Raw genomic sequence first — 144,179 nt, forward strand, 5'->3', positions numbered from 1 at the left:
AAAAAAAGAAAAAAATGAAAACAGAATTCATATCTGAAAGTTAATGATGGTCATTACAATCAGAAAGAGAAAAGAATTTTCACACCCCTCATTTTGGATCTTCCATTCTGATTTTGGGACAAAGAGGAAAATATTATAAAATTATTAACTCACCAAAAGACCGAAGTAGACAGGTTGAATTTCACAGAATTTAAAGGGAAAAAGAGGAGCATTACTTTATCCTATCTGACTTTTCATATTCTACATGTGTCTTCCGTATGTTATCCTGATCTCACGCCTCAGTTAGAGTTAGGCATTTCAGGTCTTGAGCATGTAAACTATTGTGTATCACAGAGAAAAAAAGAAAGACAAAGATAGCACTAATGCCCATGGCCCATCGGTTACAGAACCGAGATCTGTTGAGTATGTGCACCATACCATAATGAAAAAGAAAAAGAAAGAAATTGAAAGAAGCCATTCTCCCTCAAAAATTTGAACCCAAACCCCAGTGATCCCCAGAAACAAAGCCTATGGAAAACCTCTTTCCAGAGCTGAATCCAACAGGGGTTTGGTTCTGGGTGTGTGGACAACAAACCACCCAAGAATCTGAAGAAAGAAGATTCACCGTTCCATTCTTCAGTACTAACCCAATTTGGCCAATGCCTTTAGTCTCCTGCTGTGCTAAGGTGCTCTTCATACTCTGAATCATCTTCTGTATTTGATGTTGGGACTCCCAGTTGTATCTGGCTGCTTTGCTTTTGTGCCTTTACAAATCCTTTATCTCTGACATTTTTAAAATGTATTAATGTCATGCATTCAGTATCTCACTTTCCACGTTAGCAAATTGGCTTCACTATATCAGACATCTTGTCCCTACTATAACTTGTCCCAAGGATGTATTTTCAATGAGCATGAACACACCTGCCAGGTCAGGCAAAAGGAGCTAAAGAGCGGCCCCTGGTATGAGAATCTCATTTTGATGCCATTAAGAATTTCTTACCAGGAAGAGCTCTGAGCAGGCCATTGATTCTGGCTTGGGTCAACACCCAAATCACTTTTTCCACTCCCACAAATGGGAATTAATGCACCCAGGGAAGCTCCTTCAGAAGTCTCCACATGAAGAATGCAACTCCCATGTTCCCGAGATTATCAGTGAGGTCTAAAGAGTGGGCATAGAGGATGGAAGAGGCAGCAGTACACCTGAATACTTTTCAAAAATTTGTGCCTACTTGACTTCAATTTCACAAACATTATATCCAATTTTCACCTCTTACATCTGGAGTAAAACAGTAGTGCCCCACGTCTGTAAAACTAATAAAACAAGAATCGTGGACAGTGTGAGAATTTTTCTGTAATCTTGTTTGACATGGATAACATGCTGACTTTCACATCTAATTTTTTTTTAATTACTGTCTGGTTGGTGATTATTTACATGAGATAAAGAATGTTTGAAGGCTTCTACCATAATTAAGTTTCATCTTTTTAGACTGTTCTTTACATGTAAACATAATTGCTTTTAGTTGTTATAAATCTTGTGTAAATTTCCTCAAGCAATAAGCACAAGCTGTATCTCAGTAATTGTCTATTGACTACACTTTTCGGTATGAATTAATTTTCCATTACAAACTTCCCTTCTTACTGTATCAGGTTGGAAGCCTGCATTTTGAACACGTAGATATTCTCATCTAGTGTAGATTTGTCTCACATTATACTGGAAAAAAGAGACAGAGATTCACTGAGCAACCATCAGTCTGAATATCAATGCAGCATGACAATAACAGTGTATGTCAAAACTCAGATTTCCTCTGCAAATTCCCAGACAGCAACAAAGACCCGTTTCCAACCCTAATTATTTTTATTGCTGCTACATTGTACTCTTCTTTACTGCTTCTTTAAAAGTAAATGGCTTGATTAAGAAGGGCACCTAAACTCAATGAAACTTTCACAGCAACCACAAATGAAATCTAACTTAGCCAGGCGTATTTTAAGGGGTAAGTACCTAAGTTACCTAAGAGGGGCCAGTAGGCAGCCCTGGGCTGAGCCATCGCATCTCTTTTGAACAAGAAGTTGGAGACTATAGCAAGACTTCCCCAAGTGTTCATCTGAAGTTAGGTGCCCTTTTTGCTGCTGCTTTCAGAAATGCCCCGAGGTACCTACTTGCATTTTTAGGTGTGGAGTACTTTTCTAATTATAGCAGCTAAATTCCAACTTCAAAAGCCGCGTGGCTCACCTAGCACCACAAAGTTAGGTGCATAGCTCCACAGAGGGTATACGCCACGCTGAGGGAGGTGCCAAATATCCTCCCACATCAAATCTGGGGGAGAGCTGCTGGCTTTGGGCCTGAAAACAGACAGCTGGCCTGGTGGAAAGAGTGCCAAAGCCCTCCAAAGGGAGGCACAAGAGGTGCTGATTCAAATGCATGAAAATGCCGTAATGGACTTCTGCTGCCAGAAGAGGAGGTCTCCATCCTTCTTCCTCGTCCCTCTCTCACAGCCATGAGGTCCCACCCTCCCTTGAACTGATTCTGGACCTGTGCTGTACCAATTTAATTAATTAAAATAGCAGAAAATTACTCACTCTTCCCTCCCCCGAGACATTTGCTGCCATTTTAGTGAGATAAACTAGCTCACGCAAAGGTCCTAAGAATGCCAAAGGCAGCACCAAACAAATGACAGGAGAAGACACCCAGGAGGGGAAGGTGGAAGGCGCTCCTACCTCAGTGCCACGTGTAGAGACTATGTGAGCAGCCTTTGCATTCGTTCTCTAGAGGATTGAGGCATCCTGAGTTTACAAAGGTCTTGTAACACTCAGGGAGAGATAAGCCCATATGGTTTCCCACCCAGTACCTATATGCTCTCCGAGGTGGACCTGGGTGCCCCAGTTTTCCTGTGTCTTATCTGCAGCACAGCAGAGGTGTCTTGGATACCCTATGGCATCTAAGATGGCCCTGGACATCTAGGTTTAGGCACCTGAATCTCTCCATCAGCGACCTCAAGTCATACCGCTAAAAATTCAGTAATCTCAATGGCTTTAAAGGGATGCATTTAGCCCAAGAAAAGGGGATATATTAACTCTTCATTAACGCATAAAGTGTGAAAGAACAAGGGTGCCTTTACAAGCAGTTCCAAGTAGGAGCATATTGAATGCTTTTTAAGGTATAAAATAAGAACTAATAAATAAAAAATTTCCTCCATACATCTATGTGTTCAGCACATCTGCATTTCAAATTTCTGAATTCCTGCTTAGGATTATTAAGTTTACCAGGCTCAGTGTTACCAAATTTCTGACACTACAGGACAAAAGTAGACACACACACATGTATCTGTAGATGGTCACATATTTGGGCATTTGTTTAACGAGGGACATTTTTCTATTCTCTGGTATTCGCTGTAACTGAAAAAAAAGAAAAGGATTAAAAAAATCAGTTACTCCCACCTGCGGAAATCCTGAGAATGGGACTGAAGAGAATGCGATGGTACAGGCACATAAAATGAGGCTTGACCATGTCACTTGACCACTGCAACATGAATAGCTCCATTAGTGAGAATTGTCCTTTTCCTTCTCTTTTTCTGATGTAAGATTTGTCCTTCTGTTTGTGAAATAAAGACTTCAGCTAATAGTGCCACCAGATGGGCCCTCGGTGGTACTGTATTCCCTGAGTGATATCCTAGTGGAAAAAAGAGGAAAAAGAAAACCCCAAACTTCAGCATTTCTGTTCATTTCATCCTATCTTTTCATCTCTGCTCTGGAATTCTCTCTCCAGCAAGAAACTGAAGGCTTTATAGTGTCTTACATAATAAGGTGAAAAGACCTTGGTTTTACTTTTCAATGCAGTAACTTTGTGGCTTGCACGTTTCTTACTTGAGGTTAATTGTATCTTCAGAATGCATGACCCACATTGCAGGCAGACAGAATAAAACAGTTCTGTATACTTTTAATGGATTTATTTAAAAGGATGAGCAAGCAAATGTTCACTTAAGAGCACCTATTAGTGAGCTAATATACTATATTTTTACTAGGATAATTAAAGACCAAACAACACGATGGTCAAATTGAGGTCACACTTAAAATTAAATCAGTAAATCAATAGACTCAGAATGATCAAATCACTGCATTAATACAATACATAATGAAATCGAATTATGAGGCTGATAGCAGATTCAACCTGCTAGATGATAGTCTTTGGCTTTGGTTGAATTTAACAGAGGTGGTTTCCTTCCAGTGAGATGCCACTGGTGTTGTACCAACATGGTGTTGACCCAGCAGGTGAAGAAAGCAAATACCCACACATGTGGCTCTGCTAGTCTCTTGGTGGTTTTTCCTGGGAGAAATCTAACAGACAGTAATGGAGTCTTGGCTTAGATTAAAAAATGCAGCTCCTATTGTGTCATTTTAACAGTCCCTCCTCAACTCTCACCACTATTAACACTCTGCTGTGGTTGTTTTTAATTACCACCCTCTGTTTTTGCAGCGTAACATAGAATCTCCCTGAGGACTCAAACCGGAATTGATGATTTAGGCATATGCAACTGTGGCTTTGGGATAACAGTCTTTCTCCAATGAACAGGAGAATCCACTCACTAAATTACTAAAAGTTTTGTGTTTATTTTAGGGAATTATTGAGGTGTTATCAATACTACTCTCACAATGGTATTTAAAATACCTGTGAGTACGGCCCTTCTTTAAATGAAGAAAAAATAAGGAATCCAGTTTCAGCCACTGGCAATATGAAAGAACACGAGAACCATACTTCTTATGTAAAATACTAGATTCCCTAAGGGTTATTTTTGTTCACTCTGCCTTTGGAGTCAACAGGTACATGAACTCAAGTACTCTGAATATTCAACACGGTCCAGTACTTCAGTCAATACATGTTAATTTTTTACGGTTTTGTGTCACGGAAGAAAACTCAAGAATCAATTTATCCATTTCTGTCTGCCACACCAGCTGCAGCAGAGATAATGCTCCAGAAGAAATGAAAGGTCTTTGACAGAAAGGTATGGTGCCAACATTTCAGCCAATACAACAGATGTGAGATATTGAAAATTAAGTAAATAAATATACACCAATGAGACCAATACATTATTTCCAACTCAGCTTTCTTTTCATGGCTGTTCTCTCAGGTTTTTTTAGCAATTCCTATTTTTTTCTGGATTTATTTTTTTTCTCAGATAAAAAAAATCAGGAGCAGAAATTAATGACTAATTCTAATGGCTTTTGATTGCAAAACACTTACAAAAGCTGTTATATTTTTATCAGCATGTACTCTATATATGATTACAACATTTGGGGTGTTTTCTCTTCCTCCCCAGTTCAACTTAGACTCTCTACAATGTTAACGAAAAAAGACAGGGAGTTCCAAAAGCAGCTTTAGTGATCCCACTCTTCCTTTGAAGGCACCTGTCTCCACTGACTACAGGAGGATGACTACAGTCTGATTTGGCTGTCTCCATTAGATAAGCCTAAATTATCTACCCAAAAGGACACAGTCAATCTGAATCAAAGGTGAGAAACTTGATTCTTCAAATATCATCTCTGTTCTCTTAAAAACTATGCTATTCTTCCCATCTTTCATCATTTCAGAGCTCTGGTCCTATCTTCCAGAACTCCTTGACCAGGTAGTCTTCTCTCTTTAACCAGTGACAAAGCTCTCACAAAGAATTAAATAGTGCCAAACTGCCATTCCATCAGCTGACTGAAGAGATTTACCCTGTTTTAAGAGAAACTATGGAAATGTTTTGGTAAGAACACTTATAAGTATTTTAAATGTTATTTTTCCCAGTTACTGATTCTACTAATGATCACGTCATCTGTTTTAATAGGTTTTCCTATTAAAACACTTTCAGAAAAAAAGGTAAATGTAATTTATCTTTATAATAAATAAAATAACAAAATAATAAATATAAAAAATATAAATAGAAAAAATAAAATAATGAAAATAATTTGTGTCGCAACACCACAGGATTAATGCTCAGATATTATTTCAATTGTTAAGCAACAGGCTTAGGAAGCCAATTGTTAAAGAGAGGAAACACATATGCTTCTTTGCATCATGGTATTACTGGACAGAGCAGACGGATTATGGTCTTGAAACGGGAGCACCGACAATCCCACATTATAGAGCACTCGTCTGGTGTTTTGTTCTGGGCCTGTCTCTAGTAGCAACATGGCCCTTTGCTATATTCCTGTAAGGAAAGAAAACAAAATTGACAAATTTTGTTTGACAGTGGCTGCAGTGATTTGTTTTGGAGCTGTAGCACAATTCTGAGACAAATCCCCAGATGGTCTCCATTCACCGTTCACTAGTTCAGTTATCAGAGCAGTTTAAAATCCCACTGATTTCAGTGGGACGGGGAAGGAGACAGTGACCTTCTTGGTCAGGCACTGGCAAGGACCTTCAGGTTTCTCCAACAAGACATGCATTTACTGTGTGAACTTGGGTAGATCACGCAGGTTGCAATTCATCTCGCCTAGCTTCGGTGCGTGACTATCTAGTCCAAGCCGGTCAAATGGGCTCCTTGCGCTCCTGTGTGACATCTGCTTCAAGACCACATGCCTATTTCTCCAATGAATGACTAATTTTGACTAAATTCCTGGCTTTCAACGCTGTTAACATGCACCTCGGTTCCCTGCCCATTTCCCTGAAAAGCAGCCCTTGTCTTTCAGCAGAAAGTTACACTCCGGACTTGTTTTGGGTCTGTGCCAGCAAAAATGCTTCAGAGAGATCACAGCCTAACAAACACGCAGAAGAGAGAACTATTCCCAGACCAAAATGTGCGTTGCATGTCAGAATTGCTACGGCTTGGTGTGTCTCACAGGCTCCGTGCACAGCTGTCAAAGAGATTCTCCTTTATCTCCAGGAGGAGATAAGAAGGCGGCAACCTGGGCTTAAGGAGCAGGACAAGCTTAGTTTAATACCAACGGCGACAAGCACTTCAGACGGCCACCGCGACTGTGGACTGACAACCAGCAATTCCTAAGCTCTACGTGGCTTGAGTGGGTGGGGAGAGGGAGATAATAACTCATGAACTTCCAAAACAAACATCAAAACAGATTTGAATGCAAGAAGGTTTTGTACTATTATATTAACTAAAATCCATGATAGATAGCTAAGTCACAGGAGGCCAGCAGCAAGCCTTTGCTGCTGTCAAGTGTTTAATTTCAGTAAGAACATCAAAGAAAGGAAACAAGGAAAATGGATGAGACGCTTGCTACTTAGGAAGAGACAGCAGTGGGGGATTTTGCCCACACTAGGACTGCAGCCCTATGCCCAGAGCTGCCATAACACATCATAATTGCCATTGCGCTGCATTCACATAACCTCAACAAGTAGTAAAACTCACTTTTCTCCAGAGCAGCAGTAAATAGCAGGAGGTATAGACATTTGAGAGAGGCAGGATAACAATACTGGTCTGCATTTCCCCACCCTAGAAATTGTGAGATCAAGCTTAAGAATCACAATATTCAAAAAGAAAACAAAATCCTTGTGTTGTGATTTGCAGCCTTCAGCTTCCTCTCAGATGGAGATTGCAAACTCTTCTCTGCAATTATCTCTGAGAGATATTTTCATCTTTAAAAAATAAATCAAAGATTCTTACATGAATAAGCTGAATCCAGCTGTCAGGCCTTTATATACAAAGGGACCGAAGGGTTCTCTGTAGGCAATACACTGTCTAGAAGACCCTTCAATGTTACTAATGCTTACAGGAAGCTGTCGGTATGGTCTAGAGAGAGAGAAAGAAGAATGTACTCACTGGGTTAGTATTTCTTTCCATGGACCAGTGAAACCTGGGGACAACTGTAGCAGACCAACTTAGCAGATGGAAGAATTTTTGAACCCTGATTCTAGCTTCATATTGAACTTCTGGGGAGGCTTCAGGTAAAGCATAGACTTCATTGAAGACTGAAGATAGTGGAGAGGTTAATTTGTAACGGAGAAGATCATGGGTGGGTTGTTTTTTGGTTTTTTATTTGTTTTTTGACCTGTGGCAGAATGTTGGACCTCCATCAGAAAGGATGGATGTTATCTGATGCTTGTGGAGAGCCTGGTGCTTTGGCTAAACTCCACCAACCCAGCTAGGTGGAGTTCGAACTGCCATTCCTAACTGAGTAACGTAATGCAGAGTATCAGCCAAAAGGGTGGAAATTGCCACTTTTTGGGGAAAAAAAAAAATAAATTAGTGCCTGCTCTCTAGAGAGGATTCCAGAGTGGGACTTTCCATGGACATACATGTCCACTGCTTTCAGACACATCTCACCTACTGTGGGTTCTTCTCTGCTCCACTTAGAGGAGTTGGACCCATCTTTTTCAGTCATTGGATTCTCCCAGATGGGAATCCAGGCTCCCTAATACTGAGGCTGTAGAGCCCATTCGGGTGATGCGGGACAAAAGCCTAAATTTGAAAGAGCCTGTGTCCAATTTCCACTGCTGCCTTAGAAATGGGATTAACCCACAGATACTATCACACAAATTCTAGGGCTCTAGCAACTTGGGAGTGCCTAGATGACACTGCAGTTTGTTACTGTTTGTGTTGAGGCGTATGTGTTCAAAGGCTAGATAATTTTTGAGAGATTAATACAACTGCAACCGATTTCACATATGGGAGGTCTGGGACTTCCCTTCACGTATTCAGTAAAACACATAGCAAATGGCAACCTTAAAACACCTACCAGCAGAGATTCATAGATCTCGAAAGAGAATTGATCATAGCCCTCTGCAAGCATGACCTTCTGTTTAACACAGGCCATAGGATTTCACCCACTGTGGTGGAGGGAATTATTCTTTCTTTCTTCCTAACTGAACACTATCAAGCCCAATGACTTGCTGGTGGCTGAACTATAGCTTATTGTTAAGTAAGACATCCAGTCTCGGCGTAAACGCTCCACTGTGAATTTACCACCTTCTTTGGTAAGCTTACAGTGTGCTTAAACACCTTGACAGAATTCATTCTTTTCCATTTGAATTTATTTGACCTAAACTTCCTGCTATCCAATTCTATTATCCTTTAGTGCACTGGATTGAATACCCCTTAATATCATTTCCCTGGTTAAGATTGTTACATAAACCACCACACGCCAGACACCAGGGACTGAAATGGGCACTTTTAGTGTTAAAATCTTCCATGTCAACAGTCTGAGATAGTTCAAAGGTGCTGCTCCATGGCAGGATAAGCTAAATCGGGACTGCCACAAACAGACACCCTGCCCCACTTGCACCAGCCCTCGTGTTCCTGAGCTTGCTGAGTAAATCAGTTCAGTGAGTTCAGCCCTAGGAAATCCAATACTATAAAAGCGATGGATTGTGTTTTTGTTGGCTTGCTCCCTGAACTGGGTAGTCACACAACTTACCCAGTGCTGGGACAGGGAAAGGCAGCTCTGACAGACTGAGTTAGGCTGTGATGAACTCACACTTTGGGAGAACCACAGTAGATTTGCACCATCTGTGGAGCACGGTCACACAGCGATCGGTAGGTTACAGCTGATCTCAAGGAGATCTGAAGATGCAATCCTGAACTTAATGCAAGGCTTCAAAAAAACCAACCCAACCCTTATTGCTCCAACTGGTGATTACTAAATTAATCTCCAGTACATTCACCACCATGTGCAGGACTTCTGATGCCATAAGAGTATGGGAGGAGTGACACTTTATAGATGGAGCCTGAAAATCAAGATGGAAGACGAGATCCAGAACCCGTCTCGCAGACGGTATATCCTGAACAACCACCAAAATGGGCTCCTGTGTCCAAAGTGAACTAATGCAAGACACATTGATGGACTGGCCTGAATAAAAGTGACCCATTTTTCATATTCTTTTAAAAGATTATCTTTTCCCTCTTCCTAAATAAAAGGCTGGAATGGTAAATCAGCTAAGTGCATCACTTTGATAAAAAACTATGCAAATCTATATATATATAAAGGCACCATCTATTACACTGACAGTTCAGATAAAGGCTTTAGTTTTAGTTTAAAATATAAGTTCCCAGTATGGAATGTAAATGCAAACATTTGCTTTATTTTATTTTTTTTAAGTACTTTGTATTTTGTACTCTGACAGTTACAAATTGCATGGATAATTTATTGAACTTTTCCCTCCCTACAAACCCAGCCCCCCTTCTTGAAAAGACCCCCTAATATTATAGGAGCCTGGCAAGAAATACATAACTTGAGGGGCAGCGGGAAAGAAGATAAAAAATACAGAGAAATGACAGAGATTAAAGTAAAATAAATAGCAGGCAGCAGTGCAAATTACAAAGTGCTGGGGGTATTAAAAAGGAATCCATCATATGTGCCAGGAAAATGCATGCACTATATAGTATTTCTGTGCTGGTTCTTCCCTTCTAACTTGAGGTCACAGTCTATCTTTTTTCCCTTTCAAAGGGGACTGGCTATTACTGATGTGACCAGCTCAAACCCTGGCCTATCAAGAAAGCAAGGAGTACAGCAAGCCAGGATGAAACTACACACACTTCTTCAGTTTCCTTCTCTAAAGACTTTCCCATTGCCCCTTCCCAGCCATTCAATCCTGCCTGCAGCCCTCCCTGCCCCTCTGCTGTACCAGTGGAACAGTCTACTGTGATGCTGGGCAAGGCAAAAACGTACAAAAAATGATAAAATAAATCAGAGAACGAGGTTGTGCTGTTTGTTTTAACCCAAATAATTTCAGAGACCTGGTTTAAACCGCAACCCCGCACCGAGTTGTATCAACACAGCTGAAGGGACGGCAGGGAACTTCGCATGCTGCAGAAAAAATGTAGCATATAACTACTCCCGGCGGAGCCATTCAGTCAAATGGTTTGCCGTGCCCATTCTGCCTGGGGAGAACAAACTTTAAGACAGATTCTGTTCAATGTGATTGCACGGCAGTTAGGACCTTGCTCAATGCCAAAGTGTTGTGTGGTGGGTTTTTTTTCCCTGAGTTAATGTACTTAAATGATCTTTTAAAACTAGAGTCTCTAACCTAATTTTGACTTTACAGAATCTAAATGAGGATAAGAGGAAATTATACAGGAAAAATGGAAATCCAAGGAGTCACCTAAAGACCCAAGACACTGTGTCATGGAAATTACTGTGAATTAGATAAATGCTCAATCTATTACACACTGGAAACAGCAGAAACAATTTTGTGTCTCCCTGAACAACAAAGTAGAAGGCAAGTTAGAAATTCTACCCTCTAAAAACCACTCGTGTCTAAAACAGCACAAAACTCACCTTTGCCAGGGTCTTCTATAAACTAAAAATACCGAGCTCAGAGCACTTCACAGGTCTTCAGTCATTCCAGCACCATCAGATACCTACAACGAATGAGAAGCCCAATGTATTTCTTGGTATTTAGGTGTCAGAAATCACTTAAAGGTCCAATTAAAAAAGAGGGTCCCATCATACCCTCTACAGACTTTTTTTTTTTAAAAAACCAAACCACTTTTCAGAGAAATAAAGCAGTCCTCCCCCTGCCTTTTGGAATTTTTTTTAGCCTTCTTCTTTGAAGCAGATAAAGAGCCATACAAGAGCCATTACATACAGGTCTAAAACACTTCATTAGCTTTTGCTAGGGCATTACAGTCTAGTTATTACTTGATTACTTTAGAGCTTACTCTGCCTCTAAATATGACTAGGGTTCAACACATGTGTTTTCATCAGTTTGCCTGAAAAAAGCTAAACACCAGAGAGGTGGCTTGACAAAACTATCAGTCTTTATCTCACAGCCTACAGTTTTGAAAGTCAGTAATACAGACAGATGGTGGCAAAACAAGCCAAATTCCACGGGAAACTCAGATCTGACACCATTTGCACATCATTGTTATGTTGCGTCAGTAAGAACAAGCAGTAAAACAGCTTAATACGCACAAAGCGAACACTCCGCCTGCAAACAGCTGGAAATTATAGCGGGTAACCCCATGGACTGCAAACAAATTCTCCAGGCAGATGTTACAACATCCTACAGCAATGGTACCCTGATGCAACAAAAGTTTTCAGGTTGCTAAACTTATCTGATTAGAAACAGATGCCACCCCTGGGTCAGGATGCACGTCACCTTAAGTTGGCAAGTCTAAAATTGAGACGTCTTACTTACGTTAGAGGTTTTGGTCCCCCTTTGTAATCAAAGGAGAAAGAGAGACGCAGACCGCCGCTCCAGGTGTCTCAAGTTGGCACCGGAGGTGGAAAGAGCCCAGCCTTTGGTGTGCCCAGCTCTCCACATCTCCCATGGACAAAGGTCTGTACTCCAGCAGCACCTCAGAGCAGCCTTCAGACTGGCTTATACATGGGGAAAAGCAACCTCAAAACGGGGGCGTAAGGAACATTTTAGAAATCTGCTTCTATCAGAAAGGCAGGACTGTTACTGCTGTCTGTAGTCTGATGACAGATTTCAGCTGGGGGTGATGAGGATTATAGAGCACACATCCTTGGGCCTCCCCAGTCCCTCCCTCCCTCCCCTCCCAGACTGCGTGCCCAGGCTCTGCTGGAAGGAAGTTGCTTGCAAACACTGCCACCGAGAACCTGCCATAGCAGCATTTGGGAGCCTCAGCGAGGAACAGCCCTCCCTGCGCGTCATCGCGGGGGTTTCATCAAATCCTGCTGACTGCCCCAAAGCCCTGCACCGAGCTACACGCTGTGCACTTTTTCCAGCACTATCCCCCCTCCTTGCTGTACCAAACTCCTTAATTTAATTATTCCTTTCTTTTGTTTTTTTTTCTCCCTCCCAAGCCTCCTGCCTCCCCTGTCAAAGCCTCGTCTCACCTTCACTCCCTGATCTAATTAATTCCCACAGAACACCTGGGTTCTGCATGCCGGACTGACATCTTTTGCGGCGCACCAATCTTTTGCTCGATTGCCTCTATTAGCTTCCATTGTACACCTGGGTATGGCATTAACGTGACATCTGTACAGTTCAGGGAACGTCTGCTCCATTATGGAGCTTTTCCATCACTTCTTGGAGAGAAAGAGATTATTGCGTCCTTAACTGTATCCCTGCCCTAGCTGGAGGGATCTTTCTCTGCCTCTTTGTCTCGCATACAGCCACTCAGCCTCTCTGCAGACAGTGAAGCTTGGAAAAAATGGGTCCTCTGCGAGAGACGTGAAATCACAAACCATCACGGCTTTGGAAATAGTAATTTATTGGAATGCTTGGAGCCAGAATTGCAAAGCTGCGTAGAGCTGTTATAACTGTAGCACCTTGATTGAACTGTGCTGTAATCCCAGCAAAGTGCAGCTCTTCGCCCTGTTTGGGCTGGCTATAAAGTTGAGGGGCTCCTCAAGCTGCATAGCAGGACTTTAAAACCTTCATTCGGCTCAGACTGCTCAAGTTGCTCGCAATAAATTGCAGACCAGGATTTTCAGGGGATAGGTCCAGACTTTATCACAGATATTTTACATTTGCATCCACGGAACTGCTGGCCAAATTTGCCCCGCGTTCTTCAAAAGGACATTGAAGGACAGTGGAAAGGGCATCCGCAGAAGGTGAAACTGCAGGCAATGTTGATTATTTTAAATTTAACATTAACAATAATAAAAGGTATAACAAAACAGTTTGTTCAGTGCAGGTGAATTGTTCAGTGCAGAACTGAGGGCTAATGCTTCCTAGCAAAGATGAAGGCTTTCTCCCTGGATCCAAAACGATAAAATAGCATTTTTCAACAAGTCACCCTGTTGGGTTCATAATTTTTTATAAAATCCAAGCTCCTAGTAGGCCTCATTTTGGGGATTGGTAGGGAAGAAATTAGCTAGTATAATGCTATTTGACAGACATCAAAGCTAAGAACAACATTTTAGTGATGTTATGCTGAAGCTGGAAGGTTTATGTTATCACTTTTCATCCATCTGTCCATTCTTTGCAGTGTAACTGCTGAAGCTGTTGGCCAGTTTCAACTGTAGCTGGTGGACCAGGGAGGTCTCAAAGATATTATATGAATGTATGTTTCATGGAAATGAATCTTTAATCAAGAAGGGAGACCTTATTAATTTCTCTGATGATTAAAACAGCTGTAGTGTGAGAGCAAGAATCATTAAACAGAGAAGCTGCACCAGAATTTGTTATGAACTCCTTAGCTTTAGGGAAAAAAAACAAACCCAAACCAAACCAACACTGTCACTATTTGCACTTTAGCAAGGATAAGAAAATTCAGCTGAGCAACTACTCCATAACAGACCAGTCTCTTCAGTTCTTCAACACTTCCAGTGGTCAAAGAACAAGTTGTTATAGTGCATTATTTTGGGTGTCCAAGAGATGCCCCCTTGGATTTGGTTTGCACTTAGAAGAAAGCAAAGTTAAAACTGTAAGAAAGCAAAAGAGTGATGGGTGATCACTGTGCTGCATTAAACACGTTTGTCCCAGTCTATCCATCTGCCCAGTCTATGATGAGACATCATAGAAATTGCCATGAATTCTATATCTCAGGACCTCAGCAATAGATTCACCAAGAATCAGCATTATACACACTGTAACCTCGTTTCTAAATGGTGACCCCTTTTAGATGTAGCCAAACTTTGAGGTCATGTGAAGTGTCCTAGGCATATTTTCTCCTATTCTTAGGAGAAAGAGATGATGATGCCAGAATAAGACTTCAGGTTTACTGCTGTTCATTAATTTTTGTGGTTGTTGCCATTTTCTTCTACCGTGGCTGTTTTATTGCCTCAAATTCACAAAAAACCCACATCAAATCTCTTCTTCCACAAAACAGAAACTGAGCAGTAACATGGCTGTTTATGCAAAACAGGCCTCTTGAGGCCAGAATTTAACCCAAGAGCTCTGTTTGGGTTCTTTGGAGTGCTCTTTTTCTGTCTTTTTTCTCCTTTTGTGGCTGATCCTGTGGTATTTTGCTTACCTTTCTTCACACATGCATGTCTCCTAGAAAACAGCTTTAGTTCACCCAATTCAAACCCCAGAGCCGTCTCCTATAATTTTGTTGGCATGCCTGAGTCAAATAAAGAAGCCTAATGGCTTTTAACGGCTATTAAACCCCTTGTTTCCAAGAAGTTTAATCCATCTCATTAAAGGACTCTATGCCTTTGAGTTCTCCCACTGGATTATTTGATTATTAAAATTAAATGACTAAGTGTCAAGCTGAATGGGCGCCAATCTTCTAAACTACCTTCAGCCCACGATGAATTTTCTGCAAAGCATTTCAGCCACTGCCAGAGAGCCCTTAGAAGGCAGCAGGATAATGGAGAAAGGACTGGACCTGTTGGGAAAGGGAGAGCTCAGCTGTCTTTAGATCTTTAGAGGAGGGAAGCAGCACATTGCTGCAATCGATTACGTTGGCACTAACAGGGAGAACTCAAGCAACGGTGCTTTTCGGGGACCGGGCACAACGGACAGCGGATGCTCGCAGGCTGCTGTATGGCAAGAGCAGACACATCCTTATTATTGCTAAGAAGCAATGTGTGACCAGGAATTAGCTACACGCTTCCAAAGCGGAAAGACATTCCCCAAGGGCTGGGGAAGAAGGAGCTCTAGGGTCTCTCTTTCCTCCCGTAGTACTGCTCAGTGGGTACCTGCATTCCTTGTCGCGTAGGGAGCCTTCTCCACTCGTATCACAGCTTTTTTAGGGCTCTAAGCAGTGCACATGAATTGATTTATGTGCATTTAAATGCTAACAAGGCATATCTTCCTTTCGACTATAAGTACTTTAACTATGTTCCTCACCTCTTTCAGTTAAATTCTTCTCTCATCCTATTCTTTATCCATTCTCCTGTCACCATTTCTTCATTTGGAAGAGTCCTGGATTTTTTATTGTGCTTTGTGTTAATTTGGATGATTTAATCACACCCAATCTAACAGTGGCTGAGCTGAAGGGGCAGCACAGTATCACACACAGGCGAGAAATGAGCCCTTGGGACAATGGAAAGAAAAGGCTAAACTGGTTTTGTTGCTAGAGAAAACATCACGTGGAAAGTTGCTGTGAGTAAGATTTGAAATAGGTATTCTGAGCCACAACACAGGTGTCCTCTCCTCATCCTTTAGGAAGAAACAGAAATAAGCGAGCCCTTTTTCTTTGGCCCCTGTGCTGAGCCAGTAAATCATTCCCCCTGGAAGTAGTGCATCATTTTTCACGTCTCTCGGACCGTGTGACCTGCAGACGGTAATGTCCTTTTGACAGGGGTCTCTTTTACATACGGAGAGACCACAGCACATGGTTATAGTGGAATCCCAGAACGAGCTTTACCGCCTTCAGGGGGAAACTATTCCTTCCAGAGCAGCCTCTCATGTACCGCTGTGTCACTCTGGGTTTTTTCCTGTAGCATATATTATATTATAGTTAATCCGCTGAACAGGACAGCTCCACCAGTTAGAAAGCATTGTTCTGAAAACAAAGCTGAACTAAATATACATGTACAAATACATCTACAGTTTTGACTTCTTTCGGGAAAGGGAGAAAACCCTACCACCCTCAATTCCATTTGTCAGCACAGCCAGGGTTTGCTTTCATAGCAAGTCCCTCCATGGAAGAATAATTAAAGAGAACAAAATCACTATATGCTGAGTTTTAGAAAACTCTGTCCAAACTCTACGAGAAGCGATTGACTCACTGGAGTGTAGGCTTGACTTGACTGTTACGGACTAAAAGTAGTTTTTCAAAGCTCTTTGTGTTCATAAATGCTATCTATAACATCCTTCATGGTGCCTTTTCTGCAATGTACGATAATGTGAGCTCACACACAGTGAATAATTAGCAGCCAATGGACTAAGAGTAATGGATATGGAAGCCGTTTCCAAGAGGGGATTTCTCTTCTTTTCTCTCTCAACTTTTCAGGCGAATATTTGAATAGTCAGAGACAGGAGGGATTATATCCTAAAGGTAATTAATATCAATCAGTCATCAAAACTAGCTGCTTTTGTGAGCTCTAATTACCGAGGAGTCCAACAGCTTGGTGGATCACGCCACACGGGGGGGTTCTGGCCATCTCCTTGCTCTAGCCCCCGGAGTAATGGTGGACTTTCACTTAGTCATCGGGTAGAGAGTTCTCCGAGGAAAATCACAAAACAGCCTATGGAAACAAGCAGTGCTCGGGGAAAGGACGTCAGCCCCTGGTTTGCAGCCTGGAACCCAGGAAGGACACAGCCTTTGGCCCTCCTTCTTCTTGGAAAAGTTTTATCAGTAGCAGACAACTGCTGTGATGTGGCTGGCGTGACTTTGCGTGACGTCCGAGTTTCCTGAAGGGCACATTTTGTATTTCCTTAGAGTAAACCCATCAGATTGAGCCAGTCACAAACTGAGAAGGTCACCTGCTCTCAGAGTCCTGATTCAAGTTTCAGTGTTGTTTAAACCTAGAAAAACAGGCATAATATTGTGCTCATCCTGAGGCACAAACTTTAAGGTCAAAGAGAGCAATTGAGAGATTTGTCAAAGTCCTGCCTGACTCAGTGGGTGGTGTCAGCACCACAGACACTCAAATTCTGCGTAAAAGCCATTTTAAGCACTCAGGTTCCTCCTCTTAAAAGCCTTTTCAGCACTCAGTTCCTACTAAATAAGATCTCACTATTTAAATGAAAGCATTTTTTTTCCCTGCATCCAGCACTGCTCCTTCATGTTTCTGTTGTGTCTGATGGTTTAAATGTTCTTTAATTGTCATCACACAGGATGGAAGAATATTATCAAAGCAATTGAACTGTAGACAAAGGGACTTCGAACATTTTCAGCTGCGTTCAGCCCTCCAGATGAAGCTCATGACAGCTTGAAGGCACAGCAAGCACCAGGCTCAGCTGCCGGCCACAGCAGGCCAGTACTCACCCAAGGCAGATGTGGAGGGGGCGGGGAAGGCACAAAAAAAAGCTGGACTGTCCTAAATGAACTTAGAGGAAGAAATAGATGTGATATTCCATGGGGCTTTTCCTACCCAAACAAAACTAACAGCCTTTCCTGGTTAGTAACCTGGAGTTCCTCCTTTTTACCATCTCATACCAAAGGCTTGTAATGCAGGCAACAGCAGGAAAAAAGCAGCCTTAAACCAATACCGACTTCTAATTCATCTGGGTTCCTAATCACTGCTCCACAGGGACTGGCAGCACTTTAAAAACAAGATGTATTTAATCACAGTGTCCCACTGACAGCAGTTCAAAGGCAGCTTCAGTTGCTCTCATCTTCAAGAGAGAACTTTCTTGCCCAGACTTCAATTAATCCCCACGCTGTCTAATTTTTCAGCATTTTCAACCTTGTACAGATTCTTTGCACAAAATCCTGTCACTTCCACTTGTTCTTTCTTCTCAGTTTGAATATACAGGTCTTCAGCCAAAAAGGAAATAAGAAAACTCTCTTATCCAGAGTTTTCCTTCCCTGCACTGCAAGCCAAGATCATAGCTGCTTTTGATTTGCTTTATTTGTCATAATCAAAACTAAAAATAACCCCCAGGGCTCAGTCTCCTCAATTTTAGTCCATTACAGAGATTGTCAGTTTTCTGGCTTGTGCAAAACAAGTTCTTCACTATTTTGCCTAAGAATTAATTATGATGAACCATTTCTTCAGCACATGCTCCAGATTTTCCTAAAACTGTATGATTTGCTTTTTAAATATGGGAAACTCTTCAGTCTCCTAACATACAGCTATACTCCTGTGTTTTGCAAAAGGAACAGATTTCCTAATTCCCATTTGACTCCAAGTCATTTAAGTAATTTTATTTATACTTATATACCTCAGAATTACATGAAGCCTCTGAAAAGCATATTAATTTTTCACTTCTGCTTGAATAGCTTTCAGTATTATATATTAAATATCAATTTAAAAAAGTCTTAAAATACTGTATTCCTCAAAAACAGACATGAGAACGGAACTTTCTTGCTCAACAAATCTGCGCTCTATGCGAGTAATTTCTCTGTTCAAGGCATATTTTCTTTTTCTAAGATAGTCACCCATTTCGCTCTTACGATGTTTTCACGGAGCATTTGCAATGAAATGGATCACAAAGCGCACATGCAATATACTTCTAAACATATGACCAGCTATGCAAGGACAGCTGTATTGCGTCATGTCTTCGACTGTGACCAGTAACAAAAGTCAAAAGAAGAGTGAGGAGAAGGGTAAGAATATATTAATATTCCTCTGTTGTGTTCTCTCAGTTTCCAATGACTTGTAGGTTCAGGAAATTCAAGAACTGTGGGTAATACTGTGTTTAACTGACCTTGGTGAATGTTTCTTCCGTGCATTTATCTAATTGCTATTTAGCATCCACAAAACACTGTAAGGAGCTCCATAGTTCAATTACGCACTGTGTAAAAAGCACTTCCTTCTATTTGTTTCAAACCTTTCTCTTGCTAATTTCCTTTTGATACCATCTGTTCATTAAGAAAGTGAAAAAACAATCCTTTCTTGTTCACTTTTTCCCATATTACTCAGGATTTTCCACAGAACGGCTTAGGATAGAAGGGGCCTTTTGAGACCACCTAGTCCAACCCTCCTGCTCAAGCAGGGTCACCTAGAGCAGGTGTTGTCCAGTTGGGTTTTGTACATCTCCATGGATGGAGAATTCAAAGCTTCTCTGGGCAACCTGTCTCCACGTTTGACTACCCTCACAGTAAAAAACAAACCAAACCAACCAAACAAAAGTTTTCTTGTGTTCAGATTGAATTTCCTGTGTTTCAGTTGTTTCAGTTTGTGCCCGTTGCCTCTCATCCTGTCACTGGGCACTACTGAGAAGAGTCTGACACCACCTTCTTCATTCCCCATCCCCAAGTATTTATACACATCGATAAGTTCCCTCTTCTCCAGGCTGAACAGTCCCAGCTCTCTCAGCCTCTGCTCACAGGAAAGATGGACCAGTCGCTTAATGATCTTTGTGGCCCTTTGCGGACTTGCTTCAATAAGTCTGTATCTTTCTTGTAGTGGGGAGCCCAGAACTGGACACAGTACTGCAGATTTTAAAGACCTCCGTCACATCCTTCTTCAGCCACCTCTTTTCTAGACTGAAGCTTCCTGGTCCAGCTATTGATCCTTTGTTGGGAGACATTTTGTTCCCTTGCTTACCCTTTTTACTCATCTTCATATTCTCTAGACCCAGTATATCCATTTTGGGACGGGACAAGCACAGCTTTGCTTGCATTCAGTGTGTGGATGCACATGCACACACGCAGTGGCATGAGGATGTTTTCTGTACATGCTCTACTCCGTTTCTAACAACTCCTAATGTTCAATTGCTCTTTGACTGCTACTGAGCATGAAAAGATGTTTTCCTAAACCTACATATTAGAACTCAGAGATCTCTTTCCTGAATAAGCCTTTTAACAGATGGGGTTGTATAATGCCAGTTTTTCCTTATGGTATTATTATTATTATTATTATAATCACTTCCAAATGCTTCCCCCTATTCATTCTTCCTTCAGTTTTTGCTTTGCTTTCTTAAACAAAAACTGAAAAAATAATTTATTTTGCATTAGCATTTTTTGCCCCCTTTCAATTATTTTCTTACGGCAAAACAGAAAAGTGAATGAAAGGGGGGGAAAAAAAGAGAAGGATAAAAAGGGTAGAAATGTATGTGTAAAAATGGAACACAGAAGTGATGTATTGATCCTACAAGTGATTTTCTTTGTGAGATGTTTACAGCATAGCTTATGTGAATGCCTTCTACACTCACATGCTGGTCTATGCAATGACAGAAGAATTCAGACACCTCTGTCAACATTGTGGGCACAATTTTAGACATATGTAAAGTAAGCTGTGCAAGGACTGAAGACTTCTGGCTTGTGGAATGGAGAAGGAAGCAGAACAGCCATGCTTTCACTACCTACTTCTGCTATGTAACGTGCTTTTCAAAGCCAGATTGGCTACCACGACCTATGACTAGATACTTGGAAGGGTCTGAAGTAGTTGGATCTCCTTGTACAAGACAGACATGCATAGAGATTGCTTTATTGTAAATATTTGCATCATTTTCTTTCTTTTCACATTTCCAATAAAGTTTTGTTTACCTTCTGACATGCAGATTAGTATATGCAAAACCCCATGGATTTGATCAGAAACGGCTGTTTGTTCAGGAGCAGAAGAGGTATGTCACGCTATGAACGAGGTAGGACTTGGAGTATTTTAGGATTTCATTCCAAAAGGATGAGAAGCACTCAAAATACACTCGGGGCCAAAGGCACAACTCTTTTGTGATCAGAGGGCTGGAACCCCTCTCCTATGAGGGCAGGCTGAGAGAGTTGGGGTTGTTTAGCCTGGAGAAGACAAGGCTCCAGGGACACCTTGTTGCAGCCTTCCAGTACTTAAAGGGGGCTTCTAAGAAAGATGGGGACAGACTTTTTAGCAGGGCCTGTTGTGACAGCACAAGGGGTAATGGCTTAAACTAAAGGGGGGTAGATTTAGACTAGATATAAGGAAGAAATGTTTTACGCTGAGGGTGGTGAAACACTGGCCCAGGTTGCCCAGAGAGGTGGTGGATGCCCCATCCCTGGAAACATTCAGGGTCAGGTTGGACGGGGCTCTGAGCAACCTGATCTAGTTGAAGATGTCCCTGCCCAGGGCAGGGGGGTTGGACTAGATGACCTTTAGAGGTCCCTTCCAACCCAAACCATTCTGTGATTCTATGATCATATGATTTTGTTACAGACAAAGCTTGGCTATCTCTTTTTGCAATCCAACACATGGCTTCATGGTGTGGAGTCAGAAATTCACAGGGATGCGTTACTGCCACCTTAACAATAACATTTTTCTGACTGAAGTTTCAGACAAGACATTTCTTTCCAGCTCTATCCTAACATAATGGTAAGCTATCTGAATATATTAACTGTTTTGTTCTCCACCAGAAGTTATTTGGCACAGTCTAGCAGGCAGACTAGAAGGATTTCACTGGGTGATTATACGGTTTGGTTTAACAACAATAGTTGACAGTTTTTCTCACTTTGATTTAGAAAGCAAAAAATGACATTTTTTTCTCATATTTTCAGGTTGACCAAAGTGAAAATGTGTGAGGTGAATTATTTCTAGCAGAAGGTATACATTTTCTTCAGAGGGCTTCTGTCTTCTGTGCAGCTATCTAGTGTCCCTTCTCATTTTACAGTTAATTTAACTATCAAGATCCAGCTATGTTATTTATTCATTTGGGCTTGGATTGCTGGTTTCTTCCATAATTATTTGTATTATAGGAATGCTCACAGATTCTAGACCTATAGTGAGAATTATGCAAATGTAATGATATGATCCTTGCTCAGAAGAGCTTACAAATTTAAAAGGTCAAGAGAAGACAACACAGATGGATGCAACAGATGAAATACGAACTTGGATCCCTGATGCCTGATATATAGGACTTAAAGGAGACTGGATAAACTGTTCATACATATAAAATGGCAAACTGCTGGCATGATGTCTATGGAGCAGTGGGATCAAGTCTGTCCTTTATTGTGCCAGCAGAAATTCACTGTAATGATTTCAAATTCAAGTAAAGCTCCTTTCTTAAATTATTTAGATTGGAAATAAATTAAAAAAAAAAAAAAAAGAAAATAAAAGTACCCTCCTTCCCACCCTCAATCATGTTGGATTTTATGGAATTAAAGAAAATAGGAGGGAAATGATCAATAAAATCCTCAAGAGACATTTGAAAACTGCAGTATCAGTACAAATTCATGTTTAACTTCAGATAATTCATGCAAATCTCTACCTTACAAAAGTTAGTAATTTATGCCTCACCTGGCATCTTTCCACTGCCAGGACCTGAACAGGTTTGTTATTTTAAGCCTCACAAAACACCTGAAAGCATTTAAAGAATAGAGATCAGAGCAAGCACACCTGAAGCCTAGCTACCATGGCAATTGGATGCTACATGAAGATTTAGAGCCCAAAGCTGGGCATAACAGAACAGCTAGTTGATTTCCTAGGGCAATGTAATTATCTGCTCTGTGATTTAAGCTTGCTTGATGCGCCTAGTTGTGTGAAATACATTTGGCTCTGCTCCAGCTTCCGAGAAGGTGGCATTGCTAAAAGGTGGTCCTCTCTGCTGCAACATCATCCACTAATAAATTTAAGTAAAAGCGGTCTGTCTTCTTGGGACACCACCATCTCCTATGGTTCTGGGGGGAGACCTCTCATTCTAGTTAAGTTTATGGGCATTTGAATGCGGGAAAAGTATCTCAGTGTTCAGTGACGGGGCTGTACTCCTAATACTTTACTATATGTGAAGCTCTGAACTTCTGCAGAGGTTGGGCTCATGGGAACAATGGTAATCTTTTCAAGGTAACCAGCTGGATGAAAACGTGATGGGATTAACCCTTTCTTTGAACATTCCTGTACCTATGACTCCTCTCAGAAAACAAGTGTGTGACCATACAGTCAAGCAAATTAAAGCCTAAATGTGATTTGGATGCACGCTTAATCCACAGCTCACAGTGAATTCCACTGCTTGGAGAGTAACGTAATGTCTGCATGCCAATGACTGTGACCTCCTCTTAGAGAAGGAGGGGGCCTAGTGCCTTGAACTTCTCCCCTGCCAACTGGTAGGACCTCAGACTCCCTTAAAATTATCCAAACTTCCCACGACTGGGAGATCCAGTTAGGGATGCCCTCTGTTTGGTCCTTGTAAGGGACGTGCCAGTACTGGAGAACAGAACTGCCATGTGTGTATTTCAGCTTCATATAAATACCTGCATCTAAGTTCCCAGCATGGTCCATGGAAATCTACTCAGTACAGTCAGTGAAATCCAGTAATTTCAGAGTTAGCTCATCCTAAAATAGGCACATAAGCCTTGATTCAATTTGCTAAAACTAAGCACACAGTGCCATTTGAAATGGCCTGGGGTAGCCAAGACCGACACGGCAGGCCAGCAAATACAACACAGAAAATATGGGTAACCCATGCTCTTCTAGAGCAATAGCTAGAGTCCAGGAGGGATATTGGTTAGACCTGGGACCTACCTTAAACAAACTTCCTTTAGAAATCCTCATCTGTGATCCAAATATCACAATATAAAGCTAAGGTTGATGACCCTTACCTGCTTGCCTGGCAAGATAAATGGGAAGGAAGAGATTATTCAGTAGTTATCCAAGGGCAGCAAAGAACTGAACCGGATCCTGTCGATACTGTAATCTACCAGATTATAACATGAGTACACCTGGCAGCTTTAATCTAGTAGGATTAATTGCCCCAAATCTGTGTCTGTATGGCACCAGCTGCAGTGGTCCCAGATTCCTTTTTCATGCCTCCGTATTACAGTACATTGTGTAAACTGTAGTCAAGTATTTGAGCAGTGATTGCATCTTCAGAGATATTTTAGTCCAAGGTCAACACTCTGCAGTCACAAAAATTAGGATAGCTGGTAACCCTACTATCACACCTGTGCTTGCCTTTGCCCTAGTACCAACACCATGGCTGAAAAATGGCAAGCTACAACAGTAATGCACTAGAACTCTATATGCAAAAAATTGAGTAACAAAAAGAACAATCTTTATGACTGAACAAAAGGCTCAGCACTAAAACCGCTATTGAGGAGCATTAGTAGGTAACTGACCAGGGACATTAACATGGGCAACAAAATAATGAAATAGTAGAAAAACATGCTAAGTAAGCCTTTTGTATACATACATAATGGAGATGTAAGACTGAACTGTGGGTGTCCTGATTTATGCTGATTTACAAGTCTTAAATGAGTTGGTCTTCTTGCTTACTATATCACTCTAACTGTAAATGAGAAAACAATCCTTGGAACTCGTAATTCTCAGTTGTTCTTGTACACACCCATTTACAACCCATATGGTGTTACACTAGAAAAAACATACAGCTTTTAGCTATCCTTCTGGCTGTATCTCTTCATTGAATAAAAGAATTTATCTACTGCAGCATATTAAATCAGGATCAGGTACCCGTTAAGCTGGATGACGTGGATGCAGAAAACATGGACCCTGATAAAAAGGCCTGACAATATGTCTTGTGGCTATTGCCTGCTTAAGCTGAAAAACTGATCATCTTATTTTGCTGTATTTCAGTTAAGCTTTCTTTTTGTATGTACAGAACTTTAGGATTAGTTAATGAAAGGAAAGAAACATTTTCATTCTCCCTATTTTTACTACAGCTTTCTAAGACAGAAGGATGGAGAGAACCGCCAGAACAGTGTTTGACAGGAACAGGAGTTCCAGCAAGTACATTTCTTCAGGCATCTTTCAACTTTAATGTATGGAACAAATACAAGCCAACAAACCAAGGCTGAATGCAAAATGCAATCAAACACATTGCTATTTGGCAGATTACAATGGCACTTCCCAGATCCATCTGAAATTAAAGCCCCAAGCTACGGTACTTCTTGTGTGAGACAAGTTAAAAACGGATCCTGCACCGCTGAGTTTACAGAGCTGGGAGGGAAATGGAAGTTCAAAAAGTGAAAAATCTTCGAGGCCAATGGACAACGAAAGCCACAGCCAGGCCTAACGCAGAGTCTCTCAGCTATTATTTCAAAAGTAGCATCTGTCAAGTTAGAAACAGAGTGGGAGCTAAGACCTGTCATCTCCTCGTTTGCAGAGTAAGATGCCACTCAGCACCTTGTTATTGACATGTTGTTTGCGACTTGGAAAAGGTAAATGCAATATGGCCCAATGTCCTTGAAAAGATACCACCTACAGGTTTTAGTAAATTGTGTGGACTAACCACACAAAACACTTCCGAACTACGTAACCACATTTTTTTCCCCCATTCAGGATTTCAACAAGTACAGCTCTTGTGGTAGCCAGCTCTCTACTATGTATTTAATTTTTAAAATGACCTCATTTCTTATCCCAAGGTCTGTTGCTGTGCTTTCCCTTGGAAAAGAAACTGAATTAACTTCCAGTGTAATGCTGCCTTGACAGAACCCGGTCAGAGACCTCAGCTGAATCACTACTTTAAAGAAAGAGCTTCCTGCCATGCATGCTGCTGCCCTCACCCTTGAGGTTGGTGAATGAATCAGATAATCATTACAGCATCAACCATCTCCCCTTCACCTCTGCTGGGTCAGAAAACTTAGTATCCAACTTAGTCACTGCACGATCAGACCCAAGCGTCAGAAGTGAAGCAGTTATCCACACAAGAATGGCTCCCAGCAGGGACAGGCAAAGGGAAAAAAAAGCCCAAGTTTAAGCTGAAATGGAAGCTGCCTTCCTCAGGGAATAGACACTGCTACCAGATCAGTTGTGCTTTCATCAGAAATCTCTCCCTGGTATGTCAGTTGATGACGATACAGCATTAAAAAGGTGACAGACGGCTGACTGGACTGAATGAGTACAGTTGACATCACCAGATATGGGGAAAAAAACAATCCAGTATTTACTGGGAGAAAAAAAAAAGCTCTGTCCCTGTCCCGGGGACACAGTCCCCCACACCACCAGCTAGGCAAGCTAAGTAGGCACCTCTCTATACCTGTATGCAGACATGGAGCTTGTTATTCCACCTAAAGTTCAAAGGGAAGTAGTTTGTGAATGGTTTGGTAAAAGCAGAGATTTTCCCTAATTACTTTCCATCTTCTCAGCCAGAAAACTCTTTATATATGACTGTGCTAGAAAAGAAACTTATTACAAAAAAAGCGCCATTTTTCTTTCGCAACATGGGTTCTTCAGTCTCTAATCAGCGAGAGATGTTATATTAAACAGACATGGGAGAGAAAAGCCTTTGGTTACAATTAACTTCACAATCCAATTCCCAGTGAAAGAAGACACACTGAAGAAAGGACTGCACAAAAAGTCTTCTTATTTTATAGATCAAGGACAGATGAAACGGTTTGTTTGACAGTGTGGAATGTGTATCCACATTCATTACATATTCCAATTAACGTCTAAGCACCTAGCGAGATGGGGGAAAGTGCCGTTATCCGACTGTCACTCTGAGGACTACAGGCTGGAGCAAACTGAAGAACTGATCCCAGAGCTCCCCAGAGTCCCCACATTGGCTCAGCCCTGCCTTCACATAGCTTCGCTTTCCGTGCACGGTAGTTTATGAACTGAACATCCTCCTCAGAGTAAATCTGTAAAATTGCCGTCTTCTGATCCCTCACCACTGACGAGGGGGATGGGGAAAAAAATAGAAAAAAAACGTTTCTGTCACGGGAAGGAATTCAAAGTGGCTCTGTTAAACTTTGCACAACATCTAACTGTGGAGAGGTTTTATTCAGAGTTTAAGTACCTCCCTGTGGTATAGCTTAATTGACTTTGGAAAGGACCATCCCGCACACAGCTTAAGTGATTAATGCCTGTGTGTAGATGAGCTATGAATTCCTCTCCAAGCAACGCTCCTGCCGGTTCGGGTTTGAACCCATGCAGGTGAACCGCTTCCCTGCTCAATACTCTAGAAGCAACTGGGGTTAGGTATTTTACCCTCCAAAGTGAAATTTCTTCCCCCCCGGCAGAGTCCCTTCTAAATCACGGATGCTTGGAAGGGCAGGAAGACACCAATACTGCACTTCAAGTAGCTTCACTATTACAAAGAATCATCACATCAGCTGAAGAGGTTAAAAAAATCTATTTTAATACAACCCACCTGCAATATGTTTTCAATGACTCCCTTAAGACTCCTTAAACGTATGTGCTTCAGATACTTCATAATAACCACGGTATTTTACCATCCGCTCATGATACCGGGTCTTGTGAGTAAAACCTTTGCTGATTACAAAAGGAAGGCTATTTAGCCATACTACCTCTTTGCTGCTACCCTACTCTGCGAGGAGGTGTTAAGGTTCCTCCTTCCTTTTTCCAAAGCCATTATTCCCCCAAAGCCTTGCAAAAGTGCTTTTTATTTTAGATTGCACACAAGAAGAACAAAGCCAGGTCTATAAGAACAGGGACGTTTCTTGCCAAAAGGATATATGCCTTTTATATTAAAGTAAAGAGCCCATTCCTCTCTTTCCCACCCCACTTCCCCCCCACCTCAATACTATTTTGGCAATTACTGCTTCTTGCCCAAAAAAAGAAACAAAGATGACTCTGCTACTTTCTGCTCCTGAAGCACCGGCTGTTGAAAACAAACTATACAACAGTGTATATGGTAAGGGAGGGGAAAAAAGATGGAACAATTTATTTTGGTTCTCTCACCTTCAATCCCAACAGAAAGACCACCAGAGATTCCAGAAGAAAATAAAATCAAGATGAAGCCAAGATGGATGTTGAAAGGCAAATAATGCACCCACAAGGTGGCTTTATAGTACCTTTTATCTCTAGTTATACAAAATACAACTGCTGTGTAAAACAAGCCCATGGCAAAATTACTTTTTGACTGTTCTGTTTCTTTTTCTCTGCAATGCTTCTTGGAGAGACTTAACGGGATGACTTTTGACAGGTTATTCTGTGACGCAACTGGTACAGCTTGGTTTTCTACCAACTACTGCATCATGCTTTGATACACGCGATGGAACTCACAGCCTCACTCTACGTACAATTTTGTGTGTGTATGCGCCCCCCGCATATGCATACACACAAATGCATGTGCAGGGTGAAACTGCTGCCTGACATTCCCTGGGGACCTACCTTTGCGAAACATGTAGGAATTGCACCTTTAGGATTTGTACCCCTCAAGTCAAAATTGGTAGTAGTTATTCAAGGGATTCAGAAGTTACCAGAGACAGACACATAACATATAGTGTTGATTGCATAGTGGTATCGAGCTGTGATAGATAAGCTCGTAAATTAAACATTCCCACTCCAGTTAGTCGAAGCTTTAGACTAACATATTAAACCAGAAAACCCTTCATTCAAAACAAAATAGCTTATTCTCCCCAGTTTTCGGTTTTGTGGGTTTTTTTTGTTTTACTTTAAATAGATGATGCTGCAGAAAGTGCTAAGAGCCATTAGATTTTACAAAATAAAGGCAGAACTTATTTTGTGTATCAGGATTTAAAAAAACCATCATCTATTGATACATGGACTTCTAAGAACCATTTTCAACAATATTTGGTATTTAGGAGACAAGACTTAAAGTAATGATTTTACCTACATCTAGTATGTTGTAGCAGTCCCAGTGCTGTCCTGTTCTTCATGCTGTAAGGGTTCATAGGAGCTGGGAACAGAATATGCAGATCATCCCCAAAACAGTCATTAGTTTGATCAGAAACATATCCAGACAGTTTGTCAGCACTCAGCTGGTATGTGTCCTACAAAATTCTTTGGAAAATACACTGAAAAAATATGCAACGGTCACTCAACAAGCAGAAACACAGATGAAGACACTGGTTCGACTGACTCAGGCAAGCTTTTCCTTTTCTGTGCCTGAGGTTGTCCATTTATGAAGTGGTCAGCGATTTACAGTGAAGTCAGGGTCTTCCTAAGCCTTACGTATCACACTCAGATTCCATTTGGGTTCCCATGCTAACATTTGTAACTGACTTAGTGTACAGTTTTAATGGGCTGTTGCATAGTCCAGCACATGAACAGGTTATTATATTCATTTTAAACCACAAGACATAGTGAACAACCATGCATTCATTCGTAATGTGTTTATACAAGTTACATTTAACACTTTATAAACCTCTTTGCAAAGTGGAATGTGCTGTAGGATCAGGTTGATGATGCCTTTTGGGTTTTAACAAGGAGTCATCCTTGGCTTGTCTGGTCAACTGGTGCAGAGCGGCCCATGCCATATTCTTTATAATTACTCTTGGGCAAGGGGAACAGGAAGTTTTCTTCAAAAGAAGAGTTTTCTTCAAAGATCTGGAGGGAAAGTCCTAGAATATATACAGTGGAAAGGGCTGGGGATCAGAAGTCAAGAACTCAGCCAAATGAAGTGTGGCTACATCATACAAATTAACAAGTTTTGTGAGTACATAGGATGCCCCTTCAAAACAAATTAAAAAAGACAATTTTTTTGTAGAATTTTCTTTGAATGTCTGAAAATTCCATGCTCTCAAAAATACCCTTGTAAGATACCACAAAGTACTGTATGGAGAATGAGTTCACGGGAAATGGAGGCAGTAGAGAAATATGTATTTTTGCCAGATGAAGCAAGACCAAAAAAAACCCACAAGAAAATGACAATTACTACTTCTCCAAAGAAGAGTCAACTAAAGATAAGAAGTACTATTGTGGCTCCTCTGTGGCATTGTGTTTTGCCAGCAAACACAAGCACTAAGTAACTAGGGCAATACAGTTCCTCTAAGTCACACATACGTGGAAAAAGAGGGGCTGAACCAATGTTGTGCTTAACTAGCAAATTTAGGTAATATGCTGAAATAACTAAGGGCCCATCACAGCCCTCGTGGATTTTCCTCCATCAAAGCACTTCTGGTGTTTGCTAGCAAAAGAAGCACAAAGCAAGACTGACTCACAAGTATCAGTCAGATTCAAATCAGTCCTTCTGATCTTTGTAATTGGGAGGGATTTCTTCCTGACTTAAATTATTATTAAAAAAAATACAGTAGTATAAGAGCACCCTTTGAAGAGATCCACACATTTATGAAGAGCTAATTACGTTGTTGATCATTCAAAACAGATTCATTATGAACTCAACATGTGGCACAAAAGTCATTTTATGAGTGGCCTTACTCCTGCATCAAGTGAACTGAGGAGTGAAAATCCTTGCAAAAAGCCAAGAGTTATGAACATAATCCTCTAGTATGCCATGTCTCAGCAGGTAAGATTAAAAAGACAAAACAGAACACCTCAAGACTGCAACAACAAAGAGTTTATTAGAGTCAAGAATATATGATCACTGTACAGAAAACATTCAGAGTTAAAGTGTGAAATACTGAACCACTCACTGTGCATTCCGGTTGCTGAGCCTTTTAGTGACGATTTAATTGGCTGCCTACAGCTGGCTAACTTATCAACAGTTAAAAACATTTTTGTAAGCAGGGAAGAAATGATTGTCCTTTCTAAATGATAACATTGCCCAAGGTGGGAAATAAAGGATCATACGAATTACATTTAAAACTTACTCAAGGAACAAAGTTGGTGGGAAGAGAAGAGAGGAGATTGCCACAGTTTTGTGTTTTTTCTGCACCGAGGAACTGTAGCCTCACTATTGTAACTTTGTACATACTCATGTTCAGTACAGCAATGATTTCTGTTTTTAAATAAGAAAATATATTAACAGGTACAAGAATTTACCCTCAAATCCAGCCTCTTCCAGTTATCTTTGGCTTGAGAGGAAGTTGCTTACTTCAACCTTTGAGGCTCAAATGTTGTCACTGGAAAGAAATGCCGTAGTATCTGAGCCCCAAGGATGGTATAAACAACCATTTTCCTTTAAAAAATGGTTGTTTTTAAACCTTTAGTGAACGGAGACTCAAAAAGCTCCTGAGCTCTAAATTCTCCATGCTACCAAACCTGCAGCTTTTGCCTTCCAAAACTGTTTGGTGAAGTCCACAAGGGCTTGAGAAAGTCTCTTTCTTCAGCATTTGCTTGTTTCCACCACAGGTAGGCAAAAGGCTTATTTTCTCCAATACTAAAAGAAAACAAAAAACACATAGCACAGCATTTATTCAACTTGGTTTACTCTCAAAGAACAAAAGTTATGTGTAAATTGAACTCTGTGTTTAAAACCATGGTGAAATGCCTAAAGGCAGGCGATTTTCACAACCCTTCAGGAGAACAAACAGCATGGAAGCCAACTCTATCTGCCCCTTGACAAATGGTTTCAGCCAATCTACACAATCCTGCTGGTAGATGTTCCCTATTTTATTTTGGCATCCAATGGGAGGAAAACAGAAACCCTGTCCTAAGGGAAGGAACTACAGCTGCATTCTGGGATACAGCAGCGCTGGGACCACAGCTTGGAAATATCCTAAAGCCACTTAACATTTACAGCTTAATTTGAGTTTGTTCCTAAACAGAGAGCAGCCAACCATCAGTACAACCCTAAATTGTACAGCTACATTTTGGGTGGGACACCCCTCATCCACCAAGCTTTCACTTTTATAATCACTGCTTAACATGAGCCCTGAATGCAACTGACTTGACTTGTAAATTTACAAGGGAAATAAAATGTGAAATTAGTCACTTCAACTGGAGATTGTTTCCTTCCTCTACAGAAATAAATAATGCTGCTAAAATGAAAATGACTCTCCGGGGAGAAATGGCTATCCAGTCTTCATTACTATCAACTAAAATTAGTATGCACTTTTTCTCCTCTTGAGCACTATTGTACAACACCATTAACTTATTCTAAATGTTAAATTTATTTACTTTTGAGACAACAGTTTTTTGATAACCATTAAGAAGGAGACAAGTACTACATAAAAAGGTCTGTAAAATATCTGATAAGATTAGAGATGCATTAGAAACTAAACTAAAGGCTTCATAACACAGCTTTGAACTGAACTCAATTTACAATATTGTTACAAAAGAACAATACCAAGCTGATGCCAAAATATCTAGATTGCTTTATCCAAGAGCTTTACTTACTACAGAGTGACATATAGAATGCTAATATACAACAGTTACTATAATAACCAGCCTTATTAAAAAGCTCTTAACTGCTGCAGTAGACAGCACAGATTCCTCGTAGGCCTATTTTGGAGGCAGTAAGAGAATAAATATCTATCGATAAACAAGAAAACATGCTGAAGGGCATTTCAAATGAAAAATTGTGTGGCATTAGGCCAAAATCTGCTGTTTAAGCATGTGTCATAATACCTGTGTGGTGGTGGTGGTTTTGGTTTTTTTTAGACAACTTATTTTACTATTAAGAGCAAGGCCATTGGAAATTCAATGCAGCATTATACATGAACAAATTGAAAGCTTCAACTGGCCATTGTGTAAGATGACCCCTTTACAGCAAATTCAATGATGCATTAATTGTTCATTTGTTCAACGATTTACAGACTCTGTGAAGACTCCAGCAGCAAATTCTTAAGACCGCCTCAGACAAAAAGGAAAGATAATGATTTTGACTAATGAAGTACTAAATAGAACTAAAAAGTATCCTATCTCACTTGTAATATAAAGAGAATAGACATTAATTACATTTTATTTTGATGTATTTTTTTTTTGTAAGTGAAAAAAAAATATAGAGCGCTTAGATTCTTAAGACTTGTAAACTGCTAATTAATTTGTGACTATTCTTTTTGTATCCTACTCACACTTATAAGCATCCAGTATTTTTGCAGGGGGAAGCCTGCAAGTGTAATTATTTACAGAACATGAATGAAGGCAATAATCTCAACTCCAAAACTAGCAGAAGAATCCTACATCACATGGAGCCAAGAGATGCCTTAAGCACTCACAAAGCAACACACGATTGTTTTCATTTTAGGCACCCGATCCCAAAAGTAGAAAGGAAAGCTAAGAGCACATAGGTAGCAAACTCTGCAGCAGCGCATGAGGAGCGTTCAGGGCCGCAGGAAAATCAGCCCAAAAGTCTCCATGCTGGAAGCCAGCCTCAGCCAGCTGGAGAGGTAACAACTCCTAAATGAGACAACTGGATCAGGCCTGCATTGGTGGCTGTCACATCTGCTTATTTGGTATCCAAAGCGCAATACACACTGTGGGCTTGCTTTTTAACTCCCAAAATACGAATGGAAGATGCAATCGGTGCCTGCTGTTGTATTTATCAGCCTGTTGCTTAGAACACCATTCCTGGGAGCTAGAAGCCTGGGGTTCAAATTCTTGGGTACTTTTAAATATTCTGAACAAATCTGTCCTGTGATTTTAAAAGCAGTTGTAAGTGCTGAAGAAAGGTCAAGCAAGAACAAATCTGAATGGAAAAAGAAAAGGTCACCTAAATCAAACCTGTAAACTCTGACTTACTAATACAGCTTCACAAATGCAATAACTATTATCTGGGAGAGTCTGGCAGTCACCTAAAACCAATGAAGTAAAAAGACAAGTCTTAAAAAAGTGACTGTCAGTATGTGATTAGAAGAAAGGTCTTCTTGAATCTTTGTAATGGCTTTTTAATTTTTATTTTTTTTTAACCTAGATGTTAGGCATTTTTCACTTTGTCTTATGAAATTACCATCCTCCATCCTACGATCAAAGTAGTCCATAATGAATGACAACAAATTTTGCAACATTTTCATATAATTACAGTCCTTTTTTTCACATCACGTAAGAGATCACCTTTATTAAATATATATGCAGATGAAAATGACATTTTTGCTTCTTACCCTGCACTACAGTGCAATTATTCAAAATAAAAATTAAGTTTGCAGGAAACAACAGATTAGTTGGAAGACCTTTAGCAAAATGGATAGCCATAAAAATAGTTCTCAGTTTCTAGCAGAATTTGATCAGTCTTTTGAAGAAAGAATCAATTAAAAAAAAATGGCATAATGACTGGCGTTTCAGATCAGTTTCATTTTTCCTCTCAATTCTGTTTCTTGTCATGAGTCTAATACTTAAGGCAAACAGTGTAATATCTTAAATCCCTGATAAACACAAACTAAATGTGTCAGATGGCTTTAAGGAAAAGACACTGTAATTTCACAGAAAAAATGCTTTTGTGAATACAGTTTTATTCAACATGAGAATTAAACATTTTATTGTCTTACTGTGGCTTGTAGCAGGACAGCACACATGTGTGGTTAAACATTTCATTCTCCATACTAGACCAAGGGTAAATTTTAATAATAAAAATAGTGGAGACAATAATCTATTGCCACCCCACACCATTAGCAAGAATCAGATAATGTGTGAGGGTGGATGGGACCTCTGGAGATCACTTAGTCCAACCCCCCCCCTGTTCAAGCAGGATCAAACACAACAGGTTGCTCAGAACATTGTGCTCTTGGATTTTAAGTATCTCCACAGATGGAGACTCCGCTACCTCTCTGGGAAACCCGTCCCAGTGTTTTATTACCCTCACAGTAAAAAAAGTTCTTTACGTTTAGATGAAGTTTCCTGTCTTTCAGTCTGTGCCCATTGTCTCTTGTCTTGTCACTGGGCACCATTGAAAGAGTCTGACTCCACCTTCTTTACTCCCTTCCATCAGGTATTTATACACATTGACAAGATCCCCCTGAGCCTTCTTCAGGCTGAACAGTCCCAGCTCTCTCACCCTCTTCTTGTATGACAGATGCTCCAAGCACTTGATCATCTCCATGGCCCTTTGCTGGACTTGCTCCAGCATGTCCATGTCTCTCCTGTACTGGGGAGCCCAAAAGGGGCACGACGCTCCAGATGCATCTCACATAGCACTGGGTAGAGGGGAAGGATCACCTCCCTCCACCTGCCACCAACACTGCCTAATGTGGTCAAGGAAGCTGGTGGCCCTTCTTTGCCACAAGATCGCATTGCTACATCATGTGCAACTTGTCCACCAGAACCTTCAGGGCTTTCTCTGAAAAGCTGCTTCCCACCTCATCACCCGCTCCCCTTGCCTGTGCTTGTGCAGGGGGTTAGTCCACACCAGGTGCAGTACTTGGCATTTCCCTTTAGGGAACTTCATGAGGTTCCTGTGCGGTCATTTCTCCAGTCTGTCAAGGTCCCTGTGAATGGCAGCACACACTTCTGGTGTATCAACTACTCCTCCCAGTTTTGCATTTTCTGCAAACTTGCTGAGGGTGCACTTCATCCTATCATCCAGGCCATTAATGAAGACATTAAACAATTTTGGCATCAGTATCAACCCTTGGAGTACCCCACTAGTGACTGGCCTCCAGATGGAGTTTGTGCCACCAATCACAACCTTCTAATCCCAGCACACCAGCCAGTTTCCAAGCCATGTCAGTGTCCATTTCTCTAGTCTATATTGCTCTGCTTTGTTTATGAGGATATTATGGAAGACAGTGTCAAAGCCTTGCGAAAGTCAAGATAGAGAATAGCTACGGCTCTCACCCAGTCCACTGAGCTAGCCATTTTATCTTAGGTGGCTATCAGGCTGGGCAGGCATGATTTCCCTTTTGTAAATCCATGCTGACTACTGCCCATCACCTTGAATCCATTCTGCAGGTGCAGATCTGTAGGTAGAGCAGAAGCCTTCCCTCCTAATACCAGAAGTCTCAAGGTTCCAGCCGTCACCATCCTGGGAGTCTCTATTTCCTAACTTGATGAGCACAACGTATTCTTGCTCCTCCTTCAATGCAGCTGGAGGTTCAGGCTCTTCTGTCTCCAAGGTCTGGGGAAGATCTGGTCAACCTCTTTCTTGTCAGCCCTGATACTGTGCAGTTTGCTGACCTCCTCCCTCAGCTCCTTTACTTGGTGATGGAGACATGCCACCGCTGCACACCTCCTGCAAGCAAGGAGCCCAATTCCCACTGCCCCAGCAAGAGGTCTCAGCCACCCCCTACATCCCCAGATCTCAAAGACTGCATTCTCCTTCGGGAACTCCCATCTGTGTTGAGGCCTCTGACATAGGGGATAGCTGCTCACGTAGCCGCTGGGGACCACATTCTGTGGTACACTGTCAACACTGCAGAGGATGTGGATGCTGTTATGAGCAGAGTTCCTGGCCCCTGCTGTGCAAGCTGCTGTGTCTGTTAAGCAGCAGATCTGATCAAAATAATTACATGGAATGCACAGTTCAGGAAGTCTAGCAAAGGTAGGAAAGAAAGGAAGTTTATCCTCACTCATTTACTTTGGGAATGAAAGCTAAGGAAGTTCTGGATCCTTCCCTCAGAACTCCAGCTTTCCAATTTGCAGTTCTTACCCTTGGCAATACAACCAGTTACATCCCACGTAGTGTGTTTGCTAAGGTGCTTTAAAGAATTTTCTAGGACCACTAAGAGCTTGCTCTCCAGTCCTGGCAGCAAGAACACACTTTTAACTTGTTGGAAAATGAATTAAAAACATCATAAACAATGAAGTTAAGTCTTGAACTTACCACTCGCAACCTCTCACCTTACTCAGCTTTCACAGAGACCACCAACAGAGAAGATATCTCACCTGTGCAAACTTGTGTATCTGCTCCACCACAGCTGCAAAGAGGGCATGGACACTTTCATCAATTAGACTCTGCATATAATGGACAGCTTCTTCATCAGACAGGTCCAAACGAAACTTGTCCTGCACCTGGAATGGGAGCAGAGATGACAAAAATTAATTCAATTCAACAGTTAAAACATGCATTATTCTATCTGAACTATACAGTAGCGGACATAATGACTTCAGTTATGGAAGTTTAGTAGCGAATCTCTCTTTTACTTCTAAGTTACAGCAATTAATTGGAAATTTACGATGTTATGTAAAATGCCTGTTTTTAACTGTTTCATAAAAACGAGTATTTAAATAATCTAGAAACAGCCCCCTGCACCTCATCCCCCCAACTAGTAATTTCAAAGCTCGAGGCCAGAAAGTCAAAAGAAGTATCTGGACGTAAGAGTTTAAACAGAACTAAAATGCTATGAGAAAAAGAGAAAATAATCAACATTCACTAAACAAGAATGAAATACCACTTGAGAAAGAACACACAACTTTGAATATTAAATACAAAGTTGGACGAGTCTGGATTATCCTAACCATTTTTGAAAGTATGTAAACACTTCCTTACTCTAAGCTTGTTTTCAGATAAAATTGTCTTTCAGAAACTGTAAGGCTATTAAGTAAAGAATACAGAAATACAGGAAGGGGCAAGCAAATCAACCCTGTCAAAACTGACCTTTATACGGCAGGTGAGAATTTCATTAACTTTGATTATATCCACCATCCATGTACAGTTGGTTGGAGACACTGCTACCCCCTACATTGTTTTTTCTTTGACAGCAACGTATTTTAACTATTGTACCAATAATGCATTTTACTTAATACTTGCAATTTGTATATGAATTTAAAGCTGAAAGCACTATAATTAAGAATACAGCAACAACATCTATACTTTTCTATTTCAGCCTTGGCAAAGCCTTGACCCGTGAATATTTACAAAGGTGGAGTGGATGCCTTTCTGTGAATTCCAACTAATTCCACGGCAATTGTTCAGGACTGCTCCAGATGGCAACATTTCACAAGCACTGTTACCACAGACATTCCTTTGGTAATACTCAAAAAACCTCTGTACACAGAACTGACAAGAGCTTAAATAGATCTTTAGGGGCGGCGGGGGGGGGGGGGGGGGGGGGGGGCAGGCGGGGAGGAATATAAAAAGATTTTGCTTTACAAGACCCAAGTAAATTTTGCAGACATGCCTTATCCCTCACAACATTTATGAGAGGCAGACGCATAAATAAGCATTTTGGATGAGTGCAAATAATCTGATGCATGGATCTGAGGAATTGCTACAGATATCAAAACTTCACTTTCTAAGTTTTCTGAAGTGCTGGCTGTGCAGCAAGGTCTGCATATAGGAATGGCAAGTGTTCAGGTTCTTTCTTAAAAAAAAAAAATCACTACATTTTTTGGATAACAATGCTAACTTTGGGTGCTCAATTTGGAAAACCATTTGTACTGTTTAAGACCTTCCAGCGAGTCCACGATCTCTCAGAATTAAGGAGTCTAAGATCCCAGCACTCTCTAGTCAATCCTATCCCCAAATTTTAAAACTACTAATCACCTTGCAAAGTAGTGCTGATCACAATATGAAAATTGTCCAGCAAATTCACATTACTTACAGAAAACTAATTGCTGCCATCTCATCACGCACTTTATTCTCATAAGGATAAATTTCAAATGATGTGAGCTCTTGTGGAGACCATCATATTCATTTACTTCAGTCTCCTGCATAACGAGCTAGGTAAAATTGTATCAAACAATTTTTGCATCAAGTATGTAACTTCTAGTTTACCTGTGAGAATCTCTTTTATGGAGTCTTTATCCTGAAACAGAATGCTTCACATTCTAGGTAAATTGTTTCAGTGATTAATTGCCCTATTTAACAATTGTGACTTATTTCCTATCTGAATTTTTCCAATTCTGATCTCAAACAGTTGAGCTCATTAAAACTTTTTACATTAAAGAACTGTCCATCAGAAATCTCTCTCATGTAGGCAAATATCAAATGATTTCAGTTGCTTCTTAACCTTCTCCTGGATATGACGAAGGAGACTGACTGTAAGACAGAATCAAGTCTTTCCTGAACATTTTCCATACATTCACTTTTTTTAAGCATTGACAAAAACGCAAGCCAAATTATTTCAACAATATTCTTAATAAGGTCGTATTTGTGAGATGATACTACCTTCTCTTCCCATTTTGTATTCTTTCTATGCACCAAGGATACCGCATATGCAACCACCCTCTATAACAGCAAAATACTCCAAGATTTCAGTTTAGTTTTACTCTGCATTCTTTTCAAAGGCAATGTATTCCAGAATAGTGCCCTTCAGCGCTACAATAAAAAGCATAAGTTAGCCTGCCAAATATGGAAAGATAACGCTGCTTCACTCAAAATACTGTTATAACTCTGTTGCTGATAAGTTTGAAGTAAGCATAAATTGAGTTTTTCCTCAACTTCCCCTCAAAAAGAAGTTTGATCGATATGAAATAATAGATTAAGCCAAAAAAGTTCAAACTCTCAAGGAAGCAAGTACCAGGGAGAGATTTAGAAGATATTTCAGGCTAATATTACAGAACTTTTATCTTCATAACAAAGATGATGAGAAGGAAGTTTATTATCTCCCACAGACATATTAGGAGTTTGACAGCCAATGAAGCACACAGTAGAATCCAACTGAATTTAATGGACTCTTCACATGCTTGCCATTATGCACAGGCTTAAATACCTCCCCAAATTAGAGCACAGACTTCTATGAGATCTATTTTCACGCTCGTAGAAAAGGTGATGTTAATGAGTATTCAGCAAAATTGCTAACTGCAGTTTAAAAAAAAAAGTATCACTGTAGCGCTCTTTTACACAACTCTAGTAATCAAACACTTCAGCGATCTTCTAATTTGTTCATAGAAGAACTTCTCTGTTCTGAACTACTAGACTGAAAGTCTTGCAGTTAGTGATGTTAAGATGAAGCTTCATTCTATGGAATTAATGACTATTTAAACCCACTTCCCATCTTCCCCAGGAACAGACTGGCACGCTGATATATGTGGAAAGAAATTTACCCACAGTTAGACCTTAAAATCAGTTTGCAATTAACAGCAGGATCAAATGCTGCCGAATACTAGATCTTTGCATGAAAGATTTTCAGCACTGCAATTAAAATTGACTGCTGCAACCTAGCCGAGAAGGAACACGGCAAGATGACAAATTACCTCTTGAGCTGCAACAGCAGCAAGAAGATTAATATACATTGACTTATGGTTCTTGTAACAAAACCAACAGTAATTCTTATTTGAAATCTCTGAGTTCCAAAGTAAATCATGTATTCTGAAAGCCAATGGTTTCTCGCAGAGGAGATGCAATTAGAAAGAGATTTCTGCATGGTGTTAAAAAAAAAAAAAAAGTGATGAACACGCTCATTCTACACACTTGGGAAGAATGGCAACCACGAAGGCATCAAAAACGTCCCACCTGAATTATTCACTCAGAGTTCTCACTTTGGCATTTAAATTAAGTGCATCTTGTTAGTTTAGTCATTAGTATTTGTCAAAGAGAAAAGAAATAAACTTGATGAATCTGGTTAAACTTCTGCTTTGTTTCCAGAAAGGAAAGTTTTAAAACCCACACCGTATACACACATGGATTTTAAACATCAGGTCTCAACAGCAGCATTTGAATGTTTAAGGATGAAAAGGTTGGATAAAGAACTAGAGAGTCCATGAAGATACTGCCATTCAACTTTAAGGTTTCAAGTTGTCCACCTCCTATCCCCCTGCACAGAGGATAGTTCAGTAATAAAGCATAAAAGAACAGGAATACATAGTTATATGAATCTGCATGACTAGAAATTTTATTATACTTCAGTTAAATTTGAAGGGTCCTGTAAGAAAGCTACTGTCAGTTATGATAGAGCTTAGTTTTCAAAGAAAAATAAAAATCAAAATCAAAAGGGGAAGAGGCCATAAAGAGAAACCACGAGGGACAGTTCAGAAGAAAATATGGGGGGGCGGGGGTGAGGGAAGAAGCATTTAAGTATAAATTACTTGGAGCTGAACCGGTGATGAGAATAGAAAAAAAGCTGGTCATCACTTGCTGCAGAATCACACAGAGGATGGAAACTTAGCAAGGTAACAAGCCAAGACAGGAAAAAAAAAAAATGTATTTTACAGTAAAACCACCAAGACATACTACTTTGAACCATGATTATCCCATCTAAAATTACAGGTTTATCAACTACAGTTGAAACAAACTCAAGAGAAAAGCATACAAGAGGAGGAAGTGGTACCTAGTAGCTCCCTCACTTTCCAGCAGTGTGCCAAAACAATACAATAACATATAGTGTTTTTTTGGTGGTGTTTTTTTGTTTGTTTGTTTTCCTGCAACTGATATATATCAAAGGTCTTCGCACATTCCATTACTGCTGCCCCATGCAGTGAATTTCTCAGTATCTGAGGAGATTGCAGATTAAAGCATTAACTAAAAGATCATCTTCTTTTAATGTAAAGATGAACTTATACAGCATGTATTTTTAATATGGTCTAAAGCTACATTTACGCATTTTATTTATAATCAGGTCACAGTTTGCAGATACATTACCATGCTTTCTAAAATAGTTTAAACATAAGGTTTAAGGTGCTAAGAAAGGGTAGGGTGGGGGGTGAAATAACAAAACCAGACATCAGTTTTGACTACACTTTTGCTGAAAAAAAACAACCAAACAAAACCATCAAACCCCCCCCAAAACCCCAAAACACGAACACCCTGTGAGACTCCAGTCAAAATTAGAATTAACTTCCTCTCTTCCTCCACCTGCCAAAACCAAACAAAACGCCTCAACCCAAAATCAAGTGGTCACTTCACCCATCTATTGTAAAAAAAACCCAGGATCCTATAATGACACAGCCTGATCAGAGCAAACACTAACTAGAATCCCACATCTTAAATTCTGGGGTAAGTAAAAGAAGTCCCATACCACAAATGTTGCTATGGGGAAGTAGAACATCATGAGAGATAAGACTGCAGTAGAAATTAAACTATTTCATGGAAAACACTGATATTTCCTACAAAAAAAAAAAACAACCCCACCCCCAAAAAAAACAAACACCAAAAAAACTGTTTTAAAGATACGAAATTTCAAAACTTGATGCATATTTACATCTGATGTGACATTTCACTAGAAAAAGGGAATTGTAAAGTTAACTGAGAGGGAAAGAACATAACATCTACAAGAATAATGGGCAGTGTTAATCGCTGGTAAACTCACACTTCATTTTTGCTTGAAGTGTCTTCAAGGAGCACTAAAAAGACCATCGTTTCAAAATGGTATCAAACAGGTTGTATGAAGCTGATTTCACGGAAAACTTCCAGTCAGGCCCACAGAGCTGCATACAATATACAAACCAAGATGGCAATAAAGAGGAGAGGAGATACTCAAGAAAACCCTAATCATCATATTAAAAATTGCAGTTAAAGGTCTGAGATAATGGCAGGCCTGTGTCTTCATTCAGTTGAATGAATCTCCAGGTTTACCCTTCTCCCTTTTGGTATTTTGTATTCTTGGTAGCGCGACAGGCTTAGGATTGAGAGATCATACACAAACCCAGTTGGGAATAGTGCTAATGCAGGTAAGTGCACTTCATTGCGAAGTTCCAAGATTTTCACTTACGCTTTTTGCTCCTTAACCACAAGATTGCCCTTTTCCTCTCAACAAAGAGTGGATTTGTATGGATTTTTTATTCTTTTTTTTTTGTCCTCAAGTTTGACCTGCTGTACAGTATAGGCCATAGTTACCCTTGTATTAAGCTCAAGAATTTTTCTTTTTTAGTAGCAAGCATCTTCTCACTGCTAAAACATTACCTAAAATGGATTAGGTAGTTAAGGCTCAAGGTTAAGATAGGCTTTTTAGAAATTCTTAGGACACTTTTATAAATTTCAGGGCAGTATCCAAATCCATACTTCATGAACATTTCTAGCTGTGTTTCTCATAATTACTGAAGAAGGCAGTAATCATTTTTGAGCTAGCAGATCACATGTACATATGAGAACCCTTTCTCAATCCTATTTACTTTTCAGACTATTTGCAAGTCAGCCATTCTGAAGACCGCTGGCTGCTCTAGTATTTATCTTTTCAGCAACATTAAGCAGCACTGCTTGTGTTTTCTATGACTACTAGCTACATAATTTTATCACTCCAATATGGGATTGCTCATTGCAAAGTCAGCTACTTCAATTTAAGAGAAACTTCAGTGTCCTTTTTCATTGGGTCATAATATGCATTGGATTTAAGCACCCTGACTACTACTAAAACCACAGAAAAAAATCAAATGATAGCCAAAGAAGACAACAGCAATATTTAGTGGGGGTTTCATTATTATTTTTACTATTTTGCCTTATAATTGTTACCGACAGTCAGCATTCAATGTTCATGAAGCAGAAATTGGCATTAAATTCTTGGCTTAACCCTTATCACATTTCATCTTTTTCAGCAAAAGGCTCTCTTGCTTTCCGTGTTGCTTGCAGTCCAAACAGCTCACTGTACAAACTATTCAGATGCTTTATTTGCATGAACAATTTTATTTGAAAGACTATTCTGACAATAGCTTTTGTTTTCAAGGCTTTGATTTGAACAAACTGCAGTTTCTAAACAAATCTGTGCAGGCTTGTTTTTATTTTTTTTTTTTAATAGAATCATAGAATAGTTTGGGTTGGAAGGGACCTCTAAAGGTCATCTAGTCCAACCCCCCTGCCATGGGCAGGGACATCTTCAACTAGATCAGCTTGCTCAGAGCCCCGTCCAACCTGACCTGGAATGTTTCCAGGGATGGGGCATCCACCACCTCTCTGGGCAACCTGGGCCAGTGCTTCACCACCCTCAGCATAAAAAAAGTCTTCCTTATATCTAGTCTCAATCTACCCCCCTTTAGTTTAAAGCCATTACCCCTTGTCCTGTCACAACAGGCCCTGCTAAAAAGTTTGCCACCACCTTTTGTCCAGGTCCCTCTGGATGGCATCCCGTCCCTCTGATGTGTCGACCACACCACTCAGCTTGGTGTCATCTGCAAACTTGCTGAGGGTGAAGTCGGAAAAGCTGTTAGTGAAGCCAGTTAAAGATGTTAGTGAACATCTCTAAATTGAACTTCCATTAAAATAATGGTTTCAGCTGCTGCCGTATGCAAAGATGATACTCTTCCAGCCCAGATTTCATCATATTGGCCAAAAACTTCTAATCAAATAGACTGCATGATATAAAGCAACAGGAGCACAGGAGTGTTCTCACACTCTGTTCACGTTGTGATGTTTATTCCTTTTTTTTAATTTTGAAATGAATTAATATGCATGCAAAATCAACAGCCTAGAAACAGAAAAGCTGGGTGTGCAGCTGCAGTGTCATTACCCGAATGGACAGAAAGGGCAAAATAAGCTCCATGTCAATGTGACACTTTTATAAAGAATAAACCTCCTCAGAGCAGCAAGCAAATATAAATACTGAAACAAACAGACTGCGACCAAGGAAAAATGAGTTTATTTCTCCTACAAAAGTAAATTTCCTCTTGGCATTAATAAATCTCAGAAATGTTTCCTAGCTCCACCTTTTAACAAATACTTGCATTTTCAGTCAGGTGAAAAAGGACAGATGCCTTTTTAGGCAGTGGGTATGTCAAGCATCGAATTAGAAGTCCTTTCCCTTTCACTAACTTGTGAACTCAACTCTCAATTATCCATTGACTGACTCCTGGGGAAAGAGCACAGGGAGTTTTACTACAAACCACATGCAGAAAATGGCAAAGTTAGCTCAGGCTTAGAAACAAGCTAGCTCAGAAATTCTTTCTGTACCTCAAGTCACATTGTATCTCTGCTTCAGCTTTTCTAGCTGTAGAACAAGAATCATCTTACTTTAATATGTTTAATGCAAAAGGAACATTTATACTACTCATTTTCTTATCAAGTGGGATGAGTCCTAGTCAATACTTGCAGACTTGGAAACACAGAGGGTGCTCTCAGTGTTACACTCTGTAAGAAGAAAATTCTCCACTCTGCTGAATGGTTTGAATTTAGCCTTTTCCTGTGTATACCCAAAGGCACTATCAAAACTGAATGGGGCTACTTTCACAAACGGCAGTTACCTACTGCTTGCTGGAAGCCAGGTATTTGTGCCGTCTACGTTCACAATAACCTTGCCTGTAAATGAAACAGTCACAGCATCTTTGCAGCACCTTCTTTAATCAATGGGCATCTGAAACACAGCTCAGTCAATTAGGACACTGTCCTTTAATGCCTGCCGAGTTCTTTGTGCGCCAATGAATCACTGGTCCCTGATGTTTTCTAATTTAAAGGTCAAATTTGCTATGAAGGACAGATAGAAACCATCTGGCTTTCCTGTAGAAAAATCAAAAGCTTTTTTTGTTAGGATGTGACAATGCTGAGTACATTAGCTACATCTGAAGAGTGATAGTCTACCTCTTCCTTATGCAAAACTGGCTATATAATTGACTCCAGATTTTAGTCATTACTACTAAAATTTATAGCACTGGCTAATTTAAAAAAGCCCAACAATTAGCAATTAGTGTTGTAGCTTTACTGGAAAAAAAAAAAGCAAGTAGCACTGGCAGGAAAGAAAAAAAAAAAAATGCATTTGTGGGAAATGTTCATTTTATTATCAGTTATGCATTGACAAGTCAACATAAAGAGATCTCAGCCAAGCCCTTCTCCTGAAAACTGAGAGGTGGAAAAGAGTAAGCGAAGAGTGGAAAATTTAAAGGCCATTACCTCAGAGGCCACAGAAAGGGAGAGGCAAACTAGGGAGAATCTTCCACTACTTTTCAATTTAATTTCATTTTGTGACATTTTTGAGCCAAAGTGGACTTTCAGAAAAGCCTAAATCAGAGGGTGGCAGCAGAAGATGGTGTCATGAACCATGAGGTGCAGCACACTAGACTGACAGTTTTCTTTATAAATAGTATGGAGAGGACAAAAGGAGATGAAAGGATAAAAAGGACAACTAATTTCAGGCTCTGCAGCTACTTTTTCTTGGTCAAAAACTGACAAACGTTTTACTGTTAAACAAAACACCAAAACTTTGAAGAGGGTTCCTATGGTTTTGAGGATGGGGAAAATTTTGTGTAGTTGGTAATCACCGTTTTCTGGGTTTCTCTCTGGGGAAAAGTAGTGATCGAAACTGGAGCGAGGGAAGTGAGTCACTAAAACAAGCTTTTCTTACAACTGAAAGGTACTAGCCAATTTATCTAGTAATGCTGGATATACATGCTGAAAGTGGATAGCTGGTTGAAAAACCATTTTTCCGTACGCTCTCAAAGAACAGTTGTGACACTTCAAACAGAGCTTTTCTTGTTTTCAGGCCAATGCTGACTAACTCATTTTCAGTCCAATTTTAGGTGTGAGAATGCATCATTAAGGTCAGCATTGATTTAATTTCTGAAAACAAATGTTATGCAAAGCAAGTCAGAAGGTACTGCCACATTTTGGTATGCTCTAAATCCGTATTGGTCAATGAAGTCAGTGGGAATTTCTGGTTCTTTTCACACTAACAGGAAGAAAATATCCACATTGTCATCTTCCTCCAATAAGTAAAATCAGTTTGTGTAGAGCTTGTTCTCTTTTAAACAAGAATATGAAAGTACCTTCACAGATGACAAGAACAGAGCACCCAGCTCTGCTTACACCATCCTGTGCCATAAACCATGTCAAACAGGTGTAAATCTATACTTATTTTTACAGAAAGTTGTACCTGACACACGCTGCTGTTTCAATTTTGCCTTGACTTGATACATATTTCTCCCAAGAAATTTCACAACTATTGGACAGAAAGACACCTGGACAATATGCTTTCAGTTAGATTTTAAGCTTGATTATACAACTACATTCTGCCAGTTAGCTCCTTGGGATGTAACACTGTTACTGGAAGGTAGATAGTATTTTGGCAAAAAACAGTCTTCAACTATAAAGATCCTGCCTTCCCTTTCATTCCTCAGGTTAGTAATAATACTCCTTAAGAGTGCTTTCCGCACTCAGATTTTTCTAAAAAGTCTCATTTAACATACCAGTCTGAAATTCTTAAAAAAGGTGAATAAAAAAAAAAAAATCACAATTCAAATCATCCAATGCCTCACTGAAGAGGACATGTTCCACATAACACTTTCTTTCATGATCTTACTTTGTTTCCTGACTTGTCTGAACATACGAAAGTCGAAGGATTGCTGACTTCCAACCATCTTTTCAGTCTAACTAGTGAGCATCCTGTTATAATACACATATATCACAGGAAGCGACAGAAGAGAGCACAAGAAATCAAGCCGTATTATAATGACAGTAGTATTCTTTATCCTATTTCAATTTATTTTACGCAAGCCATCGTCATCATATGGTATATATAAAGTTTCTTTTTACTTGTATATGTATATCACTGCAAAAAATTAAACCCTCATTCTGGCTCTAAAAACTCAGTAGATTACTTTCTGAAACCTTAGAAAAGGGGAACACCAAAAATATTTCCAAAGGCAGCTTTACTCGCTAGCATGTTTTTACATCTTACTGTATTTTTCACCAGCGGGCAGGTATTTCCTGCAACATAAAGCACCTCTTGCCTATCAGAAGTGAGTAGGACGCATTATGTCACTTTGTGATGCTAAAGATTAGACTGGAACTTGAGCTACCATCTACCATCGCAATGCTTTCCCTTTGAGGAATCAAAACTGTGACTGTCAAAGAAAAATCTTTCTTCAGAAATAATCTTTAGAATAATTCATGCCTACTTGGTAACAGCAGTATAGCTGTACCTACTGAAAAATTCCAATATCAAAGATCTCTATGCCAAACGACTTGTGCGCCAAAATAATTGAAGTATAATACTCTTTTCAGTAAGCATTCCTTTGTTTAAAAACAAGAAAATTCTTTTTTTTCCCTACTATATATTTTTCCTTGTAGTTTAATCATAAACTAGTATTCCCATTTATCACCAAATTTAGATAAAGGTAACCTATCTAGTTACCTCCGTGAGATCAGAGCCTCACTGGCTCACCAGCCCCCTAAAGCAAAAAAGAGGGTTCTGCAAAACAAAGAGTATTACTGCAGCACCGATAAGGAAAATGCTGGCTATGAACCTCCACCTACACTATTAAGGAGGATACCTTCTCAGATAGAGAAACATTTGCAAATCTCCACCTTTGTCTTCCATGAAAGTGGTATCACAGTTGAAATGGCTATTGACTTGACTGACACATCAAAGGTAATTTAATTTTACAGGTCAGTCCAAAATGGATCTTTAGCTAATTTGAGCCTGTTGAAATATATATGGATTTTTTGTTTAAAGCTTTAAGAAAAAAAATAAAAATCAATTGAGATGCTGAAAGCATTTATGCAATTTTCCTACAACAAGGTACAGTATTATCTTGTTAAATGACTGAACAAACTTGTCACTCAGCCCAAGAGATGCAAGACACCTTATTCCTTTTTTATTAGTACTAACAAAGCTCATAATTGATTTGAGACAGGTTAATGGGCATTTAATATCCAAAACAAGTTTTCTAACACATTATTTAAAAAAACAACAATGACCTATTCACCATTCTATAATGGGTAAGATGATTCTGATCCTAGTCCATTTACAGCTGATTTGCTAACTGTTTTTTTAAGAGCAAAAAAGTAAAATCAAAAATCGAGAACTACAGAAAGCAATTACTGTCATAGGAGCTTTGAACATAGTTGTATGCATCCAGTAGTTCATAATGTCAACAACTGTTCACCTACTCTTTAGAGATCCCATTACGATGTATTATTTTTGCACAAATTCCAAGAGTATATTCGAAGGACAATTTTTAAACCAAAAGGACCAAACCTGAACAGTTAACAGGAGTTAAAAACAGCTGAGCTGCCAGAAAAAATGAGAGTTTAAGAACAATACCTAGGGGAGGGCTGAAAAGTCTATGAGTTACAAAGAAAATATTTACGAACAAGCTAAACAATTTGGTTATCTTTCTGATAATACCTTACTGTGTGGGTTTTGTTTTTTAAAGGAACAAACACACTGTTAAATGAACTTACAGAACGTGGGAAAATAAAGCCTTTTCCTCTCAAAACATTTGAAAATGTGAAAGTGATTTGCATTCCTTAACAGAAATACTTGCCTTACTGGTTCAGTTCTAGCTCTTTTCACATTTTAAAGCCTCTGCGAACACAGACTTGAACTTACCATGAGGGTAAAAGTCACAGTTCACCAAACTGCAGCATTGTCAGAGCTCCGTATCCCAATAACTAATTGCTGCATTTGATCTAATAGTGATCCGTCATATAACAACTAAGCTTACGTTCTCTTCATGTAAAGAAAGCACTATTATCTACACTTTGTAAGGGAATTTATAAGTAACCAGACTGATCTAATACATAGCTCTTAGAACTTCCTTTTAGACTTTGCTTCCTTCCATGATCTCCAATCGGATACAACACAATCATGCTTTACATAATCTTGATTTTTAACTACTGTACATCAGTGAACCGTAACATACTTAGCAGCTGTGGAAAAGACTGTTTGCTTTCAATTCTGTATCTTGATTTGTTATTTCAATAAAATTATATGGGAAATTTATGTAGAGTAAGAGGGCTTTAGAAGTGTCTGAAATACTTAAATGTTGTTACATTAGAACAATCCTTTACGAATATTTTACAGAATCTGACATCCTATTACCATTAATTACAGAAAGCAATATACCCTTGGACAGCGCTTCTACAGACTTTACCAACATAAAATATGATGCCAAGATCCTAATAAGAAACAAGGATACTGCATGTTAATTGGCAGGGAACGCTGGGAGACTCAGTTTGATAAAAAATGTCAAAGCTCATGAGAGCATTCAAGGCAAGAATGAACAATATCATGTCAAGCGACGGTGAACTCTGGACAGAGATGAGTAAGACAGGAGACAGATACGGGGCCATGGAACTTGAGGGCCAGGCAAATGAGTATGTAGATGAAGGTCCATCCAGGGGGTTGCCTAGGGTGAGGCAGTCAGCCCCACACATTATGACTGCCTCTGCTAAGAAAAAAAGGAGGGTAATTGTCATAGGCGATTCCCTTCTGAGAGGAACAGAGGGCCCAACATGCTGAGCGGACCCGTCCCACAGGGAAGTCTGCTGCCTCCCTGGGGCCCGGGTCAGAGACATTACTAGGAAGCTCCCTGGTCTGGTACAGTCTTCTGACTACTACCCGCTGTTGGTTATACAGGCTGGCAGTGATGAGGTTGCAGAGAGAAGTCCAGAAGCGGTCAAAAGGGACTTCAGGGCACTGGGGCGACTGGTTGAAGGGTCAGGAGCACAGGTAGTGTTTTCCTCAATCCCTACAGTGGCAGGGAAGGATACTGAAAGGAGCAGGAAAACACACCTGATCAACACGTGGCTCAGGGGCTGGTGCCATCGGAGGAAATTTAGCTTTTTTGATCATGGGGAGGTTTACACAGCACCAGGCCTGCTGGCGACAGATGGAGTTCAGCTGTCACACAGGGGGAAAAGGATTCTCGCTCATAAGTTGGCAGGGCTCATTGAGAGGGCTTAAAACTAGGTTCGAAGGGGGAAAGGGATAAAACCAGGCTCACTAGAGATGAGCCTAGGGGTGGCATGCCAATGCTGGGGGCGAAATGGATAGCCCAGCTCAAGTGCATCTACACCAATGCACGCAGCATAGGTGGCAAACAGGAGGAGCTGGAAGCCATTGTGCAGCGGGATAGCTATGACTTAGTCGCCATCACAGAAACATGGTGGGGTGACTCTCATGATTGGAGTGCTGCAATGGATGGCTATAGACTCTTCAGAAGGGACAGGCGAGGAAGGAGAGGCGGTGGGGTGGCCCTGTATGTTAGGGAGTGTTTCAATTGTCTAGAGCTCAACAATTGTGATGATGATATGGTCGAGTGTTTATGGGTAAGGATGAGGGGGGAGGCCAACAAGGCAGATACCCTGCTGGGAGTCTGTTATAGACCACCCAACCAGGATGAAGAGGCAGATGAAGCGTTCTACAAGCGGCTGGCAGAAGCCTCACAATCGCCAGCCCTTGTTTTCATGGGGGACTTCAACTTCCCAGCCTTTCATAAACCCATGCTGACTGGGCCCGATCACCTGGTTCTCCTGTGTGTGCTGCGTGATGATGGCACTCAAGATGATCTGCTCCATAACCTTCCCCAGCACTGAGGTCAGACTGACAGGCCTGTAGTTTCCCGGAGCCTCCTTCCGGCCCTTCTTGTAGATGGGCATCACATTCGCTAACCTCCAGTCAATTGGGATCTCCCCGGTTAGCCAGTATACATGACTGAAAGTGGCTTGGTGAGCACTTCCACCAGCTCCCTCAGTACCCTTGGGTGGATCCCATCCGGCCCCATAGACTTGTGTGTGTCTAAGTGGTGTAGCAGGTCACTAACCATTTCCCATTGGATTATGGGGGCTTCATTCTGCTCCCCATCCCTGTCTTCCAGCTCAGGGGGCTGGTTACCCGGAGAACAACTGGTCTTACTATTAAAGACTGAGGCAAAGAAGGCATTAAGTACCTCAGCCTTTGTCACTGTTTCCCCCCCCGCATGCAATAAAGGATGGAGATTCTCCTTAGCCCTCCCTTTTGTTGCTAATGTATTTATAGAAACACTTTTTATTGTCTTTTAGGGCAGTAGCCAGATTAAGTTTAGTTGGACTTTGGCCCTTCTAATTCTCTCCCTGCATAACCTTACAACATCCTTGTAGTCTTCCTGAGTTGCCTGCCCTGTCCTCCAAAGATGATAAACTCTCTTTTTTTTCCCCTGAGTTCCAGCCACAGCTCTCTGTTCAGCCAGGCTGGTCTTCTTCGCCACCAGCTCATCTTTCAGCACATGGGGATGGCGTGCTCCTGCGCTGTCCTAGCTTCAGCAGGGATAGAGTTAATTTCCTTCCTAGTAGCTGGTACAGTGCTGTGGTTTGGATTTAGGATGAGAATAATGTTGATAACACACCGATGCTGTAGTTGTCGCTAAGCAGTGCTTACACTAGTCAAGGACTTTCCAGCTTCCCATGCTCTACCGACTGAGCAGGCTGGAGGTGCACAAGAAGCTGGGAGGGGGCACAGCCAGGACAGCTGACCCCAACTGGCCAAAGGGACATTCCATACCATGGGACATCATGCTCAGTACATAAACTGGGGGAAAGCTGGCCGGGGGGGCCGCTACTCAGGGACTGGCTGGGCATCAGTTGGCGGGTGGTGAGCAATTGCACTGTGCATCACTTGCTTTGTGTATTCTTCTTCTTATTATTACATTATTATTTTATTTCAATTATTAAACTGTTTTCATCTCGAGTTTTCTCACTTCTACTCTTCCAATTCTCTCCCCCATCCCACCGGGGGTGGGGGGGAGAGTGAGTGAGCGGCTGTGTGGTGCTCAGTTGCCGACTGAGGTTAAACCATGACATGCGCCTTTAAGGTTTCCTTCATGAAGAATGTCCGGCCTTCCTGGACTCCTTCGCCCTTCAAGACTGCCTCCCAAGGGACTCTGTCAACCAGGCTCCTAAGCAGGCCAAAGTCTGCCCTCTGGAAGTCCAAGGCAGCAGTTCTGCTAGCCCTCCTCCTTACTTCTCCAAAAATCGAAAACTCTATCATTTCATGATTGCTATGCCCAAACTGGCCTCCAACCATCACATCACCCACAAGTTCTTTGTTTGCAAAGAACCTTCTGTTAGGAAGGCCTCTTCCTATAAAAGAAGGTCTCTCTACAAAAATGTAGTTACTCCCATCATCTACAACTTAGAATCATAGAATAGTTTGGGTTGGAAGGGACCTCTAAAGGTCATCTAGTCCAAACCCCCTGTCGTGAGCAGGGACATCCTCAACTAGATCAGCTTGCTCAGAGCCCCGTCCAACCTGACCTGGAATGTGTCCAGGGATGGGGCATCCACCACCGCTCTGGGCAACCTGTTCCCGTGCTTCACCACCCTCAGCGTAAAAAATGTCTTCCTTCTATCTAGTCCAAATCTACCCCCCTTTAGTTTAAAGCCATTCCCCCTTGTCCTGTCACAACAGGCCCTGCTAAAAAGTTTGCTGCCATCTTTTTTATAAGCTCCCTTTAAGTACTGATAGGCTGCAATAAGGTCTCCCCAAAGCCTTCTCTTCTCCAGGCTGAACAACCCCAACTCTCTCAGCCTTTCTTCATAGCAGAGGTGTTCCATCCCCCTGATCATTTTCGTGGCCCTCTTCTGGACCCGCTCCAACATGTCTTTCTTATGCTGAGGGCTCCAGAGCTGGACGCAGTACTCCAGGTGGGGTCTCGTGAGAGCAGAGTAGAGGGGCAGAATCCCCTCCCTCCACCTGCTGGCCACGGTTCTTGGGATGCAGCCCAGGATACTATTGGCCTTCTGGTCTGTGAGTGCACATTGCTGGCTCATGTCCAGCTTTTCATCCACCAGTATCCACCCAAGTTTTCTTGGCAGGGCTGCTCTCAATCCCTTCATCCCCCAGCCTGGATTGACACTGGGGGTTGCCCTGACCCAGGTGCAGGACCTTGCACTTGGCCTTGTTAAACCTCATGAGGTTCACAGGGGCCCACTTCTCCAGCTTGTCCAGGTCCCTCTGGATGGCATCCCATCCCGCTGGCATGTCAACTGCACCACTCAGCTTGGTGTCATCTGCAAACTTGCTGAGGATGCACTTGATCCCACTGTCAATGTCATTGATAAAGATATTAAACAGTACTGGTCCCAATATGGACCCCTGCAGGACGCCACTCATGACCAGTCTCCAGCTAGAGACTGAGCCGTTGACCACTACCCTCTGGATGTGACCATGCAACCAATTCCCTATCCACTGAACAGTCCATCCATGAAATCCATATCTCTCCAATTCAGAGAGAAGGATGTTGTGGGGGACCATGTCAAAGGCCTTACAGAAGTCCAGATAGACAACATCCATAGGTATTCCCTTGTCCACTGATGTAGTCCATCAAAACTTGGTAGGTATTGAACTGTTTCGGTTTTCTACTTTAAGCCTCTATCTCCCATGTTCTATGCGAGTAACCTATTCAATCTTCGCAGGGCATTTAGGGACAGAGGTGAGGTTCAAATATTGATATGGAAGAAGAATTAGCTGTCAGTTTCTCAGGAAAACAACCAAGTGGAGGGAGGACTGTCATCTTTACCACAAAATACAGTACTTCTGGCTAGCCCAGCCTTCCTGGAAGTGAAATTGAATAGCTATATGAACTCTTTGTATCAATTTGAAACCAAGAAACTCTGAACAGAAATGCTTGAATTATTGCAGGTAAAGAGAAAGATTTTGTTGGAGTCACAATTTAGTTTTCTTTAAGGGAATTGTATTAGAACATGAAATATTCAAGGTTCTGAACCTCTGCTTTCATAGCTTATTGAAAACACTGAAGAACAGCCCATTTTAGAGAAAATCCACTGCTGGAATAAAGATTACACTGAACTGATTTCCATTGGATACACAGGCTCCACAAAGTCTTTTGTGGAATTAAACCAAAGAGCCCTTCACTATAAATCAGGTTATAAAAAAGCCAACATTTGCCTAAAATGTAAGTGTAATGAAATCTAGATGAACATTTATCCCGTATTTTTAGTGTCAACTGTTGTTGAAACATCAAATGGAGAAGAATGATTCAGGCTGGTGCAAAGGGACAAAGTTAGAATTATGGGACATGAGTTTGTTTTCACAATAAACAAAAATTTCATGGTGATGAAGATATACCAGTCTACTGGTTTTAAATCCGCAGCAGACTGGTTTTATATCTACCAGTAGACTGGTTTTATAAAACCATCCATTACTTACAGGATTCTAGACTAGATGGAACGATCTTTCATGATATAGTCACTTATAAGTTTCATAAGGTGGGATCACTGTTCTTAGCAGAATGCTAATACCACTTGGAACAGAGCGCTAGAGCAGACTGTGCGCTACTGCATGGACGATAAAGAGCTATTCTGTACTTATGGGCACACGTGCTAAGTGATCTCAAAAGTATATTCTCGTATCTTTAACTTCAATGATTCTAGAAATTGCTCAAAACTTATAAAACAGGAGAACATATTTTCAGGTCAGTTACAAATAAGTCACCACAAGTGACTGAAAATTTCATGACATGATGACTTGGGTGACTGAAAGACAAGGAAAGCTTTCCAATTACCTTTTTTACGGTCTTGTCAGGTTCAAGAGCAATATCTGGAATGTTGGCATCCACCATGAGAGAAAATAAGTTCAAGATCAAGTTGGAATACCTAAGCAGAAGAACAAATTAGGTAAAACACTTTGTAAACTGTACAAAAGACATTTTGTAAACAACTTCATTTAAGAACACATCATCTTAGCGTGAATTGGTAATGCTTCAGATGAGATGTGCTCATAACACTTTAGTTGAACATATTTACGTTAAAACCATAGGATAACTGATATTAGAAGTGAAAGTTTAAACCTCAAACTGTCTCAAACTGCCAAAACTGAACAGACTACTCTGGTTATGTTATAATTTTCTAAAAATTGTCAGAACATTTATTCAGAAACACATCAAATATAAACCGTGAATCATATATTGTAAGATTTAACACCATTTTCTACCTCTAGTAGGACAAACGTGCTAGAAAATTGATTCAAATGTTATTTTTTATTAAAAAGGATATTGGTGATACAGCAATATTATATAAATTAGCATTCAAACAGCTGAAGTCTTCAGAATTACAAGAAATGATTTTTCAAGTTGCTGCAAGGGCTTTTCCCATAACAAGTTGAATATAAGTAATTTAACCAGATCCAAGTCTGCAGTTGCTCAGTTAAGCTGCAATAAAATTGGTAGGCACGCTACACTTACGAAGTACAAATGTCATTTATAACTATTAAAAAAGACAAGACAGAGTATAGTTTTCAGTTTTAACATGGTGTTGGAAACACTTGAGAATCTTTTAAAGAACACCATTTTGCCCTTGCAGGAAATTAGCTCTAAGTTGCTTTTTGAAAGGATAATTTTCAAGCTGTTCAACATAAACTGAAACTTCCCCTCCTCTCCAAAGAGATCTAATCCCCTTTCAGAGACAAAGTATGTGACTGACTTCAAAATCTGAAATATTGCTTTGCTAAGAGCACTTGAAGCTTCATAGATGATAGAAAATGAATTCTTAGCAGCAAAACTTGTTTATTAGGAAGCTACTGAATATATATAAGCTGACAATTGCAAGGAGTACGAAGTATTTTAACTACACAAAAGGACTGCTTCATAGCCATATTTTACAAAGTAAATACTGCTCAACAAAATATCTCTCTAGAAAAGCATAATTCCATCAAAAACTCTTAACATCTCATTATTATCTGCAACTAGCACTACCTAACACATTCCAATATAAGTTTTAACTCTTTATAACACAAACATTTAAAATAAACTATTTGGGCAGAAATCTTCAGTGCCTAATCTGTTTCAGCTGTTCTACTTCACTTTCCCAGGGGCAAGGGGCTGGAATCAGGAAAATTACTTTTATCACAGATTAAAAGAAAGAATGAAAAGTTATGCTACCATTTTGTTTCAGATCTGGCTAAGAAATCTGGCAGTCAAGTTGCTTTGGTGCCAGGACCAGACACCACAGGTTTTAATGAAAATTTTTTCTACTTGCCTGAAACAAGCAAATCTCACTTTAAACATGCTTAAATCTTACAGCTGCATTCTCTCAAGTCTCTTCCTAGGTCACTGGTAGCTTCCATTGGTAGTTCTCCCTTTGAACTGACCCAGGAGTCCAGAGTCTCAGACTCCCTTTTGCTCTTGAACCACATAAAGGGTAAGAGCTTATGAGCACTACAGGTTACTGGGGCTATTTAAGTGATGGAGGTTTGTAAAAGAGAGTTCAAAGGTCTAGGCATCATTGCTAGATGCCAGTTAAGGGCTAGTTCTGTTCCACACACTGAAGTCTTTTGGTTCTTGGTGCCTAAAGTAAAAGCACTGGAAGCATAAGATCATCTGAAGAATCTCATTAAAAAAAAAATAATTCAAGAACAGGTAATTTTGGGGAGGAGAAGTATGAAGTGGGATGAGACAAAAATCAGGAAAGAGCTGCTTACTATATACTATCTGCAGGTCTCTCCTCTGCCCCTCACCCAATTTCTTTAACTCAGTAATCAACTAGATGGTGGTCTAAGGACGAAAAAGAGCTTATTAAGTAAATTTGTTAGCTGCCTCTAGGATCCTTGTCACATTTCACAGACTTTTAGAAAATTTATTCAAAAACCGGGACTTGACAAGAGAGGCAAGAGCTGAGCTTCCTACTTTATAGACAGTTGGCTGCCATCCTTCCCATAGACAACATCCTTGGCAAATATGCCAAGATGTTCACAACTGGTCAGCTGACAGCCCAAATTCACCTGAAGTCTAGACATTTTGCTGAAACACCCAAGTTAGGAATCTGACCTGTAAAAAACAAACACCTTTGTCAAGCAAGTTGTATCACTCGTCTTTGACATCTACGTTACAAAGGCCTCTGGAATGGCTGACCTCCATCCACAGCCAGAACAAACTAGGAGCTCAGTTTTTATAGGTTTAAGGAGCTTCAATTAAGCACCTAAACTTGACCCTGAATCCTTCTCATGTAAATGCATTCTTTGTTTTCCTCAAAGCCCCGTACAAGTGAATTTACAAAATAAATGAGCACTCAGCCGCACTGGAGGTTGATTAAACTTATGGTTTAAACATGTGGTGCTAAAACCATGGAGTTTCTGTAAAAGTTTAAGAAATCCAATAAAATAACTCTATTCCTACATAGAAGAGGCCTCTTATATACCAAGAAACCCACATCAGATAGAAGTTCAAATTCTTGCTGCCATCTTTTCTGAGAACAGCAGTTTTATTTTTAAGTGCTTAGTATCTCATCAAACACGTGTTTGATCCTAAGCACTTCTTTATGTATTTTTTTAACATTTACTGGCCCCTCTTCATATAGATGTCTTAAACCAACTGAACATTTAGGCTGTTGACGTTGCAATACGTTATCAAATTTGAAGCCACAAACTTCCCTTACAAAGACAGGACAGGAAAGTATAGTTACCAGCAGTCCCAAACTAAAGCCCTGTTTACCTGGTCTAACTCAAAAATTCCTAAATTTAAAATGGGATTGCCTTTTCTGCAATATAACTTGGTTACTCCCAGGACTCATATCTTCTCTTCAAGACATACATGTACTCCCCAGTCACTATCACGTCCCAAACAGCTATAATGAACTATGGCACTTATTCTTCCAAAAGCATTTCCTTGCAGTCCAGACTCAAGCAAAACTGACCTGATCCCAACCAGTTTCACCTTTGCTCTTCCCCCTTTCACCATCCACCCCCAGCTTTTAAAAGACTATCCAGACCCTGCACTGCCTAGCTACAACCTTTCCAAAGAATCAGCACTTCCGAAGGCCATCACAGCTTTCCACTTGTTGTCTATAATTTTTTCATTCAGATCCATATGGCATCCTCTGTCTACTATACCATTGAGAACAGGCTGGGGAAAAACTGGCTGGAAAAATATCCAGCCAGCTGGATATCCCCATCCATACAGAGCAAGTATCTCAGCCCAAACTACAGCTTCTGTCTCCTGTTACTTCCCAATCCTTTGTCCCTACCTATGCCTACTAACTCAAACTGAACATCAAACTTCTCACGTGACCAACACAGGGGAAATCCTTGCAATCTAGAACCTCACTCTGGGAAAAACTTTCAAATGTTGATGCTGGATTTTTCCCTGCTGGATCCTGCTGAGGACGTGTAAACTGGGAATTCTCAGAGGAAGGGAAATGCTGACGTGTAACAGGACTTGAACATCTTTAAATAGGCTCAACGTGTATAATGAAGGTAGAAAAGGCTGCTACAGTCCAAGTGAGGATGCAAGTTATGCTGCCAGCTACAATTTGCCCTGCAACACATTCAGAACGCAGAGGCTTCTCCTTCATTACAGCATTGCTGACAAACATACATGACTGATTATTGTTGTTCAAAAAAGTAGAAAGCATCTCCCCCACCCCCCAAAGAAAACCCCAAACCCAACAAAAATCTGCACACCAACGATCACATGCCAAACTGCTTCCAACCTAAAACAATGAACAACACTATTTTTCCACTTAAAAGTTTTAAATTCTTTTTATTTGTTTTCACTATGCAACACCAGGAATCCTGAAACACTGAGATACAGCACTTGAAATATGTAGAGAACTGTCTATACCCCAGGGAAATAAAGAAGAGAGAATAAAACACGAATTGACAGAGATGACAGAGTTTGCATTTTGTCTTAGCAATCGGAGGTTATGATTTCACACTACTCAGCCAGAAGAAGTATCTGTGAACAGGTTTGTGTCAACATGCAGAATTGTTAGAACTAAGCCATTCCACCTCTAATTATTCTTTTTTTCAATAAGCAAGTAATCCTAATTTTTAGTTCTAGCTGCTTAAGTAATAGTTACAGTAATACTAATATTATCCTATGCTATCTTTGTTGAAAGCCTTAAAGATACTTATCCAGAACCATTTAAAAATACCTTCCTATTAAACTGAACAAATATTGGAGAGACTATAATTACAACTACAATCCCAGACACTAAAAATGAAAACATCTTGATTTACAGTTTAGTTTTATAGCCAAATTACTGCCATATTCCACACTTAATGATGATCTTTGTAGCAAATCATTACATGAATTAATGCAATAGATAATCCTTCACTGACACAATAGACCTTTCCATTGAAACAGCTAGGTTTAGACAATAAAAACAACTCAAGTATTTCACAAATAAGAAATACAGTATTACAAAATAGTTAAGCAATATTTAGAACATGGAATATACATTAGCCTTCCTGAGTGTTCTCTGAAGTCACGAAAACTGTTTGCTGATAACACACTGCTGTTTTTTCATGCTGCTGAATTGCTTTTAACCCATTAATAACGTCAGTTCATAAACCAACTCCTTACTCTTTCTCCTTTTAACAAGGAGAGCGCTACATGTAGCATTTTTATTTTGAATCATTGACTGCCCACTTTTCATACTACATGTACTTTTCACATATGCTTTTCATATTACTAATTTTTTCCACATATTTGAAGGTTTGCATTATGTGATCTGGATAGCAAAGTGAAATTCTTTCATCTCCATGGAAGATGTACTAAATCAATCACTGGACAGACCAAGAGTGCTTACCTGCGTGCTGTTCAAACAGAACAAAGCTGAGCTACTTGGCTCAGAGAGTTGATGGTAAGTAATATGGCCACTGAAAAATAATAAAGCTGATTCCAAGTCTAAAGGAGGGATCTGTTGGTCCGTAAATAAATACAGTCTAAAGAGGTTTTAGCTGTCACAGTTCTAGGTATCTACAGAAACTGCTAACACACTTGACTGTCACTACAAGTAGCTAATTTTTGTCCTGCAGGACCCGAACCCAACTAAGCTTATGTATGCCATCTTCAAGCCAAAGAATTTGATCATCACTAATCTAAACTGGAAGAGGATAAAGCAGCAAACGAGTAATGACTTAAGAGTTAAAAGGACAGTTAATTGATCATCAATAATCAGAGAAAGAGTTGCTTAAGGGCAAAAACATATCCAAAAAGCAAGATATAAATTAATACACCACAGAAGTTACAAAAAAAGATATTTAGGTTATTAAACAAGCAAAACTGGGGACCTTAACTTGAAGGACAATTACATTCAAGCTCCACATTACACCAATGCTGTGATCTTTTCATTCGTTTTTGTACAAATTCTTGTGACTACGTTCAGGCTTCAAACAAGCTTTGAATTTTCAACAGAAATATTTTCTCCGATTCATTTACTCCTCTCCTGCTTTACGGCGGCTCTAATAAATTTTAGCATCAAAATACTATTGTTACCTGCGGAGGTGGAGAAAGGCTGTGTAGCACTGCTTACGGAACTCCTGGTACTGCTCACTCTGCGTGCCTCCCATACCTTCCACCATCTCCTTATTCAGCTTCATTGGGGGAGGTAGAGGCTTAGGGTCCCGACCCAAAATATAACCAAAGTCAATGTGAAATAGTTTACCTGTAGAAGAAAAGGCAAACATAATTATTTATTTCAACACTTCATATAGTATCAAATCTTGATGCAAAACTTGGGGAAAAAAAAAATCTTTAAGTGCAATCTCTAGAAGATGCTAAACAGCTCTCACAAAAATACAATTCACTATCTTCTGTAAGGCTTATAACCATGTATTTTATATCTTCAGCTGCCAATTTAAAATTATGGGTTTAAAAAAGTAAAGCTGATTTCAAATTCCTTAAGAGTACTAACAAATGAGATGAGGTTTTTGCCTTTTTTTTTTTAAAACATATGGAGTATATTCACAAAGACTGAATCAATGCTGAAACTAGTCAGTAGATATTAAATGCACAGTTATATAATGGATACTACTAATTCTTTGCTCCTTCTTTAGAATTTGTTAGCAAATTAAAATATTAATACACACACTGCATTGCTTTTAGTATCCCATTTGGTTGCTGTGGCATGAAATACGTTATTTCAGCTGTATGTTAAATTTACAAAAGAGAAAATAGGACTCACGATCCTAAGAACGACCTTTCAAAGCCACTAAATACCAAAGAAGATTTCAAAGCTATTTCAAAATTCTTTAAGAGTTATTTAAGTAAGTTTAAAATTTATCAATAGTTTTCAAATACATTGAAGAAACATCACTACACTTCCATATATGAAATTGTATTTCAAATTTGCCAAAGTCTGTCTTACACTTTTTCAGTACTGAAATGCAAGAGTTACATCACTTGATGACTACCTTTCCCTTCTCAGACAACTGACTACATTTAAAATGTTTCTGCAGCATTAACTTGACAAACTTATATACATCTCTTGCTTCAAATGCACAAGGCAACTTCCCTTCCTATCAAGAGCTCGCGTGCAGCCACGCTCTTTACAATATTGCTCAGACCTTTATTGGGGATAATTCACTGTATTCCCTTTCAATAGTACTGAACCTTATGTGAGATAGGTGGCCAAATGAACAACTGAAACACCAGCAAGTTCAAAAAACCTACTAAAACATTTAGATAATCTGAAGATTAGATATTGTATAAATACGCAAACAAAATTGTTGTCAACAGAAATCAAAATAGTACCATTCATAATTCTTAGGAAGCCAATTTTCTAGGAACATTCTTGACTCACTTAAGTGGAAAATATTGACCTTATAAAGCAAAAAACTTTTTGAAAGTGTTCTGCAAACAAATTTTCAGTTTGAAATGCGTAAAACAATGACTTGGGTCATACCAGAGCTGCATTACAAAAAGATGGTAAAGAATTCAGACACGTCAAGAAACGTTTATATATTTTTTTTTAAATTATATAAAAAGAAATCTGTTAAGTGATTTCCTTAGGACAGAGAGAAGCCATCTTCCTGAAGTCTGCAGTAATGAGGAATCCGGAAGTAAATTAAGTACAAAAAGGTGATGTGTGTTTGAACTGTTAGGTAAGTTAAGTTTTGCATCCAAAGCAAAACTACCCGGTGACATTAATAAATTTAAGTTTTATATGACTAATTCATAGAAGAGAATGAAATGTAGATACAAGATGGAAGTTCTTTTAAACAAGAAGGTAGAAAATTATTAGTATGATTGTTATCTAGACAGCCACAGATAGCACAGAACATACACAGTCTTGCTTCAGAATTATGGAACCAAACAGCATTATGGACAGAGATCTGTTTGCCAAGGGGTATTTTAACCTGCAGCATCTGTATTCATTTTAATATTTTCATGAGCTTAGGTGCTCAGCACTCTTGGGAAAAAAAAAAAAGGAACAGCCAGTATCTTTCAATTAGTCACCCCTCTTTGACCATTTCATTGAATAATGTTCTATCATCAGAGAAGGCTGCTTGAGATCTGTCATAAGCACTCTTCTTCAACCCAAGAAACAAATTCCATCACAGTCAGTTTTCTAAGGGAGATCACAAGGATGCTTAATAAGCAGGCAAAGTATTTGCTAGTTGATAAATGGAACAATGATTACATTTTGCATACCTAACTGTGCTAAAAAACACCCCACCCTTCCTTCAATAGTTTTTTCAACCTGTTACAGGAGTTACTTTCAGAGCTCATTTTTGTACACAAAGTTTTTGAAGTAGGCACTTTGACATATACAGCCTCCCCCAGCATTAAGTTACAAGAGATGTTTAATTAAAAAGTTTGGGGGTCTGTTTTCTGTTCACTTATTCAAACCTGTCACCTTGAAGAGTCAAGAGACAACATTTTGAATAAAACAGTAACTCTTGTGGCAGTAATTAAATCTTTTTTTAGTTTGCTCTGGAGATAGGGAGTAAGAGACGATAATTAATAATGTAAATTGATAACAAAGATGCATCTAAAACATTTTAATAGCTGACTGATATATGTTCATATAAATTAATTAGATATCAAATAGTTTGTTTACTCATTTTTAGAAATGAAGTATAAAAAGTTTAAGATGAGGCCATCCTGCATTAACATTATAGCTTCCCTAGCTGTACTTCAAAATTCAGCAGATTTTTAGGCTGACTCAAATGTATGTCAAAAGCTTTAATTTAAATACATTAAATATATTTAATATTTTTCAAATCCCTGTACTAAACACAGACTTAACTCATTTTCATTCGTGCAGCTCCTCCAAGATCAATTAAGCCAGCATACCACGTTACAGAATACGGGCAGAAGGCTCCCCTTGGTGCCTGCCTGAAGCCGCTACACCAGTAAAGACCAACCAGCCAGCTTGAGGGAATGCTGCAGTTTTAGAGCGTTCTACACAGAAGCCTGACTCATGTTCTCCTCGAGGACTTAACTACAAATGGAACAAAAGAAGAACAGGCCTGCTTTGGGTAACTGAAATTGGTTGTATATTTAATACTGAAAATTAGGTGATGTTTATATTATGTTAATAAATAATAAATTTATCAAGTTAATAAACTTGATTTGAACTATTTTAATACTAAGATAAAAGGTTGCAAGTATCTCAAGTGATCATCCCAAGTAAAATTTGTATCAGGGTGTAACACTGAACATCCCACTTTCACAATATTAATGAATGTGATCATTAGACTATCACTCAGTATAAGCTCTGTTACAAGAACAAGGCTGGACAAAGTTTCTTGTACCTATCCGACAAGGTGTAGTGCCAGAAAATACTAAATAGTAGCAGAAAGAGCAGGATAAAAGTAGGAACCTGAACACTCCAGCTCTATATAAAGCAACTGTTGTAGATTATATGAACTTCAAACAAAAAAAAAAAATATCACTTTGATCCAGAAATTACTGTACTGATGTAATTTTAAAAGGACAGAAAACATATTTCATCAGAATTTTTGTTCTGCAAAAATTGACTTTCACTGTGAATAGCATATTGTCTCCTAACATAGCCATCATTCCTCATACGCATCTGTAAGAACGGAGGCAAAAGCTGTCAGTAACAACTTATGAATTTTTTTTTGGTCAACTTAAACATGTTTTTTTCCTCAAGAGCACAGCTCCACAAAACACTACTCATCCAAAATTTGCCAGCCTCAGGTACGACAATACTTAAAAATAACCTTGTCTAGCAATCACAGCTCAAAAACAGTCTACAGGAGAATCGGCATCTTATTTGGGCAGGTGTTGCATGAGTTTTTAGTTCTGGAGTGTCACATAATTTGTGCAGTTTGTATTTGGAAGTTCCTGAAAGTTATGTAATTTGGTTGATAAGAAGCATACCTTCCCAACTGAATTTAGAAGATGACTCTCTTAAACTTATATTTCACAGAATCACAGAATGGTTGAAGTTGGAAGGGACATCTGGAGGACATCTGGTCCAACTTCCTGGTCGAGCAGGGCCACCTAGAGCCAGCTGCCTTGCCCAGGACCACGTCCAGACAGTTTCCGAGTATCTCTAAGGCTGGAGATTCCATGACCTCTCTGGGCAACCTGTGCCAGTGCTCCGTCACCCCCACTATGAGTAATAAATCATACTCATAGCGTGGTATTTATATATAATTATCATCTATCCTCCCAGTAAGTTAGACTGCTTGTGAACTTTGTGTAACACCACTGTTTCTAAAGGCTTTGAACTTGCATGTTTTATAAAAGAATTACATCTCCTTCCTTCAATATACAGTGCCATAACACATACACTTCTATCTTAGACCATCATGTTTTTAACCTCAGCTTCTAATCCATCTTCTTCAGTTTTATTACATCTTAGTTTAAAGGGCTCTTAATTATTAGACACACTTAGAAATTAAAGACAAAACTGGACTTCTCATTTTGGTTTATTACTGTTCCTGAATGACTGCTAAATCATATGGGTGAGAGTTTTTTGTTTGAGTCATGTTTTAAACTAAAAGATAAGTTACTTAAGACAACAGGTGAAATATATTTCATCCTCTAAGCCTCACATTCTTGTAAGGCTAGATATAAAGGCCTTGGATTTCTAGTATTTAGACACTGAAACCTTTAGACACCTACTTAAAAATTTGAGCTCCTTATAAAAATGGGGGATTTTAGGCATCTGAGAAAACAAAACGTAACAATTCAGGGAACACCTCGAGACCACAGACAAGTACGCATGAACTTCCTGCTCTGTTTCAAGGCTAGGAGCAGGACTGTATGTAGGCACCTACATATAGTTCAAGATACACAGCTTTGGACCAACATTTCTGAGGAGTTGAGCCACTTTCAACATCAAAGTCTAAAAGATGACATCAGCACTCTTTCAGGAAGCAGGAAAAATCTCTGCTGGAAAGAGAGACAGAGTCTCTCACCTTAAAGGTGAGAGATAGAGTCTCTCACCTTAAAAAACAGTGCCCTAATAATCACTCTCCACTCCCTACTTAAGCTATTTTACTGTAGAAAAAACAAGACACAAGGCATTTACTGACTGGAAGAGGATGAGATGTTTCCAGGAATATGCAATAATGCAGCATGCACACACAAAATTATTTCATTCAAAATCTAAAAGCTGATACTGTTGTGTACTTTTAAGCTTTTTTTTTTTAAAATTTTATAAGGTTGACTACATTTTTCTACCCAGTTTTCTAACATATGGAATAAAGAGGACAGGCCCTTGGAGAGTTCAAGGAAATGGCATCAAGCATAGAAAGTTTCCCTGACTAGCAGTCAGGGCATGAGGGATTTGAAAGTGCATCTGAGTTCCTTTCAGCCTTGAGTGTGAAGTGATCTTTGAATAAGGGAAGCATGGAGTTGCTGAGACTAAAAATTGGTATCTGGTGCTTGCAATAGCCAATAACACCTGACTGCAGCCAGAGAGGCTGATTTGTCCATCACTTTTACTGCTAATGCCTAGATTTTAGTACAGGAGAAGGCTCCCCTATAGCAGCACAGAAATTGTTTTATTTCACCAGAGGACTGTTAGGAAAAGCTACTGAAAACCTGCATAGAACTCTGAAATCCTTAAACAAAATGTGGAAAGCAAAGCAAGTAAGATGCAATTACTAAAATAAAGTAAGTCTGGTGGCAATTATCTTTTAAGAGGTGAGAAAGCCTTAGAAATTATTCCAAACTTACCTGTTCCCACTTTTGGGAAGAGGGGGGGAAAAAAAAAAGACAACCAACCAATACACAAAAACCCTGAAGCTCTGAATTTCAATGCATTTTACGTAAACTGCAACTGCCACTACTATTTTAACCTGGCTCGTATAGAAGTACAATTTAGTGACTGTTTTAACTGAATTCCTATTTTAAATTTGAAGCAATAGGATAAAAACTCCTCTGATGAAAACGAGCGGATGGATGGATGGGATGGTTTCCTGGCTTTCCCAGAAAATTCTGATGCTACCATCAAAACTGCTCCTTTACTAACAGAGCACTGCCATGGTGAAAAAAATCAGAATGCCTAATTTATTGTCATCGTTTTCATCAGCTACATGTTATAACTTTTCTAAGACTACACAAAAATGGAAGAAAGCAGAATGAATTCTTAAGGACTTATTCAGGCTACAGATTTTAAACTCGGTATGCAGCAACAGCTGGAGGTGAAGTTTATCATCATCATCCATATAATGGATAAGGGCCCAGCTTGTGCTAAGCGTTGTAATTTTTCCCCCTCACACCTCAAGCTGTCCATTCTCAAAATACACTCCATGCAGGCATATTATAAGAAACAAAGAGTCAGATATACATTGTTAAATGAGAAATACTGTTCAAGATACCTGTAAGAGAAAATGTTTTATAGCAGACCAACAGTAGGCATCACGGAAATTGGAGTTGCAGAGAGAAATCTAAAGGATAACAGTATGTGTTAGTTTTGTGGTTTTTTGGGGTTTGTGGGCTTTGTTTTTTTAAAGGATGTTCCTCTATCAAGACCAGTAACATTTAAAAATGTATTTAAAAATTCCACTGCATTTTACATACTATAGTAGTTTGCAACATTAATAAATGTATTTATCAATGTACTTATCTAAGTACTGATATAGAAGGAGGGTTTGAATCCCAGAGTTTTTTTCCATCAATTTTTGTCATCTTCAAACGTGCTTTGAAATAGATGGTTTTAACTGAAAAGCACTGAAAGTACAAACACGTGGTGTCATCTCACATACGGAACTCTTCAGATCTTTGCTGTCTTACCCTGTCAAGCCTTTCTAACTGAGACTGAAGAATAAATCAGATGTCAATTGGTGCACTTCACACTGAAGACAGACCACAGCCCTACCTCTAAGCACTAAATGAGAAGACAGTCCAGTTCTTTCACCTGTCTACACATGATGCTAAAAGCAAATGTGGTTTTCAAGTTCTGAGCCCTCAGTCTTTGACCTGCCCTCAGATAGTAATAACCTAGTATTATCCACGTAGCAATTCACTCTAATGCTACAGAGCAATTTCAGGTGTAGAGTTCAGATCAAAGTACCTGTATTTAGGGAACCTATAATGGAAACTTGAATTTACATGTAGGTCCCTAAAGGTTATTGAAAGATTAAGCTGGCCAGTCACTAGCATGAGAATTAGTTGCTCAGACACACACATGCAGTGCTACTCAAGAATGCCATTTGAATGTCTCAGGATATCCTAAAATATCTAACACATAGCCTGCAAATATGACAGGACTTTTATGAAACCTTTGTCTGTCCATAAAGCAACTTGAAGTTATTAAGATATCTCAGATGGGACAGGAGACTTCACTTGGCTATCATAGTCTATCAAAAAGCTCTAATGATGACTGTACTGTCGTAAGACTTTAAAAGGCTTAGCAAACATGAAAACATCCATACTTGGGTGTTACATCAGTAGCTAGATCCCAACTCTACAATCAAAAACAGAGAGCAGAACAAATGGAGAAGAAAGTATTTTCAAGGGAAGGTATGACATAATTGAAACATACTAGCATAACGCGTATTAAATGAAAGTTAACTGAACATGGTACATCTCGTATATCACAATCCAGCTCTTCCTTCCAAGGCAATAAAGGGCACATTAGCTGGTAAGTGAGATACTGGCATTAATATATAAATCAGTCTGTAATAGAATAGAATGTTTCAGTTGGAAGGGAACTACAACGATCATCTAGTCCAACTGCCTGACCAATTCAGGGCTGACCAAAAGTTAAAGCATGTTATTAAGGGCATTATCCAAATGCCTCTTAAACACTGGCAGCCTTGGGGCATCAACCCCCTCCTCTAGGAAGCCTGATCCAGTGTTTGACCACCCTCTCGGAAAAGAAATGCTTCCTAGTGTCCAGTCTAAACCTCCCCTGTTGCAGTTTTGAACCATTCCCACACGTCCTGTCACTGGATCCCAGCGAGAAGAGAGCAGCACCTCCCTCTCCACTTCCCCTGCTCAGGAAGCCATGGAGAGCAATGAGGTCAACCCTCAGCCTCCTTTTCTCTAAACTAGACAAGCCCAGAGTCCTCAGCTGCTCCTCACAGGACATTCCTTCCAGCCCTTTCACCAGCTTCACCTCCTACAATGAGGCACTGATGTTAAAGCTGGGTATTCAGCTGCAAAACAGTGTCTTGTTATTTATAAGTCACAGTAATATCTGCTGTTACAGATTTGGAAGCAAGAAATTAAAACTTACAGCAATTGATAACATAGAATCATTAGATTGGAAAAGACCTCCAAGATCATCGAGGCCAACCATAAACCTAACACTGCCAAGTCCACCACTAAACCACATCCCTAAGCGCCTCATCTACACGTCTTTTAAATACCTCCAGGGATGGGGACTCCACCACTTCCCTGGGCAGCCTCTTCCAATGTTTCACCACTCTTTCAGTAAAGAAATTTTTCCTCACATCCAATCTAAACCTCCCCTGGAGCAACTTGAGGCCATTTCCTCTCGTCCTATCGCTTGTTACTTGGGAGAAGAGACCAACACCCACCTCGCTACAACCTCCTTTCAGGGAGTTGTGGAGCACAATAAGGTCTCCCCTCAGCCTCCTTTTCTCCAGGCTAAACAACCCCAGTTCCCTCAGCCGCTCCTCAGAAGACTTGTTCTCCAGACCCCTCACCAGCCTCGTTGCCCTTCTCTGCACACGCTCCAGCACCTCAACGTCCTTCTTGTAGTGAGGGGCCCAAAACTGAACACAGTATTTGAGGTGCGGCCTCACCAGGGCCGAGTACAGGGGCACCATCACTTCCCTACTCCTGCTGGCCACACTATTTCTGATACAGGCCAGGATGCCATTGGCCTTCTTGGCTGCCTGGGCACACTGCCGGCTCATGTTCAGCCGGCTGTCGACCAGCACCCCCAGGTCCTTCTCTGCCGGGCAGCTTTCCAGCCACTCTTCCCCAAGCCTGTAGCGCTGCATGGGGTTGTTGTGGCCCAAGTGCAGGACCCGGCACTTGGCCTTGTTAACCCTCATACGGTTGGCCTGGGCCCATCGATCCAGCCTGTCCAGGTCCCTCTGCAGAGCCTTCCTACCCTCGAGCAGATCAACACTCCCGCCCAACTTGGTGTCGTCTGCAAACTTCCTGAGGGTGCACTCGATCCCTTCGTCCAGATCATTGATGAAGATATTGAACAAGACCGGCCCCAAAACTGAGCCCTGGGGAACACCGCTTGTGACCAGCCACCACTGGATTTAACTCCACAACTCTTTGGGCCTGGCCACCCAGCCAGTTTTTTACCCAGGAAAGAGTACGCTCATCCAAGCCATGAACATATTTCATCTCCAGAAGAAGTAGGAAGTTGAAAGTTCTCAGAGAAAATAAATATTCCTGTAATGCAATGCTGACTATATAATGTGACCTTCAGGTTACAAGCTAAGGCACATTTATGAAACTGATACAAGTATTCTTGTAATTTTAACATTACTAATAGATGAGGAAGTTTTGACTGAAGGTTCCCTATATCTCTTTCCAAAAAAACTTCTACAGCTGCCCTTGAAGTATAATGTATAGCATTTAAAAATTTGAAAATCTATATTTCTTGTTTAAGACTACTTAAAAAAAAATCACCCTATTTCTAGAATTAGAGGCATAAAACAGTCATGAAAGACAGCAGAAATTATTTCACCCAGATAACAGACATTCTTATCCTATAGTAAAAAAAAAACCAAACAAAAACCAAAACCCCAAAACATTTCTAACATTGAGTGGGAAAGAATTTGGTTTTCTAAACTTCAGTATCTATTGCTTAAATATTAGGTTATACCATATCTATTATAAGCATAGACATCTGTATGTTAGAAGATGATGCAACAATTCCATTGGAGGGAGTCCAACACAGATGTGGCTACATCCACCAAACTAAAAGGTAGAGCTGAAAAAGGTAACGATATATATTGCCATATAAATCCAAGAAAAGTATGTGAACCCACAGCTGGTACTCAGCATTCTTTACCCTATTGGAAAGCTTCAATTCATTACATAAATATCATCAAGAAAGGATGCATATATGGTCATATAATTTTGAAGAAAGGTACTTATAGCTTCCATTCTTGAAGTTAGCTCTTTCCAACTTAAGTCTAAGGGATTCTCAGTAGCAAGAAACAAGTCTTTGTAGCAAACCTTTGTTGTATTTGAAACATAAGAATTTCTCTTGACAGTTCAAAAAACCTCTCTCGGTATGTGACAGAGCATAGGTAGCAAATGAAAACAATTTCAGGCTCAGAATGTACCGTGGATGTGCGCTGCCCTCTGCTGTACTGCTTAAATTCTTCCACTAAGCCAAACAGCTATTGTGCTGTTACTTTTTAACATAGACAGGTAAGATACACTTTACCCCAAATCAACACACTAAAATATTACTACTCTGAGTATGCAAGCAGTGCCTGCTATGTCTCTTTTCCCCAAATAACATTTTTTATTTACATGTTTCTCATTCAATAAACATTCACTTTTATAAACACTTAACCACAACTCCTAACTCTTCATCACTTTGTAATGAAGGTATTCAAGGCATCAGAACTCCTATGGGAAGCTGTAGTTCAAAAGCAAGCAAGCAAAAAAAAAAAACCCAAACAAAAACAACTCCAAAAAATTTTTCCCCTACAAGAAATGTTTTTGTTTGTTAAGACTTTGTGAAGTTCATGCATCTACACACGAACTCATTTTCAATGAACACACCTGAATTTCCCTCCACCCTAAGGCATTGATTGCAATTGTTGAAGTAGCTTAATTTTAAAAGCTTTCATTTCCTCTAGTAGAGGAATCTTCTATTTATTTAGAATCACTAGAATTATTCACTCTACCTGGTCTGTTATTAATCTCTACAGATGGTAACAAAAAATAACATAAAAGAAGTTAAAACAAGTTAGGGAGAATCAAAACGCGTATCTGCTATTTTGAACTCTCAAGATACGCAGCTTTTGCTGCAAAGTAAAGGCTGTACTTGATTAAACAGTAACTTCTACTACTTTCTCTCCCCCAGATGTGAATTTGTAATGAGCAGAACACTAAAGAGTCTATTTCCTTCTTTGTTTTTAGAGAAGGATAAAAAAAATAGATATATATAATCTCAACTGGAGCTGAACGGTCCAGACAGCTCGGTTAGGCTGATCATGAAAACTTGGATTTTTGCTGTACAGTGGTTTGGTTTCATCAAGAACACAGGACTCATAGGGAATAGAAAATGCTGAAGTGAATCCTCCTTTGACAGGTCTCATGTGACATTCCCACTTCTGGGACACATCATGTAAATTTCTTAGAAAAACATACAGACCTGGAAAGCTCACAGAACCATTTTGTTTAAAAGGAAGTCAAATCTGAATTTGCATGGACATCTTACTGAAGTCATCAAGATTATACCTAATTCCATATGACTACTGATAATACTTGTCTAAACATCTACTGTATTTAGAATAGCATACATAAAAAAGAATTATTTGACAACTATTAAAATACAACCGGCATCCAATTAGTAGATCTTGAATTTCCTTTCTGATAGCATGTTAAAAAAAGCTACTAAACAGGAATGTAATAATGTAATGAAAAACAAAATGGTTTGATAAAGAACAATTAGGATACTTGGGATTGAAGTCACTTTGCAAGTATTTTTTTAATGCATCCTTTTTTTCAGCTTTGGACCAAGAGTTCTGAAAAAAATACAACACAAACGTAATTATGATTTTAGCCAAGTTTAAGGTAACAGTGAAATGTTTCCTGGTCTTAGGTGAAGGCAGTCAAATCTTACCGTATACTATGTCCATACTACTTTCAAAAAAAGCAGCATCACTAAAGAGAATTCTTACGTTTAACAAAAAAAAACCTTACAGGTCCAGCTTTCAGTGTAAAAAATGTGACGGTAGAACACAGGACTGTAAAATAAGCCAACCGAAAACTGTATGAAACCCCCAGTGTTTATAAACATATCTGTGTTTAGGTGAAGTTAGACTTCCATTACCTACAGATGTATAAATGGCTCTTAAACTGACATTAAAACCACGTATCAGATATACATTATATCTTGCCTACTAATGTGTTTAGAGAGCAATTAATCTACTTGCTTTCTTACTCTTCAACTACCACTTCACACTACGAATAGTTTAAAGCTAAACTTTGATTCACTGGATCAAATATTACTTTAGATGAGACAATATAACTTTACACTTAAAAATATAGTCTAACCTACAATACTCAGTGGGTTATACTCAAAGGGAAAATGAAGCAAAACAGTACCAACACATTAGAAATTAAATGACTGCTGTTATAAAATTATACTGCTAAAAAGAATTACCTGTTTTTGTTAGCAAAAGATTATCCAGATGTCTATCTCCAACTCCAAGGATGTATGTAATTACACAATAACCAGCTGTAACAAGTAAATTGTAAACATCAATGTAAGTACCTTTCCTGGAGAGCAACAAGTTCCAAACAATTAACAGCAGCATATGACATTATCTTAGTTCTTGTTCACATGTAATAAATACACCATAGAGACTCTGGGCAGGGGTCAGGCTGGTAGAGAATAATCAAGATTATCAGCCATATGAAGAACATCTGAAGTAATAAATTAAAACTCTGAAGTTTATTCACTACTGCCTAGATTTTCATTTCTTACTACATGATTATATGCCTAACACTAAAAGCCTAAATTCATTCAATATTGGGATTAAGAATACTTTGTAGTATTCCGAGCAAAATGAACATACACATTTTGAACTTAAGGTATTTTACAACAACTGTAAACAAGCATTAGACATTGATATGAATCTGGACTTATACGTCAGCGGTATTTACAAGCTAAGCAGTAAGCCAGGCAGTGATAAATAAATTGGAACTAATGCAAACTGTTTTAATTCTTACTTTCACCCACTAACCAGTCTGAAGCAGTTCTAAAGACTGCGCCATCAGAAAGAGAAGGGGAAAGAAGATACTGTGGAGCAACAACTGAATTCCCTTTTTTTTTGTAGAATGAAGTCAGTTTTAATTTAATGGGCAGAAAATGTGGTATTTTAACACTGCCATCAGTTTACTGAACAAGAACTACACTACCACTTTTTCTTGTCATCCAAATGGAACAAGCCTCACCCCAAAAAACCACAATGTTTTAAAAACAAATTAAAATTTTCTACCTCAAATACAGATTATTTATTATTACATAAATGCTTTACAACTCCCTGAATTATAAAGACCCCAACTCATGATGCGGAGGGGGCAAAGGTAAGATTATTGCTAGAAAGCAAAGATTATTTAACTTCTAGTCTCCTTTAAGGAGAACAAAAAGAGGGCTGAGGAGAGGAATTGTGTATGACATGCCAGGCTCAAAACTATTCTTTTCACAGGGATTCTGACAGCAAGTACATGCATAGTGCCCTACCTGCAGCCATCTAAACTGAAATATCTTAATATCTCATCTACCCTGTCCTTCATATCTGAAGTATGAAGTTACCAACTGTAAGACTCTAACTTACCACAGCTCTTAACATATGTGTCCATCACCTCTGCACTTATTCCATGAGGGCCAGTCTCACTAGGTGCATGTTTTCTGAAGAAGTTCTAGAGGGGAAGTCATCAACAAATTTAGTTATACCACATGATCTGAAACAGGATCTTTAGAACTAGTAGAAAGAAAAGATTTAAATAAAGACCACAAATGGCTGTTATTACAATCTGTTAAACTAACAACCATTCCCCAAAACCCTAGTAAGATCTAATTTAATTTTATATCGCTTTATTTGTTTTCTGTCTTAACCATCACATTCTTATACTCTAACAGATGTGAAGTTCAAATGGAAAAGCAGTTTTCTTTATTAACAGCTTCAGAACATTAACAATGCATTGAAAAGTTACTAATTAATAACTATGAGCGCAAATACTTCCACAGGAAACTGTTTAGGCCAGATCAACAAAAACTAAAACAGGATTAACAGCCCAGATTAGTAACTACATTTGGGACACACACTTTTACAAAGTTTATCATCATTATATGTCTCCTCAATATCCTCAATATGAGGAATATCCTCAATACAACCAACCGCTACCGAGTTAAATAGGAAAAATCTAAGTCATCAAATGGAAACTTCACATTTCCTGTGAAATGTGGACTGGGCCAAAACAGTCCTTCCCACCACTCAGAAGAAAACTTTTTTTCTTGATTGAGACAAAAGATAAGTAAATTAAATCCAAGCCTAAGCACAAGTTTCTTCCACTAAGCAAACACAAAGCTAAGCAAGCACTGTAAGAGGAGCTTTGTAGGCATGTGGATGATGTAAGTGATGGGAATCTTAAATGAAGGGAATCTTAAAAAAAAAAAGAAAGAGAAGGAGGTACTGAAGGAAGGTACCTGCAGGCTATTTAAGAAAGTTTTGCTTGAAAAGCCGTCCTGTTGTAACACGTATCAGAGTTTTAAGGCCTGGAGAAAGCTTTAATTATCTTTGCTTATAGAGGAACAAGACCTTCTGAGATACGTTAAAAAAAAGCTGACAGAGTAGAAAGATTCTGTTAAATGAAATCCCTAAGCAAAATGTGGAACGAAATTTTTAACTGGTTAACAGGGTACTAGAGAGATCTACTTTCAGTGCTCCAAAATTTTACATGCTGTGTGTAAAAAACAAACAAACAAACCACAAACCAAAACCCAAACAAACCCCAAAAAACCAAACACACAAACAGACTTCAGACCATCCAAACCCTAAACTGTAGAGTGTGGAACAGAAACGCCTCCAAAACATGAACTGTAAATTCAAGACTGTTGATAGAAGGTAAGTAACACTCAAACATCAAAACATCTTTTCCTTCCTGCAGATCTGTATTACCAGCCAGTATTAGATTACTTGCTTTGTATCTTTTCAGAAGTGAAACATTTTAAAATATTTATATATAGTGCCCATCTTTATTAAAACAGCTGTGACACCCAAAATCAATATTTACAAAAAATAATAAACCAAACTTTCACAACACCTAAAAACGTTCATTTAGTTTTCATTTCCTTGGCCTACAATGCCCAGCTATTTTATCATGCTTTGGCACAGGAAATCTGTGCTCTATAATGTATTTTGCCATTGATCTGTGAAGTAATCTTAAATCACATTCTTTTGGCATCTTGTCTATTTAGATTAGCAATTCTTCACAGGAAGAATTGCTCCTTACGTCTGCACAGCAACTAAAACAGTGGGGCACCTATTTTAGACTGGAATATGATGTTATAAGTAATTGCAAAATGACAATTTCACAAGCATTTCTAAATATATTATTTTATAAAAACATATAATGGACTAGAATATGAATAGTACATTTCCAAGATTACAAAGGATTGCCAGGAAAACACTTTATAAACTATATGATTATTGAATGTATAGATGTAGCTTATCACAATCTTTACTGAATGGAAAGCTCAAAAAACTTATGCAATTTGATGCTGGTCATTGTCTGATTAGTGATAAGCATTTTTTATAAGTGATAAGTATTCGATATGCTTATTTGTTAAGCAAACGATAATGACAAGCGATAAGCATTTTTTAATCTCTGTATTTTTAATGTATGTAGTTTATAGTAGCTGGGAGCTACTAGCTTTGGCTCCCAGTTACTGAGCTATGAACAAATGCAAACTTCAGTATCAACTACAAAAAAGGGAAAAAAGGTATGTGACAAATTGAATCCCACACAAACATGCTGTGTTTTTATTAAAACATTTATTAGCTATCTCATATGGCAATTTGGTATGTTTTTTATCCAATCATATTATCTCAACCAGCTGAGCTCTGCTACCTAGCTTGTGTCCTGTGCTTGAAACTAGCATGAATTCTGTGTGCCACTATTCAAGTGTGTTCCTACTCAATTCCATGACAGTTACAGAAAGGTTTGCTAAATAAAAAAAGGTTAAAAAAACCCAAACCACACACAGTATCTATACATAGGCTACGGTAGGGTAACAGACTTCAGAAATCATATGAACACACTAGTTGTTCCATCAAAAAAAAAAATCATTAAAACATACTTTGACAAGGTATCAAGCCAAAACTACTGAATGAATAACAGAAACACTTTAAAACAAAACAGTACGGAAAAGCATCATGCATCTTCCATTCACCATTACAGGAAAGCCAGAATTTCAGTATCATAACTAAATTACACTTTAATTATTTAAATGGTATTACTTTTAGGGCATGAGATACTCATGTGATGATTTAAGTACTTTTTTTTTTTTTTAAAGCAAAACATCTGCTGTAGATACCCTTATGTTTCAAGCTGTCATTTGTCTTCTAACAACAGATAGAAAAATCAGTTGAGAGACTAAAGACTTCTACATGAGATCTAAGCCTGCAGTTTATACTGTTTGATCAGAAGGTAACTTAAAAATCCCCCATCACATACCTGTATACTTTCCTCAGTAGCAAGAACTTCTGCGACTGGTACTGACTGAATAAACTGCATAAAGCCTGTGACAGAAGACAACCAAAAAAAGTCTCCAATGTATAGAACTTTCAAGCTACTCTATAATGCATGTTTATTAAAGGGCAACACTAATACACACTTTCATTCGGCTGCTTCTCACTGGCAAAAAAACATGTTTTGTCCCCATTTTCTGCCTTCAGCAGTTTTAAAACAACTTGTCATTAACACCAAATTAGCTTGCAAGAGGTCTGTTGTTCCAAGTTTTCATGAGAAGAGAAAGATCAATCAATGGCTTCCTAAATATTTATCCAGAATGTATCTAAAAAGCATAGCCAAGTTTGATTTTGTTTTGTCTTGTTTTTTTTCCTCCATTTCATGCAAAGATCTATAAATAGGAGTGTTATTTGTCCAGATGACACAGCAAGCTAGCAGCAGAGATAACACTACCAATTGTCACATACTCCAAAATCCAGACCAGGCTTCTTCTATGAAGATATTTGAGTCACCTATGGAATACTGTGGTCACTCAGGTTGTTTACTTCCATGACTTACATTGCAACTAGGTTTTCTTACACATTTGAGCTCCTTTTTAGAATACTGTACTAAGCAAAACATCTCTCATGAAAACAGCGTGTCACAACAGTCTATGAACAGAAGAAGATTCCTCCCAATACTGTATTTTTAGGAAATAAAAGTATTCATACCATGTTTTGTACTAGTTGCCAGCACTTTATAGGGTGTCAGCTTCAAATCCAGATTCTCTTTTCTTAACAGCTGGAAAAAAAAAAAACACACAAAAAAGCAAAGATAAATGCAATAGAAAGGCAGCTTCTACTTCTAAAAGGAATGTGTATTGGACACAGATCTCCACTGGTCTTCACTGAAATCAGTAATGAGTGAAAGCCTGTTCCTGTTTCCCAATTTTTTTGTTTGTTTGTTTTTAAATCTACACCGGATCATTGCCTCTATAAAGACAAAAAAGTGACCTAAGGTCTGAGAACCCTGGAATATATTAGCAACATAAGCTGTATTAACAGCTTTCACCAGTCTTGCTCCCGACAAGGAGAATCAAGAACATAGAAGGACAAGGATGTGGATTAATAATTCTCACCTTATCCATGAGTGAAATAATCTGAAGAATAAGTTGATCTTGACGTAAATCATCACCATGCTTAAAAATTACAGGATATTTGCCTCCATCTTCTGTCTTGAAGAACAACTGAGCAGGCATTAAGGCACTCTGGAAAAGGAAACTTACTCTACTAAGCTGGTTAACAGCAATGTTCACATTAACATATTGCTACAGTGGAGTTCTAAAGTACAAAGCCTTGTTTACTGCATTGTAAATTAGAAGTGAATTAAGCAAGTATCAGGTCACAGGATTCAGGTACCAAATTCAGTTACAAAAAGGTTTACAATAGCCCTATTTGAATACCAACAGCATGGCTGTGAGCACCAGAAGTCTTTTCACGTTCCTTAAGTTTGGTAGAAAAGAAGCAATTCTAAAGCTTCTAAAAGCAGTTACTCACTGCCTAGGACTCAACAGTTAGAACGTACTCTTTCCACTTACAAAAAGTGTGATCTAGGCATGTTTAAAAAAAAAAAATCTTAAGGCTTTCCTTCTTCCTCAGCAAGGAATGTGAAGGATACATTCCTCCAGCCTCCCCCCCGCCCCCCAGCAGCAGAAGAGGAAAGGACAGGAGGATTCCAATTTTGTTTGTATGCATGTAATTCCAACCAACATAGAAGCACTATGCAAAAGGTCATAACAAAACAAATTTAAACTGACCAGATCAAAAAGAGACACAATTATAGGATAAACAAAGAAATGCTAGGGGCAAGACATCTTAAACAATCAATTGCTTCTTTAATCTATTTAGTAAAAGCAAAAATGCCTTTTTACATTCTTGTTTGAGAAAGCCAATTTAATTGTTTGCAATTTCTCTGCATAAAATGGGTTGAAGGGGATCAATTACCTACATGAATGATTTAATCTATTGCAACTGACCAAGTCACTTTCCTCAAAACAAAAAAAAAAAAATCAAGGATACAGAGTTTAATATTTGAGCAGTTACATTAGATTTTCACATGCAATGAATGTTTCAAAATTATTAAGTTCCATAAATAAAAGAAAAATGATTCTTTAAATAGTCTTACAAAAGCTGCCATGTGATGTCCAAGAGCACCAAAAATCAGTCATTCTTCCCTCTTTGGGTTTGTTTTTTATCCCATAGTACAGAATGGGAGATTAAATGGAAATCTATAACCTTTCAGAATCAGGAGGACAGAAACCATCTCTGATTTTGAAACAAGTTACATCTCATATTTTTGGTCCTAAATTTTCTACATTGCTACAGAAAACCAATATTTAGAAGACTCTGACTTGAGTTTGTCCTGATCAAGTTAAGCTATTATTCTTGATAGGAAATATTTAGTTGCTGTTCCAGCAGTCTTTTTATCAACATTCTTCCCCTGATCCCGACCCTTAAATCATATTCACGCTAAGAGTTAACAAGGTTTTGCAAACCTGAGTCTTCATGACAAGATCTTTCCAATGATGCATCCAACATGAGGTGCAAGAGCATAGAATTGAAGAAATGTACTCTTCAAAGAGACTAACTGGTATATAAAGAACCAAGCCAAAGCTGGGAAACCAAGAGATGGTATGGTAGAAAATTATGCAAAGATGTTCATCTCTGATTTTAAGTAAACACAAATTATACCCCAGTCAACAAGCAGCCTGTCAAAGTTTGAAACTACTGGGTATAATAAATTTGTGACTTAGTAGAGATGATGGATCAATACAAGTTGCCACAGCAGCTTGAACATTTTTTAATTGGCAGAGAATGCTTCCTGGACATAGGCCTGACTGGTCAAGCTCACTTTGGTCATCTTAAAATTAGATCACAGTCACCTATAGAAAGTAAATTTATAAAGAGGTCCTACATCACTGGACACAGGTAATAACTTACATTCCAGGCAATAACTTGCATTCCAAGTGGTATAGGAAGCAAAATAACCCCAGCTCTTTCAACAGCACATTGACTGTTTATTAACTAGAATAAGGGCTGGCCATATGATCACAAAAAACTGCTACGGATTGGTTTAAGGACTTACCAACCATAGGGATACAGGATCTACCTGTCAGCCCACCGCAACTGTGTGAAATGGACCACCTTATTGCTTTCCAGTCTCTACCAATTTAACGGTTTTATTTTGCAATTAAATAGAGATACATCTAGCTGAGATGCAGCACCTGACTTGATTTGTATGATTCTGAGCATAAGCGGTACTCCTGTCGAACACAGTCTAGAGTTCAGAGAAATTCTGAACTCGGAAGTATGCCTTCAGCTTGGGGACTTCATAAACTTTATAAACTGTATCAGTCTTATAAAAGCTGCTTTAAAGTTTGCACATTAACTTGAGAGAAAAAAAAAAAGTTTCATAAAGGAAATAGAGTTGTTTAACCACTTTAAGAGCACGTTACAGTTACATTTTGCCTCGACTATGTCAGCCCCTTTAAATCTTTCAACTGATGTTTAAGCTTAGTGCTCATAAGATTTGTTTGTATTTCAGCTATTCAGAAGATCTCATTTACCTTGAAGAGTGTGGCTTTTTCAGGGATTATCCCTTTAATTTTCACCTGAGGTTCCAGAGGAAGTGGAATAAGTTCCATATCTGCTAAATTCATCTTTTCGTTATCTGCTAACAATGCCTGAAGCCTCTCATTCTAAAAGAATTAAAGAAAAAAAACTTGTTTTAAAAAAAACATAACACACATACTAGGTGTATATGAACAGTAAAAAAGTCTTTTAACAAAGGATATATTATTAGTAAATATCCAATTTATTATATTCTTTACTCTTCCAAAGAATTACAGTTTCACTCTTAAAATCCAGTGAAATAAAAATCCTCCATTTGCAGTAATCTGAATAAGAAAGCAGATATTCCATCTAGCCTGAATATAGTCAAGCATTTTTATAAGTGCCAGGTATAGTAGTCTCAACAAAACTTTATTCCTAAATTGCCTACACAAGTAGCAGGATGATTTATTTTCTATATCAGTATCAAATCTTAGTTCTGTTTCAGAAACTTGATTCAAGTCTTCAGCCCTGATCCCTTAAATCCCTGAACTCAAGGAGATCCCACCAATGAACCAAATCGCCAACAACTTGCATAGATCTGATTTCACAGCTTGCTCTACATTCCTACATCTGTAGTTACCAGAAATACACTACTAGTCAGTTTTAGAGTTCCTTACACTGGAAAAAAATTACTACGCTAAAAAAACCCATGCTTAAAAAGTGTGTCAGAGGAAAAGAAAATACATGAATAGAAGTTCCTTTGGCATTCTTGCTTCCTCCTCATACTTGTCTGTCAAGTTCACTTGAAATATTTTAACTAAGGACAAAGCTTCTTAAAATGCACCTATGATAGAAATCCTTTTCCTCAAGATGCAACAGATAACTTTCAGAGAACGCAAAGTTCTGCTAAACACACACCTTATATAAGAATAGTTTTGTTGCTCTTGGAGTAAATGAAACCTTGCCGCTAGTCAAATTTCGTTATCTATTCCGGTGTAATTCTCACACCACAATAACCTCTGCTCCCTTCCCACATCCCCCACAACTTGTTCACTGTTATATCATCAACTATTCAATTATTCCCGTATCTTCCTTTTGCCAAAATATCCCGAGATTTTTCTCAAGGGCCTCTTCTCTTTTTCATCTACAACCTTTCAGAACACTTTTGAACTTTGACTCATCTAAACCTCTCCTAAGTTTGTTTAAAGATTGCTAAAATTATTACAGGACAGGCAGACATCTGTTATAAATCTCAGTGCTAAGAATTTTTAGTGAAAAGCTAATGTTCCTATTGTCAAATTCTAGCCAGAGATAATTTTCCCAATCCTTTAGTTACCTTTTTCTTACGATTCCCACTTTCACGCTGCACTGCTTTCATTACATGAACCAGCCGATCTACAAATGTCTGCTGGGCTGCCAACAACGAACGCATAACTCTGACAGACTTATCACCCTAAATGAATTAAAAGAAACAAAATTAGTTCTTTGTTCTGTAATTATTTTATCTAGAAATTATTCCTTTATTCTTAGACCTTTGGGCTTTTAAGAGGTAAGTGAATAAAGATCAATTTTCCGTCAATTCGAAAGGTATTTTCTGTAAAACACAAATCAGAATCACTGTAGCTGGCAATCAATTATCTGACCTACCAGTGCACTTCAATTTGTATCAACGATTTCAGTGGTGAAGTCATGCATGACAAACCTATTCACACAGCCAAAATAAGTTAGTAAGGATAAGCACGTGGAATAGTCTTATGAAGCCGAAGAGTCAGATTTGAATAACATACCTAAAATGGGAATTAATATGAAGTGTGAGACACACTAAAATCAGAAAGACTCCACATCTGCTATAAATCAGAGATTGCAATTCACAAAAGTGGTTGGTTTTTTTGTTTTTGCCTTTTTTCCCCTGCTGCTCCAGCACCCTCTCTGCTGCTGATACAGAGAACAATACAATGAATTCAAAAGACAGGTCTCTGTCTCAATTTGCACTGCAAGGACAAGTGCTTCCAATAAAAAAAAAAGTAAATAAAATAGACTGATTACACAAGGCAGAAAATTTTAGAACCAGCATGTTACTAACAGGAACAAGAAATAAAACAGAGGAAAAAAGTTCTCAATACTTATTCTTTTCTTTGTCAGTAGTTTCTTTGGTTTACCACAAAGTCAAAATTCAAGCAGAAGTGGAAGATTTTTTTTAAAGTTTCAATACATATGACATGAAAAACTGTCCTCCTTCCAGACACCTCTGCCTTTTTAAAGAACGGCTAGCCCAGAACACTCTGTATTGCCTTACACAGAAGCATTACCTTCAGCAAAGCCTGACTAAATCTTCTCATCACATTTAAGTACATTTCGTGAGTCTTTGGGTCCCTCTGCTGAGTGTCTTGGTCTTCACACTCCACTATTACATACCTGCAGCATAAAAACAACCCAAGTTATGCTGTACTCTGGTGCTACACAATTTGAGTGAAATACAGCAGCCCTGTATTATAGGCCTGGAACTAAAAATAAAGTCGATCTTTGAATGAGATACCAACCAACAGACAAAATCTTCAAAATTGCCCAGTCAAATTCCCACTTGGATCAGGAGCGTCTATCAAAGTTTCTGAGGCCTTTCACTTACAGTGAAGCGGCATCACTCAAACAGGACAAGTCAGAAGTCCAAATCATATGAACACTCCAACCAAGCAGTACATGTGGGAGGAGCAGGCATTCCACTGTGCTACTACCCTCTGCACAATGTAGTGGCTGCAAACTTGCTATTCAATTATACCTGCAAAAACAAGAATCTCCCCCCACCTGTTCCCTATTTTATCATTAGCAATGGTGGAAGAGACAGTATTGGTCCTGAAGCAGCTCTGCAAAGCCTATATTCCAAAACAAGTTTGCATTTCTAAAATTATGATTCGAGTACAAGAATTTAAACAGTACAATTTGGAACAGTTATACCAAAAATTTAATTTGTTATGTTAAGCATTTGTTTGGAAAGCTTTTGTGGTTATTTATATTCACAGCACTGACAAGCAAAAAGCAGCTACGCAAAAAAGGTCTTCTTTCTGTTGACCAATATATCTCCTAGTATTACCTAGTAAAAACATATAACCCCACTATTAAAAAGCGGAAGAAATTAGCAAGTCAGTCGATTTTCAAACACTGCATTTGAATTCAAAAGTGATTCCACACATTCAAACACGCTTGGACTTTACATTGACAGCTAGAATTATCCATTCCTTACGCACTTGTGCAGAATCTCTTTGCAACTGAATGATTATGGGACAAGATTAGAGGTCTGTCATTTGCAGCTGATCAGATTTGACTAGTCTTACTCACAAATACTCATTATATACATTAAAATAAGACATATGTAACTTATTCCATGAGTATTATCTCAATGAAATCTAAAACTAGAGATTACTTCTAGAACTTTGCAAATATATTGTTCTACACCATTCCCTCACTAAAGTGACAAAATTAGATTGCAGTAATGTGTATAAAAATAAGCCCGTATTTACAAAGTCTGTGCACCAAAACTTCAAGGGAAACAGGAAATAACGAATTGAAGCATGCCATTTTCATCTTTGTTTGTTAAAAAGCCCTAGACAGTTTCTCAAAGCTATCTTGAAACAAGGAGTAAGAGTAACGCTTCATACTTGGATAGGTGTCTCATACGTCCGAAGAAGAGACAGAAAAAAGCAGTAGCACTGACTTCTGTAGCCACTGTTAAAGTATAAGGATAGGATAGCTTTACAATGACAGGTGACTGAGCAGGGAGGTTTGATTTTCAAGGGTTATTGTACTTTTTCCATTGATTATTTTAGGTGCATGCTGTGTCTGGATAGTTGAAACAAGCAATTGATCAGCAGCCAAGAGGATTTATGGCTATGTCAGGTCAAACAGTGGCTGCAACATTTGTATTTTGTCACTGAGAAATTGAGATGTCTGGAAAGAAAACAAAGAATAAGTTGACTGGGTTTTTTTGTTTGGGTTCTTTTTCTTCCCCCGCCCCCCCAAGTCATAAGACAAAAAACTTCAGAGTTCTGGATGCTCTGAACTTTCTGTAGACTGAATGTCTGAGATGTTGCCGAAATGTAAGTGCACAGCTTCTATCAATGTGATAGAAATAAGCTAACCTACTAAGACTTATCTTAAATGAAGAATATTTGGTTAGGTCAAGCACCTGGCTTCTACCCACATCAATTAGGCCTGCAATTATTTTAATCATTTAAATTTAATAGCACTTTTTTCTGAAGCCAAACATTATCTTTGGCCACTCCAATAGAGGTATGTACACTAAGGAACTGTAGTTAAGTCATGCACTTATATATTTTAAAATTAAACTACTGAAAAAGCAATGAAATAATAAAACTTAAGACGACATTTACAAATGGAGTCACTCTCAGGGTAGGTTAGGATCCTTTTAAGAATTTTATAAGAACAGCTGAGTAGGCTGACATCACATATCACACTGTTCCTAATTCACAGCTGATCTGTGGTTAATATTCATAGCACATTAACATATGATAATGTGCATAAGTTTTTTTTAATTATTAGATACATCTACAAAGGATACAAATGAGAATCATTTGACTTAAGGTTAGCCGTGTAAAAGGCATCTAAGCTCTCTCTTTTTACTTGTATGTACACACATTTTAATAGCTGTATGTGTTGTGTATATGCAGATACATATCAACATAAACACATACACACACACTTTCAGAGTACAGCTCTATTCACCTCAGCTTTCTTCAAATGAGATAATTCTATCTGCAAATGCTTACTCAGAAGGCATGCAGATGACTAGTTTAGGCATCTAATTTAATTCTTAAACCACTGAAGTGAGACAAGATCCTTAGCTGAGTAATCTTACCTCTCCACTATCTAGATGAACTATTCGCAACTAAAGTTCCCCCTTAAGAAAGCACACATCTGCAGTGACATTTTGTTTGTGCTCGTAGCATAACCACAAATGGAATCTAAAAAATAATTAGGTTAGCACAAAAAAATTAGTGCTTTATGAACCTTCATAAAGTACACTCCTGATTAATACAAAAGTGCATAACCTTAATATTCTAGCCAACACTGTCAAAAACTATAAACACAAACCAAATAGAAAAGCAGAGCAGAAGATGAACTTTATCTCCTTCCCACCACACCACCCTAAACAAATTGAACGACAATTTATAAACTATAGTTAGGGGTTGGGTTTTTTTTTTTTTTAAACACTGTACTTAATGCCCTACAAATCACCTTTGTCTAATAGTAAAGCACGTTTGTGCATTTTAAAAACCAGCACCCTCCTTTTACTAATTATTCTATTCAAAGGCATATGGATTTAAATCTACTACTTCATCCTGACAGAAATTGAGATTCTCAAGACAGGTCATCTTTTGCTGTGCATCCTTCTGGGCATTATAGCTTTGATTTCAATTAGACATTAATACAGTACGAATAAACAGTTTCTAACATACCAGTATAAGTAGTTTGCCAACGTGGAATTTTTGCATGCTCGTGAAATCAAGAAAGTGCAAAGGTCTTGCTGGAAGGGATTTAAGAAAAGTAAAATTAAGTTATAAAGAAGTCTAAGCACTTAAGAGAGTGACGAAGTTAAGGAAAAACCCAAAATAGTTGCAGGAGTTTTGAGAGATACATTCCCTTCCAAAACGTGAATCCAGTCCAACCTAATATTTAAATTGTATTAGTTTTAATATTATTCCAAAACCAGCAACAACACTACAAGTAAAAAAAGGTCTGCTACTACAGTAATATATTTGCCAACATGTCAAAAAGTACATGATGTTCTCCAACAATAAATCTTTAATGTAAAATTTCTATTTACAATATATTACACTTTCCTCCTATGCAATTATCCCTCGCTATAAGAGTCAACCCTGAAAGGGATTTACTACCCTGTTTTGCATCCAGAAGATCTAAAACTCATTAAGATGTTCTACACTTTAACATTAAAAAAAAAAATCTGCAGAGGATACACAACATTTAGCTGCTTTTTTAAAGTTTAATATTCCAACTAGCAAGAAATCTGTGTATCTTTACTGATATGCTCAGTTTGAGGCTTATTATCTATGCTGTACTGAGACCCAAAAAGGAAGATTTGCAACAGGGAATGGATCTTTAGTTCAAAGACCAATTAACTGCACATCAGATTAAAAACAGGTTCCCTCAAACTCTCTTTATCTTTTATCTTTCCCTCCCTCCAGGCCTACTTTTGTTACTCTTCTACTTGTGGTATAAATTGAGTATAATCCTTGGCAGATGTAAATCAACACAGCGTCTCACTTAGGTCCAAAAAGATGACACCCACGCCAAGGAATACAGCTACAGGAAGAACAGACTGCAGAGATTAAAACATTTGGATAACTGTTTTCCATTAAAAAACCTGCTTTAAAACACCTCAAACACATGCAATTATCAGTATCTATCATCATGCAACAGCCTTTGCAGTTTTCTCGTTTAAACAGAGTACTTGAATTTTATGAAGAATTCAATGCCCAGTCCCCCAGTTTTGGATAGTGTAACCATGTACATAAATAGATGGCCTGTAAAAAAAAAAGTCAGTTAAGCTATTGCTATTTTCTTCGCATTTAGTTTGTTAAGCACTTTAAGTATTCAGCAAGATACAGTAGAAAGATTCAAATATTCACAAACAAAAACTAAAAACAGTTCTAGGTCACTAAAAAAGCCTCACGTATCAAAAATACAAGGTAAAGCATTTGACTTACATCAAGGTTTTCATTGTCTGCAAGCTCCTTTGTCTTAGAAGTAAGAGGTGGTGAGGAAACAGGTGGAATAGGACTCATGATCTGGGAACTACATAAAGGAAAGCATGTAATCGGCATGATTCAAAGTTCTTTCTTGCAGGGCAGGGGGCATGCATGGAAATAGCAATGCATTTCATTTCCACAGCATAATAAATTCAGAAATCTGGAAGAGAAGTATCTTTGAAGATACTATCTTCTTGTGGTTTAACCCGGAAGGCAGCTAAACACCACGCAGCCGTTCACTCACTGCCCCCCACAGTGGGATGGGGGAGAGAATTGGGGGAAAAGAAGAACAAAAGTAAAATTTGTGGGTTGAGATAAAGACAGTTTAACAGGACAGAAAAGGAAGGGAAAATAATAATAAATATACAAAATAAGTGATGCCCAATGCAATTGCTCACCACCCACCGACTGACGCCCAGCCAGATCCCAAGCAGCGGTCACCGCCCCCTGGCCAACTCCCCCCAGTTTATGTACTGAGCATGACGTCCCATGGTATGGAATATCCCTTTGGCCAGTTTGGGTCAGCTCTCCTGGCTGTGCCCCCTCCCAGCTTCTCGCTGGCAGGGCATGGGAAGCTGAAAAGTCCTTGACTAGTGTAAGCACTGCTCAGCAACAACTAAAACATCGGTGTGTTATCAACATCATTCTCCTCCTAAATCCAGAACACAGCACTGTACCAGCTACTAGGAAGGAAATTAACTCTATCCCTGCCGAAACCAGGACATCTCTCAACCCTGTTTCAGAACAAACTGCATGAACAGCAACTTTGACAGCTGCAGTTCCTGAAAGTGGCAAAAATCTATGCCTGCTTAGCTACACAGTTTATGGCTGTGAAGGACGTTCACTTACATCAAACTTAGCATTTTGTTTCATCTTCCATAAAAAAAATAAAGCAGACATAGATGGGAATTTAACAAATGCACATTTTCAGGATAAGCTTTTTTAGTATGTTCTTAAGATGAAATTGCTAATACACAACACCTGCAAGCACTTGTCTCTGGAATGCAACTACACATAACAGAGGAAACAAACCCAATGCTTGCAAAGCAAAATTATCAGACAGTAAATTTACCTGGAAGGAAGTAATCAAACAGCTCTACTAATGTCTAAGTGTCATTGCAGCCTTAAAATATACCATACATCCCAGGACACCCACTCTACAGCTTAGCAGCAAGATCAATGAAAAGCAGTATTCTTGTAATACGAAAAGTATACCCTAGTGACACAAGTGATTAGACATTGACGGTTAAGACTAAAAATCCTGGAAACATGTATTAAATATTCACAGGACACTTCAGTTAACGAAGTTTGTTTGCACCTTGCTTAATACCATATTAATTGGATATTTCAACCTTTCTTTTGGATTCCTGCAAGAATAAAAAGTGTGCTCCCCAGCTCCTTTACATTCACAGGACTCTCCCTACGCCTTCTTTTGCAGGAGCAGGAAGAAACTTCTTTCCATTTCAGACCGATCGGACTTTTAGATCCACATTCTTTGATGAAAGGGGGAAGCGGAGCCTCATACAACAACTTTATTGAAGACACCCTAACTTTTGCAAGGACAGAAGGAAGCAATGCCAGTGTTTTTCCTGTTCTCCAGGAGTTGTCTTCCTTTCATACAGCAAGGCCAAAGGCCACAACTTTGAGATTAAGAATGTTTGCTCTGTAAACTATCTGTAGTCAGGAAATAACCCCTAAGCTTTCAAGGAATGTGTTTGTTTTTTTTTTTTTCCACATCATCGCTTCAGATTATAAAATAGGATGTTGAATATGCAATGGTCCCTAAAAAGGAGAAAGAATTTGAGAGCTTACAATGCTACACGTTTCTGCTTTTCTGCTGGAAATATAAGCTTCTTACCTGTCTATTTCTGCACCATTACTCCCAGATGTTGTCATGCTTTCTGACATTGAACCTTGACTGTCCCTTTTGCTAGGTTCCAGTCCATTCTTTATGTCATCAAAGTTTTCATATTTCAATGCCTGGACTAACTGTAGCAGGTACATCAGCAAATCCTCATGGAGGAAAAAGAGAAAATTAATTGAGGGCATCAGTCAAAGCTGACTAGGACTCCACGTGTTTTCAAAACTCTAGTTTACAGAAAAACTTAGTCAGGATTTAGTGACCTTTAAAGAAATGGAAATTGGGAGCTCCCTAGCAAGTAATTACTACATCAAAGTTATCTGCGGTTAAGCTGCCGTACTTGCTTCTAGCATCCACAAAATAAACCTTTCCGTTTGTGGCTCCCAAGAAGAAAACTCAAGCATAAAATCTGGACCATGGTACCAGGAATTCAGATTCTCTCCTCTCTTATGCACTATCTTGGGGTTGAATGGGATTGAGTGCTCCCTCAGTAAGTTTGTAGATGACACCAAGTTGGGCAGGAGTGTTGATCTGCTCGAGGGTAGGAAGGCTCTGCAGAGGGACCTGGACAGGCTGGATCGATGGGCCCAGGCCAACTGTATGAGGTTCAACAAGGCCAAGTGCCGGGTCCTGCACTTCAGCCACAACAACCCTATGCAGCGCTACAGGCTTGGGGAAGAGTGGCTGGAAAGCTGCCTGTCGGAAAAGGACCTGGGGGTGCTGGCTGACAGTCAGCTGAACATGAGCCGGCAGCGTGCCCAGGCGGCCAAGAAGGCCAATGGCATCCTGGCCTGTATCAGCAATAGTGTGGCCAGCAGGAGTAGGGAAGTGATCGTGCCCCTGTACTCGGCACCGGTGAGGCTGCACCTCGAATACTGTGTTCAGTTTTGGGCCCCTCACCACAAGAAGGACGTTGAGGTGCTGGAGCGTGTCCAGAGAAGGGCAACGAGGCTGGTGAGGGGTCTGGAGCACAAGTCTTATGAGGAGCGGCAGAGGGAACTGGGGTTGTTTAGCCTGGAGAAGAGGAGGCTCAGGGGAGACCTCATCGCTCTCTACAACTACCTGAAAGGAGGTTGTAGCGAGGTGGGGGTCGGTCTCTTCTTCCAAGTGGCAAGCGATAGGACGAGAGGAAATGGCCTCAAGTTGTGCCAGGGGAGGTTTAGATTGGACGTGAGGAAAAATTTCTTTCCTGAAAGAGTGGTTAAACATTGGAAGAGGCTGCCCAGGGAAGTGGTGGGATCACCATCCCTGGAGGTATTTAAAAAGACGTGTAGATGAGGCACTTAGGGACATGGTTTAGTGGGCATGGTGGTGTTGGGTCGACGGTTGGACTCGATCTTAGAGGTCTTTTCCAACCTTAATGATTCTATGATCTTTTTTTTTTTTATCCCTTGCATAGCTGAGGATCAAAAAAAAGCCAAACAAAAAACACACACGTATCTGATCTATTTTAGATTGAAGACTATAATTTTAATCACTTGCTGTTTATAATGAGTTTGTTCCCTCTACTATTCAGCTTGCTCTGTTTAGCTGCCTTCAAGTGTTTCGTAAAAGGTACATTTTTAAAGTCAAAGCAGTATGACCCTGGCTATTGAAGTGGGCTTCCAAAAATTTGATATATTTATGCTCCCTATTTTAAACTCTATTGATTGCCAAGGATTCAGGAGTTATGGTAATACACTCAAAGTATTTTTTTTTTACTGTCAAAAGAAAATAGAATATATAAATAATTGAAATTTAACAGATTAGCATCTATTAAGTGTGCTCTACTCACAAATCACAGCTCATCATATTCTAATCAGTATACAATTAGAAACATCTTGTTTCCACAGACGCTTTTCTACTTGCTTTTTTTAGCAAAAGAGTATGACAATATACTGCTTCAACTTACCAGGTGGATTTGTTGGAAATCTTTTAGCAGACTATTTAAGTTCAGAGCAGTTCTATGCAGGTTAACATTCAAAATTTAAAATCTCCCCATTCTCCTGGTTTCTGGGGAGAACATATGGTTGTTTCACTTTGTTTGACAAAACCAGCTATCACTAGCTGTTCATACTGAGACAATTATCAATGAGTGCCACTTAATAATGTGGAGACCTTGCTCCATAAAGAGCTTAAATAGCATCACAGTGAATATTTTTTTTTTTTTTTTTTTTTAGTTTTCCATCACTATTATTCACTTAAATGCCTTAAAAAGCAGCAAACATTTCAAGTACTTAATGAGACTAAAAATCCTGAGACCAGCTGACTTTCACATGTACTCACAGCCCAATGAATACCTCATCATCAGCCTGCTGAAGCCTGGCAACAGCATACCGCCGAACCGTTGGGTTGGTGAAGTGAGATGACAGAAGTTCTAGAGAGTCTTCCACATCCATGGGCTTCCACTTGCCCAGCAGCTCCAGTGCTTGCTTTGCCTCTTGTGGTAGGTCCCAGTTGACGCATTTTAAGAATTTTGTCAAGGCCTAAATAGAAAGAGATGGGACAATTCATCAGTGAAAAGCCAGGCTAAACAAATGATTTAGAATAGAATGTAGACTATTTCAGTTGGAAGGGACCTACAACGATCATCTAGTCCAACTGCCTGACCAATTCAGGGCTGACCAAAAGTTAAAGCATGTTGTTAAGGGCATTATCCAAATGCCTCTTAAACACTGGCAGCCTTGGGGCATCAACCCCCTCCTCTAGGAAGCCTGATCCAGTGTTTGACCACCCTCTCGGAAAAGAAACGCTTCCTAGTGTCCAGTCTAAACCTCCCCTGTTGCAGCTTTGAACCATTCCCACGCGTCCTATCGCTGGATCCCAGCGAGAAGAGAGCAGCACCTCCCTCTCCACTTCCCCTGCTCAGGAAGCCGTGGAGAGCAATGAGGTCAACCCTCAGCCTTCTTTTCTCCAAACTAGACAAGCCCAAAGTCCTCAGTCACTCCTCACAGGACATTCCTTCCAGCCCTTTCACCAGCTTTGTTGCCCTCTGGATGCATTCAAGGACCTTCACATCCTTCTTAATTTGTGGGGCCCAGAACTGCACACAGTATTCAAGGTGAAGCCGCACCAACGCTGAACACAGTGAGACAATCACCTCTTTTGATCAGCTGGTTATACTGTGTTTGATGCACCCCAGAATGTGGTTTGCCCTCTTGGCTGCCAGTGCACACCGCTGACTCATACTGAGCCTGCTGTTGACCAGCACCCCCAGACCCCTTTCCGCAGGGCTGCTTTCCAGCCTTTCTTCTCCCAATTTATACTTGTGCCTGGCGTTACGCCATTCTAGGTGCAGAATCTGGCATTTGGACTTGTTAAATTTCATCCCATTAATCATTGCCCAATGCTCCAATCAAGCTAGATCCCTCTGCAAGGCATCTTGTCTCTCAAGAGAGTCAAGAGCGCCTCCTAGTTTAGTATCATCAGCAAACTCAGCATTCAACTCCTGCATCCAGATCGTTGATAAATTTATTGAACAGAACTGGCCCTAGGATGGAACCCTGAGGAACACCGCTGGTGACCAGTCACCAGCCAGATGTAGCCCCATTCACTACAACCCTTTGAGCTCTGCCCTTCAGCCAGTTCTTCACACAGCACACTGTGAACCCACTCACCCCACAGTTGGGCAACTTGTCCAGAAGGATGCTGTGAAATTAACATTTCACATTAAGGTAGAACTAGATCCAGACTATATTTACATAAGCACAGACCTGAGGAACCTTACTGATGTAAGTGACAATATAATATTGGATTGTTTTAATACATCCCAAAAAACTGCAGCTGGGTTATCTTCTAAGTCAAATGTCAATGGTTACTGCTCTACCACAATTACCACTACATAAAAAATGCCCACTGCTGGGGGATTATTTAGTTATTTAATTTACTTTGGGCTTTTGGTGTGCTGCTACTTATTCTGGTAATGCTAATCCTTGTCAAAAAGGGATGAAGAGTCTCTTTAATAATCTTTCCTTGCTGAAGGCAAAATTGACAACACTAGTATTTTAAGCTGATGGTGAGTGTTTGTAGCTGACGGTGAGTGTTTGTAGCTGACGGTGAGACTGCTGTAGTAATAGCCAGTTCATATGATTTAAGTGGGAAAATTACAGTCACCAATTTTTAAATCAGTAACATTGTAGAAAAGGTTAAAATAATCTTGACTAGCTTCCAAGACACTGAAGCTCTATCTCTGCAAGGACAGAACATTGTAGAATGAGTGCCAGATGAAGCACCTCTTGCATCAATAAGTCCTCTCAAATCATTCAACTTACCTTCTCCTGATTAGTAAGGTAATATCTGAATTTCCAAACTAGATCCTGTTCCTCGTACGTTAGCTGCTTTGTCGGTGGATAACTCACTATGATCTATTAGATACATAGTCAGAAAGTGAGTTTAAAAACATAAACAGCAATAATCAACAAGTTAACAGACTACATTGTGACAAAGCACAACACTGAACACACAAAAATAGCTAGGAAAAAAAAAAAGCTTTTCAACAACACAAAGTTCTCATGGTAACATGGTGGTGCTCCTCAGTTACGCAGTTGACTGAAGTGGCAGTGTAGGCAAACATACACAGTTACTTTAAGACTGCCATTAGCACCTATATACGTGCACAGTATGCATTCTTATCCCCCCAAAACCGTTTTACAAAAAAATGAGCAAGTACCTTCTGCTGCTGAGTTGGACTCATCTAACTAACCACTTGTAAGAAACACTGAACAACATTTCTTCATTAATTACTTTCTTTAAACTGAAATGAACTCTATTTCCTTAAACTGTCACCACATATTAATACCAAACTACCTAATAAAATTGAATTTAGCCATCATATGACTGACTTACATTAAGCTGATCTCGCGTAGCTGCATTAGGCTTCAGATCATGATCAGAAGGTCCACTTCTTAAACTTCGAGCAAGCTTGTGATGTTTGCTTTCTACTAAGTTCTCCTAAACACAGAGGGTAAGTCAGTATTTATAAATATTTAAACTCCAGAGAAAATTATTATTGACATGAAACCATCTAGCAAAGACTCACCAGTATCTTGAATAATGCATGACAATTAAAATCCACATCTAAAACTACAGCGTCTTCTGGATTTTTGTTATTGTTTTAGAAGAAACTCCTTCAATAATATGTGGAGGGTTGTTGGGGATTTTGAGGTTTTGGTTTGTTTTTTTTTTACTTCACGCAATTTACAAACCCTATCTTGCCTTTTGGTGAATTGCTGCAAAATGCAAGCGCTTCAGTCAACACATCTGTGATTTAGCACTCAAACGTGCTAGCCGCTTTTATAAACATTTTTAGGATGTTTGCAGCATAAAGCTTTGTATGCAAGAAAAACTTCTCAAAAAGTTTTCCCACTGTTAATACCATGTTAGCAACAGTAGGAGCCACAATAGGAGCCACAGTGTCAACGAGATTTCAGCAGCCAAGGCAGTTTTCAGCATTGTCAGACTTGCTCTTGCAGTGTTAGATTACACAGTGCTCAAACAGTGTTGCCAGTAGAAGCCCACTTACATTAAGGTTCCCAAAGCTGCCAATACCAGTCCCACTGAATTGGCATCCACAATAATGGAAATCTTTTCTAGAACTGTACTTAGGCACTGTCTATATGAAAGACAACATACAAGAGAGCGTAGGGAGAAAATATTTTAACAGACAAAGTGACCAAGAGTTACTGCACCTTCCGCTAAATTTCTGTTCTTCAGCTCCCTCTTACCTTACATTCCCACCCTCTGACCTCTTTTGCCAACAATCCCCCTTCTCTGCTTTCCTACACCTCAGAAGGAAGCATATTAGGTATGGAAAGGAGATGAACATAAGCATTAAATCAATTCTTGTATTTTAATCTAGCAGCAGCAGAAAAAAAAAATTACAAAGAGTCAAATCCACTGAATTTCTCAACTGGTCAAATACATCTTTTCACTGGACTTTTAAAATATCAAAGACAGCAATATAGGCAAGCTTTCATCTCCATTTATGAAAACGTCAACAAAAATACCGTAATACAGATTGCATTACATGGAGCATTGCTTACCATAGACATCTGGGGATCTGGAATCTTAACAATTTCAGAACTTGTTAAAATTGGAGATGACTCATCACCATCCTGAATGACAAAAAGTTAAAGGCATATTAAACATCTCAAGTTTTAGGAAAAAAACATGTCATGTTAATGTATTGTGAATTATACTACAGTGAAAGAATGATGCAACTGCACCTTGCTGACTTTGACAGTTAAAGGGGAAAACAGAAAATAAGGAATGGATTCTTTTTCTTGTTAGTTTTTGCCAGATGATAAACAAGGTGGCAAGACAGATGAAAGTTCATCTGAGGAGACGCAGCATGGCAACTCACTACCATGCTGGCACACAGGTGAGTGGAGAAATTTGCCATTATCATCACGTGTCCTCTGGAAGTACAAAGAGAAACCAAATCAGGGTCCATATTTCCACTGAAAACAAATAATTTCCTAGAAATAACAACCACGTTGCAGAAAATACCTCCTAATAGTACAACATACAGACTCTCTGAAACACAGATGAATTTAGGAAGATGTAAGTGTGCCTAGCTGTCACAAGTTCCACACAGAGCATGACATTCTCTTCTAGAAGTTCATGCTGTGCTGCTCTGGAGCACTATGACAGGAACCTGCTAGTTTTCCTTAGGGGAGTCTAACCTGCTGCTGCATAAATAAGGGAAAGGAGAAATTAAAAATTTTCTGCTTGAACCAGGCAGAAGGAAAAAAAATAGAAAACCTGCCACCATGTAACAGAAGCAGCAACTCTGTTTCCCTCTTCCAGTCACATCCAGCTGCTTAGTTTTGTTTTTTTTTACCTTAGAAGTGTAACTAAGCATTAATTGACACGATCTACGGAAGAACATTTCATTTAAAAGACAGTATAAAACAGTAAAACAGAAAAAACAACAAGGCAACACCAGCATAATATGTGCTATGCTATATTTATACTCAGTTCTCATTTATTTTGGAGTAAATTTCAGCTCAGAATAAAGTTTTTTTTGACATATCAACATTTCCCTCAATAATGTAAGTTTTGAGATAACTTGCTCGTGTTTGCTTCTGCCCCCAACCCTCTTTTTTTTTTCCTCGTGCTTTTCCAATCACATATGCCTCTTGGGATGGCTTCACTTTTATACTTTTCAGAGGTAACTTTCAAAGAAGTGAGGGCCTTGTATCAAGGGGAAGAACAAGTCACCAACAAGACACAGGAGTTAAAATTGCCATTAACGTTTCAGGAGAAACATTTTTTTCCAGCTGCATAAATTTTGTGTTGCTGACTACAGTAAAAGATCTCTTATTATTAAGCTGCACATTCAGGAAAACACTTCTTAGTGTCCTATGCCTTTCTGAAGTAACAATTTTACAGTCAAAATAATGACAGTAACTATACACACATCCTTCCTAGTTAAGGGAAATACACATACACTCTGGCTGTGGCTGATGATGATCCCAGAACACGAGCAGCATGGCTTTTCCCATTAGTCTTTAAAAAAAGTACCCACGCAAACAACTGAGGACAAAGAGTACATTTGCTTACAGTTTCTCTGTTTTAAAACCATACTGCCTACACGATGAACTTAGTTTTAACTTGATTGTATAGAATTAATAGCATTTCCAAAGTATTTCTGTTCTAACACAATACTACTGCATCACTATAACAGTAGACTTAACTGAGTCTGAGCCACACTGACAGATCAGCACTCGCATTGTACTAAAACCTTTACCATCTCATCAGACAGAACTTTCAGATCATGATATCCTAGTTTTACAAAGTCAAGTTACATAAAAAGCAATGAAATTGTTTGGGGGGGGGGGGGGGGGAATCCTTCTAAAAATAAACACATCTGATGACAAGAGATGACAGACCAACTTTTATCTACTAATTGGTTATCTTCCTAATCAAAACCATGACAAGGCTGCAATCTGACTTGACCTTTACAAAGCAAAGGATTACCAATGCCCCAGCGACAAACAAGTTTCCACTCCGTTTAGACCCTTCACATAAAAGCACTGTAGGAAAAGCTTGACACAGGAGTGGATTCACTAGCAACTAATAAATGTTCAAACTCCTACTGAAGCATTTATAACATCCATATCCCATGTGGATTCTCTAGGGATAAGCAGTAGTAACACCCATACTACTACATCTTTCACTGAAAACATTCAGATAAAATAGCTGTAAAAGGAAAGAGGCTGACAAAGCTTTTAGGCTGGTAGAAATGGAGCACCTACCCCACAATCAAAAGCCTATGACAGCTGTTACCAACCCAGAACTTACTAGGATGAGAATGACAAAAGCACAATTGCCTAAAATTTGCTTACTTACAAAACTAAAATTAAAAATGCAAAGCCTTCCAGTGACTAATGTCAAAACATCTGTAACACCCTTTAAAACCAAGATTGGGAATATTTTCCAAAACTAGTGATAAAAGAATGATTTCTAAACTCATTGCTGACGTGTCTTTTTTTAACCTTTCAGAAGAAATATTATAATGACTATTCTTTAAACTCCTCTTCTCAAATGCAGCTAGATTATGCTGAATAGCCAAGCTGAAAAGCTCTAGTTATTCAGCTCAAGCACTAGGAAAACTTTGTTCCCATTGCATTTTAAAACAAAGCCTTAAGCTTCAACCAAAACTTGCTATGAAATCAAGTTTTGCCAAAGCATTCGTGGGACAAGTTACTGTGTCAGGAGTTAACATGTGCATAACAAACTATTTTGTGAAATCCTCAAGAAGGCACAATGCCATTAGTTTGCCCGTGAAGGACATCAGTTGTTTAACTTTGCCTTCCAATTAGATTAACACGCGGCTCTAATTCTCTCTCGTATTTGGAGAGCATCACATGGATCACTGTGACCCTGACCATACAAACTTACTAAACCATACCAATGCCTGAGGGTCAACGCTAAATTAGCATTCGACTTTGGTCAGGTGCATGCTTTTGAAGTGTCTCTCCTGATCATCCCCATGTAGCGAGCTTTGGTTCGTATCATAGAGGTTTTAGAAATACCTAATATCCTCCAACTGCCAACAGTCATTCTGCCCATGGGACTTGATTAAAGCTAGTCCCAAGTATAAGCACACAGTGCAGACACTGGTCCTTCAGCAACAACTTCACTCTGTAAATCTGCTCCTCTTGGCTGCATTACTTGCTAGCACAGCCAGAAACCGAGATGACCTGCTATATTTTGCCACTGGGAAACAAAAGCAACATAAATACTAAACAGCATTAACTTGCTTTAAACTACTACGTTACAGAACTTTAGAGGTATTTCACTACATTAAGGTCAGTGTGTGTGACTTCTATAAAAATATTAGAGCCCATTTAAGAAAGTTAACAAAATTTGCAGAATTTTCTGAACCAGCAAGGTTCTTCTGCACTTTCCTGAAAATCAGTTTCACAACATCAATAAATAAGGAGGTTCTATTTATCTTATTCTTTACTCAAAACATCATTTCAGATAATGCCAATGGGATCCAACTTCTCCCAAAGGAAAAGTAAATGGACACCCAATGCTGTAGACATTACTTATTCTTTCTTTCAAACCATGACAAAGGCTCTGATAATCAGACTACTTTTTTTTTTAAATAAACTGGATGCAGCAGTGCAATGAACTTATTTATTCAAACAAAGGTTTCACTTGAAACCTGCAAAAAAACACATTAATGATAAAAGTTGGTGTTATTTGCACTTGCAAAGTCACACTGAATTTTCGCCTAAACAGAGAATCAGAAGCAATGTTCTCATTACTAGCAGACTGCTATCCTTCATGTCTTGAATGCTGTATTAAAATTAAGTTAACAGAGAACATGGAAAGAGCCACTGCCACTTCACTTCATTGTAATTGAATGTTGAGTCAAAGAATCTCAAATTCTGTCAGCCACTGTTTAACAGGCTAGTTCTTCGTAAACACTTGAAAACAAATTTATCAACAAAACTGTGACAAGTAATCTCCACTTCGACTATCGGTCACAGGCAGGTGACAACAGAACCTAGTTTCATTAGACTCAATATAGTGGATTGGTGATGCCGGATATGTATACTGTACACTGTAATTGGAAGCATGACAAAACTGAGAAGACAGGCGCTAATTCATGTACTGTTTCCTACCGCTGCCAGAAAAGGGTCAAGAACTTGTTGAAAAGCTACTTCATAACAACAAATCCCTCAAACTGCAGTTAGTTATAGCAGTTATAGTTAGTTATGTAATATGTACTATTACACATTCAATTACTTCATTTCCACAAGAGCAGCCAATTCACAGTTTTGTTCCATGCACTTTTAATATGCTTCAGAAACATCTGTTGAAAGAAAGATGCGTGCTTGAAGTCTGAATGTTCTTTCCTGCACTTTGCACACCTGTAAAACCATAATGATGACAAGAAGAGTTGTGTGTGTAAATCAGGAATAGTTCATCTATAACGGTAGGTTTCTGGAGGTGAGGGAGAAAAATCATTTTTAGGAATGTCACATTCAGCTATAAAAATAAAAGAGCCAAGAGGACACAAAGCCGCATGGTAGCCACGCTCATCAGTTTGCATGTGTGAAAAGTACAGCACGTTCTAATGTAAAAAAGCTAATGGTTAGTAGAATGTTTCAGTATTTTGATTGTATTCCATTATGCTCTCCAGAAAAATATTTCCTTGATTTCCACAGAAGTAAATAAAGTTATTTTGTTTCATGGAGGAATCCGACACATTGTAGGTTTCATTCCGATTTGTAACACAAAAGAGTTTTGTAATAGTAAGATCCTCTACGATAGCCGGTTCTAGGAGAAGTCTGTAGAAGCACTATGAAACAAGCTATTCTAAAGGCAAAAACATTTGGAAAAGTGGGGACAGCTCCCATTGTCAACTACAGTCCACCAAAAGAAATGCTAAAGAGCTGCTTGGACACTCAGGAAGGAAGCTAAGCAAGTTTTTAACCTAGACACCTGCCTAAGTCACAGATCTTCACCAAAATTTTATCTTTTTCAACTCTACAAGCTGTTTTTAAGAGATTTTAAGCAAGCCTTAAGTTCTTCTGTAATGGTTTACTGAGAGACACAGTGATAACTAAGCAACTAACACGTCACTACAATAAATGCTAGGGGGAAAAAAAAAACCTAAAAACACCCAAACAAACAAAAAACCCAACCCTAAAAAAACCCCAACCACCACCAAAAAAACCCCCTGACTACATGCAACAACAAAACAACAACAAAAACACAAACAAAAAAAACCAACACACCACTCCCCCACCCCCAATTTTGTGGAATCCTGCTTTTTGCAATGTATTACTGTATTTTTCACTACCTTCTTCTAGTTAGTTAGATCAGAGTTCTGCTGCCCAAATCAACTGGTAATATTGTCACATACATAGAAATACTTGTAATCTATTTTCCATTGTATTAACATTTTCTGTACTGAATTAGGTTTTTTTTCAAATTCTCAGAATAGACGCTGCTTAAAGTTAATGCCTCTGTTCTCAATAGGACTCCAGTCTGTTTTTCTACCTTCTTTCTCTTTCTTATAAAGCTGCATTATTCAGTAACTTTCTGAACTCTTATGAATCTAAACATGTTGAAAATTAAGAGGTAATTACTGACTTTTTTTTTTAAGCCAGATGATAGATATACTGCTTTTTCTGTTTTAGTAGGTCTTTCTACAATGCTTTCCAAAGCCACACTGATGTCTGTTAAGCTCACTGTTAATCCTTTGTTCCATTAACTTTGAACTCATAAAAAACACTGAGGGCACTGCTTTGGAGATCTGTTTTGTAAACAGAAAGAAAAGATGCAAGACATTCCAATCCAGAAGTCTTTTACTTAATTGACTGCCAAAGCATTTTCAGCATGAAAGACTAAACTTCTGTATTTGTTCATTTTAGAGAAAATGTTCGCCAGCAGAGCTCCTGTGCAAAGTTTTAATAACTTACCTTTTATAAAGTTACCAATCAATACAGGTACATTTCTTCCTCATATAAGATATAATTTTACATACGGCTACTCTGAAAGTACTGCTGGATGACTGAAGGAACCATAAATCAAAAAGTTTTTAATCACACTTATTAAATTCTGTAATCTTGAACTGTATTACACGAATGATTGACTTCTGCAATCTTGTTGCATCTATACTATTTGATTTGTATGTACGTAAACAGTTGCCAGTGACAGCTGTCTGCCACTATCTTGCAGCAGAATATTTCACCTCAGCAGAAAAACCTATCCGTTTTAGGTGCATATGTTGCTTTTTAAAGACAACCATAAAGCCTGCAAGGCACATACCTTTTCGTAGTAAACTATTCCATACTCTTTATCATCACACTTGACGCAACGGAATTCAATCATCAGGTACATAAAATTAGAACTTCGTTTTTCCCTCTGAGAAGAGAACCACCACAGATGCATATCATACATTAAAGCGCATCAATCTTCAGCATTCTCAGTACAGCAATTACCCTACTTCCTTTGTGCTGTAACTAATTAGATTATCAGTTGTTGTAGCAATTATTCAGTTAATCATTTCATAGCACTACTTGAGACCATATCACCTTCTTCCTGACATTCTTACTTCCTTACATTCCTACTTTATGATAAACATCCACATGTAACAGATAAAATAACGTTGTTTTCATCAGTGGCTTGCAACTGTGGTCTTTAAAAAGGTCATAAAGAATAACCAGCTGACAGCTGGGATTTTTGTGGGTTTTTTTTTGTTTTGTTTTTTTTAAATCTTTACACACAATCATGCGTGTCAGAGTCAAAAACCAGAAGACAGGGAAAAAAATAAAAATCACTGTTTCAGATGAAACCATGAAAGAGACAAATTAAACTTGGACTACAAGATTAGATTTGCAGCTCATTCACTTTCAGAGGAAGATATGCCCATGTATGCATTTTTTAAATGCTTTACCTAGAAAAAGTGCTTAGAATTTTAAAATCTATATGGGAAACAAGAAAGAAGTTATACATAACCACCACCGGGAATATATATTTAATAAAAAAATAAGCATCCCCTTTAACAACAAGTAACTCAAGTTCGTTTCATGCATTAATAATGCATTGACTTTCCAGCATAGGCAAAATGGTTCTGCACTTAAGGCACAGCTCTAGGAATCAGGAATTTTACTTTTCTGTATTTTTACAGAAAAGGAAGGGAAAAAAAAGGACATAGGCTGAGTTCTCAAAAAAGATTAATAAATTTTTGTTTTTATAAACTCTTAAGTTCAAAAAGAATCTGATTCCCTGAGGTCTAATTATCAATAAGAAAACAGAAATCTCAGCACGCAAAGCAGAAAACAAAGGAGTTCTGTTGTGCAAGATGAGTATAATCAGTTAGCAGTTTTGGGGAGATTTTGCCCAATGAGGGTTAACACCTCATTCAGGTATTTAACTACCAGATTTTTTTTTTTTTAAATATTCATTCAAATCTTAGAAGTGTTTTTCCCCAGCAGCCAAAATCAACACCAGTAAAGCTGAACAGGTCTAAAACCAAGGTACAGCCTGTATGTCCAAAAAGCTTCCCATCACAATCTAAGTCCTAGAGTTAAATTAGTCATATCTAGCAGCATTTGTTCCAAGCTATTCCAAATTATTAATAAATTCTCTCTTCCATGATCAAGTTCACTTGAAGCTGACAACTGACAAGACAGCTGTCCATTCTCATTATTGCCAAAGTAAAATCACCTTTGGAAACTTAAAGAATTATTCTTCCTTTTATCATATACACTGGTGGTTGAAGAAAAATAGGATAAGTGCTTTGAGTTAGACTCCTAAGCAAGCAAACGTTCCATATTAGCAAGATCCCAAAAAACATTACAAATCTGATGTACGATGGCCTACCTCATTGATCATTTCTATTTCTCTAAAGGTCAGTCTGTCCAGCCAGTCCACTTTCACCATATGACCTTGCCGATGAGACTTGGTAAGCTGCATGAAAACACAGTGATAATATTTAAATTGCTGGGAGCGAGAAAAAGAATATCAAAGTCATAATTTTACAGACACTACCATAAAATCGGGGGGGGGAGGGAAGGAACTGGAAAAAATGTTTGTACAAAAAACAAAACCACGTTCCAAGCACATTGTCATTGAATTTTTAACACATTAAAAACAGGAACCTATTTTTTAAGTAAAGTCATGTAACAAAAATACTTCTTTTTTTTTGTTACTAAGTTTCATATAGTAAAACTTACCAAGTCAAACAAAAAGAAAATATTTCAAAAAATATCCAAACTGAATAATTTGGCCCTTATTAGCCTTACCAAAACAAGTTCTTAGGTTCGGACTTACACATCACAAAATGTCAGCCAAAGACTTACTCACAGCAAGTCGCAGACAGCTTGTTCTCCCTTTCTTTTTAGTCATCTGAAAAGTAGTTCAGGTTTTACTCCTACATCTACATATTGCTGTAGTAATAGCAAGGAAGTTGAGTTGTTTAAAGGACTACCTAACAGTAGAAGAGTGGAAGAGAAGATAAGAAAGATATGAGCCATACTACCTGTAGTTTCAGATGCACTGACACACAATAGTTTATGAAAAATTCAGCAGAAGACCACACAAATATGAACAAGAATCACCTTTTCGGCTACTGAGAAATCACAAGTGTTCCTCAAAAAATTAGTAATTCTTGCAGTATGCAAGAAGAGATGCAAAGGGACTAGAAGACATCAAGTTCTTTCATGTTTCAAAGAAATCAGTATCTGTCTAGAAAATGGCTAGTGAAGAGACCCTCAACATTATTCCTATTAAGGGAAGGGTTACAACTACTACTTCATTGCTTTGTTCTGTGGTCAACCAGCCCACCCATGAGCATTTAAATTTGAACAGGCCATACAATCACACCAACTGCCATTTCTTGTCCAGCTGACAGCTAGGGGACAGGCAATACACAAAGAATACTAGGATGGCATGTGACCGGAACATATTGTATGTAGGAGAACACAGGATACACAACAACAGCCTACTTCTCACATATAGAACTGGAGATGAGACTACTACAAAAAAAAGAGAAGACTTGCTATATGCTGGGAGTTGTCTAGGTTGCACAGTTTGTCAGATACCTGCACTAGACTTTCAGCAGCTCACCACTAAAGATACAAAAAAAAATTCACTGTGAAGAAAAAAAAAAAGGTCAAGGGTTTGCACCAGTAGTACTGTTTCATTATTCTCGCTCAAATCCCCCGTAAACTGATGCCTTAGCAGTACATGCACAAGTATTACCGTACACCAAGGATGACCTGGGCTAAATATAAACCCTATCATGATGTACTCTGAAAAGAGCATCAACTTCATGTCCAGGTGCAGATCCTGACAGATCTGGAAAGTATATACGTGACAAACTCACAAGAAGCCAAGCTTCAGAAATTATGCAGAATCAAATAGCTTTTTACATCTCCTAGAAGCAATGCTGACACAGCAGGGAAATAATTGTCTAGTCTCCAAAAGACCTTAAACAGCCATTAAAACCATTAATAAAATGAAATTTCAGTGTTCTGCAGTCTCCCTGAAGGTGTTCTTGTATCAGTGGAACTGATCTGTCAAAGATCAGCCGGTAAGCATTTATCCTTGTCTTTTAACATCTTAATCAACTGCCCCTTCACATCCAACAACAACAGACCTTCTTGCTTCTTCACTTTCCACAAAGTGACTTCTTGCTGTTTAAGACAACTTCATTGGTTTATTTTTGGTTTTGTTGTTTTTTTTTTCTCTTATGCACCTCCCCAGAGTTTAATTTGATGTTATGGTCTAACAACACTTTGGATACTGGTTCCTACCTCTAAGCAGGAAACAAAACTCCCAATTAATTTAGTTTTCTTGGAAATAGTTTATGTCAGAAAGAGGACACTACAGTCCACACCATGGCCTCTGCGCCCTCTCAAGATCTGAATTAAATTTTAAGGCAGATTATTTATGAAAGCAAGCATAACATATAGCTCTGAATGACAATACTTGCTCATTTCACAAATGTTATGTAATTCAGCTTTTCTGATTCTTGGTTCCTACTAAGTCTATTAGAGATGAAGTTTAAAATTTTCCACTGAATATTAATCCTCAACTACAGTTATTGGCTCTACCTAAGTAAAGGACTAATCAAAAGCAGTCAATTTAAAAAGCACCTAAAAAGCTATTCAGTTGGGAGGAAAATCCTGCCCCCCCTTTTTTTTTTTTAAACTTATTTCCAGATTTGCTAGGAACTGGCCATTTCAAGAAGCACTAAATAGTAAGTTAGCCATAAGCATCTGATGCCCTTTGTTCTGAACTCGTTCCATGAAACACAAAAACATAATCCCGTAACGACTATAAGATTGTTCACTTAAAGCAGCTGATTGACCTAACTTTTCTTTAAGCTCTAGAACACAGTATAGCTTGACAGAAGTAATAAGATTTTGATGCAAACTTTGGAAGACCGCTGCAACTTCTAATAATTAGTTAACTCCGTTCAGTATATATTAGGGGCTTTTTTCCATTTGTTTTGTTTCCAGTAAACTCTGGGACAGCTAATCTTCAGATTAGCTTCAATAAACTTCAGAAACTTAACAGTACGAAAGGAAAGGGAATGGGGGCCAAAGTATAATCCTTAATAACATTTCAGGATGCTGGATGTAACCAAAGCACAGAAACCCAGCCTTTGGGTTCTTACAACTTATCAGCAGGACTGTAAACAGAAGCACAATATAGTAATAATTTTTTGCCATCTTATGTTATATTCTGCAGCCAGTTCATCAAATTCTATCTCAGCAATATTACAAAGACAGAGTGTGCCAGGACTGTACTAAAAGGATAATACAAGCCTTGGCCTTTGCTTCATACGTGACTTTAATATATTCCAAAGGTAAAGAACCAGCAGCATGCAGACCAGTTATAACCCAAGATGCTGTTTCAGGCAGGCTGGACATCACCACTTAATGCATTCACAAATGTCCTACCTAGTTCACAGAAAAGGTCTTCTCGTTCTCAGCAGTGAAGAAATTCCTTACCCTTACATGTCCACCATTTTAGCCATTTCTAAATTACTCCCTATTATTTTTTTTTTAATCTAACAAAAGTATTTTTTTCTTACTCAAGGTAGGGCTTTTATTTCCACTATCTTAAACCAATGCATCAAAATTTTCAGAATATCACATATTCACATCCAGCACTGATACGCAGATTTAGGATAGCACTTATCAAAGCCTTGGCAAAAAAAGTTATTTAGGTACCTGGGTCACAAATTCTTAGTTCGTTTTCTTTCCTTTATTCTCTAGTGCAGTGAACAAAAGTCATTCTGTATGTTTTAGAGGAAAATTATTAATCTCTTAAACCTGCAAACCTCCCTTATAGAGAGGAAAAAAGTCGTAATACTGCAAGTAGTTAGGCCTGCATACAAGACCCAGAAGATATGTAGGCATATGAACACATGAAGAACCATTCTCTTGGATTAATATTTAAAGCTTAAAGTAAGAGGGAAGCTAGTGCATTCCCTTCAGGGAAAGAAGCATTCATCATCTGCTGCTAAATAAGAGGCATCCCTTTAGATACTATCTCACCGTTGTTATTATCTAATTTCATTCAGCCAGCAGAAGATGTGAGGGCAATGAATGGATCAAAAAGAACTTAAGAGTACTTTTTGTTTAAGTAGAATAAATTAAAACACCACTCATGGGAGAAACATCTTTATGTCATTAATATTTGAGCGTGTTAAAGGTATTCCACACTCCTCCCATTAATATTCCTTAGTACAGGAAGAATCTGCATTCACAATGACCCCCAGGATGCAACATGGCTTTTTCATCAGTAGCAGTTTTACAAGCAACATTCACGTGTTTTGTAAGAGCACAACCATTGGCACCCCAACATGAAATGAGAGACCTGCCATAGTATCAATTATTTAAGGTAAAAGGATGCAACTCCTCCAGCAGCCAGTCACTGATTTTATACAAATTCCCTATAATAATCCCACACACATACACACACACAAACACAAACTCAGAAGCATGTCAAGAAAATAGAGTTCTCTTTCAGATGGAGAAAAGGTCCTTCAGCAAGCTTTTCTCAAAAGTTACTTATTATCTAGAAGACTCTAATTTGGCCTCTGGTATCAGATATCAATCAATAGCATGACTCTTCTAAACGATAAGTCTGTCCAATACACAGAAAAAAAACAAACCCGGAGTAACAAAGTCCACACAAACTCATCTTGTATTTAATTAGTCCTACTCCTCTTACCTATATTTAAATATACCTTCACATGCAGTAGCATCAGGAGGCATTTGGCAACTGATGAGTAAGTCATAGAAAAACTGAAGCTGATTGTACTCAAACAATGGCTATTTAGGAATGATACATCACAAGGACCTCATCTGCTGTGTAAACAGCTGTGCAAATGAAAGCTCTCATAGACACACTACCCAGAAACCCTATTCACTTTGCTAGCATCTAATGGTAAAATGTTTTTATATATGAACAAAACAAAATATCAGTGAAAACACTTTCATCTTTCAAAAATTAGTATCTCCCAAAACAGCTTTCAGAAGAGAAGAACAGTGGCAGTGATGTTATTAGCTTTTTATTAGCCATTAATTAAACTCTCTAATTGGGATGTGAAAGGAGAATTCCCTCCTCTTCCTCAGAGACTTTGAGCCCTCATCTCCCATATGCCAAAAGAATAGGCTAGAACAGACCCAGGTATTTTAAGACTGAAATACTCTACATTATTTGTATTTCTTGAACTAGGGAGCATAAGGGAGTGAAGGGAAGAGGAGAAAACACACTGGTAGGGTATGGTCATGTTTGCATACCAGACTTAACATGAAAGGGAAGGCCTACACTCTAAAACCCTTTCTCAGAGACCTGCTGCCCACATCACGTAACCATTTGATGAACTACAAACAAGCCTTGATATTTAGTGTCTGTCTACAGAGCTTCCTTAGGCTAGAGGGGACTTATTCTACTATGATCAATAAACGAGGCACCACCGCCGGCAGAAAGCTTTAATGAGTTTCCATTATAAATTCAAGGTGAACTAGACTAGTAAGAGAGACGCTAAATGAAAGTTACTTTATTGCTGTGATAAATCTCTAGATGAGAAATTGGACATATTTATGGCACTGAACCTATCTTTCACTGGGAGTTGCACAAAGGTGAGGATGAAAACTAGGAGACCAAGATTAAGAAGAAAGTATACTGAGTAAGTGGGTTGAGCAATTTGGAAAGCTTGGGGTAAGCTTACCTGAAGAATGAGAGAGATCAGCTAGTAAAACAGTTCAAGAACTAACATCTACTGATCAATTCCAGAAGTAGCTTTGATGGCAAAAATACACTCTGCCATCAAGCTGGGAGAAGAAAATACTAATATACAAACATATTCATGAGCTGAAATGAATGAAACTTTGCTTAATTTTTGCAGTTCTATTCAAATTCTTTCTAATGTAGAGGTATGTCATACACATCTGCACATTACACCAGACAGCCTTAAATCTAAAGGATTGCTACTGAAAGAAACTGGACTGTCCTCACAAGTTACTGTTAGCAGCTGCTCTTACTGAACCTGATGGAATTTTGACTTCAAGCATCTTCAAGGCATGTTCACATTTTCATTCTTTACAAAGAATTAGGATGTGAATTTGTTACAACAGAATGCTACGTATATTAAAAGGTGTTTATATGTCCCCTTTTAAAAAAATACTTCAGAAGCAAATGAGTGTGATCTAGTTTACTCGTTTGTATAAATCCTGTGAAGTATCTAAACAATCAAAGGAAGATAGCTTTCACAGGAGAAAACAACATGAGAAGCCTGTCTTCATTAAAACCTGTCTTCTTTCACTCTGGTTAAAGCACAAGCTTTTCACATACATCTTAAAAGGTTACCTGCTATTCCATTACCTTTGCCAAGCGGCTCATTTGATCTTCAGAGACTGTGCTGCTGGTTCTCCCGGGAGTTTTGGTGGGCTCCGAGCCGTCAGCTTCTACGTTGGGCCAGACTTTCAAATCATGCATTCCTTGACGAAACATACTGCAGGGAAAAATGCAGAATCGCTTCAGTAAATTCAAAATAATACAGCTGTCAGGAATCAAAGTACAGCAGCAGCTGCAAGAAAATGAAGTAGCTTCCTTTGCCAAACCTACAAACATGCACTGCCACGCATAATTTAACTGAACTGCAAAAGTGCCTTGCACCTTGTGCCCCCTATGGCCTTCATTTTTATTGGCACACGGAGTTTAGAAGAAAATGAGTAAGTCTGAGACAACTTATTTGGCAAGCGGAAGAAAAATGGGTAATTCCCAAAGTCAGTGGGGTGGTACAAACGCAGACTGAGGACAGAGCTTGACCTTCATATTTTTATTATTTGTAATGAAGCAGAAAGAATTCCTCTTGACTTGCAAATTATAATAGTGACTTTAGGTCTGCCAGTCTGAAAAAAATTCAACTAAAAAACTACCTAAGTTTCATTTGAAGGTCAACTGATAAAAAGCAGCCTTCTGAGCTGCCAGATAAAAAAAAAAAGAAAAGAAAACCACAACCCTCAACACACCATTTTCTCCATCTATGCTTGAAATTGAATTGGTAATTGAAAGTACGCAGTGAACAGAACTTTGCAGGGTAACTGACCACCCTTTTTCTCTGCAAAACCCTGCTTCCCTTGTATATTTGTGCCAATCCACCTATGAAAGATGCCCCAAGAAATCAAGCGCATTAGTTTTGCCAATAAGAGGTGATCACTTAACTCTAACAACTTCAGGTAAATACAACTGGAAGGAACGCTTTAAGAAGTTAACCATTAAAAATGAGAAATACTGACTAGAAGGACCATCTGACCTTGAATTTACACATCACTTTGTGGAATACTACTACAAGGGTTTCCATTTACATGTAAATACAAAATTTTGAAATTATTTGTTGCTTTCTGTCCGTCTACTTCCCCCAGGCCCCACATGCTGGAAAGAAAAGTAAGTTTCATTTATAAATTGTATCTTTTTCCAGGAAGTATGCTTTAATGCTTTAAAAACTACCAGCAGTCTTTGGGGCATAGTCCAATTGATCCAGTTCAATTTTCTGCCCTAAGACAATGTCAATCTTTTTGTCAAAGCAGTATCTTCAATGACAGAGATACAACCTCTCTAGTCATTTTCTGCGTTCAAGTGTCACTATAACAGCTTTCCTAATACTAACCTAAACTTTTCCCGCACTTCAGTTTAGCCTTATTACTTCTTATCCACTGACAAAACAAAAAAAAGGCTATTTCTCCCCATTTTCCAACGCTACCTACATACTAGAAAAGTGTTCCTACGGTCTTTTCTTCAGCCTCACTAGTATTTACTCCTCCTCCATCACACCCATTTGCTAGATGTTCAATGATATGGACACCCTTAGACTCCCAGTAGTCAGCAACTTGCCTAAAGTCAGTTACATAGAACTGACCATATCCCAGCCGAGTGGATGAGCATGGAGAAGGAGGATACAACATTGGCCCTGATGCGCATACTTGTAGACTGTTTGCATATTCAATGTCGTTCACACATTTCACAAGAGCATCATGACACTGAATCATGCAAAACCTAAGATTCACTCTAAAGCCCAAATCTTTTCCTCTGTTTTCCTGGGCAGCTGCTCCCCATTCTGTATTTGACTACAATCAATCACAAAAAGTACCAGCACCTCATACTTTTCCTTACACTGCATCCTATTTTTTTTTCAGTCCCCTTTGCACTTAGTCAAGATCCTTTTGATGTACTGTCACCTTCCAGCACACTTGTAATCCTTCCCATCTTAGTGTTATCATCCACAAATTTACTAAACCTACGCTCTATTGGATCACAGATTATTAATTTTGAAAGTTTCTGATTTACTGAGTTACACCTTAATCCTTACAAATAACACTGCATTAACAGCCTAATTGCAAGCCGATTAAATCAATTATCTTAAGTAATCAGTACTGGCATCCATGCATTACAGAAGTATAAATATGAAGTGATTTCAGCATTTCCTACCTTAAAATCCAAGCTTACAGATCTAAAAAAAAAAAAGCCTAAATTTTGGTGTTATACAAGAGAAGACTTTTCTCCACAACACTGTAGCATGTATGAAGTTACATTCAGTAAGAAATAGAGTAAATCACCTATGTATCAGATTTTTCAAATATGGAACTATTAACCCAGTTTAAAAAAAAACCCTCTCGTAACCACTGCTACCTTACGATTCACAAGCGAGCTTCAAATCTGTACCACAGAAGAAAAAGCAGTATACCCATATTTCCCAAAGAGCGAGACCGTTGTTCCTCCCACAGGAACTGCTTTACCAGGTCCATATACATCCCAGATGGTCAGAGCCACCTGTGCATTGCGAGGCAAGTCTGGATACTTCACAGGCAGTTTCAGCCATTCATTCCAGCTGCAGAGAAACACTTTTTATTAGTCATAAAGCTTTACAATTCAAGTTACTCTGCAAAAGTTTATACAACCCAGATTCTCCTTAGAATATGAATTTCTAAGGGCAGATGGACTATTTTCTTCTGGGCTTTAACCATTCAAATACTTGTCCTGAGTATGATTAAAAGGCTAGAGACTAAAGGAAAAATAGTCTAGCCTGATGACCTAAGTACCAAAGATCAGTCTGCCCAGTAAACAGTATGGAAGTGTCCTAGTCCAGGCCCCAGAAGTTATTTAAGTAGCGAGCCATGCCCAAACACCCAAGTAACAATTTTATTACTTACCCATTACACAAAAAGGTTGGTTTTGTGCTGTCAGGGCAACACTTAATAACCATACAGAGACTTGAAGAAACATAAGTTATTTGAAGAAGACAATATAAAACAAATCTTTTTGATGCAAATAAAAACCATAGATTTATTTACACAACTTGATGCCCTGGTAACTAAGAGGAATATGAAATAAAATGCAGTCACTTACTTCCATCTAGTGCTAAAAGCTTTGTAGGAAGTTCTAACTGGAAGAGCAAGAGGCTTCCCTTCTGCAAACACTTGACAAGTTACATACAAGTCAGAGCAAGTTTCTTGATACAGTCCTGAGAACTTCAGCATTGGATCTTCTAAGAGAGCTTTGTAACTCTTCTGTTCTCTTTTCCCTTCTAGACTGCCTCTATGTGGGGAGAGAAAAAAGAAAAAAAAAAGGGGGGGGGGGGAGAGAGAAAAAAATAAACAAACCAAAATTTATTTTATCCACAGTAAAAATCCAATTCTATTTCCATGGCTTATGTTTAGATTACCCAGTACTGAGGCTATCCTCATTTTCCATTACTAGCCAGTAGTGAAATCCAGATAATGGAGAGGAACTCAGGATGTGAAGTGATGAACAAATACAGAAATTATTGCTACACTGATGGGGGAGGGGAGAGCCAGGAGGGAAGAATCACTTGTTTGTCTTTTCAATGGAGATAATTTCTTCTAGTACAACCTGTAGATTCTCAGACAGTATCAAATGAGGTACCCTAAGCAAGGCAACAATGAGATGACATATGCTGCTACTATTAAAAAACCAAAACAAACATCAGATTACATGTGCTCCAAATACTATTTGGAAAAAGAAAAAAAAAAACACGATAAGAAAAGCCCTGTTTTTAAGCTGTATGAAATGTGAAACATATGACTGGCTTTGGATGCCAGCCATCTCTCAAATCAACAACAAATCAAAGCTCAAGTAAGCAGACTGTTTAAATCAAACTTGATTAAATCCCTGCAACAATTTGCAGAATGCTAGCGTTAGAGTAAATCGATGGAATTTCTCAGGCCTCAGCTATACCACAATGAAAACAATCAAGCACATTAAATATCTGACTGTGGATGCACATGCAAAAACAAAAAAGGAATTGTGGTGGTAATGGGAAAACATGCAAGATCAATCTTCCAGCAAACAAAAATCTATCAGTACCACAAAAACACTTCAGAGTAGGTGAACAAGTTTCTTGCAAGAAACTAGCATAGCACATTCCAGGATGACATACACTGCGACGCACAAAAAAATCCTAGTTGTATTTTTGCTAGGCAGAATGAATTAACAAAGAGGACAGATGCACCTGATTTCTGATGTCATCTTCCATTCAGAAGTTAACCCCCAAATAAACTTCCCCAAGTTAGTTTTCAAAAAAAGTGCAATATACCTTAACGTAGCAGCATTAGGTAGACTACATTTTAAAGCCAGCCACGTCCCTCCTACACAAATGTAAACATCCCATTGCTGTGATGCTGAAAAATCCCAGACTTAAAAAAATTAAAAGATGAACCAGCAGATACATCAGCGCGTGATAACACCAGCTTCAACGCGAGCACTTGTATACACCCAGTTAGGAACATACTTACGTGTTGCAGCACCTGGATCTGCCTACAACAAAGAACCCGACTAAGAGCGACTTGCTTTCAAAGGAGCATGCAAACAAGTTAGGAAAGCGTCGCCAGTTTACCTCCTTCCCCTAACACTGAGAAGTGAGCTGTGACACCAGCAGGTGAAAGGTTATCAGAGACGTTAGCGCTGCACTGACAATCAATCTTTGCCTTAAAGCACCGCCCTGCACTACGGGACTTAAGGCCACGAAAGCTTGTAACGCGTTTAGAGCGAAGCTTACAACCCCGGCCCTGCTGCTGCTGCCGCCGCGGCCCCTTGCCCGTCCCCTCCCCACGGCACCGCTCGGCGGCGGGGGACGCCGGCAGGGACGCGGCCGCGCTGCCTCCACCCGGCAGCCCCGAGGGAAACAGGTGGCGGCATCCAGGAGCTCCTGGTGTCGGTGAGGGGAGACAGAGGCAGCACCGCCGCGTAACCGGACTCCCGCGGGGAAGCCAGGCTTCGGGACCCCGCGCAGCTCCGGTGAGCGGGCGGGCGGCCCAGCCTCCCCCAAGCAGGCAGGGACCGGGCCGCTTCCCTCACAGCCCCGGCCGCCCGCAGCGGAGCAGGGGGACGCCGCAAGCCCCGGCCCCCCTCGCTTACATCTTCAGCTGCACGTTGATGTCCAGGTCGCAGCTATAAACATAATAAAGCTTCTCTGTCTCGCCCATGGCTGCTGCCGGTCCCCGCCCGCCGCCTCAGCGGCGCCCGAGCCCTCCACCACAACAGCCCGCGGGCATGAGCGCCGGCCGGCCCGCCGCCTGGGCCCCGCGCGCCGCCCCGCTCTGAGCATGCGCCGCCGCCGCCATCTTGCTTAAGGGAGGAAAGAGCGGGGACCACCGCCTCGCGCTGTAACGGCCCTTTACCAAGATGGCCGCCGCCCTGAGTCAGCCGAGTGGGCGGCCCCAAGATGGTTGCGCCCACGTCCCTCTCACCACCATGGCTGCCGCCGCCTGTACGGTACGCAAGATGGCCGCTTCCATGAGAGGCATGGCAAGATGGCCGCTGCCCCAGCTGGGTGCGAGATGGCTGCCTGTCCCACCTGAGGGCGGAGAGGGCTGGGCCGCGCGGTAGCTGCCACCAGAGTGATGTGCTTGAAGGTTCCAAGGTTCTGTCTCCTGCTCTGTTTTCCGGCAGGAGTCCCAGCAGCTCCTGGATTTCCCAGCGTCTCTCTCCCCAGGCTGTGACTCTCCGCGCTGCAGCCAAGTTCTTCGTCTCCGAAACCCTTCTGTGCCCTGGAAGGCGGGTGCTGCTTCTATGAGGCATAAGTGTATGCCTCACGTTTCTCCAGGGGCAGTCACACACTGCGTAATTTTAGAGTTAATGATTCTTCCGTTATGTTACTGACACCTCTGAAGGAGGCCGAGCAGAAATGGCAGTTGCCTTCTGCCACCATGCAGCGAACGCCGTGCAGGACGCGGACGTTACAGGTTGATCGCTGAACCCATGGTGCTGATTTTATCATGAGTCTCGCATGCTTAATTTGGGAGTATTTTTTGCTCATTTGTCATGTTTTTTTCCTGAAGCCTCAGCTGTCAGCAGCAGTAGGTGATCAGCGATCATCACCTAACAGAAAACAAAATTGTAAAATATGCGTGCAGAATGACTCTACATCTGACACAGGCAACCAAAAATCACCCACAGCTTACATATTGTAAATAATTGTATGATTTTAAACAATCCTTAATGTTTCAAGGGTTAATAAGGATTGCAGGCACTTTTAAGTAGCAAAAATATACACGTCATTACTATCCTATGCTTCTTCTGTCTATGTAGGCAAAGCAGCTGGGGCTGACTAAAGAGGAGGTTTGCGTTTCATGATGCACCACAGCCACTGAACTTCTCAGCGCTGCTGAACAAAAGTATAAAAAGTGCTGTTTTGGTGTAGCTCGCTGTATATACGGCAGCGCTAGTCCTGAGGGAGCATCAAGACAGAGGTGCTCTCTCCCAGCATGCGCTGCTCGTATTAAAAAAAGATAATTGTTTTTTGGAACCAGCACATTCTCCTCCAATTTCACAGCAAAAACTGTTCACAAGTGGATGTAGAAGGAAATGTTGTCAGCTAGTCCTCTTCTCTTGCAAGTCATCAGCAATGGAGGAAGAGGCCAAGGCAGGGGAGGAACGCTTCTTTAAGGAAAGAAGGACTATTTCACCTCAGCACTTTTTTTTTTTTCCCCTCAGGTGCTGTGACCAGGAGGTCTTTTTTCCTTTTTCTCCAAAACAACTAGGAAATCAGAGAAGGCCATGACCCAGAACCGTATAGCACTAAAATGAAGCCTTTGCTTTCCAGCACTGTCAATCTGGCATGTGTCATGAGTACAAAATGTAATTTAAACATAATTAAGTTAACAAATTCCTTTGCACAGATGATGTTAAAATAACTTTAAAAAAAAAAAAAAAGGGTGATCTTTTATCCAGCTTTTCCTATCTTGTCACTTTTTGATCACATTTACAGTTTCTACAGCTCTGGCAGCTGCCATTCATTTATTGCCTGCCTCGTAATTTTTGATGGCTTCTGTTGTTTGTTAATTTGGTTCCAGCCCAATTTTTTACGTAAAATCTCTGCTTTCCATAGCAAAGATAAAAAAACGTATTGCTCTTCTTGGCTGTGGAGAAAAAGTAAAACATAAAACTGTAAAAATTTAAAAGACGAATCTCACAATTTTAAAGCTAAGCAATTTATATCTCTGTGTGTACACAAACGGCAAGTACATTCATGTGTGTGTACCTGTTTTGGTATTCTTTTGTCTCAGGAAAAATTGGATTCTTTTTCAGTTAATGGAATTAGTTAAATAATCTCCCCATCGATTTCACCATTACAGAGACATTTTTAGGTCATTATTCAAGTTTTGTTTATTTATCAGAAAAAAAAAAGCTAAGGGAAAAAATTAAAGAAGACTTCTGAAATTGGCATTAAAAGTTTTTGAAGTGATGTATTTCCCAACTTTCTCAGATTCCAGTGTGTCTAACTAAATAAGTAAATTAGGTCTGTGGGAGGCAAAAGAGGAGAAAAATATTTAGGAAAGACATTTCTGACAATAAAATTGTAGAAAGATGCGATTTCAATCAAAAATGTCACTTTCTACTACTTTCTCATATTAATAACTTTACATTTGTAAGTTCTCAAATACTGCCGTAGAGGCAGATGAAAAGAGTATTTTTCACCCTGAAGGATCCTAAAGTACTTTGAAAACGCAGTGGTGAACATACCATACATGTCTGGGAATCATTGCCTATACTGCTGACACAGATCTTGCCAGAGGTGACAGATGTCTAAGCGGGTGCAGTCTCTGTACGACATGCCACACTGCTGCAACTGAGGTAGCATACTAAAGCTGAACAGGGCCATTTGGTACGGAGCAGATGCAGAGCTAGATAAGGGCATTATGCCATTTACTCTCTGCTGCCACTTCTGTGGATCCTTCAGGGCACTCGGCATTCATGGCAACTTCTATACCGCTAAAAACAGCCACCGTAGGCTGTTGCCCCTGAAACAAGTAGTACATGTGGCTCACATCTACCCTATCTTGACTTGGCCCCTGCAGACTGGTCCATCTGTATCCCAACCGCAATAATATTTGGTCTGTCTCTTCTCTAAGCTTCAGTGACCACTCTTGTGGCCAAAAGACACGATTATTCCTGTGTGTGTTTTCCAGCTCAAAGTACCTGATATAACGTAAGGGTTGTTTTGCAGCCTGCAGGAAGGTTGTTTTTATAGCGTGACATCTAGGGCATGGCATGAAGGCATGTTGTGGTGGTTGAGTGTTTTTGGCCTACTGAAGGAGGGCAGGATTATTCCAAGCACCGGGTGTCAAACGAGATGTCTGTTCTTGTATTGTCAATCTGCAGCACACCCATAAGCAAACTATCCTGGCAACCCTACTTGGGTTTCTTCTTTAAGGGGACTAATAAGTATATTCCAGAAGGGAGTCTGGGAGTGAACTAGCACACACACTGTACAGGCAACTGCATATATGTGATAGCAGGAACAAGTTCTGGAAGCGAACCAGAGTGTCAAGATTGCTGATGCTGCAAGTACGTTGTGAAGTAAACTCTGACGTTCATCATGCCCACAGAAAAAGGGCATCTGTCCCTTCCCTTGGGAAAATGAGAGGGACCTGAAGGACCGATAGGCCTTAATGGTCACCAATCTCCCCTGCTCATGGCCCAGGACCCCATTTTGGGGGGATCGGTGCCCCAGCAACACCATAGGTATCAGTCTCCTGCTCCACCACAGCCCTGCCTGGCCCAGCCATGGGCTCCACTGAGCCGACTCCCACTCTTGGGCTGATGTCCTGGCCTGGCATCAGCCCGTCCCCATGGGGTGCTTGATGCCCGGGGCTGGGGCTATCCTGGCTGCCCTCCAGCCTGCCCTGCTCTCTGGCTCGGGCAGTGGGACAGGCCCTGGCTTTCTGCTACAGCGCTGCCCAACCACACGTTCATGTAGTGAACATGTAGTTTCATCACAGAAACATGGTGGGGTGACTCTCATGATTGGAGTGCTGCAGTCGATGGCTATAGACTCTTCAGAAGGGACAGGAGAAGAAGGAGAGGCGGTGGGGTGGCTCTGTATGTTAGGGAGTTTCAATTGTCTAAAGGTCAACAGTTGTGATGATGATACGGTCGAGTGTTTATGGGTAAGGATGAGGGGGGAGGCCAACAAGGCAGATACCCTGCTGGGAGTCTGTTATAGACCACCCAACCAGGATGAAGAGGCGGATGAAGTGTTCTACAAGCAGCTGGCAGAAGTCTCACAATCGCCAGCCCTTGTTCTCGTGGGGGACTTCAACTTCCCGGACATCTGCTGGAAATACAACATGGCAGAGAGGAAGCAGCCTAGGAGGTTCCTGGAGTGTGTGGAAGACAACTTCCTGACACAGCTGGTGAGTGAGCCTACCAGGGGAGGTGCCTCTCTCGACCTGCTGTTTACAGAGAAGGACTGGTGGGAGATGTGGTCGGAAGCCGTCTTGGGCTTAGCAACCATGAAATGGTAGAATTCTCGCTTCTTGGTGAAGTAAGGAGGGGGGGCAGCAAAACCGCAACCATGGACTTCCGGAGGGTGGACTTTGGCCTGTTCAGGACGCTGGTTGAGAGAGTCCCGTGGGAGACGGTCCTGAAGGGCAAAGGGGTGCAGGAAGGCTGGACGTTCTTCAAGAAGGAAGTCTTAAAGGCGCAGGAGCAGGCTGTCCCTGTACGCCGTAAGAAGAACGGGTGGGGAAGACGACCGGCCTGGCTGAACGGGGAGCTTTTGCTGGGACTCAGGAAAAAAAGGAGAGTTTACCACTTGTAGAAGAAGGGGCAGGTGACTCAAGAAGAGTACAGGGATCTCGTTAGGTCATGCAGAGAGGAAATGAGAAAGGCAAAAGCCCAGCTAGAACGCAATCTGGCCGCTGTCATTAGAGAAAACAAAAAATGTTTTTACAAATATATTAATGACAAGAAGAGAGCCAAGGAGAATCTCCATCCTTTATTGGATGTGGGGGGTCACCGAGGATGAGGAAAAGGCTGAGGTACTTAATGCCTTCTTTGCCTCAGTCTTTAACAGGCAGACCAGTTATCCTCAGGGTACATGGCCCCCCGAGCTGGAAGACAGGGACAGCGAGCAGGATGAACCCCCCATAATCCAAGAGGAAGCAGTCAATGACCTGCTACGCCACCTGGACGCTCACAAGTCTATGGGGCCAGATGGGATCCACCCGAGAGTGCTGAGGGAGCTGGTGGAGGTGCTCGCCAAGCCGCTCTCCATCATCTATCAGCAGCCCTGGTTAACGGGGGAGGTCCCGGACGACTGGAGGCTTGCCAATGTGACGCCCATCTACAAGAAGAGCCAGAAGGAGGATCCGGGGAACTACAGGCCTGTCAGCCTGACCTCGGTGCCGGGGAAGATTATGGAGCGGTTCATCTTGAGGGCGCTCACAAGGCATGAGCGGGACAACCAGGGGATCAGGCCCAGCCAGCACGGATTCATGAAAGGCAGGTCCTGCCTGACCAACCTAATCTCCTTCTATGACCAGGTGACCCGCCTAGTGGATGAGGGAAAGGCTGTGGATGTGGTCTACCTGGACTTCAGTAAGGCCTTTGACACCGTCTCCCACAGCATTCTCCTAGAGAAGCTGGCTGCTCACGGCTTAGACAGGTGTACTCTGCGCTGGGTCAAAAGCTGGCTGGACGGCCGGGCCCAGAGACTTGTGGTGAATGTAGTTACATCCAGTTGGCGGCCGGTCACGAGGGGTGTTCCCCAGGGCTCAGTTTTGGGGCCAGTCTTGTTTAATATTTTTATCGATGATCTGGATGAGGGGATCGAGTGCTCCCTCATTAAGTTTGCAGACGACACCAAGTTGGGTGGGAGTGTTGATCTGCTCGAGGGTAGGAAGGCTCTGCAGAGGGACCTGGACAGGCTGGATCGATGGGCCGAGGCCAACTGGATGAGGTTCAACAAGGCCAAGTGCCGGGTCCTGCACTTTGGCCACAACAACCCCATGCAGCGCTACAGGCTTGGGGAAGAGTGGCTGGAAAGCTGCCCGGCAGAGAAGGACCTGGGGGTGCTGGTTGACAGCCGGCTGAACATGAGCCGGCAGTGTGCCCAGGCGGCCAAGAAGGCCAATGGCATCCTGGCCTGTATCAGCAATAGTGTGGCCAGCAGGAGTAGGGAAGTGATGGTGCCCCTGTACTCGGCACTGGTGAGGCCGCACCTCGAATACTGTGTTCAGTGTTGGGCCCCTCACTACAAGAAGGACATTGAGGTGCTGGAGCATGTGCAGAGAAGGGCAACGAGGCTGGTGAGGGGTCTGGAGAACAAGTCTGATGAGGAGCAGCTGAGGGAACTGGGGTTGTTTAGCCTGGAGAAAAGGAGGCTGAGGGGAGACCTCATCGCTCTCTACAACTCCCTGAAAGGAGGTTGTAGCGAGGTGGGGGTCGGTCTCTTCTCCCAAGTAACAAGCGATAGGACGAGAGGAAATGGCCTCAAGTTGTGCCAGGGGAGGTTTAGATTGGACGTGAGGAAAAATGTCTTTCCTGAAAGAGTGTTGAAACATTGGAAGAGGCTGCCCAAGGAAGTGGTTGAGTCCCCATCCCTGGAGGTATGTAAAAGACGTGTAGATGAGGCGCTTAGGGACATGGTTTAGTGGGCATGGTGGTGTTGGGTTGACGGTTGGACTCGAAGATCTTAGAGGTCTTTTCCAACCTTAATGATTCTATGATTCTATGATTCTAGTGCCTGACATTTACCTGAGTGTTTGGTCTTGAAACATCCAATTTAACTCAACACGTGGCAGCATTTACAAACTTTTTGAATAAATGTACACAAAGAGAAATCTACTCTATTTTTTTCTCATGAAGAGTATAAGAAACTGGCTAGCTACATCTAGATTTAGTTAGTCACTGATATTTTGCCTTTCTTGTAATTGGAAAACCTATAGCAAGCATGCAATTGACACTCTTCATTGCTTTTCTCATGCATTAAGATCTCCCACATCCCTTTTCAGTCTGCTAGTTTCTCAGGTCCCAGAAACCTGATGAGGTGAAGCATCGAGAAAACAGTGGGAGCAGCGGAGAGCTCTGCCGCTGACACGATTCTCTTTGGAGGGAGTGGAGCTATTTTTCTTGCTTTGAAGCAAAAGTATCACTCGCAGTCCATATTCGATTGATAGCCACGGAGAAATATGTAACTTCTCAATCCTACTAAGAAATATATACCATATTCCAGAGGATGGCATTGCTTCCTCATACACCATCTGTTTTCTGCTAGTGGGACTACCACGATAAGCAAGAGGACTGATCAGTTCAGACGTTCACCCAGCTCCCACATTCTTGGCAAAGACTTTCAGCAAAGGTGCTGAACGTCGCTGTGTTGTCAGACTTACTTTGTTTCATCTTTTCTGAATGTGGACATCTGTCCACTAGAAACTGGACTGAGAAAACTAAAAACTATACATAACTCTTAGTACATCTGTCAGATAGTAATGACTTTCAGTCACTAATGAACTGGAACAAAACTGAATTGGCATCTGCCTTTTTCCCTTTAGTAATATAGCAAGAAAGACTTCACATGGTAGACAGACAGAAGAGAGAGTTTCTGCTGTTCAGATACCACAATGACGGGAAAGTCTTCAGAACCACACTGTGGTTAACACAGTGGTTACCTTATTTCCTTTAAAAATGGGTACAAATGGGGTTTAAGAAAAGTATACAACTTTCCTTTCCCCAAATGTATGTTTTACATTTATTTATAGATGCATTAAAAGGTCGCTAATTCATATACAGTAGATACTGAATAATTTGAAGTATCCATAGAATCATAGAATAGTTTGGGTTGGAAGGGACCTCTAAAGGTCATCTAGTCCAACCCCCCTGCCGTGGGCAGGGACATCTTCAACTAGATCAGGTTGCTCAGAGCCCCGTCCAACCTGACCCTGAATGTTTCCAGGGATGGGGCATCCACCACCTCTGGGCAACCTGTGCAAGTGTTTCACCACTCTCAGCATAAAAAATTTCTTCCTTATATCTAGTCTGAATCTACCCTTTTTTATTTTAAAACCATTACCCCTTGTCCTATCGCTACAGGTCCTACTAAAAAGTTTGTCCCCATCTTTCTTATAAGCCCCCTTGTAGAACAATAGTTAGGTATAAAAAACCCCACATTAATTTGGAGTTAAATTCAAACCTGGTAGTATCATTTGGGTCCAAAAACTGATCCTTCTCACAATTCTAGCCTTGGAACAAAGCTGTACCTGTAATGTGCTCAGAAAACATTCAGATCTAGACCGTATGGGGCAGGGAGCAAATGTCCAAAGTCTAACAGAGAGCTTTCAGCCAGCAGCATATACGCCTTTAGAGCGCCGAGGCTCTCACAAGGGTGGCCCTGTGGATACTCATCCAGATAACACAAAGCCATGTGTAAAGCACAATTTGAAAACTCAGAGCACTAATAACTTAGGTTTATGGAATGAGGTTTTACCTAACAAGATTCACTTTCCAGCTGATTTTATATTTTTCCGTAATTAACGACTGTTAGATTTAGAATAGAGTGCTTTGAGGAAGAAGTCATCTAGTCTTCTACATTTCTACTGTGTTTTGCTATTACAGGACTTAGCTCCTAAACACTACAGTAAAAGGTACAATATTTTCTGTCTAGTGTGTGTCAGGCCTTTTCTCAGTAAGTGACACTGCCACTGAACAAGCTTTCCATGTTCTTGTTTCCCCAACCTTTTGTCCAAGCACAACAGCATCATTCTTTGTGCTCAAAGAAACCCCGGACTTGCAGGCATCTCTTCACATGTTCAGTCCCATCTTTTACAATTACCAGCACCAACTGTTTCAGTCTGTCTGATCGAGTTCCACTTTACAAGCAAAAAGGGTTTCAGCTCCACTAAGACCACAAGAAGGTTGTCCCAAAACACTCCTGCTCAGGAACCACCTTCTTTTTTTTTTTGTCCCATTCATAAGAGTCTGTTTTCACTGAGTCTGATCCAGACTGGTGCTGCATTTCTGCTATTTCAAGGAGTCAAATCTTCACAGTGTCACCTTGCTCCCAGGACAGATGTCGTACCAGTCAGTAAGCCCCTCCCCCAGTTGCCATTGATAGAGATATGGTGGAGAAGATGGCCATTCTCGTTGGCCATACAACTCAGAGTGTTCTGGGGAATAGGTAGACATGAACAGGAGTATTATTAAATGCATTATTGATAATATTAAATATTATTATTCTAAACAAATAAAACGAGGTATAATTTTACCTTTCTGTGCTCAGTATCCTCAGGTTTCGTCACATCAGCTGAAGATGAAAACACTGGGCTTCTTGCAACATTTAATTTCCATTGAATTGACAACAAAGCTGTGGACTTCCCTTTTATTATAGAATCGGCCTCTGCAATAACACCCTTTGGAGGAGTCCCTGAACTCATTCATCCTATATAACTTGAACTCAATAAAGTTGCACTAGGGAAGAGTTTGGCCCATTAACTTTAGTTTTCTAATGCTGTTTAGTCAATAAGCCATATAATTCCCAAAACAAAGAAGGGGAGGAATAATAATAATAGGAAACATGAAATGTCAACACAGCCTGTTCAGAAGGCAAAAAAAAAAAAAAAGAAAAGCTAAAGCAAAACAAAAATACTGAGTCAGGTCATCAGCTAGAGAAAATCAGTGTAACTCCAGTGAAATCAATTAATGATATTGGATTACACCAGGTGAAGAACTGGCATGTAATTTTCAGGTTTTTTCAGTTCCTCCTCCCCCTCCCCCCATCATAAAATTTGTTTTAAAAAAACCCAGCCTGCCAGATTTTGCAAGTTCAGTAGCCTGTTAACTGAGTAAGTAAAGATATAATGAAAGCAATAAGTGCTGAAACATCACACATGCAGTACATCTCTCCAGCCAGTCCAATTTTATGCCTAAGGAGACTGGCAGAGTTCCTGCTGCAATTCAAATCTTATGTCAAATTTATAAACTTGTTTTCTTCATTCTCCTCTCCTTTACCTGTGCCCCATCAGTCAGAGCTTATACCTGCACAAAAGGCTGATCCATCATTAAGGAGGCAGGTTGCAGCCAAATGTAAATTTGCACTTTAAAAAAAAAAAGAAAAGGAATAATACTCATGTTGCAGGGCAGGGTCACGCTCTGACCCTAGGCAATGTGCTTCTCAATCTGCAGAACACAGGCTAAAATAATGTGTCCGCCGAACAAGCAGTAAACTTTTCTGCTTCTGCCTTTTTGAAGATTCTTGGAGTTGCTGCGTCTGCCGGCTGACACTCTGTCTGTCTTTTAAAATATGAAAATCTCCTCCATATGCATTGAGCTCAGTTTTCTACTTAGCATTTCAAGAGCCCTAAGGACCTTCAGGGGAAGAAAACCCAACATTCTGAATTTTCAATTTTGATGACAATTTGCTTTCCCTACAGGATGTGCAGAAACACCTTGAAAAACTTGTCAGCTGCACTAAAGGAAATGTTCCTTGCCATGGGAATGGGGGCACATCACTTTCAACTAACTCAGGGAAAACAAGTTTGACTCTTTTATAAGAGTGGGTCATATTTTCACCTGTGCCCCGTGCTTTCCCAGAGTAGCTGAACATCTCTTTTAGGTTGTTCCAAATAAGAAGCAACAATAATAGCAACTTTAAAAAATAAAACAAAAACGTGAGTTTTGACCATGCAGCTAAAGACAAAATTTAGCCCATCCATCCATCCATCCATCCATCCATCCATCCACCCACTTACAGAGGAGTCCATTTTCAGAGCATCCAAATACAAATAAGGCTTCAGGCCATAAGCAAAAGATTGTTAATTTCTTTAAAACTAGATTGTTACAGTAAGATATATAATTTTACCTTGTCTAGGCTAGCCTCACCTTGCTTTAGAGTCAAGGGAAGGAGACAGTAACATTTAAGAGCAATATAATCACACTTACCTTCAATAATTGTGTGAGGCTGGGATGTGCCACTGTCTGCAAACCCGTTTTTCTCCAAAAATTGTAAAAGAAACCTAGGTGGACTACTTCTATTAAACACTGCTCTTATAAGGTAGTATTAAATGAGGTGGATCCCACCCTTAATTTGAGATTTATGTGTCTTCTCTGTAACCACCAGATCACTAAAGGGCACATTGTAAGTGTTAGTTCCGTAAGCACCAGATAACATCCAAAATGTTCGGGGTGCACTGGGTTTTGTTGCTTCCATGCCACAGATGGGAGGTGCTGAGGTACAGGGAATAGAAAGTTCAATTTTTTCTTCTCTAACTAAAGTTAATGACAAAACTATAATTGACCCTAAAGGGCTCAGGAACAAGTTGTACGGGCTGACTGCTCAGAAAACCCAAGGTTACAGAATTCCAGATGAAATCACTGGATTTTAGTATTCTGGATGCTCAGTATTCAGCCTTCATTAGCTCCTGACAGATGAACCACGAGCTGAGTTAGGAACAGGGGAGATAAGCCTTGATTTCTGGGCTTGTTTTCCAGCCATTAGACAGCACTTATCTTTAATGTGAAACTCCTACTTTTAGAGATTGGACTGATGACAATTGTTTGTTTTGGTTTGGGTTTTTTTTTATATTACCAGTATCTCCGTGTTCTACACGGGCTAGACAGGACTGCATGAATTCTAACATCATTTAGTATTTCTGCTGCTAATCCTAGTTTAGCCTTGACACAGACAAATCTGGTATTAAGCAAAGGAAGATGTTGCATAAACACAGTAAATGCTGCCTCTTTTCCTTTCAGTGGACTCAGAAATTCACACCAGGGCAGTCAGTTAGCATATGCAATTTACAGCACAGAGTATTTAAATGTTTTAAAATGGAAGGGTTCATTACAAATGCCTTCTCTAGCCTTTTGTCCAGGGTGAGATGCAAATACAGCAGTGACTGATAAAGACAGACATGTAAATGAATATGGATGTTTGCATAAACTGTATTTCTTTGCTGTTGTGGAACGAATTCTGCTCTTAGTTACATTTCAGCATCTGCTATTGATTTCAGCGTAGTTATGAGTATGCAGCTGAAGACAGGATAACTCCATCCATCCACCTATTGACTGATCAAACCACATTTTTTATTATGGATCCCATTTCCATATCGAAGTGAAGCAGGCCTTGGTCTCAAGGGCAAGCTATGCGGCATCGTTGCTGCAGCCCCGTGACACGATATGGGTATATGCCTCACCCTAGTGGGTGCTCCTGTTGGGTACCAAGGGACTGAAGTCCCCCGTGCCTCTCTACAAAATACTGAGGGCCAGATGGACACCAGCAATTAGAAGTTTGTTATTTTCTTTAAAAAAGATATTTAATAAATAGTCAAAGCTCAAAAAGCAAGTTGAAAACTCATAATCAATTTTGTCATTCTTGCTTTTCTTTCTTAATTGTAGGAAAAAATTAATCACTTTTCTCCCACCCTCTGATAAGACTAGGCTTTTGCACTCTATTAACCCCAGGGGCTAAAAGATAGACTGTTTTCTAACAGGTGAATTAGTGCTAGATAGCATTACTACAAATGCCAAGTCATTAAACATGTAATTGGATTTTTTTTTTTTTTGCTATCTTAACTTTTCTACATTATAAAGGATCTTTACAAATTAATGACAGAATATGAATCTGCCCTGAGAGCTATTTGCCCATTAAAAACAGGCATGAAAAAACTCCCATCCCCATCACATGAAGAACTATCCCACCAATTTCCAATTACTTCTGCCACTGACAGTTCACTGGACTGTTAAGTTATATTTTGCACCATGCTGCTTAATGTGGTTAAGTCAGGCAGGTATTTGCTACTCTTTTTTTTCTTTCTTCTTCTTCTTTCTATTTTTTTTTTTTCCCTGATTGGGAAGCAATTAAGCTATGTCACTAATGAAAAAGCAGAATTTTAGTACTATAAAAGCACAGTTAATTTAAAGATGAATCCCTGGCAATAACTAAATAAATCCTCATAGCACCCTGGTCCAGAAATGTTTATGGAAGTTTATTCAGGACCTCCAATAAAAGCCTTTCCTATGGCACTCGCAGATACTCTGAGGCAAGAAGCCTTAGTAAAAAAAGCTAAAGAACTTACATCTGTGTTGGGTAATGACAATGATAATATTAGTGATAATAGTAATAAGAGGGAGAAGGATTCGCTGTGGAATTTTTTTTTCTTCCATTTGATGAAAACCTTCAATTGAAAATTCAAGAAAAGATTGACAAATATGATCACTTATGTCAAGGACTGAAAACAAAAGAATCTAAGGCTTTAGAAGAGTAAGCAAAATACCACTGATTCAGAGTGCTTTGAAGCTCTGTGATGGGGAAATCTAAGTGGCAGTGTGTACTAGCTTTATTATTAGATGATGGAGCCTTTAAACAGAGTTGTTAACGGTATCACCGGACATTGACTAAAGCAATGAAGCATCCTAAGTTCATGGATGCTCCTGTCTGAGTTAGAGCTGCTGGTGCGTTGCGTTCTGTGTGTCTTGTGCTGTTTTACTTCTCACATACAACCTCCTTGAGGTGCTTGTGACGGATCTATTAAGGCATCTGCTCTCCGTAGGTTGGTGATTAAGTAACACACAATTCTGTGAACTGTTATATTCAATCTCTATGATTTAAGTGGGGATATTTATTAAATAAAAAGTAATCCATCTCAGCATAAACAAGGGTAAGATAACCAAAATGTAAATGGACTTTATCAAAACATTGTGTCGGATGTGGATCTTTCCTTCAGGTTGCTGATAGGATCCCTTTTGAACCAGTTCGGTGATACCATTCATAAGCTTTGGAGGAATTTTAACCTAGCCATTTCTGCTTTGAATAGGGAGACCATCAGTTTTTACTGAGAAAGGGAAAAGACCTGGGCTTTCTAGATGTTGTGTGGTGTCTGTGATTAAAGTGATGCAACTAAAAGAAAGGTGAGTACAAAAAATTTCTAACAGGAACTTGGAGGCATGAATGGCCACAGAAAGGCAAATCCAAAGCGGAGTGGGTACAGAGGACTATTAAAATGAACAGGGGAATAGAGAACCTATTTTATGTGGAGAGATTAAAAGAGACTGAGCTTTTAAACCAAAGGATGGGAGTCGTTACAGTTTGTTATTACTGTTTAATTACCTTTCCTCATGAGGGAAATCTCTGGAAGGAGGAAAAGATACTCAAGTTAAAGAAAAACAATGAAAAATGCAGATAAGTACAGATAAATTGCATAGCTGGGTACAGCTGCCCTCTGGACGGAGAGTGCTGGAAGCACCCAGATACCACTTTGAAGCATCCTCTTTGAACACCACTATATATTCTGGAGTATCTCCTTACCACATACACTCCACATATATACTTCAGTGTGTCCTAATAAGTGTCTTCTTTAGAAGTCCAAACTCCAATAAATCTCTCAAGCAGATTAATGCAGGGATATTGCTGGATGGGGTGATGGAAACAGCAACTCATTCTGCGCTGGCCAAAAAGCAGATTTACAGGCCTGATGCTTTGCACTGGAACTGCTACATCTGCAGCCTGTTTCATTTGCCAGACTTTTCCTTTCTCCATCTTCAAATCTCTCACTGAAGTCCACTTTGATAGTCTCAAAATTTACCTTGGCGCTCTGATTCTGAGGATTTAGTTTGGCTTACCCAACTAAACAGGAAAAATAACCAACACATTAATATGGTAAAATGCATTTTCTCCTCTTGTTGCTTTTCCTTTCCTTATATGTTGTTCTGGCTCCCTTGGCTTCTAAGATCTAAAGACAGAGGTTTGAGATCAGCTATTCCTTCATTTTTAACCTTGTGCTTATTTACACTGGTGTGATTACAAGGTAGAATATATTGCTAAACTAAGGGGACATGATTTAACACCTCTTTTCGGTGTTCAGAATGATTTAACAAGGCTAATCATTTCAAAGATGAAATGAAGAATTACTGTTTTAAATGCCCATGTTCGGTTCAAGCACCCCATTGCTGCTCTGCGGAGCTGTGTACAAATAGTATAATTTAATAATGAGTGGAAAACCTCCTGCTTCAATCTGTAAATTAATAGTTGAAATTTACTCTTGCGCAGACAGCCGGTGTCTGGGCCAGTTCACACCTGGCATCACATCAGGGCTTCTGTGAAATTCAAGTGGGCCGCAGGCTTTGTGCTGGGTTTTTGAGCAAGGCTATTTTCACTCTGCAACGAGCAAGTGCAGTCATATGTTTCAATAAGGGACTTATCTGTTAGCATGTGAAAATGTTACTGCTAATTTTACACCTTGAAAACAAATCAGGGTTTCACAGTTCGAAAGCAGAAACCAACCAGCTATAAACCGTCAGATTGACTGGGATCTCAGAATTGAATAGGTCTATTTGTTCTAACAAACAGTTAGGCCATTAAATTGCAAAGCCTTCCAGTGTTTGTCCAGGTAAATAAGGACACATCCAAATTGATTATCTGTTGTTCAGAGGTAATGATACGTAATAAACTATTCGCTTTGGGTAACGTAACAGAAATGTGCTTTAGTGCGCAGATGTGCAGTATCTTCCAGTGTAAGAGCAGGATCTCCCCACTAGTTTAGCTTCAGTCCAGGACTCCATCACACCCTCCTGTCCCCCACCCCTGCGGGCAAAATGCATTTGCCTGATAAAACAAACACGTACATTTTGCTTGCTCGATAACCTTATGTGATGCTGCTGCTTCTGCTGATGGGGATTCCTCAGAAATCTGCATGTGGGTACATCTGCAACTCACAGAAGAAGACTTCAGGGACGTTAAGGCTGATCCTGTTCTTTTCGGTGTCATTATACTAATTTGAAAAAAGAATATCTGTCATCACAGATGTCAGATCCACTAGCTGCCCAGCAATAAATCTTGTGCTCATGTCAAAATGTCTCCAGCAGAATTTCTAGGATGAAACTTCACAGCTCAACATTAGGCAGCAATTTATAATAGACGATATAAGCAGCATGAGCAGTATTCTAACTGGAAAAGGGGTAATCTCTAAATTTTGTCGAATGGGAAGTAGTTAAATGATTCTTGCTTTTCTCAGTTAGGAACTTAACTGACTTTTTTAAACTGTCATATAAGAATTCCTCCCATGCACGCATTCTTGCTATCTCCATAGTTAGACTATGGCTACATGCAGATCTGGCTGGAAACCTCCAGTGTGGGGGAGAGGGAATAAGCAGCTGGGACCGAGAACCAGGGACAGAAACATTTTCCAGCAGCAGCAGGACCTTCTTTATGGGATCCTGCTCCATCGCTTGTGACAAACACCAAACTGAATGTTTGTGGGGACAAACTCTGAGAGGGTAATAACCCGTGCTGAGGCAGTGTGAGAATGATAAATGTTTTATTGTCTTTATTTTTCTCACATCACTTGCCAGTTAGACTTACAAGGTGAAACTAGTAACCTTCTGTGGTGGAATTTGTCTTGCCAAATTTTAGCTGACTAAAGTATTGAGTGGGGTAGTGTGCGTAAGTAAAACACTTGAATTTAGACACCTAGGGATGTTTATGCCCAGATTGGTGTTTAAGCTGTCCTTACAGCTGCTAAGGAGCTGGTCAGCACTGCTGGTGGCTCCTAGGGAGCTATTGAAGCAGTCCTGGTGCCTGCTGTTGGGTGAGCAGCATTGTCCCCTGGCTCCACGGGCTGCACTAACAGGTCTCCCCTGCACGTAAGGAGAGCCTGGGCATACAAGGACTCAGACTATCTGATTTCAGGCCCTTTGAGCTGCTGTTAGCACCCTCCGGCCCTGGGCTGCCAGGCAGGGAGAGGGCAGGTCTCCTGAAGGCTCTTTCATGCCTGGGGGAGCTTGACCAACGCTGGAGGTCGACAGCCAGGAACTGAATCATGGTCCAGGGGCCTCACCTGACCTGCATCGATGAGCTCCCTCTGTAATCAGGGGAAAAGACAGGTGTCTTAAGCAACATTTTCATTTCATCTCTCATAAATGCCTATTTTAGGATGATACAAAATCTAATTTCTCACAAACAATTATTTAAAGGTGACTGGCTATGACTTACATAACTAACATTTGGAGCCTTATGCTAGAAGAGAATCACATAGATTGGTGGAAAGGAGGAGGTCACCTCTACCTGTTTATGGTGTAACTTTGCTGATATCAGGAGAGCAACACCGTGGGTACATTTAACCAATGTCCACTGAAACAGAAAGCATGATAACTAATCAAACAAGCGAACCAGGCATTACCTCTCAGTGATCATATAACAGATGGCAGACAATATGGAAAGGGGAACACACAAAGAGAGATATTAATTTAAGACAGACAGATAGATGGAGCAATACTTTCAAAAGTAATAAATGGCTCAAATTGAAGGTCAATTCTCAAATGCATATTCAGAGACGTATGGGTTGAGCTCTTAATGGAAAACTTTTTTTTTTAAATACAAGGAAATGAAAGATCATGCATTGACAGTTATTTTCTATCTGTAAAAGAAAAAAAGGCACAGCTACATTTTTCCTGAGCCCTTTTTTTCTCTGAAGTTGCTAAATATTGCAATGCTTCCAGTGGAACTGAGACAAGATGGGTAAAAAGACATGAAGATTTTGTTTTATTAAAAAAAAAGGGAAGAATAATAAATGGAAGAGTCTTTCTTTTTTCTTTTTATTTCATTTCAGAAAATGATGAGACTAGTTCATCTCTAAAAGATACAGAAATCTGAATCCGAAGATCCTCCAACAACAGTAATGCAAATATATTTCTAACCACTAGATGGTACTTAAAGCACAGGGTTGAAATGAACTGCTCTACTGTGAGATGTATAGTCAGGGTACCTGTGTCAGAGGCTTGGTGAAGTCGAGGTTGGTTTTATTTTCCCCATATCCAGGAGGGGAAAAAAAAAAAAAGAAAAGAAAAGAAAGAAAAAAGACTAAATCTCTTCTGTGCCTTTTTTGACTTAAAAAGAAAAATGGACATGGCAAAAGTGTTCCTGATTAGATTGGTACAAAAAGATGATGCATTCTTTCTGGATGAATCAGGAGATATGAGGTTCTGTCACTCTTTAGATATAGACCTGAAATACTAAGCTTAAATTTATAGCCTCTTGAATGAGCCACAGGACTCTGTTTACTCATAGAGTAGAATTGGGTGCAGTTCCAGCAGTTCTTCTGTGTGATCAGTTACTTTATCACCTTGATCAGTTCAGAAGATACAGTAACTCTCTTTTTTAATACATCTGACTACAGTAGATCCTTTATCAACCTTCTTTGGATTTAATCACTTCTGGGGCAGGAATCCTCTCCCCATCTCTCTCTTTCACATGCATGCAAACACATGTCTGTTACTTTTTGACTTTTTGTGATTTTTATTTTTTTTCTGGGGGAAAGGCTGGAAGAGATAGGGAGCAGGATCTAGAGAAAAGATAGCTCACTTGCAGCTGCTCCCTTTTTCCAGCTCTAGTTTTCAGAAAGGACAATCTATTTCCAAAAGTGACGAGTGGAAAAAATTTCCATCTATAGGAACGATATTGCAGTGGATACCTGGAAATTTGAAAATGTACCTTGGTGGCAGATTTTGGACTTTTGGACCAACTTTGAAGCATTAGGACTCAAAACTGTTATTCACCGTGTGCTGGGTGAGCTCTCCCATTCCATCCCACACTCAATAGGTTTTTTTCTGGTGCTTTGGTTTGGGTTCATTCCCAACGTAAATTTTTACAGCAGGGAGCACTGGAGAAGCCAGTGAGATTTTCCAGGAAATTGCGAATAACAAATATCTCCCTGTAGTTCCTCCCATTGAACACCCTGTTGTGCAACTGAGAGCATTTCTTCCTGACCTCTTCTGCCTATAAACTGTCCCCGGAGGTATGCAGATCAATACTGTTGCCTAATATACATGAAGAGGTTAGTCTGACTCTTATTCTTTAAAAAAAAAAAATGCTACTAGACCTTTTCTAAAAGTATCTCAGATGATTTGTGTCTGAGGTATTCTGTGCCATTGAGCTCTAAAACCTCCAAATATTTGTTTGGTATCTCTGATTATCCAACAAAAAAAACCCAACAAACAAACAATCCTGCTGTATCTTTATACAAACAACCATGAATGACGTTAAGGTTGGAAAGGTGCATCTAAAAATGTTATAGAGTGTTAGACCATCCAGAGAGTTAGTAGGGAATGGCTTTGTTACCAAGGCCTAACTTTTCTTTAGGAAAAGGTTTGTCTCTGTCTGCTTCTTCATAATCCTTTGCTTGTCTATGACAAAACCAACAATTTTGGGCCTGATCCAAAGCTCCTTGAGCACAGGACAAGTTCTCCCTGAGGACAAAGTCCATTCATTAGCTTCATGGCAGCCCCTCTGAGCAGGAACTTTTTCCACAAAAACAAAGTTTCAGGAATAGCTGTAGCATTGATCTCATCACTGAGATTTGCTCTTGCATAATGGCTTTGCACCAAAGGGCTTGGCTTTGGTAATGAGTCCACGTGCGAAACCTTTGACTGTGAGTTTTACTCTGCAGTTCCCGAGTTTGACTAGCTGCTGGCTGGGAGTTACTTATTTTCTAGAATCAAGGTTGTTCAGATTGTAAAGGTTGTTCAGGTTGTTCAAGAAAACTTCTGAGCAGTTTTTATTTTGTTCTGTGGTGTTTTATAAAGATGGACTACAGCATCTTCAGAAGTCACACACTGGTTGTATCTATTGGCCAGATGTGTCCTATAACATGGAGGGGGTTAAGGCATAGGACCTGATGTAAGCATGCTTGAAAACACTTCGCTCTTTCTTCCAGTTGGTAACTTCTATTTCATTGGTTGCAACTTGCCTCCAAGTCCCTGAAATCCCTTTCCAATTTTTTTTTTTTCCAGAACTGCATCGCTCCTAGCTTAGCCATGAAAGTATTTACCATTTCTTCTTCTCAGAGCACATCCTATCTGTTCCTGTCTGTCTGTTGCTCCATCTGTCTGATCTGCCGCTTCACAGCCTGGATGGGAATACCTTTTGGGTTGTTTCGTATACCTCTTGTAACCACTACAGAGCTTTGCTCGAAGGAGCCAAACTCATTCGTGATGGTGAAACTTCACTGACTCCAAGGAAGATATACACGGGATGAATTTGATCCACAATCTTCCCTGGGGACCACTCCGGATACAAAATGTGTATCTGTGCATATGAACAGTCGGAGGTGGGGAGGAGAATCAAAGGTAAGGTTTTGCAGAGATTGTTCCAGGACAATAGTAAATCATACGCTCATTGCTGCACTGCACAGAATACGCTAAAGGAGAGCAAGAAAAATGAAGGAACATGCAATTCTGCCCACTTCAGCAGTTAGGCTTTTGTTAGAATACTCTTAAGCAATTACAAAGCTGCCAGGACTGTATTTAATTAAATGTATAAATATCCATACAGAAATAAAACCCAAGCAACACTTACGTCATGCCTACAAGGTGTTATTGTTCTGTTTATTTTTTACAGATGGACATTTTGTCAGGGAGAAACTTGCCAAGTGCTGTGAGAGAGAGGGGGAAAGAGAGAGAGGAGGAGGTAGAGGGATGTAGTGAAAAGAAATGTTGATGCTACAGGAAAAATGGCAGCTCTTATATTTCAGAGAGGCAAACACACTAAAGTGCACATGTGATAAGGAAGTGTGACTTCAGTTCCCTACTTAAGGCTTCACTGAAATTATCCAGTACTTACGGGAAAACAGATGACAGAATAATTAGAGATGGTGCATATAATTTATCATCCATGGTGTTGAACTTCCTGTAGCTGATTTGACTGACCAGATGATTTTTACTAGTAGACTAAATATTTGGGGGGGAAGGGTAGGAGAAACAGAGCTGAATACAAAAAGTAGCTCTTATTTGCCTAGAATCCTGAATCTTTAGCCCCTGAAAGACAAAAAAGCATGCCTGCAGAGTCCAGCTGTCTACGATTTCATGAGCACACTAAGGCTTTGCCTACAGACCAGGCACGTTCCTGAGGGGCTGGGTCCTCATGGGGTCTTACGAGCTGCTGAATCCTGCCTAGTGGAAAAGCTGGCACGAGGTTTGATCCTGGGCTTTTTTGGCATTAGTGAGGCTAGTCAAAAACTTGCATATAGTCAATATTTTAAACTGCAACTAACGTGGGGCAGGATAACTCAGGGGCAAAGTGATACAGCATATAGTTTATATCCTCTTGGTTAAATTATCTCAGAAATACGATTGCATTCACACTGAGCGACAGTTTCTGAAACGTTAGTGTGCTACGTGGAGGCAGCCAAGGCATGTTTCCTTCTCAGCTACCAGTAATGCAAAGTAACATACCTGTCCACTCGGCAAAACAATTTTTAATGGCACTCAAATCCATCAGGTACTGTCTGAAAATCTCATATACTGCCTCAGCATCCGCTCAACTGTGCCAGTGTTGCGGTATGTTTTCTTCTGTCCTAGGAGGGGGACCAAGTCTGTTACTGCAACTCTCTATTCACGGCCTCAAGAGATGCACCTGCAGGTGCCACGAGTCTATGATGATGCCCAGGCACAGGACTTAGTCCTTAGCTTCAGCAAGAGAGGTGTTTTGGTCTAAATGCTGGAGTCCAGGCCTGGGTGCTATTACAAAGGAGGATGATCACCCCAAACTGATATGGCCTGTATGTGAGGCTTTCCCATCATTTTACGTGTCCCTCATGTCCTCTCATGACCTATAAGAGAGTGAACCTACAAAGGAAGGGGGCTTTTCTAGAGCAGGGGAAAAAGTCCACATTGTTACCTGGGAATGTGCCTTTCTCAGTCCCCAGAAGGGGGAAAAAAAGCGCGGTTAAGATGAAATAACAGCTGGATTTTTCTTTCACTCCCTAAAAGCTGTGGCTATAGTTTTCAGAAAGGCTGAAGGAATTAAGTATCCATTTCCTTTTCAAGTGAAAAGTCCAAATCTCTGACCTAAGCCTAGAAGGTAAATGTTTTGCTTGCTGTATTTTAGCCTCAGAACTGATCATGTGTTGGGTTTATCTGTGCTCCTTTATTACCTGAACCATCCTATAGTAGTCATTATCCTAGTAACAGACTCTTATGTTAATTTACAAAGAGAAAAACTCAGGGACATCTATAAGCTCCCACACAGAAGCACGGATGAGGAAACAACTTGGCATTGGGTGCACTTTCTGTATTTTCCTCAGACTATCTCAGGTGGTGGCTGCAAAATGAAAATGCTCCACTGATAAACACTTGTGAATGGTAGGTGAAAGAACCTCTCATTTCAGGTGCAAATCCGATAGCTTCCCCTGCGGTTCGAGGGAGAGGATTAGTTCCCTTCACCACACGCTTCTCGTACCTCCACCCACACCCCACCTTCAGGATCTATATCGAACCCTCCGTCTGAACCAAAAAGCTATATCTGTCCCTTAGTAAAACATCTTTTATTTGCCAACTTGTTTTTCCCACAGACTCCCGCTCCCTTTTGTGTTTGCGCTAATGTTCCGAATGTCTACACCGCGTAGCCGATGATTATTTGTGAGACAGAGTGAGTTAATGCAGATTTGCAAGCTGTTCCCATTTGTTAAATGTCAGAAAAACACATGCAAGTCACTGGCTTTAGCACTTAGCTGCCAGCTGGCTCTTCTGAAAGGAGGGGACAAATGACAGTCTATCAAACAGCATGCTTTCAAAGAAAGAGGAGACCTGTTCCAGAACTGCAGCTTCAGAGGCTCTTTTAACAACATAAGCAAAACTGGGAGCCAACCTCATTTTTTCCCCCTGGCTGTAATGAACACATAGTTTAGCTATGCTCCCCCACCCCTAGTAAAAACAAACTGGAATTACAAAGCTTATAAAGGGAACAAGTGTCAATTATTTTTTTCTTTCTCTCTCTTTTTTCCCCTTCCTTTTATATTTAATTTCTTTTTAATTCCTGTTGGCTCAAAAGTAAGACCAAAAATGTCAAAAGGGAAAGGAGTGGCGTTCTGAGATCAGTCTCAAATCTCAGAAGAAGATTGCGGGAAATTGTGCCAAATGGAAGTGTTTATCCATGGGTAAGTGCCCAGTATAGATTAACATATTTTAATTATGGTCTCCGGGTTTGCTGTGCTCCCCAAAGAATACATGGTTTAGGCCTCACCGGTGAGCCAAAGTTGTCAGGGGGGGATTAGTTTCGGTTGTGCATGCTGATGGGGAGCTCTGCCCTCACCGTGCCCGGAGAGCCGAGACGTGCCTTCCTCCTCGAGCAGATGCGGCAGGAGTTGCGGCGGTGCCGGTTTCTTTATGCCACCCGACATGCTCCGACCCTGACCTGGAGGCTACCGCTCCTCTGCTGCGGCTGCCAGCGCGGAGGCCCCGGCGTCGCGTTGCTTTTCCCGGGTGATGTCCACCAGGACCTCCAACATCGCCCGCTCATTAGGATGTCTCTGAACAGCTGTCATGTGGTGCTGACTTTTTGTCACGGCTGACAGCGGTGAGATTAAAGCAGGTAGCCGGAGGCTGAAAAACTCTGTGTTTTTTTACGAAGCCCTGAGTCATCTAGTCCCCTGTTATAAATATTAGGTGTCAGATTTGGATTCACACCGAGTCACTTGTAGCCTTGGGTAGATCCCATTGCACAAATGGTCCAATTTATTGCAGCAGGACTATTTGTATACAAGATTGCCATCATTGTCAAGATGTCAAAATCTGGCCTCATATGTTTAATACTTAATAATTAACAGGCTGTATTGCTCTAGTGAACATCTTCCAATTACACAGTAAGATTTTGAAATGAGTGGTCAGTTCCCAAAGTTTTCTCTGGTTTAAACTCAGTGACAGTTAGGAGAGGGCTTTGGGAAGAAAGGGTTGTGTCGAGCAAGATTAATCTTTTCTGCCTTCCTTTATCTTAGTCTAAGCTGAACATCCGGGTTCCTTCTTATAAGGTAAAAAGAGAAACGAAACTATGAAGAAGGTAATTCATGCTGCATAGGTTACAGAAGAAGGGTCCCTAATGCTTACCTCTGTCGCTGGAGGGATCCCAGGTGACTCCAGGTGGCTCCAGGTTCAGTGCTACCCAGTGAAATGGTGAGGTGTTACCCTTTCTAATTGCAACCACTGCCTGCAAAGCTCATTGCTCTGTTGCTCACAAATGCACTTCAGGAGCAGTCCCAAAGAAGGACTTTGGTGCCAAATGTAGTCTCAAATTGTCATCCAAACCACACCTCCTTTCAACTGTTTAATCCATGGGAATCATAAACTCTCTAAATGTCCATGCTTTTACCCTGAAAACGTACCCTGGGCACCCTTAAATTTCAACAGTGGGGTGGGTGGCTATCTCCTGCCTAAATCCTGGTGAGATCCAGGAATTAGGTAAAGTTAAGCCTCTGAATCTGATAGGTACAACTTGAACCATCCCTGGTGTCTTCAAGTTCAGCACAAGGCCTTACTTCAGTCAAGGCCCCTTTCATAGACAAAACAGGTCTAGCTATTTAACCAAAAAGTGAGATGTGCCAGGTTCCAGGCTGTCCTCATTCAGATGAATATGAAATAAGAGACTTCAATGGCTCTAAACTTCTCATTAGAGTCTCAAACTCTAGACTATGAGACTGTCTGGGGAAAAGGGCTATAAAAGTTACTGTTCTGCAGCTGGAGGAATCTAACCCCATTTTGAATTTTGAGTGCTCAGGGTCTTCAGAGCTAGGTCCACAGAGAGATCCTTCATCAGGAGAGATCACAGTCAGCTTGGATGTGAAAAGTGTCAGAAAATGAAAGCACCAAGCAATATCAGCCTGGAGAGAGAGAGAGGACAGTTGTTATCTGAAAATTTCCTCCACATTAGATTCTTACTATCTTTTTTTTTGCACCATAAACTGTTCCATGCAATTGTGCTTGGGATCATTCAACTGAAAAGAAACGCTCCCCTGTCCATCTGCCTGACAGGCCCGTCCAAAGGTACCTCCTTTTCTCATTCCCTTCCTCGGATCCAGCCGGTGAAACTTATCAGAGTGTTACGATATAGTAGCTTCTCCAAACTTCCAGAGTCTGACTCCAAATGCTGAGATCCTTGAATTTGTTGCAGGTTAGCAACAAAATGCACTCCTGCATTTTTTAGTGACTTGAGAATATTGTTAGTGAAAGACCAAATTCGGCAGCCTGACAGAGCCAAGGCTGCCGCCGATCCACAGCCCAGGTCCAACCAGTAGAGAGACTGAGCATGTATTCCCAGTAGGCGCGCACACACACACAAACACACATATACAGCATACATATTTTATATAGATGTATTCAGATCCTTACAGATCACAGACACACAGAGCACTCGCACAAACACAGTCAGCACCAACAGCCTCATCATGTCCCCTCTCTGGCTGATCAGGGTGAAAGTCTGTCAGTGCAAAATACACACATATGTATAAAATACGGATCCGCCAGTAGCTGGGCTCAGACCCTCAGTCTGCCCAGTAGCTGCCTGTGGGTCCCAGTCTCGCCCATGTTGCTGGCACCTGGACACAGGAGGCTCTGAGACCGCAGCCCCACTCCAGGGGGGTACAGGGGTACAGACACCTTGCACACACCATCTCTCTCTCTCTCACACACACACACACACACACACACACACACACGAGTGGATCCAGACAAGAGCACTGGCCAGTCCTATTTACACACAGCTGGCCATTTTATCCCCTTTCCCCTCAGTTTTCCCATGTTTGTCTCTCCCAAACCACTTTGATCCCTCCCTTTCCCACCTTTTTTTTTTTCTGCCCCTAAACATCCCATAATAAGTCCCATTCAATCCCAAAACACTCTTCCCGTGCACCCCATTATGTGTGCCTGGGCAGTGACCCCTCTCTGTCCCTGAGGTGCTCCAGAGAGCAGCTCCCGTGACTCACCGTGGTGGGGTGATGCTCTCCCGGGGCAGCCCTGGGAGGGGCCACGGCAGGGGCACGTTTCTCCTCTGAAGTTATTTGGGTCCCCCCCTCCCCGTTAGTATGCTCTGTGCTCCTCTGTGTGTGTGGAGATGAGCCTTTTATCTCACAACCTGACAAATACCTGCTTTCTGTGAGATTCTTTTTGTTGCCTGGGTAGATCCTTCTCTGTCTCCGAGGCATATAAGCTCTGTCATACTCGTTACATGAAGAACATTAAGGTGAGTAAGCCCTTTCCCTTCATTTTCTTGAAGAATGTCAGGCTCAGACTTAAGCAGTAAATGCCAGTAACAGCAAAGATGTGGTTCACGTGGGAAGATGGTGAGACAAGACCAGTCTTGTAAATAGAGTAGGGTGTACCTGGAGAGGCTCTGGGAGTCTGGTCATCAGCTCTTGGACTTTTAACCATGTGAAAGTCAGCATCCCCACTTGGCAAAAGGGGATATTAGTGCTAACTTTCTCTTGGGCCATCATAGGCTGTAAGTAGTGCTAGCAAAATACTTTGACAGTTACGAGTGTCAGGCATGCACAATGGGATCTCATTTTTAAGTGCACACAGGATTCAGATTTTCAAGGATGCTTAGATGAAAGATCAGCAGATGCGAAGGAAGATTTTCAAAAGTTTTTATGTATTTCATTCCCATAACTTCAGCAGGAGATAAGCATCTTTTCCTAACTTCAGTTACCACTTATTAGTGTCTTTAAGTATCTAGATGACTTTAAAAACTTCTCTGAGAACTTCTAGGTAGAAAGTTCTTCATTTTAAAAATGAGCACTAAAAACATTTCTGCCAGAGCGTTTAGGCGTTATACTGTTGGTATCATAAAGCAATGCTTATCTTTTTTCTAGGGAATGGTTAGGCACATAATTACTGGACAAACTGGATTTTTAGAAATGAAAAAGGATGCACTAAACATGGCAGAAGACCTGAGAAGGGACAAAAGCGAAAGCTATAGCTTGCTTTGGGATTCATCCTGAACCTTGTTTTATCAGCATGGCAGATGTACTTTAAGCCTGGACAGTGGTAAAGTAGGGTTTATGAATGGAAGCATTGTTTTCTCATTTTACTACTTCCTGGGTGAATTGAGGAAGGTTATCCTGGGCGTTTGTGGTCATATTTGGTCGATACACCCTGAAGCGCTGTACGTTGAGCCAGCTCTGAATGCGGAGGCTGCAGGACCTCAGTTTACCAGCACCAAGCTGGGATGGCCAGTCTGCTCCCGCAGCCAGAACTAGCATCTCTTCAGGCAGCGATGCTGCAGTGCAGACACTCAGCTATTTTGGAGCCAATTTAAATCTCTGTCTCACAGTGATGTCTTATGCAGAGCAGGCTTATGCTTAAAGGCTGATGCGGAGCCCACAGAAATGGATAGGATGCTTTTGACTGTGCTTCAGCGAACTCCATCTGAATCACGAAATTCTCCCCACCTCGCTTCCCTTCCTTGAAACGGGGATAACAACCTTTTCTTAACCATACCCGTCTTGCTCAACACAATAGATCCCTAATCAGGCAGGGAAGAAGAGAGGAGAGGGGAGGGAAGGGCAGATGGTATCATACTAATGCAAATAATAAATAATCAGATTAATCCCTGCATCATGACAAGAGTTTCATTAGGTGCAGAACTAGGGAAAAACACTGCTGCATTCCCCGGGAGCAAGTCAGAAAGGGACGTGATATAAAGTGCTCCCAAGCTTTTTTTTTCCCTTCTTTTTTTTTTTTTTTCTTTTTTTTTTTTTCTCATTTGTATTTGTGTTATACTGATGGTAGAGCAATGTGGGAGGGCAAAGGCAGAAAATTATAGTGCTGGAAACCAACTTCTGTGTTTAAAAGATTTTTGTCAGCATCTCACGAGCAGGGTGACCAAATGCTCACGTCGTAGGGGTCTTGTTTTTGTGATCTGCCTCCATATGTCACACACTTAATCAGAGAGGCACAATCGTGGACTGAAGCAGGCAGATCTGAAATGTCAGTGCTCAGGTAGGAGGAAAGCCCTCTTTCCCCGACTTCTTTAGCTGAAATGTTGTGCACTTTGCACTGCTATTGCTACTTCTTGGTTGGACTGTTTCTATTTCTGCAGTGCCCTCATGCCTGTCATTGCCTGGACCTGGTTCAATAAACACATTAGCCACATCTGAGAGTACAAATATTTCTTCAGAGGCTTAAATGTCTATTTGAACATGTGATTGCAGTAACTGCACGTGCAGTCAGAGTCGGCCCTGTATACAGCATCAGTGCTGACATGTCCAAATTTAGGAAGATCACACGTAAGAGGAGGAACTACGCTGGTGTCAAATGATAGGGAATACAGGCTGACTGCATCAACGGGTCTGCCGGAGGTGGTCCTGTAAGTAACATCAGAGGTTGGGTGGGATTGCCAGTCTCTTGAAAACCCTCCGTGCGGAGGATGCACATCACTGCCCAGCGTGTGGCTGTGCTTCTCCTGAGCATGGCTTTCCTCCTGCTTGCTCCCGACCACAGGCTGGGGGTGTCACCTCTTGCCCTGTTGATGTAATGGCACCGGGATGCTGTGCAGCAAAAGGCCTGTGGTGGCATTTGTTGGCATCTTGCAACCCAAAAAGTCAGTGTGAAGAAGATTCCCCATTAGCAAACATAGACACGAGTGGCAACTCAGCTGCACTCCTGAAGGAATCTTCCGAACAACACTCCCTTCTTTTGCACTCCTGAAAAAGGGGGTTTCTTCTAGTGCAACTGCTGCTAGCCAACACACACTTTCGCAAACAATATGAATTAGGCAAAGGGAGTATTTAATATGTGAAGAATGATTTATAATGTGCTTTACAGAAAAGTTTTCAGCAAGTCTGAATTCTCTATTAAAAGCTGCTTGCTTCATTACAGAGTTACCAAAATAGGCAAAGAAAATATTCCTTGCTTATCCCAAGACTCCTTAACTCCTGACAATTTTAATAAATCAAGGAACATTTGTAAGTACTAAATGTTAAATGTGTATTCACAGTTAATTTTTAATCAACTAACAACGGTGATGTGTTAATTGAATGCCATTAAGAAACCATAACTTGATGCATTAGCTATTTTCCTATGCAGAGGAACTTTTCCCAAGGCTTTCAGTTGTTGCCCAGGCTCCTTTTGAAAAAAAGTATTTTAAATGTGTTTAGACCTGGACTGTTCAAACCCTAAAATTGAGCCAAGTTCACAAGGTTCACTGAGGTTTGTAGTTTTATGAACCTGAGCTGAATTTTAAACGAGCCTGGGCTAAGTTTCAAGTCATCTTGTGCCTTAAGGTATGACTTACAACCTACAAAGTGATTGTGTAGACTCAACATGTAGACTCCTGGCTTCAGTATGAATTGCTTAATTTTGGGGATGTCAACCAAAAGATCAAAGAGAAACTCAGAAGGGTGACATTCACCCATCTCCGAGACTTGTGAAACTTGCTATTTTTGTATCCACCTTATCAGCCGGCTCCTCCTCAGTGTGAAGTCAATAGAGCTATGCCACTTTTATTCCAAATGAGGACTCGCACTAGGGCCTTGATCGCAGATCTCCGTGGCTATAGTGCAACTAGCTGAAGAAGTTGCTGTTCCCTGTCCAACCCCATCTATTCACTCCTGCTCTTGCTGGCCTGCTGGATGGACTATTTGTGTCGTCTGCTCCTCTCTCTCTTTAGTGAAAACAAACTAGGTTAGCTTAATCAGTCTAATTAGGAAGTCTTTGCTAACCTGGCTGAATCTGAGTGATAACAGGCAACGTTCACATAAACAGCTGAGAGAGCAAGTTTCATGGGATGACAGCCCCTGGCAGAGCAACTGGGAATGGACTGAGGCGACTCCTTTGGCCAGCTACGGTACAGGTAGAAAAGGTGGTGAAGCCCCCAGATTCTCCCCCATACATAGTCCTTACATGGGTGCTTTACATATTTCACCAGGGTCTGAAATAAGTCTGATCAGAAGTGCAAGGAGGAAAGGGGGAGGAGAAATGTGAGACAAAAACAGCCAAGTTATAAATATCTCTATTGAAGATAGATGAAATTTGCTATGGGGGTTTTTAGTGATGGTAATCAGGAGAAGAATGAAGGGCATCAGTAAAGATGATTGAAACCTATCCAACAAAAATAATCTACTGCAGTTGGCTCATTTTCTTTCTGATGTTGTGCTCAATGAAATGAATTTAAACTGTTTATTTTACAATTAACATGCAATGTGCATTTCTGAAGTAATTTATGAGAAACAATTTTCTCTTTATGTGGGGCTGCAGCAGACAGAGAGCAGAACTTCAGTTCACAAAGGCAAGGTGAAGTTCCAGGGAGGGGGAAGGTGCTTTCTCATATATGAAATTTGCCACTTTCCATAAAAGTTGTGTGCCCTTTCATGGGTCTTTGCCACAATAACCTCAGGGTGCCAGGAGCGGAAGTTGGAGGAGGAGGAGGGACGCTGGGTTCATGGGCGCCTGGTTCTTGCAATGCTGCAGATAGCATCATCTGGTCCATGAAAG

At 40.1% G+C, this 144,179-nt stretch overlaps 1 protein-coding gene across 2 annotated transcripts; it reads right to left on the reverse strand.

Moving 5' to 3' along the window:
* Positions 1 to 31,122: 31,122 nt before the first annotated feature.
* Positions 31,123 to 114,217, reverse strand: LOC143172703 (phosphatidylinositol 3-kinase catalytic subunit type 3). 2 transcript variants are annotated; one of them, XM_076362386.1, is made up of 26 exons: positions 114,072 to 114,217; positions 112,044 to 112,232; positions 111,382 to 111,525; positions 109,020 to 109,149; positions 102,999 to 103,085; positions 101,442 to 101,537; positions 95,189 to 95,260; positions 94,669 to 94,758; positions 93,993 to 94,097; positions 93,419 to 93,511; positions 91,448 to 91,633; positions 89,166 to 89,320; positions 87,266 to 87,353; positions 85,997 to 86,064; positions 82,835 to 82,940; positions 81,862 to 81,978; positions 80,540 to 80,671; positions 78,053 to 78,181; positions 77,646 to 77,715; positions 76,921 to 76,985; positions 74,019 to 74,103; positions 72,842 to 72,916; positions 60,571 to 60,739; positions 54,862 to 54,952; positions 36,664 to 36,789; positions 31,123 to 31,285 (listed from the first exon to the last, which is right to left on the reverse strand). In XM_076362386.1, exons 1-26 carry the CDS (start codon positions 114,137 to 114,139, stop codon positions 31,271 to 31,273), a joined length of 2,751 nt encoding a protein of 916 aa, XP_076218501.1. In that variant the 5' UTR covers positions 114,140 to 114,217; the 3' UTR covers positions 31,123 to 31,270. The 2 variants fall into 2 exon arrangements, with proteins under 2 accessions (XP_076218501.1, XP_076218502.1); XM_076362387.1 differs by lacking the exon at positions 94,669 to 94,758.
* Between the last annotated feature and the right edge of the window lie 29,962 nt (positions 114,218 to 144,179).

This window comes from Aptenodytes patagonicus, chromosome Z (assembly GCF_965638725.1).
Source record: "Aptenodytes patagonicus chromosome Z, bAptPat1.pri.cur, whole genome shotgun sequence".
NCBI lineage: Eukaryota > Metazoa > Chordata > Aves > Sphenisciformes > Spheniscidae > Aptenodytes > Aptenodytes patagonicus.

Excerpts from the sequence above, each read along its gene's own strand:
- LOC143172703 (XM_076362386.1), bottom strand. The coding sequence starts at position 114,139 with ATGGGCGAGACAGAGAAGCTTTATTATGTTTATAGCTGCGACCTGGAC. Across the intron at positions 103,086-109,019 it reads AAATGAGCCGCTTGGCAAAG|CTTACCAAGTCTCATCGGCA; the intron begins GTAATGGAATAG and ends GTTTTCATGCAG. Across the intron at positions 93,512-93,992 it reads CTACGCGAGATCAGCTTAAT|ATCATAGTGAGTTATCCACC; the intron begins GTAAGTCAGTCA and ends TGTATCTAATAG.